The 117,419-nt window shown below is 44.3% G+C and overlaps 1 protein-coding gene across 3 annotated transcripts; it reads left to right on the top strand.

Moving 5' to 3' along the window:
* Nucleotides 1-26,614: 26,614 nt before the first annotated feature.
* Nucleotides 26,615-103,983, top strand: LOC140719273 (uncharacterized). 3 transcript variants are annotated; one of them, XM_073033784.1, is made up of 3 exons: nt 26,615-27,083; nt 39,289-40,576; nt 102,484-103,983. In XM_073033784.1, the coding sequence occupies exons 2-3, from the start codon at nt 39,668-39,670 to the stop codon at nt 103,768-103,770; spliced, it is 2,196 nt and encodes a 731-aa protein (XP_072889885.1). In that variant the 5' UTR covers nt 26,615-27,083; nt 39,289-39,667; the 3' UTR covers nt 103,771-103,983. The 3 variants fall into 3 exon arrangements, with proteins under 3 accessions (XP_072889885.1, XP_072889882.1, XP_072889884.1); XM_073033781.1 differs by lacking the exons at nt 26,615-27,083; nt 39,289-40,576 and adding an exon at nt 94,969-95,006 and having other exon boundaries at nt 101,847-103,983; XM_073033783.1 differs by lacking the exons at nt 26,615-27,083; nt 39,289-40,576 and adding an exon at nt 95,018-95,339 and having other exon boundaries at nt 101,847-103,983.
* Nucleotides 103,984-117,419: the final 13,436 nt, after the last annotated feature.

Genomic DNA, 117,419 nt, shown 5'->3' with positions numbered 1-117,419 from the left:
AGTTTCTTAATATAGGATCCATCAGCAGTTGGAAATTCTGCTGCATTTTTCAGTTCAAATGGCATGTGCAGAAACTCAAAAAGTGGTTATCACAGTTGTTTTGGGAATGCTCTCCAAGCACGAACTAGATTGACTTTGGAAAAAAATTAACTTTCCGTCTAAATGTGCTGGTAAGACTTGAATGTGTGGGACTGGGTAATGATTGGGGATAGTGACCTTGCTAAGGTGTCAGTAATCACCACACAGGTGGCAACCACAATCAGACTTAGGGACCATAGGGTGAAGTTCAGAGGCTATTCAACCAGCATACAATTCTGAGTCTTTCTATGTTGGCAAACAGCCGTTGCGGTTGCCAGCTTTTCTGGGTCCAGTCTACTTGTGCGGGCATGGACTGGCGGGCCAGTTGTGGGAATGTGATGTTCGACCCCACGTCTTCCAACTGTAGTTGAAAATGTGGGCTTGGTGAGGTTTGGGAATTTGCCTAGCAGTCGAGTGCACTCACATGTGGTGGTGCATGTGTTTGACATAGTCGTTGAGGGCAACTTGCTCGGGGTGCAGGGTAGTGTCCTTGACGTCAACAAGTTCTGAACATCAACTAATAGCCCTTGGGCACACATGAAATCTGCACTGAGCAGAAGTCTAGCCACTCTGGGCAGGACTAAGTCCTATGTGTAATGTCACCCACTGAAGCAGAGTGTCACCTGTAATATCCCACAAGTCTATATCTTGCTATTGTTAGCTGCCTCCAGCGAGGTTTCACTGTTCTTTGCCTTCTCATCAAGAGGCAATGCTGAGAGCACACTCACTTGAGCACCCATGTCAGGGTCCCTACTGTCATTCACAGGTGCATTTGTGAGAGATACGTGAAGTGGATCAGGCATTTGCTGCACAAAGAGCCCTTTAAAAATAAAAAAGAAGGTGATTTCCCGGGAGAGGCAGTATGTGCCACGCGACATTGAGAATAGGAATAGAATGAGGTGGAGAATAAATGTGTGGCTGAGGGACTGGAGCAGGAGGCAGGGATTCAGATTTCTGGATCCTTGGGACCTCTTTTGGGGCAGATGTGACCTGCACAAAAAGGACAGGTTGCACTTGAATCCCAGGGGGCCCAATATCCTGGCAGGGAAGTTTGCTAAGGGTACTGGGGAGAGTTTAAACTAGAATTGTTGGGGGGCGGGAACTTATCTGAAAAGACTGGAGAAGAGGCAGCTGGCTCACAAATAGAGAAAGCTAGGAGACAGTGTGTGAAGGAGATAGGCAGGTGATAGAGAAGGGACGTGCTCAGACCGAAGGTTTGAAATATGTCTATTTTAACTCAAGGGGTATTGTGAACAAAATGGATGAGTTTAGAGCGTGGATCAGTACTTGGAGGTATGATGTGGTGGCCATTACAGAGACTTGGATGGCTCAGGGACAGGAATAGTTACTTCAAGTGCCAGGTTTTAGATGTTTCAGAAAAGACTGGGAGGGAGGCAAAAGAGGTGGGGGTGTGGCACTGTTGAGCAGAGATAGTGTCACGGCTGTCAAAAAAGTGGACGCCATGGAGGGACTGTCTATGGAGTCTCTGTGGGTAGAGATTAGGAACAGGAAAGGGTCAATAACTTTACTGGGTGTTTTTTATAGGCCGCCTAATAGTAACAGGGATATTGAGGAGCTGATAGGGAAACAACTCCTGGAAGGTGTAATAATCAGAGTTGTCGTGATGGGAGATTTTAATTTTGCAAATATTGGTTTGCATCTCCCTAGAGCAAGGGGTTTAAATGGGGTGGAGATTGTTATGAGTGTTCAGGAAGGTTTCTTGAAACAATATGTAGATAAGACTACAAGAGGAGAGGCTGTACTTGATTTGGTATTGGAAAATGAACCTGGTCAGGTGTCAGATCTCTCAGTGGGAGAGCATTTTGGAGATAGTGATCATAATTCTATCTCCTTTGCAATAGGATTGGAGAGAGATAGGAACAGACAAGTTAGAAAAGCATTTAATTGGAGTAAGGGAAATTGTTAGGCTATCAGGCTGGAAATTGGAAGCTTAAATTGCAAACAGATATTCTCAGGGGAAAGTACAGAAGAAATATGGCAAATGTTCAGGGGATATTTGTGTGGAGTTCTGCATAGGTACATTCCAAATGATAAAGTCCTAAGAGGATCCTCAGATTCCTGTAAATAATGGTTAAGGTTGAGTCTCTGTATTCTGGTTTGAGAATGGCTGCAGCGGGTTTGAGCAGCTGTTCTTTGGAGTGAGATAAGGTTTGCTGATGGAAATTAGACAGGACATTCCTTTCTTAATTTAAGCATAAAAGTTGGTGGATGTTCTTATCTTTGTAATTTAAGTTTTGGCTCCAACAAACCAGGTAGTGCATTCCTTTCTTAATTAAAGTGGCTGGAGTGCCTATAAAACTGATTGTCTTTTTGTATCAATAATCCACTTACTTGACTGGAATATCTATTTTGTTTGTGTGATTAAGTGATCTTTGTCTCGGACTACCACTGTTGCTGGACATGTGAATGTGGGGGTTAGCTAGAAGATGTTTTCTGCCTATGGGTTGATCACTGTTGACACAATGAGACAGGGAAGTTATGGTAGGGTACAGGAACCGTGGTGTACAAAGGCTGTAATAAATCTAGTCAAGAAGAAAAGAAAAGCATACAAAAGGTTCAGAGAGCTAGGTAATGTTAGAGATCTAGAAGATTATAAGGCTAACAGGAAGGAGCTTAAGAAGGAAATCAGGAGAGCCAGAAGGGGCCATGAGAAGGCCTTGGATGGCAGGATTAAGGAAAACCCCAAGGCATTCTACAATATGTGAAGAACAGGAGGATAAGACATGTAAGAATAGGACCTATCAAGTGTGACGTGGGCAAGTGTGTATGGAACCAGAGGAAATAATGGAGGTACTTAATGAATACTTTGCTTCAGTATTCACTATGGAAAAGGATCTTCGTGATAGTAGCGATGACTTGCAGCAAACTGAAAAACTTGAGCATGTAGATAATAAGAAATAGGAAGTGCTGGAGCTTTTGGAAAGCATCAAGTTGGATAAATTGCTGGGAGCGGATGAGATGTACCCCAGGCTACTGTGGGAGGTGAGGGAGGAGATTGCTGAGCCTCTGGTGATGATCTTTGCATCATCAATGGGGACAGGAGAGGTTCCGGAGGATTGGAGGGTTGCAAATGATGTTCCTTTATTCAAGAGAGGGAGTAGAGATAGCCCAGGAAATTATAGACCAGTGAGTCTTACCTCAGTGGTTGGTAAATTGATGGAGAAGATCTGAGAGACAGGATTTATGAACATTTGGAGAGGTATAATAGGATTAGGAATAGTCTTGCCTTATGAGCTTGCAGGTCGTGCCTTATGAGCTTGATTGAATGTTTTGAGGATGTGACTGAACACATTGATGAAGGTAGAGCAGTAGATGTAGTGTATATGGATTTCAGCAAGGCATTTGATAAGGTACCCCATGCGAGGCTTATAGAGAAAGTAAGGAGGCATGGAATCCAAGGGGATATTGCTTTGTTGATCCAGAACAGGCTTGCCCACAGAAGGCAAAGAGTGGTTGTAGATGGGTCGTATTCTGCATGGAGGTTGGTCACCAGTGGTGTGCCTCAGGGATCTGCTCTGGGACTCCTACTCTTTGTGATTTTTATAAATGACCTGGATGAGGAAGTGGATGGATGGGTTAGTAAGGTTGCTGATGACACAAATGTTGGAGGTGTTGTGGATAGTGTGGATGGCTATCAGAGGTTACAGCGGGACATTGATAGGATGTAAAACTGATCTGAGAAGTGGCAGATGGAATTCAACCCAGATGTGTGAAGTGGTTCATTTTGGTAGGTTAAATATGATGGCAGAATATAGTATTAATGGTAAGACTCTTGGCAGTGTGGAGGATCAGAGGGATCTTGGGGTCCGAGTCCATAGGACGCTCAAAGCAACTGCACAGGTTGACTCTGTGGTTAAGAAGGCGTATGGTGTATTGGCCTTCATCAATCGTGGAATTGAATTTAGGAGCCGAGAGGTAATGTTGCAGCTATATAGGATCCCGGTCAGACCCCACTTGGAGTACTGTGCTCAGTTCTAGTCGCCTCACTACAGGAAGGATGTGAAAGCTATAGAAAGGGTGCAGAGGAGATTTACAAGGATGTTGCCTGGATTAGGGAGCATGTCTTATGAGAATAGGTTGAGTGAACTCGGCCTTTTCTCCTTGGAGTGACGGAGGATGAGAGGTGACCTGATAGAGGTGTGTAAGATGATGAGAGACATTGATCGTGTAGATAGTCAGAGGCTTTTTCCCAGGGCTGAAGTGGTTGCCACGAGAGGACACAGGTTCAAGGTGCTAGGGAGTAAGTACAGAGGAGATGTTAGGGGTAAGTTTTTTTCTCTCAGAGAGTGGTGAGTGTGTGGATTGGGCTGCTGGCAACAATGGTGGAACCGGATACGATAGGGTCTTTTAAGAGACTTTTGGATGGGTAGATGGAGCTTAGAAAAATAGAGGGCTATAGGTAAGCCTAGTAATTTCTAAGGTATGGACATGTTTGGTAGAACTTTGTGGGCCGAAGGGCCTGTATTGTTCTGTAGGTTTTCTATGTTTCTATTTTTCTGTGTGTTGCATTAACTCCGAAGCCTTACCATCACCGAGATCTTGCATGAAGGGCAACTGTTTGGTGTGCTCAGACTCCAATAGTCCAAAAGGTCGGTAAAAGGTGAATTTTCAGAGAGCTATATTTATCATGTTCAGGCGGGTGTTCAAGCAGACTTACCACCGTGAAATTGCTGAGCGACACTACGGTATGGTAGAATTTGGTGGTGTTGTCCACAAGGATTTCTCGCAGAGTGAACTGTGCCTCAGCTGGTATGAACCATGTGATGGCATTTTGCTGCCAAAACTCCAGCAGTTTCAAAGTGACTATGTTGGCCAACATGTTCAATAACTCCAGAATAATCCTAGAGGATCGAGGTCACCAATGTAGGCTTATGCAAATAAAACAGCTTAAGGCATTTTATGTTGAACGAAACCCATAAACACATTCTATTGAACTCCAAATCTTACACAACCAAAGCACGCTAAAAATCCTTAAGTCACAGCATCATCTCGTCAGACCAGCCTCTTACAGCGAAATTCCAACTCAATGTCGGTGGTTGACAATTATGTATATTTCTCCCAATTACATAACTCTACCACAACACTTTTCTGTGGTAAATTGTGGTGAATTATCACCGCAAGCAATGAAGAGACAAGATAAGGCTGATTCATGCGGTTGTGATGCAAGTCAGAGCATGGCGTGTTTGAGGAGAGGTGTTCAGAGCAAGGTCGAGGCATGTTCAGGATGGAGATGGAGTTGGAGTGAGTGAATAGGAGAGGTCCAATTTTTAGGATTATTCCATTGGAAGCAGAATACATTCCTGTTTCCGCTCAGCAGATGGTAGCCTTTTCAACTTTATTGGCTAGGAGAGCCATTCTACTTAAATGGAAGGATCCTAATCCACGTACTGTTTTTTATTGGCTTTCCTCCATCATGTCCTGTTTCAGTTTAGAGAAAATAAGAAGTCGGACATTTGATACATCCTTTAAATTTGAAGAAATCTGGCGACCTTTTATTCAATATTTTCATATGATTTGATTTATTGATTTTTGTACTGACTCACTTCCAGTTATTTTTTTGAAGTTTTGGATTTGATCAGAAGGTCTTTCTTTTCTTGGTTTTACTCTCAGGATGGACTGCCCAGTCCTTTTTTTCCCCTTTTTGTTTTTGTTTGTAGAGAATAGTGGGGGTTTTTTAATATAAAAAATTCAAAAGTCTTTTTTTTAACCAATTGATTAGAGGAGAATTAATTATCTTTTTCCTTATTATACATTCTATATCAGATTAATACTATGTATGATTTTGATCATGTTTATTTCACCTTCTGTATGTATTGTTATTGATATACATATTTGAGATAATTCTCCTCTTCCTTGTATATATCCTCTTTTTAAATAAATAAAAAGATTGATAAAGAAAGAAAGGAGAGAAGTCAGTGTGGAAGAATTTCAGAACCCATCCACCCAAACCAGGAGCAAATAAAAACACAAAATGCTGGCAGAACTCAGCAGGCCAGACAGCATCTATGGGAGGAGGTAGTGACGACGTTTTGGGCCGAAACCCTTCATCAGGAGTGAAGTAACATGGGATGGTCGAGGGGATAAGAAGTAGGGGGAGGGATGAAGTAGAGAGTTGGGAAGTGATAGGCTGAAGGGAAATGGGCTAGGGGGAAGGTGGAGAATTATGGGAAATAAAAGAGAAAGAAAGGTAGGGCTGGGGGGAGATTATAGTGAGGGGGGGAAAGAGAGAGAAAGAGAACCAGTCTAAAATTATAGATAGGGATGGGGTAAGGGGGGGAGGCAGGGGTATCAGCGGAGGTCTGTGAGTTGAATGTTCATGCCAGCAGGTAGGAGGCTACCTAGGCGGGAGATTCATCAACTCCATCGACCTGTGTGTGGCCTCATCTTGACGGTAGAGGAGGCCATGGACAGACATGTCGGAGAGGGAGTGGTCTGTGGAATTGAAGTGTGTGGCCACAGGGAGATCCCGCCACTGCTGGAGGACTGAGCGCCGGTGTTCGGCGAAACGGTCTCCCAGTCTGCGGCGGGTCTCCCCAATGCTTAAATGGCCACATTGGGAGCACCGGATACAGTATATCACCCCAGTTGACTCACAGGTGAAGTGGTGCCTCACCTGAAAGGACTGTCTGGGGCCTAGGATGGTGGTGAGGGAAAAAGTGTGGGGGCAGGTGTAGCACTTCTTCCGTTTGCAGGGATAAGTGCCTGGAGGGAGGTTGGTGGGGAGGGATGGGGGGGGATGAATGGACAAGGGAGTCGTGTAGGGAGTGATCCCTGCGGAAAGCCGTGAGTGGGAGGGGGAGGGGAAGATGTGTCTGGTGGTGGGATCCCGTAGGAGGTGGCGAAAGTTACGGAGGATTATACGTTGGATCTGTAGGCTGGTAGGGTGATAGGTGAGGACCAGGGGGACTCTGTCGCTGGTGGGCTGGCAGGGGGATGGGGTGAGGGCAGAGGTGCATGAAATACCGGACATGCGATGGAGGGCAGAGTTGATAGTGGACTGATGCACCATCAATAACTCTCTGAGACGTGAGGCGAGATATCGGCTTTTATTGACTGGAAGAAAGAACAAGCAGCAATTGACCACCATGCTACATCCTGGAGACTGAGGGCCGGGCTCAGGCCTCAATCACCTTTATACCGGGGTCTGTGGGAGGGGCCACAGGAGCAGTCAGCAGGGGGCGTGTCCAGACAGGTATATGTAGTTCACCACATTCACCCCCCCCCCCTTTGTTTTAAAAGAGAGTCCCCATGGGGCGAAGTTCCTTACAAGTATATTTACAGGTTAAGTCTATCAGGTGGTCGAATCTGTCGCTGCGATTTACGTAGCACCGGCTGAGATTGCACAGGTGCCGGTGGTGATTGCACCGGAGACGGAGGTTGTGCTGGTTCCGGCCTAACTGGAGGTGTCAGCCCACTAGGCGTCAGTGATCCCTCATGCGTATGCGAGGCGCCTGGTATATGCGCATGCGAGACGCCCGGTATAGGAGTGTCGTGACGAGTCTGTGTAGGGCTCAGTGTGCGCGGTGTCACCTCGGGTACAGGGTTCATAGTTACCGTGGAGTGTTCGGGGTAGTGGTCTGCTGCTCCTGCGGGCGCCAGGTCGCGGACGGAGACCGTGTCCTCCCGCTCATCAGGTAAGACCACGTAAGCATACTGGGGGTTTGCATGTAGAAGGTGAACCCTCTCGACCAGCGGGGAGTATTTATTACTCCTCACATGTTTCCGGAGCAGCACTGGCCCTGGGGATGTCAGCTAAGCTGGTAGGGTGATCCCAGTGGCAGACTTCCTGGGAAAAGAGAATAGGCGCTCGTGAGGGGTGGCATTGGTGGACGTACATAACAGGGAGCGGATAGAGTGGAGTGCCTCAGGGAGGACCTCCTGCCATTGAGAGACCGGCAACCCTTTTGACTTAAGGGCTAAAAGTGTGGCCTTCCACACTGTGGCATTCTCCCTCTCCACTTGTCCATTTCCCCGGGGATTAGATAGATAGATAGATAGATACTTTATTCATCCCCATGGGGAAATTCAACATTTTTTCCAATGTCCCATACACTTATTGTAGCAAAACTAATTACATACAATACTTAACTCAGTATAATATGATATGCATCTAAAATCACCCTCTCAAAAAGCATTAATAAATAGCTTTTAAAAAGTTCTTAAATAGTTTACTAAAATACATTGAATGGTAACTTAAGCTCAGTCCTAACCCCGGCACTTTAACATATCTTACCCCTGGCGGTTGAATTGTAAAGCCGAATGGCATTGGGGAGTAATGATCTCTTCATCCTGTCTGAGGAGCATTGCATCGATAGCAACCTGCCGCTGAAGCTGCTTCTCTGTCTCTGGTCTGACTATAGCTCGTGGTCTGACTAGTAGCAATGCCCCTAGTCAGCAGGTACTGGCGCAGCTCGTCACTCATAAAGGAGGACCCTCTATCACTGTGGATATAGCAGGGATATCCGAACAGAGTGAAGAGCTGGCGCAGGGCTTTTATGACGGACGTGGCAGCGGTGTCGGGGCAGGGGATGGCAAAGGGGAACCGCGAGTACTCGTCGATAATGTTGAGAAAGTAGACATTGCAGTCGGTGGAGGGAAGGGGGCCCTTAAAGTCAACACTCAGTCGCTCAAAGGGGCGGGTGGCCTTGATAAGTTGCACCGTTTCAGGACGGTAGAAGTGCGGTTTGCACTCAGTGCAGACTTGGCAGTCCCTGGTCATCGTCCTGATGTCCTCAAGGGAGTATGGCAGGTTCCGGGCTTTCACGAAATGGTAAAATCGGGTGACCCCCGGGTGGCAAAGATGTGCATGGAGGGCGTATAGCTGGTCGAGCTGTGCGCTGGCACACGCTCCCCGTGATAGGGCATCAGGGGGCTCATTGAGCCTTCCAGGCTGGTACAGGATGTCATAGTTGTAGGTGGAGAGTTCTATTCTCCACCTCAAAATTTTATCATTTTTGATTTTGCCCCGCTGTTGGTTGCTGAACATGAACGCAACTGAGCGCTGGTCGGTCAGCAAGGTGAACCTTTTGCCGGCGAGATAGTGCCTCCAGTGCCTAATAGCTTCCACTATGGCCTAGGCTTCTTTCTCCACCATGGAGTGCCGAATTTCAGGGCCTTGAAGGGTACGAGAAAAGAATGCTACTGGCCTGCCTGCCTGATTGAGGGTAGCAGCAAGCGCGAAATCGGAGGCGTCACTCTCTACTCGGAAGGGAATGGTCTCGTCCACCGCATGCATCGTTGCTTTGGCAATGTCCCCTTTAATGCAGCTGAAGGCCGCGCAGGCCTCAGCAGAGAGGGGAAAAGTGGTAGACTTGACCAGGGTGCCTTGTCTGCGTAATGGAGGACCCAATGGGCGTAATAGGAAAAGAAGCCCAGGCACCGTCTGAGGGCTTTGAGGGTGGTGGGAAGAGGGAGTTCTAACAGGGGGCGCATACGGTCGGGATCAGGGCCAATGACCCCATTTTCCACGACATACCCAAGGATAGCGAATCAGGTGGTTCCAAACACACACATGTCCCTATTATAAGTAAGGTTCAGGGCTTTGGCCACTTGGAAAAATCGTTGGAGGTTGGCGTTGTGATCCGGCCAGTCGTGACCACAGATGGTGATGTTATCCAGATAGGGAAATGTGGCCTTCAATTGGCACTGGTCCACCATCCGGTCCATTTCCCTCTGGAAGACAGAGACACCATTTGTGACACCGAATGGGACGCGCAGGAAGTGCAGGAAATGTACACACCTCGAAGGCGGTGTAGGGGCGGTCCTCTGGGCGGATGGGGAGCTGGTGATAAGCGGATTTCAGATCTATTATCTATCACCTTGTACTGAGCTATCTGGTTGACCATATCCGCGATGCGGGGTAGGGGGTACGCGTCAAGCTGCGTGAACCTATTGATGGTTTGGCTATAGTCCACGACCATCCTATTTTTCTGCCCAGTCCGAACAACAACCACCTGGGCCCTCCAAGGACTTGTGCTTGGCTCAATGATCCCCTCCCCGAGCAGCCGCTGCACCTCTGACTGAATGAAGGCCCTGTCCCCCACGCTGTACCTCCTGCTTTTAGTTGCCACAGGTTTACAGTCGGGGGTCAGGTTGGCGAACAGTGGTGGGGGAGGGATCTTGAGGGTGGAGAGGCTGCAAGTGGTGTCAGTAGCGCAGCTGTCAGCATGGTGCTGGGTGGGATGTGTGTGTCGGTGTGTGTGCGTGTGGTAACGGAGTATATGACGAAGTCCCACAAAACTGAGGATTCCTGACAGTGGGTGGTGGGAGGGGCCCGTCATATGCCATAGTCACACTTTTGAGGTGGCTCTGGAAGTCCAGCCCCAATAGCACAGGCGCGCACAGTTGAGGCATGACCAGTAGTGCAAAGTCCCGATATTCTGTGCCCTGCACCACCAATGTCACTACACAACCCACCCGGATGTCTGTGGAATGCGACCCAGAAGCCATGGTGACTCTCTGGCTTACCGGCCATGTCATGAGTCCGCAGCATTGCACCGTGTCCGGGTGAATAAAACTCTCAGTGCTGCCCGTGTCAAACAGGCAGCTAGTCCTGTGTCCCTCCACCAGGATGTCCATCATTGACCTTGCAAGCTGGTGTGGGGCGCTTTGGTCGAGGGTTACGGAGGCCAGAGTTGAACTGCCATCTTGGTGCCCGGTAAGCACCGGTGGGTAGGGGGCGGGGCGAGGTGGCGCCGGCAAAGATGGCTGCCCCCATCCGGGCAGGCAAGATGGCGGCCCCCATGCCTCGCACGAGGCGGATAGGCAAGATGGCGGCCCCCATGCCTCACACGCAGCGCTGCCCGACCCCGCTCGTGGTTTAGACTTACAGACCCTGGCGAAATGGCCCTTCTTCCCGCAGCTGGAGCAGGTCGCTTCTCCAGCTGGGCAGCGTTTTCGGGGGTGCTTTTCGAGTCCGCAGAAGTAACACTGCGCGGACTTGCGACTGGCAGCAGCTGTGGTCGGGTTCGGGGAGTTCGTGGAATCATGACTGGCAGCAGCGTTGGAGAATTCGCTCGCGGGAATCGGCAGCGGAGAGGAGAATTCTGTGCATAACAGCGGGCTCAGTCGCACTAACCTCCTCCAAGTACGATTGGAAGCATGCAAGCCAGAGTTCAAAGGCAAGAGCTGCTTCAGGGGCTTGGGGGTCCAAGTCCAATTTTTCCGGACGTAAAATACTTTCCATGTTATAAAACTTCCAGTCAATAAAATTGATGCACCGTCAATAACTCTCTGAGACATGAGGCGAGATATCGGCTTTTATTGACTGGAAGAAAGAACAAGCAGCAATTGACCACCATGCTACATCCTGGAGACTGAGGGCAGGGCTCAGGCCTCAATCGCCTTTATACCGGGGTCAGTGGGAGGAGCCACAGGAGCAGTCAGCATGTCCAGACAGGTATATGTAGTTCACCACATGGACGAAGGGAAAAAAACCAGGAGCAAGGCTGGATCGATCTAATTGTCCTGCTGTTGAGAGCGGCCTTGGACTGGACAGCAGATTACGTGCCCAGAGCACTGTGGCAGGGCCCGGGGTAGGCAGGTAGTGTTCATCGGTTCAATGTCCACTCAGATATCAGACTGCAGAAGGGATAAAGCTGTTCCTCAATCATTCAGGCTTCTGTACCTCCTTCCTGATGGTAGCAATAGAAGAGGGCATGACTTGGGTGATGGGGGTCCTTCATAATGGATTCTATCTTTCTGAGGCATCCAGATGTCCCAGATGCTAGGGAGGCCAGTCCCCATGAAAGAGCTGACCAAGTTAACAATGTTCTGCAGCTCTTTCGATCCTGTGCAGTAGCTCCACCTTGCCCCCCCCCCCACCCCCTTACCAGACAGTGATGCAGCCATTTAGAATGGTCTCTAACTGCAGGAATGTGTGACCTCTTTGGTTACAAACCAAATCTCCTCAAGCACCTAATGATATATAGCCACTGTCGTATCTTCTTTGTAATTGCATCGATATGTTGGTCCCAGGATTAATCCTCAGAGATGTTGACACCCAGGAACTTGAAGTTGCTAACTCTTTCCAGTCTGTTCCCTCTGAGGACTGGAGTGTGTTCCCTCATCTCACCCCATGTCCAGCCACACAGTCATTGGGGTAGAGAGAGTAGAGCAGTTTGTTAAGCATACAACCTTGAGGTTCACCAGTGTTGATTGTCAGCAAGGTGGAGAAATTATTTGTGATCCACACAGATTGTGGTCTTCCAGCAAGGAAGTTGAGGATCCAGTTGCAGATGGAGGTACGAAGGCCCAAGTTTTAGAAACATAGAAATCTACAGCACAATACAGGCCCTTCAGCCCACAATGTTGCGCCAACCATGTAACCTACTCTAGAAACTGCCTAGAATTTCACATAGCTGTCTATTTTTCTAAGCTCCATATACCTATATGTGTCTTTTTAAAGACTTTATTGTACCTGCCTCTACCAGCTTTGCTGGCAGTGCTATCCATGCACCCACCACTCTGTGAGAAAAACTTACCTCTGAAAAAGGTATCTCTGTACCTACCTCCAAGCACCTTAAAACTATGCCCCCTCATGTTAGTCATTTCAATCCTGGGAAAAAGCCTCTGGCTATCCACATAATCAATGCCTCTTATCATCTGGTCCCCTCTCATCCTCTGTCGCTCCAAAGAGAAAAGGCCAAGTTTACAAAACCCATTCTCATAAGGCATGCTCTCCAATCCAGACATCCTCGTAAATCTCCTTTGCACTCTTTCCATAGTATTCATATCCTTCCTGTAGTGAGGTGACCAGAACTGAACACAGTAGTCCAAGTGGGGTCTGATCAAGATCTGATATAGCTGTAACAGTACCTCTTGAACTCAATTCCATGGTTGATGAAGGCCAACACACCATACACCTTCTTAATAACACTGTCAACTTGTGCAGCAGCTTTGAGTGTCCTATGGATGTGGACTCCAAGAACTCACTGATCCTGCACACTGCTAAGAGTCTTACCATTTGTATTATATTCTATCTTCAAATTTGACCTACAGAAATGAACCACTTCACACTTAGCTGGGTTGAACTCCATCTGCCACTTCTCAGCCCAGTTCTGCATCCTATCGATATTGCACTGCAACGTCTGACTATCCACAACACCCCCAACTTTTGTGTCATCAGCAAACTTAGGTTTCAGAGCTTTTTTGATCAAAACTTTAGGAATGGTTGCATTAAATGCTGAGCTACAGTCAATAAACAGCTTATCTATGTGTCTCATAATCTTGTAAACCTCTAACAGATCTCCCTGCAGCCTCTGGCAGTATCTATGAAAAAGAGTAAACTGGACATTTCGGGCTGAGACCCTTCTTCAGGACTGGCTCTAAAGATAAGAAGTCAGAACAAAAAGGTGGGAGGAAGGGAGGAAGAAGTACAAGGTGGCAGGTGACAGGTGAAACCAGGAGAGGGGGAGTGGTGAAGTAAAGAGCTGAAAAGTTGATTGGTGAAAGAGATAAAAGGCTGGAGAAGGGAAAAATCTGATAGAAGAGGGTAGTAGATCATGGAAGATAGGGAGAGGTGTTCCAGAGGCTGGAGATGGGCAGTTAAGGAGATATTGTGAAAGAGGGAAATAGGAATGGGAATGGTGAAGGTTGGAAGGGGGTGGCATTTACCAGATGCTCGAGAAATCGATCTTCATGCCTTCAGGTTGGAGTAGCATTGAAATGGGTAATCCCCGTTTTGGGCAGACTGTATCTGGTGCTTCCGGTGTGGCCTCCTTTATATTGATGAGCCCTGACGTAGATTGGGAGACCACTTCACCGAGCCCTACCAGTCCGCTAGTAAATGCAGCTACCCATTTCAATTCCACTTCCCATTCCGACATGTCAGTCCATGGCCTCCTCTACTGCCGTGATGAGGCCACGCTCAGGCTGGAGGAGCAACACCCCAGATTCTATCTGGGTATTTTGAGCGTCTATCACGGTCACAGCGATGCGCATGTGCCATAGAAATGGCGCCACTTTCGTACCTGTTATGCCATCGGCCCCCTCCTTTGTGAGAATCTCAAGAACCCGAGTCAAGAGGGGGGTCAGCTGACCCAAAAGAGGAAGGGACGTGCTGAATAGACCCAGGGAAATGGGAGAGAGAGAGAGAGAGACCACGTTCTCCCAAGAAGCAGAATAAAGGTGACCTTGACTATTGTCTCATGGAGACCACGTGAAAAGCCCTCGGGCAAAGTGGGCTGGTTGAGAGAGAGATCGCATCACCTGCAACCTGATTGACACCTGCGATCCCGTGAAGAAGTATAAAGGAGGGTCTGAAGGGGAAAACCCTCAGACGCACCCAGGAGACGAAGGAAGCACGATATCGATTCCCGTGGGAGCAGGAAGCCATTCTGAAGGAAGCCACGTGCGTTAGATTCCAACTTTTGAATCTGTGGCTAGAACCAACGAAAGACTGCTTTTAGCTAACAACGGGGAAGTCTGCTCCCCTGATTCCAAGGATTTGCTCTGCCAAGACGACGGGCAAGTGTTTATCTTTTCCAAATCATCTCTTTCTCTCTACAACGTGAAAACCCCAGCGGTTCCCAAAAGGGAAAAGCCTGCAAACTTCTGAGTGACTCTTTATATTTCAATTGGACTCAGTATTAACCCCTAGACAACTGTAGAGCTTATTTCTGATTGATTATGGTTACACCGGTGTTTTAGATTGAGTTTGACGATGTATATGATCTGAATGTTTTGTATTAACCATACGTTTGTGCCCTTTTCGAATAAAACGTTTGAAAATAGTAGCATCCGACTCAGCTGATCCATCTATCTTTGCTGGTAAGTTACCTGGTTACGGGGTTACGTAACATACCTCATTGGCAGAAAGCTCCCCTGGGCTTGTGTACGGATTGTGGGGTTGAGAGAGAGGGTAAAGGACCAGGAATATCCCAGGGTGTGAGACTATGGTGTGTCTGGAGCTCACAACAATTGTCCCTCAGTCACGGTGTGGATGCCGGTGCTACTGCAATCTCTGCCCGGAGCCCTGCTCCCACTGGCTGCTGATCCTCTACAGCCTGCTGTACAGTGAGCACATGCATGATCTACAGGAACAGGCTTCAACCTGTGCATTTGTTTGCTGGGTCACCGACAGCAAATTCTGAAGCGTGAATGTTTGTGGGTAAGCACCAGTTCCAAGCCACATGTCTCAAATGCAGACAGTGTTTTTACATGGAAAACTCAGCAGCTGGTTTAATGCAGCAAGCTTTCACAAACAATATGCTTAATGTCAACTGGCAATCCGTATGACAACTGTCAAAGTCAAACGCACTTACAAATACAGATATAAAACACAAGAGATTCTGCAGATGCTGGATACAAACTGTGGAGCAACACAAACAAAGTGCAGCAGGTTAGGCAGCATCCAAGCAGAGGAATAAACAGTTTAGGCATGTTGAAGTGTTTTGTCCCAAAAATTTGACTGTTTATTCCTCTCCATAGTAGATGCTGCCTGACCCACTGTTCCACCAGCATTTTGCCAACATGAACCTCTTTTTTTCAATCAGTTTCAAAATGTTGCTTATCTTTCACTTGTAGCCTCACCCTCCTCGTCTGATTCCCCGAAACTCTAGCCCCCTTACAACTATGTGGCATGTAGCCCTGATGCACCATCAATAACTCTCGGAGACTGGAAGTGAACAGCAAAAGGGAGTACAACATCTCGAAGACTGAGGGAGGAGCAGTGCCCCAATTGCCTTTATACAGGGGTCTGTGGGAGGAGTCAGCAGAGGGGAGTGTCAAGACAGGTATACACAGTTTACCACTGGCCCAAAGCCAATTTGTGCTGGCCCCTCTTTTGTTCCTGACCTGTTCCATCAAAGATTTACCCACCATTCTCCTCTCATACTTTAGAGGGGAGTGTTGTATTGCAACAACCCAGCTATGTGAGGCACAGGCCTTGGAAATAAGTGAAAATTACCTAAATTATTGAATAGAGCAGAGAAAAAAAATAGTTTAACTGCCCATGACATTCATCCCTGACCCTGAGGAATGAGGAATATTTGAGACAAAACCCCGGTGAACACAGAGGAAATTCAAGGTAAACCTCTTCACTTGCAGACTGGTGACCAGTTGCAACCAGACATTATAGGGTGAGTGAGAGGTGAACAGCAGAGATGGATTTAAAAGCACTGGTGTGAATAGGAACACAAACAGGTACCAGCTGGACTGAGTGGTCTCTCTACTGTACATTGGCCATGTGACAGAGACAGGAAGCACCTGAGACATAGGATTTGAAATATAACTGATTTATTGTCACAGATGACAATATTAAACACCAGTCTATTTTAAGACTAACATCAGAAGAAACCCCTCCAATGCTCAGTGACCAGGGTTCACCCCTGTGTGTGATGAGCTGCCACAATATCTGCAGAATCTGATTTTAATAGACCCTCAGGAATATCCAACTGGATTCAGTCACCATGATGGTCAAAAATTTAACATTGAGCTCATTACTCAAGAGCTTCAGGGTTATCAATGTAGGTTTTCGCAAATAAAAATGGCATGAGGTGTTTTATCTTTATTGTACTCTAAACACAACACAAAGTGCATAATTACTTCACTAAATTAAGTCATCACATCAGACCAGCCCCTTAAGGTGAACCCCAACTCAATGTTGTTTAATGTGAATTATGCACCTTTCACTAATTATGTGACCCTGTAGTTTGATATCACCGGCATTAGTTGTGAAATTTGTTGTCTTTGCGACAGCAGTACAATTCAATACATAATAATAGAGAAATAAAACTGTGAATTACAGTATGTATATATTTTTACCATGATTCACAGTATATATATAAAATAGTACATTGTTATATGGTAGTGGCATCCGTTAGTCTCGTGAGACCATGAATCTGCGCCTGGAAAGTCTGCTGGAGTCTCTCCTCCCCAGGGCTCAGGCCTGGGCAGGGTTGTATGGGAGACCGGCAGTTGCCCAAGCTGCAAGCCTCCCCTCTCCACACCACCGATGTTGTCCAAGGGAAGGGCAAACGCTGAAACAGCTTGGCACCGGTGTCATCGCAGGAGTTGCCAGAACGAGGTTGAAGGCAACGTCGGACTGCCTTAGGGACTCCAGCTCCGGATTTGTCCTCAGGGTTTACTCCCGAAGCCTTTCCCATGAGTGGGTATGACCGCAAGGCAGCGGAGGTTTGAAATCAGAGTTTTCCTTCTCTTAAATGGACTGCCTTCCCAGGCTGACAAGCTCCATCTACCCGAAGCACTGGTTTTAAGGCTCTAGGACACGCCTTCTGTCAGTATAAACAGTTCTGCCAGGCTTAGAGGCTAAGCCACACAAGAAGGCCAGGAGCTGGACTTGGTTGTCAGAGGCTATTTGAGGCACAAGCTGTGAGGAGCACTTTTAGGTAGTGGGAGCTTGTCCCCACTACCACGCCTCGGCTTGACAACCTTGGAACCATATAACTATATTGTTATATAGCTTATAACAATAACATATATATTATAGTTTCAACAAGAGGTGAAAAATAGAAATAAAACACTAGTGAGATTGCGTTCATGGGTTCAGTGTCCATTCTGAAATCGGATGGCAGAGGGGAAGAAAATTCCTGAGTGTGTGCCTTCAGGCTTCTGTACCTCCTTCCTGATGGTAGCAATGAGAACAGGGTATGTCCTGGGTGGTGGGGTCATTAATGAAGTATGCTGTCTTTTTGAGTCATTGTTCCTTGAAGATGCCCTGGACACTATGGAGGCTAGTACTCAAGATGGAGGCTGACCAAGTTTACAACTCTGCAGCTTACTTCAATTCTGTGCAGTAGTCCCTATATTAAGATGTATGATGCAGCCAGCTTGAATGGTCTCCACAGTACATCTGTATAAATTTGCAAGTTTTGTTTTGACATGCCAAATCTCCTCAAATTCCTAATGGAATATAGCTGCTGTTGTGCCTTCTTTGTAGTTGCATCAATATGTTCGGTTCAGGTGAGATCCTCAGAGATATTTACACTCAGGAACTTGAAATTGCTCAGTCTTTCCACTTCTGATCCATTTCCAAGGACTTGTGTGTATTCCCTCATCTTACCCTTTCTGAAGTCCACAATCAGTTCTTTGCTCTTACTGATAATGAGTACAAGGTTGTTGCTGTGACACCACTCAACTAACTAGTATATTTTGCTCCTGTATGCTTTCTTATCTCCATTCTGCCAACAATAATTGTATCATCAGCAAATTTATAGATGGCCTTTGAGCTGAGCCTAGCCACTCAGTCATGGGTATAGACAGAGTAGAGCAGTGGACGAGCACACATCCCTATGGTGTGCCACTGTTGATTGTCAAGGAGGTGGAAATGTTATTCCCAATCCGCACAGATTGTGGTCTTCTGTTCAAGAGGTCGAGGATCCAGTTGCAAAGGGAGGTACAGAGGCCCAGGTTCTGGAGCTTTTCAATCAGAACTGTAGGAATGATTATGCTCAACTCTAACGTAGTCAAGAAACAGCATCGTGATATGGTATCCATATTATGCAGATGATCCAAGCTAATGAAGATGAGATCGTATATGCCACAGAGCTATTGTGGCAATCGGCAAATTGCGGTGGGTCCAGGTCCTTGCTGAGAGGAGTTGATTCCAGCCATGACCAACCTTTCGAAGCACTTCATCTCCGTAGATGTGAGTGCTACCAGATGATAGATGCTAAGGCAGCTTACCTTGCTCTGCTTAGGCACTATTATATTTATTGTTTATTTATTGAGATACAGTGAGGAATAGGTCCTTCTGACCATTTGAGCTGTGCCACCCAGCAATCCCTTGATTTAATCCTGGCCTAATCATGGAAAAATTTACAATGACCAATTAACTTACCACCTGGTACATCTTTGTACAGTGGGAGAAACCGGAGCACCTGGAGGAAACCCACGCAGTCACAGGGAGAACATACAAACTCCTGTTACGTACCCTGTAACTGGGTCACTTACCAGCAAAGATAGAGAGGTCCGTTGAAGTCTGATGGTACTATTTTTAACAGTATTTATTGATAAAAATACACAAAAATAACATCGATGCAAACATACAGATAATATACGTCGTCAATACTAAATCTAAAAGCGCGGGTATAATAATAATCAATAAGAAATAGCTCTATCGTTGTCTAGGGAATAATGTATTGTCCGATGGAAATATAAAAGTCGCTCAAGTTCATTCAAGCTGCAGGCTGCAGCCTTTGGTTGGAGTCAAGAGAGAGAGTTTAAACTTGCCCATTCCTTTTATGATGTCAATCCTTCGAGAGTCGTTGGGGCTGATTTCTCCTTTGTGTTAGCTAAAGCCGTTCTTCCGTGGCAAGGCCCACCAATTCCGAGGCAAATGGAAAAGGACGCACGTGGACTTTCCACCGGCTTTCGCTATTTCGCTGTTACAGGATTTCTAGCGTTTCTTCTGGTGTGTCTGAAGGGGCTGTTCCCCCAGACCCTCTTTTATCCTGACTCACAGGGTCTCAGATGTCAATCAGGGTGGAGGGATGCCTCCCCTCAACCAGCCCACTTTTGGTCATTCCCTGAGGGCTTCGAATAAATAGCACCGTACTCAATACACAAGTCCGTCTCCAAGAGACAATGGCTGTTTCCCGTAGCTTTGTATCACCGAGGAGCCAAGACATTCCAAACGTCTCTCTCTCATTTCCTGGGTCTCCTGACCTGAATTAATAGCGATCTTGCGATTCTCAAAAAGGAGGGGGCTACTTTGGGAATCTTCGACCCCTCAGAGTTGGGGCGCAGGCGTAACACTCCCTACAGGCAGCGGTAGGAATTGAAACCAGGTCATAGGTATTGTAAAGCATTGTGCTGCACCTGTAGCTTCTAGGGAGAGGAATAGACAGTTGACAAAATCATTGTGTTACCTTTGCACCTTTGTTCAACATCCATGCAACACACACAAAATGCTGGAGAAACTCAGCAGGCCAGGCAGCATCTATGGAAAAAAGTACAGTCGACGTTTTGAGCCTTGTTTGTTCAACATCCTGTAGTTCTGACTCTCTGCCACTGCTTTCCTTCTGTCCTGTTTAGGGTACATAATAATGTTCTGGCTAACAAGTGACCAGTAGCATTTACACAAAAAAAATCTACTACACAGTGCCAATCTGCAACAAGAAAGTCTTACAACCTACTATTGAGGTCAAATGACATTGCTGGCTCTGAGTCAGAGGTCAAATGTCAGGATGGTCACAATAATCATAAAGTCTGTAAAAGCAGCTGTGGAAATACTGTGTGCTCTTGCAAACAAGAGAAAACCTGCAGATGCTGGAAATCCAAACAACACACACAAAATGCTGGAGAAACTCAGCAGGCCAGGCAGCATCTGTGGAAAAGAGTAAACTCTTAATATTTCAGGCCTGATCAGGACTGCAGAGAAAAGATGAGGTCAGTGTAAGAAGGTGGGGGTAGGGGAGGAAAATGTACAAGGGAGTAGGTGATAGGTGAAACCGGGAGAGGAGGAGGGGTGAGGTAAACAGCTGGGAAATCAATTGGTGAAAGAGATAAAGGACTGGAGAAGAGGAAATCTGCTTAGAGAGGACAGAGGGAATGGAAGAAAGGGAAGGGGGAAGAGTACCAGAGGGAGGTGATGGGCAGGAAAGGACTGTGTGCTTTTTGTAGGTCTTGAGACATACCCAGAATGTGAAGCATTCTCTAATAGAGAAAGACAAACTGAGCCAAGTCAGAGGTTGATGAAGGGCAGAAATGACCCATTCTGATACAGACAGGAAGACAGAGAATTTGATGTTGTGCCTGAACTGTGCCCAATTAGAACTGTTGTTCCGCCAAATTGTGTCCACCCTTGTAACAGTGTGATGTCAGAGGTCATTATAAAGACAAAAATGATCTTGGCTGAAATATTGTCTTTCACTCATTGACGTTCTTTTCAAAGTTTTTTCGCTGTTAGAAAAGACAAAGAATTTCTGTGTGGGTATCTCGAGCACAACAATATGGCAGTTCTGCAGTGTCTGTCAGTTCACCAGCACTAGAACACAATCGATCTTTGAATGTGAAGGAGGAGATGATTGAGAAGACACCACACCAGTCATAGCAAGAAGAAATCAATATATAGATGTACCAACTAGGGAAGATGCAATATTAGATCTCCTATTAGGAAATGAGTTAGGGCAGGTGACGGAAGTATGTGTATGGGAACACTTTGGTTCCAGTGATCATAATGTCATTAGTTTCAACTTGATCATGGATGAAGATAGATCTGATCCTTGGGTTGAAGTTCTAAACTGGAAAAAGGCCACATTTGAAGAAATGAGAAAGGATCTAAAAAGCGTAGATTGGGACAAGTTGTTCTCTGGCAAGGATGTGATTGGTAAGTGGGAGGCCTTCAAATGAGAAATTTTGAGAGTGCAGAGTTTGTATGTTCCTGTTAGGGTTAAAGGCAAAATGAATAAGAATAAGGAACCTTGGTTCTCGAGGGATATTGGAACTCTGATAAAGAAGAAGAGAGAGATGTATAATGTGTATAGACAACAGGGAGGAAATAAGATGCTTGAGGAGTATAAAAAGAGTAAGAAAATACTTAAGAAAGAAATCAGGAGGGCTAAAAGAAGACACAAGGTTGCTTTGGCAGTCAGGGTGAAGATAATCCTAAGAGCTTCTACAGGTATGTTAAGAGCAAAAGGATAGTAAGGGATAAAATTAGTCCTCTTGAAGATCAGAGCAGTCGGCTATGTATGGAACCAAAAGAAGGGTCTCGGCCCGAAACATCGACAGCGCTTCTCCCTATAGATGCTGTCTGGCCTGCTGTGTTCTACCAGCATTTTGTGTGTGTTGTTGTTTGAATTTCCAGCATCTGCAGATTTCCTCGTGTAGGATCTACAAGTATTTGCAGAGACAGGGACTTATTAGAAAAAGTCAGCATGGTTTTGTGCGTGGTAGGTCATGTTTAACCAATCTATTAGAGTTTTTCGAGGAAGTTGCCAGGAAAGTGGATGAAGGGAAGGCAGTGGATAATGTATACATGGACTTCAGTAAGGCCTTTGACAAGGTCTCGCATGGGAGGTTAGTTAGTAAGATTCAGCTGCTAGGTATACATGGAGAGGTAGTAAATTGGATTAGACATTGGCTCAATGGAAGAAGCCAGAGAGTGGTAGTGGAGGATTGCTACTCTGAGTGGAGGCCTGTGACTAGTGGTGTGCCACAGGGATCAGTGCTGGGTCTATTGTTATTGGTTATCTATATCAATGACCTGGATGATAATGTGGCAAATTGGATCAGTAAATTTGCTGATGATACAAAGTTTGGAGGTGTAGTGGACAGTGAGGAAGGTTTTCAAAGCTTGCAGAGGGATTTGGACCAGTTGGAGGAATGGGCTGAAAAATGGCAGATGGAGTTTAATACAGAGAAGTGTGAGGTCTTGCACTTCGGAAGGTCAAACCAAGGTAGAACAAACAAGGTAAATGGTAGGACACTGAGGAGTGCAGTAGAACAGAGGGATCTGGGAGTACAGATACATAATTCCCTAAAAGTGGCGTCACAAGTAGATAGGGTTGTAAAGAGAGCTTTTGGTACATTGGCCTTTATAAATCAAAGTATTGAGTATAAGAGTTGGAATGTAATGGTGAGGTTGTTTAAGACATTGGTGAGGCCGAATTTGGAGTATTGTGTGCAGTTTTGGTCACCTAATTACAGGAAGGACATTAAGAAGGTTGAAAGAGTGCAGAGAAGGTTTACAAGGATGTTGCCGGGACTTGAGAAACTGAGTTACAGAGAAAGGTTGAATAGGTTAGGACTTTATTCCCTGGAGTGTAGGAGAATGAGGGGTGATTTGATAGAGGTGTATAAAATTATGATGGGTATAGATAGAATGAATGCAAGCAGGCTTTTTCCACTGAGGCTAGGGGAGAATAAAACCAGAGGTCATGGGTTAAGGGTGAAAAGTTTAAAGGGAACATTAGGGGGGCCTTCTTCACGCAGAGAGTGGTGGAAGTGTGGAATGAGCTGCCAGATGAAGTGGTGAATGCTTTTGACATTTAAGAAAAACTTGGACAGGTACATGGATGAGAGGGGTTTGGAGGGATATGGCCCAGGTGCAGGTCATTGGGACTAGGCAGAAAAATGGTTCAGTACAGCCAAGAAGGGCCAAAAGGCCTGTTTCTGTGCTGTAATGTTCTATGGTTCTACCCAATACATGGAGAGGTTCATGATCTGACCTGGTAAATGGCCATAGAGTTGAACTCACTGAGCTGCACTCATTGCTTCTCATTTCGGAAGGGATTCACCTGGCCACTGCACCTGTACATACACCAGTAAGTTCACAGTGGGGAGATGCCATTCATCTGCTCCGTGTGTGGGATGGGATTCATTCAGTCACATGAGCTATTGAAACACCAGCCAGTTCACTCAGGTGAGCAGTTATTCTTGTTAAGTACCCCATAACTGGGTCACTTACCAGCAAAGATAGAGAGGTCCGTTGAAGTCTGATGGTACTATTTTTAACAGTATTTATTGATAAAAATACACAAAAATAACATCGATGCAAACATACAGATAATATACGTCGTCAATACTAAATCTAAAAGCGCGGGTATAATAATAATCAATAAGAAATAGCTCTATCGTTGTCTAGGGGATAACGTATTGTCCAATGGAAATATAAAAGTCACTCAACTTCATGCAGGCTGCAGCCTTTGGTTGGAGTCAAGAGAGAGAGTTTAAAACTTGCCCATTCCTTTTATGATGTCAATCCTTCGAGAGTCGTTGGGGCTGATTTCTCCTTTGTGTTAGCTAAAGCCATTCTTCCGTGGTAAGGCCCACCAATTCTGAGGCAAATGGAAAAGGACACACGTGGGCTTTCCACCGGCTTTCGCTATTACGCTGTTACAGGATTTCTAGCGTTTCTTCTGGTGCGTCTGAAAGGGGTTGTTCCCCAGACCCTTTTTTATCCCCACTCACGGGGTCTCAGATGTCAATCAGGTTGGGGAGGATGCCATCCCCCAACCAGCCCACGTTGCTCATTCCTTGAGGACGTCGATGACTAGCGCAGTGCTCAATACACAATTCTGTCTCCAGGAGACAATGGCCATTTCCCGTAGCTTTGTATCGTTGAGGGGCCCGGACATTCCAAACCCCCTGTGGATTCTGTGTGCCTCTCTCATTTCCTGGGTCTCCTGACCTGACTTAATAGCGATCTTGCGATTCTCAAAAAGGAGGGGGCACAGGCGTAACATTCTTGGCTCAGTTTTCCTTTTTCTGTTAGTATAGTTTCACACCTGTTCCAAGTGTGGAAAGGGATTCATTCATTTAGTTAACCCACTTTGTGAGGCTCCAGTGTTCACAATACATAGAGGCCAAACCTCTGTTGAGAGTCAGCAAAGGTCAATCATCCCACCTGCTGATAAAACCAGCAACTTCACTCCAGGGAAGAAGTTCAAAGAGATCTATGTTTTGATCATCATGGTGACTGACTGCAGTTGGAAGATACTGAAGGACTGTCAATCTCAGGCTGCAGTGTAAATGAAATCAGCGGAGATAGAGTTACTGGTAGATACACAAAGCATCTTCTTTATTTGACACAACAAGGTACAGCAAGCATCATACGGAGACCCTTTGGTGGAAAAGGTCTGCTAGCCCAATGTGGGCTTGATATTTATTTGCTTAACACAAAGGACAATTCATATTTACAAGTATAGACAATGCCTTCTTTTGAACCTTTCACACCTTTTGATTAAATCCGTTCCACTAGCGCCAGCAGCATTCGGCTGGTATTATTCCAAACTGAATCCACAATACATTTATTTGGTATTTTACATGCTTAACATAGAGGACAATTCATATTGACAAAGTATAGATAATGCCGTCTTTGAAACTACCTGTAAATTTCACACTTCCACCCGCAGCATCTGGGTTAGTATTCCGGTATTCACAGCTTTTAGGAACAGCATTGTTACAAATGAACTGGGTTCACAGCTTTTAGGAAATACATTGAACTTTCGGTTAGTCCTGACGAAGGGTCTCGGCCCGAAACGTCAACATCGCTTCTCCCTATAGATGCTGCCTAGCCTGCTGTGTTCTACCAGCATTTTGTGTGTGTTGTTGTTTGAATTTCCAGCATCTGCAGATTTCCTCGTGTGTGAACTCAATCCACAGTACTTTGTCAAAGAATAGAAGGCTGGTGGCCGAAGCCATTTGCAAAATGTGAATGACCTAAACCCAAAAATGAACTCTAACATTCCCTCCTCTTGGTTCTCCGGGACAAAATTAAAGGCCAACAAGTAGGGCAGCAAAACGCCTTGTCTCGATTGCAGATCTTGCGGCTGCTCATCAAGAGCGAACCCTGGTCACTGAGCATTGGAGCCGTTGATTCTGCTGGTTAGTTTTAAAATATACTGGTATTTAATAGATAGATAGATAGATAGATAGATACTTTATTCATCCCCATGGGGAAATTCAACTTTTTTTCCAATGTCCCATACACTTGTTGTAGCAAAACTAATTACATACAATACTTAACTCAGTAAAAAATATGATATGCATCTAAATCACTATCTCAAAAAGCATTAATAATAGCTTTTAAAAAGTTCTTAAGTCCTGGTGGTTGAATTGTAAAGCCTAATGGCATTGGGGAGTATTGACCTCTTCATCCTGTCTGAGGAGCATTGCATCGACAGTAACCTGTCGCTGAAACTGCTTCTCTGTCTCTGGATGGTGCTATGTAGAGGATGTTCAGAGTTTTCCATAATTGACCGTAGCCTACTCAGCGCCCTTCGCTCAGCTACCGATGTTAAACTCTCCAGTACTTTGCCCACGACAGAGCCCGCCTTCCTTACCAGCTTATTAAGACGTGAGGCGTCCCTCTTCTTAATGCTTCCTCCCCAACACGCCACCACAAAGAAGAGGGCGCTCTCCACAACTGACCTATAGAACATCTTCAGCATCTCACTACAGACATTGAATGACGCCAACCTTCTAAGGAAGTACAGTCGACTCTGTGCCTTCCTGCACAAGGCATCTGTGTTGGCAGTCCAGTCTAGCTTCTCGTCTAACTGTACTCCCAGATACTTGTAGGTCTTAACCTGCTCCACACATTCTCCATTAATGATCACTGGCTCCATATGAGGCCTAGATCTCCTAAAGTCCACCACCATCTCCTTGGTCTTGGTGATATTGAGAGATATTGAGAATATTGTGGATCTGTGAGAAATGAATCAGTTCTTTTTCAAACCTTGTGTCTCATGTGTCTGTCACACAGCCAATGTACAGTGGAGAGGCCACTCAGTCCAGCTGCTACCTGGTTGAGTTCACCTCTCATTCTCTCTGTTTGAAACTGGTCACCGGTGTGTGGGGTGAAGAGGTTTACCTTGAATTTCCACTATGACTATCACTGACGGTATGTCCCAAATATTCCTCGTTACTTTAGGCTTTGGACCAAGGAAGAATATTATACGTGATTAACCTTCTTCCCTGCTCTTTTCAATGTTTTTTGTAATCTCAGTAATTTCAAAAATCTCACAACCGCGATTTCAGAATTCGCCATCGGTGACCCAGCGACCAAATGCGCATGCGTAAAAACAGAGCGTTCCCCGGTTAATGCGCATGCGCCTAGCCGACGACAAGCAATGGAGGATCGACTGGAGGTAGGAGTGGGGATTTCATCATCACTGGTGTCCACACCGAGACTGATGGACAATTGTTGAGAGATCCAGACACATTGTGGCTTCACATTTCGGGACATTCCCTGTCCGTTCCTACTCTCTCAACCCCACGATCCGTACCTGGGCCCGCGGAGCTTTCTACTCCGGAGCGAAGGCGCTGGCACTATTTACATGGCGCATGCGCATCGAGGTTGATGGATGAGTCTCTCGTTTGTGAGGGTTTCTGGGTAGAGAGTCGGCCATGGGTTCAAAGGATCATTTAATATCTGTACATTGTACGTGGCCTATCAGCGGCATCAACAGAGCTCTACGAACGAAATAAAATACAGAAGGAATAAGCGGAGTGGTCATTGCCGAGAGTAGGCCAATAACGAGAGTAGAAGCTCGGAAAAGGTGTCGGCTCTGTAAAGTGTGTGTTATGGTTTCCTTTTTTTCTCTCCCCCTCTCTTATTGTACCATTTAAATGTCTGTGGTGTGTTCTTTGTGTCAGATGTTGGAGTCTTGGGAGACCCAGAGTCTCCCGGGGAACTACATCTGCGTGAAGTGCATCCAGCTGCAGCTCCTTGAAGACTGTATTAGGATCTGGAACAGCACCTGGATGACCTTCCATGAGAGTGAGAGTATAATTGATAAAAGTTACAAGGAAGTAGTCGCCCTGAAATTGCAGGAGATGAGTAGCTGGGTGACCATCAGGAGAAATGCAAATACGTAGGCATTTAGAGCAGAGCACCCTTGTGGCCATTCCTCTCAAAAACAAGTGTACTGCTTTGGATACTTTTGTGGTGGATGACCTTCTTGGAGAATGCCATGGAGACCGGGTTACAGACACTTAGCATGGGTCCATGGTGCAGAAGGGAAACAGAGAGAAGCCTCTTTTGGAAGAGGACAGCGAGGCATTGAGAAGAAGTGCGGCGGCGGCCATTTTCAAATTGCTTCTCAGATCGGAGTTCTGAGAGGCGGGACTGCGCAGGCGCGTGAAGGAGGCCTGGGAAGGAGGGAAGATATAAAAAGGAGAGAAGGAGTGAGGTAGTTCTCTTTTGGAAGAGGACAGCGAGGCTTTGAGAAGAAGTGCGGCGGCGGCCATTTTCAAATTGCTTCTCAGATCGGAGTTCTGAGAGGCGGGACTGCGCAGGCGCGTGAAGGAGGCCTGGGAAGGAGGGAAGATATAAAAAGAACGCAACCTTAAACAGCGGGCAGCTTCGTTTGCGGGCAGCGGAGTGAGCTGGGAGCAGAGTGTAGGGCTTGGGCTCAGAGGGAGCCGGGAGCAGAGTGTAGGGCTTGGGCTCAGAGGGAGCCGGGAGCAGAGTGTAGGGCTTGGGCTCAGAGGGCTTAGGCGGAAGAGGGCACAGTAGGCTTATCTTTTAGTTCTTGTTATTTTCAGTTATTCGGGAAGTATGAGTGTGAGGGCAGCTTGTTCTTGGTGTAGGATGTGGGAGGTCCTGGAGTCTCCGAGCCTCCCGGACGTCCACATCTGCGCCAGGTGTGTTGAACTGCAGCTCCTGAGGGACCGAGTTAGGGAACTGGAGCTGCAGCTCGATGACCTTCACCTGGTCAGGGAGAGTGAGGAGGTGATAGAGAGGAGTTACAGGCAGGTGGTCACTCCGGGGCCACGGGAGGCAGATAGGTGGGTCACGGTCAGGAAGGGGAAGGGGCAGGTACTAGAGAGTACCCCAGTGGCTGTACCCCTTGACAATAAGTACTCATGTTTGAGTACTGTTGGGGGGGACAGCCTACCTGGAGGAAGTGACAGTGGCCGGGCCTCCGGCACAGAGGACAGCCCTGTAGCTCAGAAGGGTAGGGATAGAAGAAAGAGGACCATAGTAATAGGGGACTCGATAGTCAGGGGTTCAGACAGGCGGTTCTGTGGAGGTGATCGGGAGTCCCGGATGGTAGTTTGCCTCCCTGGTGCCAGGGTCCGGGACGTTTCTGATCGCGTCCAAGATATCCTGAAGTGGGAGGGTGAGGAGCCAGAGGTCGTGGTACATGTAGGTACCAATGACATAGGTAGGAAAGGGGAAGAGGTCCTGAAACGAGAGTATAGGGAGTTAGGAAGGCAGTTAAGAAGAAGGACCGCAAAGGTAGTAATCTCGGGATTACTGCCTGTGCCACGCGACAGTGAGAGTAGGAATGGAATTAGGTGGAGGATGAATGCGTGGCTGAGGGATTGGAGCAGGGGGCAGGGATTCAAGTTTCTAGATCATTGGGACCTCTTCTGGGGCAGGCGTGACCTGTTCAAGAAGGACGGGTTACACTTGAATCCTGGGGGGACCAATATCCTAGCGGGGAGGTTTGCTAGGGCTACAGGGCAGACTTTAAACTAGTAAGATGGGGGGGCGGAAATCAATTTGAGGAAACTATGAGAGAGGAGGTTAGTTAACCAGTAGAGCAAGTAAGTAGACAGTGTGTGAGGGAGGAAAGGAAGGTGATGGAGAAGGGATGCGCTCAGCCCGAAGTTGTAGGGGAGAAGAAAGAAAAGGATAATAAATTTGAATGCATTGCTAGGGATGAAAAGAGAGGAGGAGGTGGAGAGTATCTTAAATGTATCTATTTTAATGCTAGGAGCATTGTAAGAAAGGTGGATGAGCTTAAAGTGTGGATTGATACCTGGAATTATGATGTTGTAGCTATTAGTGAAACATGGTTGCAGGAAGGGTGTGATTGGCAACTAAATATTCCTGGATTTAGTTGCTTCAGGTGTGATAGAGTAGGAGGGGCCAGAGGAGGAGGTGTTGCATTGCTTGTCCGACAAAATCTTATGGCGGTGCTTTGGAAGGATAGATTACAGAGCTCCTCTAGAGAGTCTATTTGGGTGGAATTGAGGAATGGGAAAGGTGTAGTAACACTGATAGGAGTGTATTATAGGCCACCTAATGGGGAGCGTGAGTTGGAAGAGCAAATGTGTAAGGAGATAGCAGATATTTGTAGTAAACACAAGGTGGTGATAGTGGGAGATTTTAATTTTCCTCACATAGATTGGGAAGCTCATTCTGTAAAAGGGCTGGATGGTTTAGAGTTTGTGAAATGTGTGCAGGATAGTTTTTTGCAACAATACATAGAAGTACCGACTAGAGATGGGGCAGTGTTGGATCTCCTGTTAGGGAATGCGATAGGTCAGCTGACAGATGTATGTGTTGGGGAGCACTTCGGGTCCAGTGATCACAATAGCATTAGCTTCAATATAATTATTGAGAAGGACAGGACTGGACCTAGAGTTGAGATTTTTGATTGGAGAAAGGCTAACTTTGAGGAGATGTGCAGGGATTTAGAGAGAGTGGATTGGGTCAAGTTGTTTTATGGGAAGGATATAATAGAGAAATGGAGGTCATTTAAGGGTGAAATTATGAGGGTACAGAATCTTTATGTTCCTGTTCGGTTGAAAGGAAAGGTTAAAGGTTTGAAAGCGCCATGGTTTTCAAGGGATATTAGAAACTTGGTTCGAAAAAAGAGGGATGTCTACAATAGATATAGGCAGCATGGAGTAAAGGAATTGCTCGAGGAATATAAAGAATGTAGAAGGAATCTTAAGAAAGAGATTAGAAAAGCTAAAAGAAGTTACGAGTTTGGTTTGGCAAATAAGGTGGAAGTAAATCCGAAAGGCTTCTACAGTTATATTAAAAGCAAGAGGATAGTGAGGGATAAAATTGGTCCCTTAGAGAATCAGGGTGGTCAGCTATGTGTGGAGCCGAGGGAGATGGGAGAGATTTTGAACGATTTCTTCTCTTCGGTATTCACTAAGGAGAAGGATATTGAATGGTGTAAGGTGTGAGAAACAAGTAAGGAAGTTATGGAACCTATGACAATTAAAGAGGTGGAAGTACTGGCGCTTTTAAGAAATTTAAAAGTGGATAAATCTCCGGGTCCTGACCGGATATTCCCCAGGACCTTGAGGGAAGTTTGTGTAGAGATAGTAGGAGCTCTGACGGAGATCTTTCAGATGTCATTAGAAACGGGGATTGTGCCGGAGGATTGGCGTATTGCTCATGTGGTTCCATTGTTTAAAAAGGGTTCTAGAAGTAAGCCTGGCAATTATAGACCTGTCAGTTTGACATCAGTGGTGGGTAAATTAATGGAAAGTATTCTTAGAGATAGTATTTATAATTATCTGGATAGACAGGATCTGATTAGGAGTAGCCAGCATGGATTTGTGCGTGGAAGGTCATGTTTGACAAACCTTATTGAATTTTTTGAAGTAGTTATGAGGAATGTTGATGAGGGTAAGGCAGTGGATGTAGTCTATATGGACTTCAGCAAGGCCTTTGACAAAGTTCCACATGGAAGGTTAGTTAAGAAGGTTCAGTCGTTAGGTATTAATGCTGGAGTAATAAAATGGATTCAACAGTGGCTAGATGGGAGATGCCAGAGAGTAGTGGTGGATAATTGTTTATCGGGATGGAGGCCGGTGACTAGCGGGGTGCCTCAGGGATCTGTTTTGGGCCCAATGTTGTTTGTAATATACATAAATGATCTGGATGATGGGGTGGTAAATTGGATTAGTAAGTATGCTGATGATACTAAGGTAGGAGGTGTTGTGGATAATGAGGTGGGTTTTCAAAGCTTGCAGGGAGATTTATGCCGGTTAGAAGAATGGGCTGAACGTTGGCAGATGGAGTTTAATGCTGAGAAGTGTGAGGTTCTACATTTTGGCAGGAATAATCCAAATAGAACATACAGGGTAAATGGTAGGGCATTGAGGAATGCAGTGGAACAGAGAGATCTAGGAATAACTGTGCATAGTTCCCTGAAGGTGGAGTCTCTTGTAGATAGGGTGGTGAAGAAGGCTTTTGGAACGCTGGCCTTTATAAATCAGAGCATTGAGTACAGAAGTTGGGATGTAATGTTAAAATTGTACAAGGCATTGGTAAGGCCAAATTTGGAATATTGTGTACAGTTCTGGTCACCGAATAATAGGAAAGATATCAATAAATTGGAGAGAGTGCAGAGACGATTTACTAGGATGTTACCTGGGTTTCAGCACTTAAGTTACAGAGAAAGGTTGAACAAGTTAGGTCTCTATTCATTGGAGCGTAGAAGGTTGAGGGGGGATTTGATCGAGGTATTTAAAATGTTGAGAGGGATAGATAGAGTTGACGTGAATAGGCTGTTTCCATTGAGAGTAGGGGAGATTCAAACGAGAGGACATGATTTGAGAGTTAGGGGGCAAAAGTTTAAGGGAAACACGAGGGGGTATTTCTCTACTCAGAGAGTGATAGCTGTGTGGAATGAGCTTCCTGTAGAAGTAGTAGAGGCCAGTTCAGTTGTGTAATTTAAGGTAAAATTGGATAGGTATATGGACAGGAAAGGAGTGGAGGGTTATGGGCTGAGTGCGGGTAGGTGGGACTAGGTGAGATTAAGAGTTCGGCACGGACTAGGAGGGCCGGAATGGCCTGTTTTCCGTGCTGTGATTGTTATATGGTTATATGGAAGAGAGGGGTCTGGATAGTGAGGGGAACGGACAGGAGATTCTGTAAATGTTAACGGGACACCCAGATGGTATGTTGCATCCCAGGTGCCAGGGTCAGGGATGTCTCAGATCGCGTCCACAACATTTTGGATAGGGAGGGGGAGCAACCAGATGTCTTGGTACATATCAGTACAATGAGTTCCTGAAGAGAGAATTTAGAGAGCAGGACCTCATGGGTAGCAGTTTCTGGATTGCACCAGTGAGGGAAGAAAGAGGATGATTTGGCAGATAAATGCGTGGCTAGGAAGCTGGTGCAGGGGGAAGGGCTTCAGGTTCTTGGATCATTGGGATCTCTTCTGGGAGAGATATGACCCGTTCAAAAGTGATGGGTTGTATCTGAAACTGAGGGGGACCAATATTCTCACAGGCAGGTTTGTTAGAGCTGTTGGGGAGAGGTTTAAACTAACGTGGCAGGGAGGTGGGAACCGGAGTGAAAGGACTTAGGATAGGATGGATGGTAAAAAGGTAAAGATAGCGTGCAGTCAGATTGTCAGGAAAGGCAGGTAGGTGATGGAACTTAGTTGCAGCAAACAGGCTGAGTATTAAATCATTGGGGATGCAGAGTCAGAAAGGATAGCAAATACGGTACTCAGGGTGTTGTATCTAAATGCATGTAGTGTAAGAAATAAGGTGGATGATCTTGTTGCAATTTTACAGACTGCCAGGTATGATGTTGTGGCCATCACTGAATCGTGGCTGAAGGATAGTTGTAGTTGGGAGCTGAATGTCCAAGGTTACACGTTATATCAGTGGGATAGGAAGGTAGGCAGAGGAGGTGGTGTGGCTCTACCTGTAAAGAATGGCATCAAATCAGAAGAAAGATTTGACATAGGATCGGAAGATGTTGAATCCTTGTGGGTTGAGTTAAGAATCTGCAAGGGTAAAAGGACATTGATGGCAATTATATACAGGCCTCCCAATAGTGGCTGGGAGGTGGACCACAGATTACAACAGGAAATAGAAAACGCGAATGAAAAGGGCCATGTTATGGTAGTCATGGGAGATTTTAACGTGCAGGTCCATTGGGAAAATCAGGTTGCTACTGGATCTCGAGAGTGAATTTGTTGAATGCCTAAGAGATAGCTTTTTAGAGCAGTTTGTTGGTGAGCCAATGAGGGAATCAGCTATACTGGATTGGGTGTTACGTAATGAACCAGAGACAAATATGGAGCTTAAGGTAATTGAACCCTTAGGAACCAGTGATCGCAATATAGGGAGAAAGTATAGTCTGCTGTAGCAGTATTTCAGTTGAGTAAGGGAAATTACAGTGATATGAGAGAGGAGTTGGCCAAAATAATTTGGAAGGAGCTGTTGGTAGGGATGTCAGCAGAGCAGCAATGGCATGTGTTTCTGGGGGAAATGAAGAAGGTGCAGGACCTGTGTATTCCAAAAATGAAGAAATACTCAGAATGGTAAAATAGTGCAACAATGGCTGACAAGGGAAGTCAAAGCTATTGTAAAAGCAAAAGAAAGAGCATACAACAAAGCAAAAATGAGTGGGAAGATAGAGGATTGGGAAGTTTTTTAGAAACCTACAGAGAGCAACTAAAAAAGCCATTAGAAAGGAAACAATGAAATGTGAAAGCAAGTTAGCAAATAATATCAAAGTGGATCATAAAAGTTTTTTCAAGTATGTTAAAAACGAAAGAGAGATGAGAGTGGATATAGGACCACTAGAAAATGAGGCAGGAGAATAATAACGGAGGGGTCAAGGAGATGGCTGCTGAACTAAATGAGTAGTTTGCCCCAGTCTTCACTGTGGAAGACATTAGCAGTGCGACTGATATTGTAGTGTGCGAAGGAAAAGAAATGGGTGCAGTTACTATTACAAGGGAGAAGGTGCTCAAAAAGCTGAAAGACCTAAAAGTACAGAAGTCATCCGGACCAGGGGAACTGCACCCTAGAGTTCTGAAAGAGATAGCGTTAGAGATTGTGGTGGAGTTAGAAATGATCTTTCAAAAATCATTGAATTCTTGGTGTGGTGCCAGAGGACTGGAAGGTTGCAAATGTTACTCTGCTCTTTAAGAAAGGAAGAAGGCAGCAGGAAGGAGATTATAGACAGCCTGACCTCTGATTGGGAAGATGTTGGTGTCAACCAATGTTCCCTCTAATTTTTAGTAGTTAGTGTGCGCAAAGATCTTGTGCAAATTTTTTTCCTGTGGCAAAAGTATACGCACTGAATGCACATATGGAACAGTTTATGTAGGTTTACAAAATATTTGACATAAAACTGCTCAGAATAACAACAAAATAACATACCTATTTAAGTCACTCAGTTATTTTTTTCTCTCCTGTCTTTGGCATTTACCCATTCTTTGTAACCTTACCTAGACTAATAGAACTTCTATCCAATTGACAGCTTTTGATTCTCATTAACATATCCCCAAATGACATTCACCTAAACAGTTTCTCAGCTTGTTTTTGAGTTGATTCATTAGGCTAAAACCTTGCCCACAGTCCATACTAGAAACAAGAAAGATTCCCCCAATGTCCATCAACTGTGCAAGGTCGCAAAACTGTTCATTTTGAGGTAGAAATGCCACCATTTGAGCAAAGTTTAAAATCAAACAACACACTAAAATGCTGGTGGAACACAGCAGGCCAGGCAGCATCTATAAGGAGAAGCACTGTTGACGTTTCGGGCCGAGACCCTTCGTCAGGACTAACCGAAAGGAAAGATAGAGATTTAAAAGTAGTGGGGGGAGGGGGAAATGTGAAATGATAGGAGAAGACCGGAGGGGGTGGGATGAAGCTAAGAGCTGGAAAGGTGATTGGCGAAAGTGATATGGGAGGCCTTGGGAGAAAGAAAGGGGGGGGGGGAAGCACCATAGGGACATAGAGAACAGGCAAACAACTAAATATGTCAAGGATGGGGTAAGAAGGGGAGGAGGGGCATTAACGGAAGTTAGAGAAGTCAATGTTCATGCCATCAGGTTGGAGACTACCCAGCCGGTATATAAGGTGTTGGATTCAAACCTGAGTTTGGATTCATTCTGACAGTAGAGGAAGCCATGGATAGACATATCAGAAAGGGAATGGGACGTGGAATTAAAATGTGTCCCCCCCCCTTTCTTTCTCCTGAGGCCTTCCATCCCATGATCCTTTCCCTTCTCCAGCTCTATCACTTTCGCCAATCACCTTTCCAGCTCTTAGCTTCATCCCACCCCCCTCCAGTCTTCTCCTATCATTTCGCATTTCCCCCTCCCCCCACTACTTTCAAATCTCTTACTATCTTTCCTTTTGGTTAGTCCTGATGAAGGGTCTCGGCCCGAAACGTCGACAGTGCTTCTCCTTATAGATGCTGCCTGGCCTGCTGTGTTCCACCAGCATTTTGTGTGTGTTGTTTGAATTTCCAGCATCTGCAGATTTCCTCGTGAAAGTTTAAAATCAGTTTGGATTTAATTTTTTCTTGCATAAATTTGAAATCATTAAACTGTCTAACTATTACAGTATTTTCAGCTAGAAAATCATGATATTTTAGACAAAAGGCATTAACTTGTTCATCCCCAAATGTGAAGTCGCAATCTGCAATTGCAGAGAAATCAAAAGCTGACTCAGGTTCTGTTGCCTGAACTTTTGAACACCGTCCAATTGTGATTTACTTGCCAAATTACGCTTCAAAAAGTCAAGTTTCCAAATATCATCCCACTTCTTTCCACTGGCAAATTCTCCAGCAACTTTTGCATCACGACAATACAAACAGATAACTCCATTTTCCGAATCACACATAAATATTTCTCATAGCTGAACATTCATGACCTCATGAGCTTGCGGTGTAGCAGTTTCTACTATTTTGTTAAGCCATTCAACTTTAAACAAATTTGCAGTTCTTTTGCACTTCACGCCCTTTGCTGCTTTTGAATTTGACATAGTGAATCAATATTTTTTTCAATAAAAACTTAGTAAGCTATCTACAGGATTTGAAACAGGTCTTTGTAAACTTTACGATATGAACACTGTCCGCCAAAGATGGCTGCCGCCGTGATGCAGCTGTACAAACCGGAACAGGAAAGGTGAGGTGATGTAAATTAGTGACGTGCATTGTGATATTTGAAAAACCGACTAACTAGTTAACAGAAACATTCAGCTAAAAGATTATTCTCAATAAGTATCATTATTAATTACTTCATTATTTTAGGTAGCTAACCTTTTGTGCACACATTAGTTTCCTTTGTGTGCTGTTTGAAAAATGTGTGTACGTGCGCATATGCACACAGCTTAGAGGAAACATAGGAGTCAGCTGTTAAGGATGAGGTGATGGAGTACTTGTTGACACAAGACAAGATAGTACAAAGTCAGAATAGCTTCCTTCAAGGAAAATCCTGCCTGATGAACCTGTTGGAATTCCTTGAGGAGATTACAAGTAGGATAGATAAAGGGGATGTTGTATATTTGGACTTTCAGAAGGCCTTTGACAAGGTGCCACACATGAGGCTGCTTACCAAGTTAAGAACCCATGGTATTACAGGAAAGTTATGAACATGGTTAGAGCATTGGCTGATTGGTAGGAGGCAGCGAGTGGGAATAAAAGGAGCCTTTTCTGTGACTAGTGGTGGTCTGTGTTGGGACCACTTTTGTTTATGCTGTATATAAATGTTTTAGATGATGGAATAGATGGCTTTGTTGCCAAGTTTGCAGATGATACAAAGATTGGTGGAGTGGCAGGTACTGTTGACGAAACAGTTAGGATGCAGATTAGGAGCATGGGCAAGAAAGTAGCAAATGAAATGCAATGTTGGAAAATGCGTGTTCATGCACTTTGGTAGTAGACATGAATGTGTGGACTACTTTCTAAACGGGGAGGAAATCCAGGAATCTGAGATGCAGAGGGACTTGGGAATCCTTGTGCAGAACACCATGAAGATTAACTTGCAGGTTGAGGCAGTGGTGAGGAAGGCAAATGCCATGTTAGCATTCATTTCAAGAGGTCTAGAATACAGGGATGTAATGCTGAGGCTTTATAAGGCATTGGTGAGGCCTCACATTGAGTATTGTGAACAGTTATGGGCTTATCTTAGAAAAAATGTGCCGGCGTTGGAGAGGATCTAGAGGAGGTTCACCAGGCTGATTCCAGAAATGAAAGGGTTATCATATGAGGAATGTTTGATGGCTCTGGGTCTGTACTCGCTGGAATTCAGAAGGATGGGGGGTGGGGGGGGGATCTCATTGAAACCTTTCAATGTTGAAAGGCCTAGACAGAGTAGATGTGAAAAGGATGTTTCGCATGGTGGGAGAGTCTAGGACAAGAGGGCACAGCCTCAGGATAGAGGGGTGCCCTCTTAAAACAGAAATGCAGAAACAAGAGGATCAGCCATGATGAAATGGTGGAGCAGACTCTATGGGCCAAATAGCCTATGTCTTATGGTCATATACAACCCTGAAATTTATAATCTCTTAAGAGCCACGAAACAAGGAAAGAACATGAAAGCCATTCAGAGAGAGCCATCAAACCCACCCCCATACGAAAAAGAATGGCATACCCCTCTCCCCCAAAAACCTCACTCACCCTGCAGAGTAGGAACATCAACCCCCCAAAAAAAGCCCTTCCCCACGTAAAAAAACTAACAGGACATCAACCCCCTAAACACCCTCCCCTTGCAGAACAAGACTGAAAAGGAACAGGCGATTTAAAAAAAAACACAGAAAATAAAACCTATAAGTCCGAAAACGTCCACAGTCCTTAAATGGAATTGTCCAAACCATAAACACAGAGCCACGATACCATCCTATGATATCACTGATGTTCATTGAAAGAGAGGGACATCACACGAGGCAGAGAGGCCTACCTGCTTGTCACAGTGAGCCACCCAGCGATTGGCTGCTCACAGACTGCTCCCGTAGTGATTAAAAGGCAGGCAGTTGGCACTGAAACTCTTGTTTGCCTTGAGATCTCAGTTTTTCTCAATGCTTTAATTAGTGATTAATTGACACTTTAAATCGTGAAATGGAGTCGAACAACGGCTCGCACTGTCTCAAAGTTTCTTTGCTTTGAGGCTGTCCGAGTACGTGCTCTTGCTTCCTGGAATCTTTTCAGAGACCACAAAGCATTAGATCACGCAAAGATCTGCAAACTGTAAATCACAGACTCTTAACAGTCCTAGAAACATATTTGAGGTGAAAAACAGACGTAAAAGAAGTAAAAAAGATATTTTGGAAGATGTCGACTGAGGGAGCTTTGTAGGCTCGCGCCATCTTGACCTGAAGTCAGGATGGCCATTCTAGTGCTTCCCCCAGCAATCAGTCGGGTGTGCTTGGCAAGGGGAATGCCAGCGGTTGGATCTGTCAGACACTGCCAAACTTCACCTATCTAAATCCAAGAATTAGGAACTCAAAACAAAGATACAGTTTTGCGTTAACCTCAGAAGAAGAGGTTAATTCCCTTCCAGTGAATGAAAATGTCAATTAGTGCTGCAAAGGAAAACCAACAAAATCTTTCCATCAAATTTAGTTCTTGAGAAAATCACCTTTGTTTTACCTCTTTCTCTGGACCTTTCTACCTATGAGAATGTTTTATACCTTTCTCCCTGGGTACAGAATGAATTCAAACATCTGTCTCCTGGGTAACAAGTGACCTGTAACGATCACATCACAAAACTGCCACAATCCAATGGGAAAGACAACTGCCCTCTCCCCTCCCCCTTCATATTCATTGACATCACTGTTGATGAGTTTAGTACAATCAGTCACCTCGGGGTGGGGGTGGGGTAGGGATCAGAGTAATTAGAAAGTCTCCAGAATCAGCCATGAAATATCATGTGCTCTTTGTAGTGCTGTGGGACATGACCAGAACTCAAAATAATAAAAATAATCTTCCCCTCCTCTTTCCAATTTCTGAATGGACATTGAACCTATGAACACTAACTCACTACATCCTTATTTCTGTTTCCTCGCACTACTTATTTTAACTTAACTATTTAATAGGCATATATCTACTTACTGTAATACAGTTTTTTTTCTTTATATATATCATGTAAATGCAGTCTTTCACCCATTGATGTGTGTAAATCTTTTTACATGTTAGGAATGACAAAGAATTTGTGAACAGGGAACTGAACACAATAGCACGCCAGTTCTAATGTCTCTGTCCAGATACTGTATTTAAGGATGGCCAGATATTTCCTTTGTTACACCAAATATATCTGTTGTTGATTCCAGGAGAAGAAAAAGTATCTCATCCCAGCTGGAAATGTGCTTCATGTCGGAAATGAAGTTGTCTCTGTTAACCGTGAAATCCTCTGGGATTGAGTTGCTGAGAACACACTAGCTTTTGATCACTAGAGATCAGTTCTTCAACTGCATTGACTATGGGAGAGATTCAATCTTTCTGACATCTGACTTGATGAAATGCCAGAGAATTGATAGCAGGGGTATTATTCTTTTTCTCTCAGTGTGATAAGGAACTCTCTCATTCAGCTGGCTCGCAGCACACCACCGAGTACAAACATGAGAGAAACCGTTCAACTTCTCAGACTGTGGGAAAGGATTCAATTACTCATCTGATTGATCGGCACACTGGTCAGTTTACACTGGAGAGATGCTGTTCACATGCTCAGACTGTGAGAAGCAATTCACTGAATCGTCTGACCTACTGGCACACCAGTCAGTCCACACTGTTAAGAGACCATTCACCTGCTCAGACTGTGGGAAGAGATTCACTCAGTCATCTCAACTAAAGGCACATCAGCGAATTCACACGGGGGAGAGGCCATTCACCTGCTCTGATTGTGGGAAGGGATTCACTCAGTCAACCCACTTAAAGATACATCAGTCAGTTCACACAGCGGAGAGGCCATTCACCTGCTTCGACTGTGGGAAGGGATTCACTCAGTCATTCCAACTACTGGCACACCAATCGGTTCACACTGGGGAGTGGTCATTCACCTGCTCGGACTGTGGGAAGGGATTCACTCAGTCCTCTAAACTGAAGGTACATCAACGAGTTCACACTGGGGAGAGGCCATTTACCTGCTCAGACTGTGGGAAGAGATTTGCCCAGTCATCTCATCTGAAGGTACATCAGCGAGTTCACACTGGGGAGAGACCATTCACATGCTCAGACTGTGGGAAGGGATTCACTGAGTCATCTACTCTGAAGGTACATCAGCGATGTCACACTGGGCAGAGACCGTTCACCTGCTCAGACTGTGGGAAGGGATTTACTCGATCATCTTACCTTTTGGCACACCAGCGAGTTCACACAGGGGAGAGACCGTTCACCTGCTCAGACTGTGGGAAGGGATTCACTCAGTCATCTCAACTGAAGGTACATCAGCGACTTCACACTGGGGAGAGGCCATTTCCCTGCTCGGACTGTGGGAAGGGATTCACACGATCATCTTACCTACTGGCACACCGGCGAGTTCACACTGGGGAGAGACCATTCACCTGCTCAGACTGTGGAAGAGGATTCACTAAGTCAACTAACCTACATAGACACCAACGAGTTCACACTGGGGAGAGACATGCTGAGACTTTGGCAAGGGATTCACTCAGTGGACCCACCTACAGAGATGCCAGTCAGTTCACACTGGAGAGAGGCCATTCACCTGCTCAGATTGTGAGAAGGGATTCACTGAGTTATCTCAACTGAAGGAACATCAGTCAGTTCACACTGGGGAGAGACCATTCACCTGCTCTGATTGTGGAAAGGGACTCAGGTGATAAGGGTTTCTCAGACTCATAAGGGATTTACTCAACCATCTGATCTACTGGCACACAAGTGAGTTCACACTGGGGAGAGACCTGCGCAGACTGTGGGAAGTGATTCACTTGGTCATCTCACAAATTCACATGGGGAGAGGCCATTCACCTGCTCAGAATGGCAAAGGATTCACTCAGTCACGTTCCTTACTGGCACCCCAGTGAGTTCACACTGGGGAGAAGCCATTCGCCTGCTCAGATTGTGTGAAGGGATTCGCTCAGTCATCTCAACTGAGGCTACATTCAGCAGGTTCACACTGGATAGAATCTTTCACCTGCTCAGACTGTGGGAAAGGATTCGCTCAGTGATTGTATCTACTGGCACACCAGTGAGTTCACACTGAGGAGTGGCTATTCACCTGCTTAGGTTGTGGGAAGGGATTCAGTTGGTCATGTCACCTGCAGACACACCAGTCAGTTCACACTGGGGAGAGGCTGTTCACCCCCTGCTCAGAATGTGGGAGGGGATTCGCCTGATTATCTGACAGATTGGAACGCGGGTCAGTTCACACTGGGGCGAGGCCACTTACCTACATAGACTGTGGGAAGGGTTTCAATTAGTCATCCCACCCGTACACACTTGGGGGAGACTTTTCACCTGCTCAGATTGTGGAAAGGGAGTCACTCAGTCATCTGACCTATTGGCACACCAGTGAGTTCACATTGGGGGTGGGCTGTTGACCTGTTCAGATTGTGGGAAATGAGTCACTCAGTCACCTCAACTGAGTGTTCAACAGCAAATTCACACTTAGACAAGGCAGTACATCTGTTGAGACCATAGGAAGGGATTCAGTCAGTCAGGTTCCCTACTGGCACAGCAGTAAATTTACTCTGGGCAGAAACCATTCACCTTGCTCTAAGTCTGGGAAGGGATTCATTTGGCCAATCCACCATGTGATACATTACTGAGCTCACTCTGGAGAAAAGGCTGAAATAAGCTGCATAGTGGATAGTTAACCATCGCAGTTACTGAATCCAGATACAGGTTCAGCATCATGGTCACCATGCATGGGAGGAGTTTCTTCTGCTGATGTATATTCTGTCTATTGTATTTTATGTTGTGTGTTTTTATAATGGGTTATGAATGAACACTTTCCAAGCATTGATAGCTACAGCAATGCCTTTAAAGGGGATGTGAAACAATGGTTGACCGATAAATGTTTTAGTGAAGGTCATGTTGCTGTAATAAGTGAAAATGTGTCTCACCTTCCAACAGATAATGTTGATTGTCGTCAAGAAATTGCCCTATATACTTAGGGATAAATGGAGAATCGTTGTATTTGAACTGCAAGAAAGGCACAACTGTAAGACTACTTTTGCTGGTATTGTTGATTTTATGGAAAGGCAAGTAAAGTTTGTAACAGACCCTGTGTTTGGGATGCTCCATCTCCTGCACTAAGCAAAGGTGTGAACAAAACTAAGTCACAACTTTGTTCTAAGGCTAAAGGAATCGGCTTTGCCTCTACTGTGGCCACTATGATAAGTAATACTAAAACTGAGCCTGGAACTAATGGAAGGGAAATGGTCTAAAACAAGCTGGATGAACTCAGCAGGTCAGGCAGCATCCATTAAAATGAGCAGTCAACGAATCAGGCCGAGACCCTTCATCAGGATTGGAAGTAGCTAGCTTAGATGGTGAAAACTAAGGTCAACTATCTATACACAGTAAAGTATGCCTGTCCACGGAGGGAACATTCCATGATGGTGGGATCTCCAGGGATGGTCTCACCTGAAACATGTCCATTTGCCAGAGATTGATTTGGAAATTGAGCTACTGAGAGGGATGAATGTGCCTAAGGCATTGGAGCCATTGCAAGTGATTTGCAATGTTAATAATAGACTTTATACAATTAGAACAATGTTGGAATGGACTGTGAATAGACCACTGAATTGAGACAGTGGTGATGGGAGAGACCGTGTATAAGGCTGACAGTTAACAGGATCTGAGTTTTGAACTTGGATGAGCTTTAACAGGGGCAGTTCAAAGCCTGAGTGCAGACAAAATGACCAACCTGTTTTGTCAAGGGAAGACCCTAATGCTGGTTACAAATTCTGCAAAACTGGTGGATGGCCACTACCAGATTAGTTTACCTTTGAGAAAGAAGGAGGTTAACATGTCAAGTAACCAGAGGATCTAACAGAGGAAAGTCACAGTGGGCGGGTCTCTAACACTGCCTCTGTGACTCAAAGGGGAAGAGGGAGAAGAGAAATGCTGTGATGATAGGGAATTCACTATTTAGGGGAACAGACAGGAGGTTCTGTGGACGAGAATGAGATTCCTGGATGGTATGTTGCATCCCGGGTGCCAAGGTACGGGATATCTCAGGTTGAGTCCTCAGTGTTTTTAAGTGGGAGGGTGAACAGGCAGAAGTTGTGGTCCATGTAAGTACCAATAGGTAGGACAGGTGATGAGATACTGCACAATGGAGTTTAAACTAGAGTTGCAGGGGGATGCGAACTAGAGTGCCAGAACAGTTAATGGAGTGGTTGTGGAAGGAGCTGTTGGTAAGACCTCAGGCAAAGTTAGGAATCAGAAGGTCGAGCATGGTGCAGCTAGTATCCTGAGCTGCCTATATTTCAATGCAAGAGCATTGAAGGAAAGGCAGATAATAGTGCTGACGACGAGGAAGCTGGTTTACAAACAAAGGTAATGTGTAGTGAGGAGAGGCTGTTGATAGGGCAAAATTGCAGTCAGCAGGATGAGTTGCTATGTAAAAGGCGGACAGAATCGAAAAGGGTGAATGCAGGACTGAAGGTGTTATAATTGAATGTGTGCAATTTATGGAATACGGTAGATGAACTTGCAGCATAGTTGCAAATTTGCAGGTATGATGTTGTAGGCATCACTGAATCATGGCTGAAAGAAGATTATAACTGGGAGCTTAATGTCCAAGGATGGATATTGTATCGAATTAGGCAGAAAGGCAGGGGAGCAACATTGCTCTATTGGTAAAAAAATTAAATCAAATCATTAGAAAGAGATGACATGGGGTTGGAAGGTATTGAATCATTGTGGATAGAGCTAAGGAACTATATGGGTAAAAAGAGTCTAATGGAAGTTGTATACAGACCCTGAATCAGTAGTAAGGATGTGGCCTACAAATTTCAATGGGAGATAGAAAATGCATGCCAAAGGGGCAGTGTTGCAGTAGTCATGGGGGACTTCAGTGTGCAGGTAGATTAGGAAAATCAGGGTGGTGCTGGAGTCCAGGAGAGAGGATTTCTAGAGTACCTATGAGATGGCTTTTTAGAGTAGCTCATGGTTGAGCCCACTAGGGGATCAGTTGTTCTGGATTGGGTGTTGTGTAATGAGCAAGAATTGATTAGAGAATTTAAGGTAAAAGTGATCATAATATGATTGAATTCACCCTGAAATTTGAGAAGGAAAGCTAAAGTCAGATTTATTAGTATTAGACTGGAGTAAAGGGAATTACAGGGGCATGAGAGAGGAGTTGGCTAGAGTTGATTGGATAAGAACACCGGCAGGGATGATGGCAGAGCAGCAATGACTGGAATTTCTGAAAGCAATTTGGAAGGTACAGAATATATTGATAACAAAGAGGAAGAAGTATTGGAAAGATGACACAACCATGGTTAACAAATGAAGTCAAAGCCAATATAAAAACCAAAGAGAGGGCATATAATAGAGCAAAAATTAGTGGGAAATTTAAAAACCAACAGAAGGCAACTAAAAAAATCATTAAGGTAAAGATGGAATACGAAAGTAAGTTAGCCAATAATATTAAAGAGGATACCAAAAGTTTCTTCAGATACATAAAGTGTAAAAGTGAGGCGAGAGTGGATGTTGGACCGCTTGAAAATGGTGCTGGAGAGGGAGTAATGGGGAACAACGAAATGGCGGACGAACTGAATAAGTATTTTGCGTCAGTCTTCAGTGTGGGGGGAAAAAAACAGCAGAATGGTGGAAGTTCCAGGTGTTGGGGTCATGAAGTGTGTAAAGTTAGCATAACTAGAGAGAAGGTTCTTGGGAAAGTGAAATGTCTGAAGTCACCTGGACCAGATGGTTTCTATCCCAGGGTCCTGAAAGATGTGGGTGAAGATATCGTGGAGGTATTAGTAATGATCTTTCAAGAATCACTAGATTCTGTAATGGTTCCAGAAGACTGGAAAATTGAAAATGTCACTCCATTCTTCAAGAAAGGAAACTATAGACCAGTTAGTCTGTTGCTAGTGGTTGGAAAGACGTTGGTGTCAATTTTGAAGGATGAAGGCTCAGGGTACTTGGAGACACATGATAAAATAGGCCGTAGTCAACATGGTTTTCTGAAGGGAAAATCTTGCTTGACAAATCTGTTGGAATTCTTTGAAGAAATAACAAGCAGAATAGACAATGGAGAATCGGTTGATGTGGTGTACTTGTATTTTCAGAAGGCCTTTGACAAGGTGCCATATATGAGGCTGCTTAGCAAGCCATGGTATTACAGGAAAGATTCTAACTTGGATAAAGCTGTGGCTGATTGCAGGGGGCAAAGAGTGGAAATGAAGCCTTTTTTGGTGGGTGCCAGTGACAAGTGGTGTTCCACAGGGGTATGTGTTGGGACGGATTCTTTGTACGTATTGTGTCAGTGATTTGAATGATGGAATTGATTACTTTGTTGCAAAGTTTGCAGACGATATGAAGATAGGTGGAGGGGCGGGTACTTTTGAGGAAGTAAGGAGACTACAGGAGGACTTAGATTAGGAGAATGGGCAAATAAATGGCAGGTGGAATACAATTTCAAGAGATGTATGGTAATGCACGATGGTAGAAGAAATGAAAGGGTTGACTATTTTCTAAATGGACAGAAAATATTTTTTAAAATTGAGGTGTAAAGCAACGTCCTTGTGCAGGATTCCCTAAAGGTTAATTTGCAGGTTGAGTGTGGTGAGGAAGGCAAACGTATTGTTATCATTCATTTCAAGAGGACTAGAGTATAAAAGCAAGGATGTAATGTTGAGAATTTATAAAGCACTGGTGAGTCCTCACTTGCAGTATTGTGAGCAGGTTTGAGTCCCTTAGAAAGCATGTGCTGAAGCTGGAGAGGGTTCAAAGGTGGTTCATGAAAATGATTACAATTATGAATGACTTGTCATATAAGAGTGTTTGATTGCTCTGGGCCTGTAGTCACTAGAATTCAGAGTAATGATGGGTGACCTCATTGAAACCTATTGAATGCTGAAAGACCTTGATAGAGTGGATGTGGAGAGTCTAAGGCCAGAAGACACAGCTTCAGAATGAAGAGATGTCCTTTTAGAATAGAGATAAAGAGGAATTTTCTCAGTCAGAGAGTGGTGAATCTGTGGAATTCTTTGCCACAGACAACTGTGGAGGCCAAGTCATTATGTATATTTAAGGCAGAGGTTGATAGTTTCTTGATTGGTCAGAGCATGAAGGGATTGTCAGAGAGAGATATTAACAATTACTCTGTACTGGCTAAGTGCTGTCGCTTCTGGTCTAGGTAACTGTAACATAATTTGATTGAAAGAAGAAAGAGCACATTTGCATAAATGTGAAGATATTTATCCTTGAAGATTTCATGTTTCCTAATTTTGTAGTATTTAGTTGTGATTATTATTTAATAATTAGGGGCTGGGATGTCAGAGCCATCTATCTATATTCTGTCTGCCGCAGGGAACCGTACTCTCTCCGGTGCTGAGTAGGCTATGGTCAATTATGGAAAACCCTGAACATCCTCTACATAGCACCATCCAGAGACAGAGAAGCAGTTTCAGCGACAGGTTACTGTCGAAGCAATGCTCCTCAGACAGGATGAAGAGGTCAATACTCCCCAATGCCATTAGGCTTTACAATTCAACTGCCAGGACTTAAGAACTTTTTTTAAAGCTATTATTAATGCTTTTTGAGTTAGTGATTTAGATGCATATCATATTATTACTGAGTTAAGTATTGTATGTAATGAGTTTTTGCTACAACAAGTGTATGGGATATTGGAAAAAAATGTTGAATTTCCCCATGGGGATGAATAAAGTATCTATCTATAGATTATGTTGCGTGTATTTATTGTGGACTAAGAGGTCCAATCAATGTTGGGACCAGAGTACTTCAAAGAGGTTACTGGCAGGTCGGCGAAGCTAGTATACAAGGAGAGCTTCACGGACATTCTAGATGTCCAGTCAGCATTGGGAGCAGAGCACTGCGAATTAAATAAAAGTACAGAATGGGCAAGCGGGGCAGCCATTGTTGGGAGTAGGCTAGCAGTGAGAGTAGGATTGTCAGGCTTTGACGAGAAGAGGCTGAGGCCAAAGAACCAGGCTGTTCCCCTCAGCAACCCCTTTGGATACTGCTGAGGGGGATGACCTATCTGGGCAAGGCAGCAGCAGCCAGACCAATAGCATTATGGTCAGCTCTGAGCCTCAGAAGGGTGATGTAAAGTCAAGCGGAGCAATAGTCAGAGGGGACTTGATAGTTAGGGGGACAGATAGGAGATTCTGTGGCAGCAAAAGAGACATCGGGATAGTGTGTTGCCTTCTGGATGCTAGGGTCCAGGATGTCTCTGAGCCATTACAGAATATTCTGGAAGGGGAGTGTGAGCAGCCAGAAGTTGTGGTACATGTTGGTACCAATGATACAGGCAGGAGAGGGGTAGAGGTCCTGCGCAGTAAGTTTAGGGAGTTAGGAAGGAGTCTGAAGTGCAGGACCTCTAAGGTGGTAATCTCCGATTACTCCTAGTGCCACAAGATAGTGAAGATCAGAACAGGAAGATAGCGCAGATGAATGAGTGGCTGAGGAGAAGGTGCAGGGGGCAGGGTTCCAAAGATCCAAGAACCTGTTCTGGGGAAGGGGTGATCTGTACAAGTGGGAAGGGTTGCACCTGAACTGGAGGGGAACCAATATCCTAGGAGGGAAGTTTGCTAATGCTACTGGGCAGTTTTTAAACTAGATTTGCAAGGGGGTAGGAACCGAAGTAAAGAGACAGAAGATGGTGCAGTTGGCGCACAGGTAGTGACAGCTTGTAGGGAGTTTATGCGAAAGGATAGGCAGATGATAGAGCAAAGAAGCACTCAACCAGATGGTTTGAGATGTGTCTATTTTAATGCAAGGAGTATGATAAGCAAGGTGGATGAAAGAGCATGGATCAATACACGGAACTATGATGTTGTGGCCATTACAGAAACTTGGATGACTTGGGCAGGAATGGCTGCTGGGCTTTAGATGTTTCAAAAAGGACAGGGTGGGAGGCAAAAGAGGTAGGGGAGTGGCACTGCTAATCAGTGATAGTATCATGGCTGCAGAAAAGGAGGAAATCATGGAAGGATTGTCTACTGAGTCATTGTGGGTGGAAGTCAGAAACAGGAAGAGGGTAATAACTTTACTCCTGATGAAGGGTTTCGGCCCGAAACGTCGTCACTACCTCCTTCCATAGATGCTGTCTGGCCTGCTGAGTTCTGCTGTTTTGTGAGTTTTGTGTTTTTAATAACTTTACTGCATGTTTTCTAATAGATCCTCCACTAGTAACAGAAACATCGAGGGGCAGATAGGGAGGCAGATTCTGGAACAGTGCAATAATAATAGGGTTGTTGTGATGGGAAATTTTAACTTTCCTAATATTGACTGGTATCTCCTTAGAGCAAGGGGTTTAGATGGGGTGGAGTTTGTTAGATGTGTTTAGGAAGGTTTCCTGATGCAAGCCAACTAGAGGAGAGGCTGTACTTGATCTGGTATTGGAAAATGAACCTGGTTAGGTGTCAGATCTCTTCTCAGTGGGAGAGCATTTTGGTGGTAGCGATCATAGCTCTTTCTGTGTTACCATAGCACTGGAGAGTGATAGGAGCAGACAATTTGGGAAAACATTGGGGTGAGGGAAATATGCTATTAGGCAGGAACTTAGGAACATAAATTCGGAGCAGATATTCTCAGGGAAATGCACGACATTAATGTGGCAAATATTCAGGGAACATTAGCATGGATATGTACCATTGAGTTCTAGAGCCGTAAGGTAATATTACAGCTATATAAGACCTTGATCGGACCTGTGTTCAGTTCTAGTCACCTCACTATAGGAAGGATATGGGTACTATAGAGAGTGCAGAGGAGTTTTACAAGGATGCTACCTGGATAGAGAGCATGCCTTTTGAGAATAAATTGAGTGAACCTGGCCCTTTCTCCTTGGAGTGACAGAGGATGAGAGGTGACCTAATAGAGGTATATAAGATGATGAGGGGCATTGATCATGTGGTAGCCAGAGGCTTTTTCCCAGGCTGAAATAGGTAACACGACAAGACATAGTTTTAAGGTGCTTTGAAGTAGGTACAAGGGGATATCAGAGGTAAGTTTTTCACACAGAGTGGTGGGTGCGTGGAATGTACTGCCGGCGAAGTTGTTAAAGGTGTATACAATAGGGTCTTTTAAGAGATTCTTAGATAGGTACATGGAGATTAGAAAAATAGAGGGCTATACGGTTGGGAAATTCTAGGCAGTTTCTTGAGTCTTTAATGTGCTGTGGATTTCTGTGTTACTAAGTAATCTGTCGGGTTGGGGTGAGATGAAGCAAATGAGTATAGTTCTGAATTCACACTTTGTCCTCGTTAGTTTAGTTGAGAGGAGGTGAAACAAGGAATTAATATTTTTTGCTGACTGCTTATTTCATTTATTTTGATTATTTACAATATTCACTTACCGTAGATTCCGGACTACAGAGCGCACCTGATTAAAAGCCGCTGGCTCTAATTTTAGAAATAAAATCATTTTTTTAATTGTAAAGGCCGCATCGGATTTTAGGCCGCACCGGATTTTAGGCCGCACCGGATTTTCGGCCGCAGGTGTCCCACGTTGTAATATGAGATATTTACACAGAAAGATATTACACGTGAGGATTTTTTTTAACTTTTAATTAAATCCATATGGTAACAAAAACAAATACATATTGCAAATGCTTTTTTTCGAACCGTGCCCGTACGCGGCTACTTTTAAATATACGTTGCGTATACTTCTTTACTGAACAACATTCCAATATCTCCTAACGACTGGTAAAAAAATATATATATTGCAGCCTACCAGGAAAAGTTATTGATACCTTTAACTTAAAAGCAGAGTTTGCTCAGATCCAAAGCCGCTCGCGTAATGCGCTCCCTCCCTCCGTCCCGTTTCATCGCAAACCGGCATTTTCCCACAAGACACCGCGAAACCGGGTGTGACGTCATAGCATCCCGCGATGTAGTACAGAAAACAAATATAGTTTAAACTAAGTAGGCAGCACAATGCTTCGAGTGTTTTCCATGTTGATGAGGGTGAGTACAAATGACTGATTTACAATAATTTAATTGTGAAAGTGCGCTTGATTTATCGTACAATTTCATTGGACCTCTGTGAACTACTCATCAATTTTATTGGTCTACTGTTACGAGGCAAAATGTTTACAAGGCGGCATGAAAAAAATCATGCATTAGCCGCTTCGGATTATTGGCCGCAAAGTTCAAAGCTGTTCAAAATGTGGGAAAAAAGTAGCGGCTTAAAATCCGGAATCTACGGTATTTTGTTCGTTTCACTAATGTCGCTGTATTAGATTGTTCATTTTTGCTTGTTTCATAATAAATAATCCAACATAGTTTTTTGCCTTGGAACTCAATTATTTGGAAGCATCATTCAGTGTTAATTCCCTCATCAGTCTCACAGCGGTTTTGATTTGTTTCAAGTAACCACTGCAGATGAGGTTCATCTTTAATGGGACTGGAGTTTAATATTCTGGATCTGTTTCAGATAAATCAGTTTTTTAAGTTCTTCCTCGGATACTTAGTGAATCTACAACACATTCAGTGTATGGAGTCATCTCAGACTAGCTGATCCCTGCCAGTACTTCGATTGCTCGACAGTCCTTTTAAATCCTTCCCTGCTGTTCACCTCTCGCTCTTCCTTTGGTGCTAGGCTCCAAATAGTCACCACTCTGTGGGTGATGAGCTTTCCTTTGTATTTCCTGTCTGACTTCCTGTGCAGGCTGAAGAAGAAGATGAGCTGAGTGCAGTTATGTTTGACATGTTGTTTGTCCCTCAGATCTTTGGGGCGAGGAAGAAAGATATTGTTAGTTACCCATTTTATTCCCTGTCCATTTCAACATTATGGGTCATTTTCACTACTTCCAAAGGGCTGTCACCAACACAGCAGGGTTGTTAGAATACATCACTGTATTCTAAAGTCTGAAAGTGGAATGGAAACCATGCATTGTACTGTATGCTCAATGGTGTGGGGTCAGAAACCAGAGACGGGTCAGCACAGGGCAGAGTTTTGGGTAAGAGAAACACAGATGCGGGAGGAGGGGGGGGGAGGCTTGGTAACTAATAAAAGAATAACAACATTTGGAAGCTGATTGACAGCGCTACAAATTAGGTTGAGCTTGACTGATGACACACACAATGCCTGTTGACTTTGAGCATATTGCTTGTGAAAGCTGCCTGCTTTCAACTGGCTGGTGAGTTCTCATAAAGATATTGACTGGATTGGTACCATTTAGCAGAGAGAAGGCAATGCTTTCAATGGCCCTGTTTTTACCCAGAAATCTCTGAGCTTAAAAATGTACAATCACTGTGAATTGAGTGTGCAGGTGCCAAGAGTCCAAAGCTGTGTTGAAAGGTGTGTAGGCGTTTAGTGGACAAACAGCCTCAGAAATGGGTACAAATGACCTCCTAGGCACAGCTGAGATCTTACTTCTAAACCTAAGGATTTGGGATGGATGAAAAATATAGTTCCATTTATCCCTGAGCAAAAAATTATAATGCATCTATCAGATAAATACATAAACAATTTTATACCAATTGAAGTGGAACATGAGATCAGGGCCTATGTCCAGAACCATTTGACGCCCATACCTTGGTAGCTAATGGGCAGAGTTGAGACTGATGCTAAAAGATAGAGCTGGGTCTATACTCCAGAATATTAAAATGTCAATTAGAACTCCACAGTTTAAATTTCATAGATTTTTCGATTTAAATAACTTTGTTCTCTCTAGTAATATCCATTTTAACTTTTTCTTTAAGCCATCAATTTTGGATAAGGCTTTTTTAATATGGAAAACTAAGGGAATAAAAAACTTTTTTAGATCTATTTTTAGAGGACTGTTTAATGTCTTTTTCACAGCTAGTGGATAAATATGATATATCTAATGCAGATTTTTTAGATACTTACAAGTTAGGAATTTTTTACGTGATTTTTTACCTTATTATCCATTTGTTCATTTACCAAATATGATACATGCTGTTTTTCAGCTTAAACCATTTCAAAAAGGATTGGTAGCCATTATATATAAACAGTTAATGAATTCATGTATGATGCCTAATGATAAGGTTAAACGTGCTTGGGAAATGGAACCAGGATTCATTTTCAGATGATCAATGGAATAAAATTTATTATTTAGTTAATAATTAATTTATCTGCGCACGTCTCTCCCTAATTCAGTTCAAGATAGATAAACTAGCACAAATTTTTTCTAATATAAATCCTACCTGTGATCGATGTAACGCTGAGGTGGCTACTATAACTCATATGTTTTGGTCCTGTACAAAGTTAAATAATTTTTGGAGAGATGTTTTTAGAACGTTATCAAAAGTCATAGATGTGGACTTACAACCTAATTCATTTACAGCAATCTTTGGGATTGGGATGTGATAGCTTTTTCAACTTTATTGGTCAGGAGAGCTATTTTGTTACAGTGGAAAGATTCTAATCCACCCACTGTTTTTTTTGGCTCTCCATTATGTCTTGTTTAAGCTTGGAGAAAATTAGAAGTCGGACGTTCGATAAATCTTCTAAATTTGAGCAAATCTGGTGACCTTTTTTTCAATATTTTCATATAATTTAATTTTTTTCTTTTTTTTAGGTAAAATTTTAAAAAAAATTTAATATATTTTTTCTCTCTCCATGCAGTTTCAGATCCGACAAGAAGGATGCTTTTTTGTTTTAGGTTAGTTTAGTGGGGTTTGTTTGGTTTTTTTCTCTCTTAATTATAAAAAATTTCCAGTCTTTTTTTTTGTATGAATTGCCAAGTGGAGTTGTGGTTCTTTGTTTATATATAACAGTTCAATATAACATTTACATGACTTTGACAGTATACATCCCTTTTGTTGTTTTGTACATTTATTGTATTATGTATTTGATATAACTTCTCTGATTTGTATCTATTCATTTTTTTAAAAAAATCAATAAAAAAGATTGAAAATGGAAAAAAAGAGCTCCACAGGATAAAACAAACTTCTTGCATCACATTTGGTTCTTTAGCAGTTCACCATTGTTTCTTCTTTTCAATTTAATGATAACGGTGGGGTGGAGGTATGTCTCTGCCAAAGAAGGTGTAAGGTGCTCTTTCCCTGTGCTAGCCTGCAGGTCACCCTTGGGTAAGGTGTAGCACCTGCTTCGCCCCCAGTTAGGGTCACATGAAGCCATGGCATCAGGTGGTGGACGGTCGTATGAGCAGCTGGTGCATATCACAAGTCCTGGTTATGCCACCACTGACACCACTTAGACAATGTTGAAGAGTATTGATAATGACCAGGGTAGCCCGTCTTGTAAAAACGCTGCCCAGAAGAAGGCAATGAGAACCACTCCTATGGAAGAGTGCCAAGAAGAATCATAGTCATGGATAAGCCCATTATAGCAAAATAATAATAGCAAAAGGATAGTGAGGGATAAAATTGGTCCCTTAGAGAATCAGAGTGGACAGCTATATGTGGAGCCAAAAGAGATGGGGGAGATTTTGAACAATTTCTTTTCTTTAGTATTCACTAAGGAGAAGGATATTGAATTGTGTAAGGTAACGGAAACAAGTAGGGAAGTTATGGAAACTATGACGATAAAAGAGGAGGAAGTACTGGTGCTTTTAATGAATATAAAAGTGGATAAATCTCCAGGTCCTGACAGGTTCCCTAGGACCTTGAGGGAAGTTAGTGTAGAAATAACAGGGGCTCTGACAGAAATATTTCAAATGTCATTAGAAACGGGGATGGTGCTGGAGGATTGGCGTATTGCTCATGTGCCATTGTTTAAAAAGGGTTCTAAGAGTAAACCTAGCAATTATAGGCCTGTCAGTTTGACACCAGTGGTGGGTAAATTAATGGAAAGTATTTTTAGAGATGGTATATATAATTATCTGGATAGACAGAGTCTGATTAGGAACAGTCAACATGGATTTGTGCGTGGAAGGTCATGTTTGACAAATCTTACTGAATTTTTTGAAGAGGTTACGAGGAAAGTTGACTAGGGTAAAGCAGTAGATGTTGTCTATATGGAATTCAGTAAGGTCTTTGACAAGGTTCCACATGGAAGGTTAGTTAGGAAGGTTCAATCATTAGGTATTAATATTGAAGTAGTAAAATGGATTCAACAGTGGCTGGATGGGAGATGCCAGAGAGTAGTGGTGGATAACTGTTTGTCAGGTTAGAGGCCGGTGACCAGTGGTGTGCCTCAGGGATCTGTACTGGGTCCAATGTTGTTTGTCATTTACATTAATGATCTGGATGATGGGATGGTAAATTGGATTAGTAAGTATTCAGATGATACTAAGATAGGTGGCATTGTGGATAATGAAATAGGTTTTCAAAGCTTGCAGAAAGATTTAGGCCAGTTAGAAGAGTGGGCTGAAAGATGGCAGATGGATTTTAATGCTGATAAGTGTGAGGTGCTACATTTTGGTAGGAATAATCAAAATAGGACATACATGGTAAATGGTAGGGCATTGAGGAATGCAGTAGAACAGAGTGATTTAGGAATAATGGTGCATAGTTCCCTGAAGGTGGAATCTCATGTGGATAAGATGGTGAAGAAAGCTTTTGGTATGTTGGCCTTTATAAATCAGAGCATTGAGTATAGGAGTTGGGATGTAATGTTAAAATTGTACAAGGCATTGGTGAGGCCAAATTTGGAGTATTGTGTACAGTTCTGGTCACCGAATTATAGGAAAGATGTCAACAAAATAGAGAGAGTACAGAGAAGATTGACTAGACTGTTACCTGGGTTTCCGCACCTAAGTTACAGAGGAAGGTTGAACAAGTTAGGTCTTTATTCTTTGGAGCGTGGAAGGTTGAGGGAGGGGGCTTGATAGAGGTATTTAAAATTATGAGGGGGATAGATAGAGTTGATGTGGATAGGCTTTTTCCATTGAGAGTAGGGAGATTCAAACAAGAGGACATGAGACTTAGGGGGCAAACATTTAGGGGTAACACGAGGGGGAATTTCTTTACTCAGAGAGTGGTAGCTGTGTGGAACGAGCTTCCAGTAGAAGTGGTAGAGGCAGGTTCAGTATTGTCATTTAAAGTAAAATTGGATAGGTATATGCACAGGAAAGGAATGGAGGGTTATGGGCTGAGTGCAGGTTAGTGGGACTAGGTGAGAGTATTGCGTCTATGCTTGTCTTGGGGCTTGCGTTGATAGATATGGACTTGTTTCTGGGGTTTGTAGTTTGGGTGGGGTTTTTTTCTTTTTTTTATCTCCATTATGGAATCCCGGAGCATATGCTAGTTATTTTTATTGTTGTTCATCTCCACCATTTTCGATCACCTTATCCTGATATGCGTCTAACTACTTTTTTTAGATGCAAAGTTTCATGATGATATCTAAACAGTTAAATGTTTTAACTTGGAATTTAGGTTGGAATCACCCTATTAAGCGTAAGAAAACATTTAAAGTTATAAACTGATTCCAGCCTGATACAATTTTTGCTCAAGAGACACATATCAGGTTACGTGATAAAAATCGATTTTTTAAATATTGGAGGGGGTCCTCAATTTCATGCAAATTCCCAGAGTAAAACTAGAGGTGTCTCTATTTTTATGGATTCCAATATTCCTTTTAATCAGGAGGATATTATAGCCAATATTAATGGTAGATTTTTAATTGTTAAAGGAATAATTTGTAATAAGAAAATGGTTTTAGTTAATATTTATGGACCAAATGTTTGATCCCTCATTTTTTAAAGCTGTTTTTGCTCTATTACCTGATTTAAATGAATATATGTTATTAATGGGTGGTGATTTTAATTCTTGCTTAAATCCTTTAATGGTTAAGTCATCATCCAAACATCAACTCCCTAATCATTCTGCATCACTTATTAATTCCTTTTTAACTGATTGTGGTTTAATTGAGGTCTGGAGGCATATGCATCCTAGTGATAGAGAATATTCTTTTTTCTCACATGTTCAAAATAAATATTTGAGAATTGACTATTTAATAGTTGACCCTTGACTTTTATGTAATGTTCAGAAATGTGAGTATGATGCGATTGCTATCTCTGATCATACTCCTTTAAATTTAATATTTGAATTGAAAGATGTTGTTTCTACCAGACCATTTTGGCGTTTTCCAGAACATTTATTACAAACTTCAGAATTTGTTGAGTTTATTGAAACTCGGATAAAAGAGTTTTTTCTCTTTAATAATATAGGAAACGTCTCAAAGTTAGTAATTTGGGATACATTTAAAGCTTATTTACGTTGTCAAATTATATCGTATATAGCTAAATTGAAGAAACAAACAAGAATGGAATTAGATAAAATCTCTAAACAAATTAAAGAATTAGATAACATTAATGCACTCTCTCCAAATGTTTCATTTAAAAGAAGAGTAGAATTACAATCACAGTATAACTTATTACTAAAATATCCTATTGAAGGATATTTGCTTAAATTGAAAAGTCAATTTTATATTTTTGGGGATAAAAATAATAAGCTCTTAGCTTCCCAACTAAGAGCAGCTAGAGCTAAAATACAAATTTTAAAGATTCGTAAAAATAATGGAGATATAGTAAGTAACTATGAGGATATTAATAACACTTTCAAGATTTTTACTCTGATCTTTATAGATCTCAATTTCCTGCAGATTCCTCCAAAATGGAAGCTTTTCTATATAAGATTAAATTTCCACAAATTTCTGATGAATATCAACAGATGTTTGATGCTCCAATTACTGAGCATGAAATTCAGAAAGCTATTTTATCAATGCAATCAGGTAAAGCTCCTGGACTTGATAGTTATTTGGTGAGATTTTTCAAAAAATTTAACAGATTACTTTCTCCATATCTTTTGGAAATATTTCATGAATCATTTGAGAAGGGTAATTTACCATCTTTCTATGAAGCATCTATTTCCTTAATTCTTAAAAAGGATAAAGACCCTTTTGAATGCTCATCATATAGACCTATTTTGCTATTAAATGTGGATGCAAAAATCCTTTCTAAAATAATGGCTAATCGCTTGGAAAATATTTTAATTAAAATCATCTCTGTGAACCAAATGGGCTTTATTAAAGGCCGTTACTCTTTCTCTAATGTTCAGAGATTGATGAACATTATTTATTCACCATTATCTAAGCAACCTCAATGTGTTATCTCTCTTGATGCAGAGAAGGCATTTGATAGAGTTGAGTGGCCATATTTGTTTAAAGTATTAGAAAAATTTGGTTTTGGTAATAATTTTAATAGATGAATTCAGATGATTTATAAGAACCCTATTGCCACGGTCATTACTAATAATTGCAGGTCTTCTTTCTTTTCACTTTCTCATAGTACTAGACAGGGATGTCCATTAAGCCCTTTATTATTTAATCTTGTATTGGAGCCTTTAGCTATAACATTACGTGAGGCTAATAACATTCATGGTATTTCTATAAATTGAACCATACTTAAGATTTCTCTTTATGCAGATGATCTTTTGATTTTTATTTCGAATTTTGAGGAATCAATTCCTAATCTTTTGGAAAGACTTAAAGATTTTGAAAAATTTTCAGGATATAAACTCAATTTGAATAAAAGTGAATTGTTTCCATTAAATGCTCCTGTTAGTACATATAATGATATTCCTTTTAGGAATTGTTAATACATTTAGATATTTAGGTATAATTACTAAAAAATATAAAGATTTTTATAAAGCTAATATAGTTCCTTTAGTAGACTCCATGAAACTACTATTTTTTAGATGGAATCCACTTACTCTTTCTTTAATAGATCGTGTCCATGCTGTGAAAATGATGATTTTACCTAGATTTTTATATATTTTCCAAAATATACCTATCTTTTTAACTAAAAAATTTTTCGATCAAATTGACTTGCTTATTTCTTCCTTTATTTGGAACAATAAGAGACCAAGAATTAACAAGTACCATTTACAAAAACCCAAAAAAGTTGGTGGACTTGCACTTCCTAATTTAAGACTGTATTATTGTGCTGTGAATATTAGACAATTATGTTTTGGCTATACTGGCTCAATAAGAGCCAAAAACCACTATGGGTTGATTTGGAATTAAAAGCTGTTAAACAATTTTATTTAACTTCAATATTAGGAGCTCCATTACCTTTACAGCTCTCTAAAATTCCAATTTTAAATTTTTACCCGGTTATTAAGCAATCTTTATGGATTTGGATTCAGTTTCGCAATTTTTAAAATTTTAAACAATTTAAGTTGTCTAGTTTTTTTATATCGAAACTTTTTGTTTAAACCTTCAATAACCGACCCAATTTTTCTCCTATGGAGAAATAAAGGGATCCGTTTTTTTACAGATTTATTTTGTGATGGTCGATTGATGACTTTTGCAGAGGTAATTAACAAATACTCTCCTGCTCATACACATTTTTTGCAATATTTTTAGGTTAGACATTTTTTCACAATAATATTTACCTAAGTTTCCTTATCTACATGAATCTGATTCGTTGGATACCATTTTGAAGTTGAATCCTTTAGTGAGAGGTTCCATTAGCAGAATTTATAATTTATTTTTGTTACAAAAAGAGAACCTACCACTAAAGATTAAACAAGATTGGGAGAGAGAACTTAATATGACCTTTGTTAATGAAGATTGGGTTCGAATTTTGAAAAATGTAAATTCTTCTTCTATATGTGCCAACCACTGTTTAATTCAATTTAAAATTGTCCATCGTTATTATTTAACAAAGGAGAGACTATCTAAAATATTTTCTAGTGTAGATAATTTCTGTGATAGATGTAAAACTGAAGTAGCTACTTTGTCACATATGTTCTGGTCATGTTCTTCATTAAAACTGTTTTGGAAATCTTTATTTTCTACAATTTCTAAAGCTCTGAAAATTAATTTACAACCTAATAGATTGAATGTTCTATTTGGAATAGTTCCGCATCATATTCAGGGTATTTCGTCTTCAGATCAACATGTAATTGCATTTGTTACATTGTTGGCAAGAAGGGCTATTCTATTAAAATGGAAAGATACCTCTTCCCCTACATTAATTGAATGGTTTTCTCATGTTACAAATGATGAACAACTCTGATGGGCAGAAGGGTACAGAATCGCCAATGCCCCCCCCCCCCCACTTTTTGGAGAATCGCAAATCACTACTATTCCGATGCTGTTATCAAGGGAGATGAGAGAGACACAGGAAAGCTGCCAAGACAGTTGTTATTGATAAACAGCTCATGTCAGTTAATGAGAGAGAGACAACTCAGAGAAACACAAAGTGGAATGTCTCCTCCTAACAAAAGCGGAACGGAACCACTGATTACTGCTATTGTCTCTTGGAGAAGGATTGTTTATTGAGTACTGTTCTATTCATTGAAACCCCTCAGGGGGCAACCAGAGTGGGCTGGTTTGATGGGTTGCATCATCCCAACCTGATTGACACCTGAGACCACCGTGAGTGGGGATAAAAGTAGGGTCTGGGGCAACACCCCTCAGACGCACCAGGAGAGACGCTACAAGACCGGTGGGGGCTTGTGTGTGTGTGTCCACCCTTGCCTGGGTGATGAGTCCACCACGGAACGGTCTAGCTAAAGGACGGAGGGGTCATATGTCAATGGCCACAACAACAACGCATCGACGGATCAAGATTGTAAAGGAAAGTCGGCTAGTCAATAGCTGTTACTGTTCTCACTCTCTCTCTCTCTCTCTCTCTCTCTCTCTCTCTCTCTCTCTCTCTCTCTCTCTCTCTCTCTCTCTCTCTCTCTCTCTCTCTCTCTCTCTCTCTCTCTCTCTCTCTCTCTCTCTCTCTCTCTCTCTCTTTCTCTTTCTCCCTCTCCCCCTCTCCCTCTCCCTCTCCCCCTCTCCCTCTCCCCCCTCCCTCTCTCCCTCTCCCCTCTCCCTCTCCCTCTCCCCCTGTCTCTCTCTCCAACAATTGAAACACCGTGACCAACTACCGCAGCCTGCATGAACTGAACTGAACTTTATATTTCCATCTGACAATTCATTATCCCCTAGACAACGATAGAGCTTATTTCTTATTGATTATTATTATACCCACACTTTTAGGTTTAGTATTGATGACGTATATTATCTGTATATTTACATTGATATTATTTTTGTGTATTTTTACTAATAAATACTGTTGAAAATAGTATCACCAGACTCCAACGGATACTCCTATCTTTGCTGGTAAGACACCCAGTTACGGGGTTCGTAACACTCAAGTAATGTTATGTCTCAGTTTGGAAAAAAATTAGAAGTAGAACTTTTTGAACCTTGATTCGATTTTTGAGAGAAGATGGGGTTCTTTTTGTCAAATATTATGATTAATTTGAATTATTCTATATGGTTTCCTTCCAATTTTATTTTTTTTTAAATATGAATTGGCGGTTGATGACTCTTTTTCTTTATACAAAGGTATATTTAGATGATGGTTAAACGTATTTGCTTCCAGGGGTTGATTCCTAATGGGTTTTTTTTCTTTTTTTTTGGTAGTTAGTGGGGGTTTTTTTTCTTAGTTAGATGGGGTTCTTTTTTTTTTTTCCCTTTTTCCTATGTATAAAAAAATTTTTCTTTCCATTTTTATATATTACGATCAGTTTTTTTCTTCAGCTCTATTAGTTGTATACATATTAATTTGTTGAAGTTTTATATTATTGTATAGCTGTAGAAGATTATGTATCAATAAAAAGATTCTAAAAATGAAAATGAAAGTAAAATTGGATAGGTATATGGACAGGAAAGGAATGGAGGGTTACGGGCTGAATGCGGGTCAGTAGGACTAGGTGAGAGTAAGCATTTGGCATGGACTAGAAGGGCCGAGATGGCCTGTTTCTGTGCTGTAATTGTTATATGGTTATATATATATATATATATATATAGCCCATATCATACGACATAGCACATAATGATGATGATAATGAAGGATTACAAACACTTGGGTAACAAGCAACCTGTAACATTTAAAGATTCATAGTCATAGAAAAATACAGAACAGAAACAGGCCCTTATGTCCATCTAGTCCATGCTGAAACCATTTAAACAGCCTACTCCCATCGATCTGCACCGGAACCATAGCCATCTCTACACCCCACTATCCCCCAACCAAACTTTGCTTAAGCTTTGAAATTGAGCTTGCATGCTCCACTTGTGCTCGTAGCTGATTTCCCACTCTCACGACCCTCTGAGTGAAGAAGTTTCCCCTCATGTTCCCTTAAAACTTTTCACCTTTTACTCTTAACCCATGCGAGCTCAACAGAGCTTTGACCAGCGGCCAGTGCAGAAGTTTGGCGAGGATGGGGACCAATCAGGTCCACTGCCCGAGGACAAAATGCAGGAGTGGTTTGCATCAGTGAAATAGAGCTTTGACCAGTGGGCCGGTCGGTGTTTGGGATTAATTCGTAAGAGCAAATTAAAGGTAGGCAGGGCAAGCGCAGCGGCTGTCAGAGTGGACATAGTCAGAGTGATGATTTTAATGCTATAGCTCTTTGAGAGAGAGAGAGAGGCTATCGCTCTGAGAAAGCAAGGAAAAGAAAAGTTCAAGTTCTTTCCTTCTCTTTTTTTATATCTGTTCAGCTAGATAGAGATGACAGGCAGAATAGTGCAATGCTCCTTTTGCGGGATGTGGGAAGGCATGGAGAACTCCAGTATCCCTGACCACTACAATTGCGAGAAGTGCATCCAGCTGCAGTTTCTAACAAACCGTTTTAAGGAGTTGGAGCTGGAACTGGATGAACTCCAGATCATTCAGAGGTTGAAGAGGTGATCGATAGGAAATATAGAGAGGAAGTTACACCCAAGGTGCAGGACACAGGAAACTGGGTAACACACACAAAGTGCTGGAGGAACTCCACTATTTCAGAAGGGTGGGGGGCAGCAGAAAGAAAACTATAGACTTGTTACCCTGACATCAGTGGTTGGGAAGTTGTTGGAATTGATTATTAGGGATGAGATTATGGAGTACCAGGAGGCACATGACAAGATAGGCCAAAGCAAGCATGGCTTCCTGAAAGGAAAATCTTGCCTGACTAACCTACTGCAATTTTTTGAGGAAATGACAAGCAGGGTAGACAAAGGAGATGCAGTAGATGTGGTGTACTTGAATTTTCAGAAGGCCTTTGACAAGGTGAGGCTGCTTAGCAAGATAAGAACCCATGGAATTACAGGGGAGTTACTAGCTTGGGTGGAGCTTTGGCTGATCGGCAGAAAAACAGAGAGTGGGGAATAAAGGGATCCTATTCTGCCTGGTTGCCGGTTACCAGTGGAGTTCCACAGGGGCCGGTGTTGGGACCACTGCTTTTTACGATGTATCTCAATGATTTGTGGCTAAATTTTCTGATGATACAAAGATAGGTGGAGGAGCAGGTAGTGTTGAGGGCCTGCAGAGAGACTTAGATAGTTTAGGGGAATGGGCAAAGAAGTGGCAAATGAAATACGATGTTGTAAGGTGTATGGTCATGCACTTTGATGGAAGAAATAAATGGGGCAGACTATTATTTAGATGGGGAGAGGATTCAAAATACAGACATGCAAAGGGACTTGGGAGTCCTTGTGCAGGATACCCTCAAGATTAACCTCCAAGTTGAGTCAGTGGTGAAGAAGGCAAATGCAATGTTGGCATTCATTTCTAGAGGTATTCAACATAAGAGCAGGGATGGGATGTTGGGGCTCTATAAGGTACTTGTGAGACCACACAGAGTATTGTGTAAACACGAGGAAATCTGCAGATGCTGGAAATTCAAACAACAACACACACAAAATGCTGGTGGAACACAGCAGGCCAGGCAGCATCTATAGGCAGAAGTGCTGTCGACGTTTCAGGCCGAGACCCTTCGTCAGGACTAACTGAAAGGAAAGATAGTAAGAGATTTGAAAGTAGTGGGGGGAGGGGGAAATGCAAAATGACAGGAGAAGACCGGAGGGGGTGGGATGAAGCTAAGAGCTGGAAAGGTGATTGGCGAAAGTGATACAGAGCTGGAGAAGGGAAAGGATCATGGGACGGGAGGTCTCAGGAGAAAGAAAGGGGGGAGCACCAGAGGGAGATGGAGAACAGGCAAACAACTAAATATGTCAGGGATGGGGTAAGAAGGGGAGGAGGGGCATTAACGGAAGTTAGAGAAGTCAATGTTCATGCCATCAGGTTGGAGGCAACCCAGCCGGTATATAAGGTGTTGTTCCTCCAACCTGAGTTTGGATTCATTTTAACAATAGAGGAGGCCATGGATAGACGTATCAGAATGGGAATGGGACGTGGAATTAAAATGTGTGGCCACTGGGAGATCCTGCTTTTTTCTGAGGCATTGGCACTGCCTCTTGCACGCATACTGAGCTCGTCGACTTCATTAACTTTGCCTCCAACTTTCACCCTGCCCTCAAATTTACCTGGTCCATTTCCAACACCTCCCTCCCCTTTCTTGATCTTTCTGTCTCCATCTCTGGAGACGGCCTATCTACTGATATCTACTATAAGCCTACAGACTCTCACAGCTACCTGGACTATTCCCCTTCCCACCCTTTCTCTTGCAAAAAGGCTATCCCCTTCTCACAATTCCTCTGTCTCCGCCACATCTGCTCTCAGGGTGAGGCTTTTCATTCCAGGACGAAGGAGATGTCTTCCTTTTTTAAACAAAGGGGTTTCCCTTCTTCCACCATCTACTCTGCTCTCAAACGCATCTCTCCCAATTCCCGCACATCTGCCCTCACCCCATCCACCCACCACCCCACTTGGGATAGGGTTCCCCTTGTCCTTACCTACCACCCCCACCAGCCTCCAGGTCCAACGTATAATTCTCCGTAACTTCTGCCACCTCCAACGGGATCCCACTACCAAACACATTTTTCCCTCCCCCCCTTCTGCTTTTCGCAGGGATCGCTCCCTACGCGACTCCCTTGTCCACTCGTCCCCCCCAATCCCTTCCCACCCGATCTCCCTCCTGGCACTTATCCTTGTAAACGGAACAAGTGCTACACCTGCCCTTACACTTCCTCCCTCACCACCATTCAGGGCCCCAGACAGTCCTTCCAGGTGAGGCGACACTTCACCTGTGAGTCGGCTGGTGTGGTATACTGCGTCCGGTGCTCCCGGTGTGGCCTTTTCTATATTGGTGAGACCCAACGCAGACTGGGAGACCGTTTCGCTGAACACCTACGCTCGGTCCGCCAGAAAAAGCAGGATCTCCCAGTGGCCACACATTTAATTCCACATCCCATTCCCATTCTGATATGTCTATCCATGTCCTCCTCTATTGTCAAAATGAATCCACACTCAGGTTGGAGCACCAACACCTTATATACCGGCTGGGTAGCCTCCAACCTGATGGCATGAACATTGACTTCTCTAACTTCCGTTAATGCCCCTCCTCCCCTTCTTACCCCATCCCTGACATATTTAGTTGTTTGCCTGTTCTCCATCTCCCTCTGGTGCTCCCCCCCTTTCTTTCTCCTGAGACCTCCCGTCCCATGATCCTTTCCCTTCTCCAGCTCTGTATCACTTTCGCCAATCACCTTTCCAGCTCTTAGCTTCATCCCACCCCCTCCGGTCTTCTCCTATCATTTTGCATTTCCCCCTCCCCCCACTACTTTCAAATCTCTTATTATCTTTCCTTTCGGTTAGTCCTGACGAAGGGTCTCAGCCCGAAACGTCGACAGCGCTTCTCCCTATAGATGCTGCCTGGCCTGCTGTGTTCCACCAGCATTCGGAGTATTGTGTGCAGTTTTGGGCTCCTTATTTTAGAAAGGATATATTGACATTGGAGAGGGTTCAGAGAAGATCCATGAGAATGATTCCAGGAATGAAAGGGTTACCATATGAAGAACATCTGGCATCTCTTGGGCTGTATTTCCTGGAGTTTAGGAGAATGAGGGGGGATCTCATAGAAACACTCTGAATATTAAAAGGCCTGAACAGATTTGAAATGGAGCCTAGGACAAGACGACACGACTTTAGGATTGAAGGACATCCATTTAGAACAGAGATGCAGAGAAATTACTTTAGTCAGAAGGTGGTAAATCTGTGGAATTTGTTGCCATGTGCGGTTGTGGAGGCCAAGTCATTGGGTGCATTTTAGGCAGAGACAGATAGGTTCTTGATTAGCCAGCGCATCAGAGGGTTTGGGGAGAAAGCAGGGGAGTAGGGATGACTTGAAGAATTGGATCAGCCCATGATTGAATGGTGGAGCAGTGAAGATGGGCCAAATGACCTGATTCCACTCCTATATCTTATGGTCTAACTCAGCAGGCCAGGCCAGGCGGGTACTGCTGAAAGGTTTCAGCCCGAAATGGCGACTGTACTTTTTCCATAGATGCTGGGTGACCTGCTGAGTTCGTCCAGCATTTTGTGTGTGTTGCTCTTATAGCTCTTATAGATAGCGGGGTCAAGGGATATGGGGAGAGGGCAGGAACGGGGTCCTGATTGTGTATGATCAGCCATGATCACAGTGAATGGCGGTGCAGGCTAGAAGGGCCGAATGGCCTACTCCTGCACCTACTGTCTATTGTCTATTATTGTCTATTGCTCAGATTTCCAGCATCTGCAACTTTTCTCTTGTTTGTGACCGGAAACTGGGTGACAGTCAGGAATGGGAAAGGGGTTAAGGAACTGGTGCAGAATATCCCTGTGATCATCCCCTTCAACAACAGGTATATCACTTTGGATACTGTTATGATGGGGGGGTGGCCTAACAGGGGAAAGTCATAGTGGTCGGGATTCTGGCACTGAGCTTGCCTCTGTGTCTCAGAAGGAAAGGGGTAAGAAGAGGCACGCTGTAGTGATGAGGGATTCATTAGTTAGGAAAATGGACAGGAAGTTCTGTGGGCGAGAATGAGATTCCTAGATAGTATGTTGCCTCCCAGATGCCAGAGTCCAGGATATCTCAGACTGTCCTCAGCATTCATCAGTTAGAGAGTGAACAGCCAAAAGTCAAGGTCCATGTAGATACCAGTGAGATGGGTAGGACAAGTGATGAGGTTCTGCATAGGGAGTTAGGTCCGAAGTTAAAGGGCAGGACCTCCAGGGTTATGATCTCAGGATTGTTACTTATGCCACATGCTAGTGAGGCCAGAACTAGGAAGATTATACAGTTTAATATGTGGCTAAGAGACAGACAGATGGACATACTTTATTAATCCCAAGGGAAATTGGGCTTCGTTACAGTTGCACCAACCAAGAATAGAGTAGAAATATAACAAAATAAAACCAGAAATAATTAAATGATAATAAGTAAATTATGCCAAGTGGAAAAAAGTCCAGGCCCAGCCCATTGGCTCAGAGTGTCTGACACTCCGAGGGAGGAGTTGTAAAGTTTGATGGCTACAGGCAGGAATGACTTCCTATGACGCTCAGTGTTACATCTCGGTGGAATGAGTCTCTGGCTGAATGTACTCCTGTGCCTAACCAGTACATAATGGAGTGGATGGGAGTCATTGTCCAAGATGGCATGCAACTTGGACAGCATCCTCTTTTCAGACACCACCGTCAGAGAGTCCAGTTCCACCCCCACAACATCACTGGCCTTACGAATGAGTTTGTTGATTCTGCTGGTGTCTGCTACCCTCAGCCTGCTCCCCCAGCACACACAGCAAACATAATAGAATGGTGTAGGAAGGAGGGCACAAGATTTTTGGATCATTGGGCTCTCTTCCAGGGAAAGTGGGACCTGTGCAGAAGAGACAGTTTGCACCTGAACTGGAGGGAGACTAATATCATATCAGGAAGTTTATTAATGCTGCGTGGTGGGGTTTAAACTAGAGTTGCAGGAGGATGAGAACCAGAGTTCCAGAGCAGTTAGTGGAGAGGTTGTTGAGACAGATGTTGGTAAGACCTCAAAGTTAGGAGTCAAAAACGTTGAGTATGGTGCAACAAAATTGAAAATGGTGAATACAAGACTGAAGGTGTTGTATCTGAATGTGCGCAGTATATGGGATAAGGTAGCTGAACTCACAGTACAGCTGCAGATTGGCAGGTATGATGTTGTAGGATTCACTGAATCATGGCTGAAAGAAGATTATAGCAGAAAGTTTAATGTCCAAGGATACACATTGTATAGAAAGGACAGGCAGGAAGACAGAGGGGTGGAGTTGCTCTGGTGGTAAAAATGAAATCAAATCATTAGAAAGAAGTGACATAGGGTCGGTCAGAAGGTGGTGAATCATTGTGGTTAGAGGTAAGGAACTACAAGAGTAAAAAGACCAATTTTGGGAGTGGTATACAAACCCCCAAGCTGTAATAAGGATGCAGTCTACAAATTACAAAGGGATTTAGGAAATGCATGCCAAAAGGGCAATGTTACAATAGTCATGGGGGACTTCAATATGCAGGTAGATTGGGAAAATCAGATTGGTGCTGGCTTACAGGAAGGGGAATTTCTAGAGTACCTTCAATATTGATTTTTAGAGCAGCTGGTGGTTGAGCCCACTGAAAGATGCTACTTTGGATTGGATGTTGTGCAATGAACCAGAATTGATTAGAGAGCTAAAGGTAAAAGAACACTGAGAGGAGAGTAATCATAATATGATTTAATTCATCCTTAACTGTAACTCACTTTACACCACACGCTGTCAGAGCAGTGCTGCCAGGATAATCAAGGACACGACCAACCCAGCCAACGCACTTTTTGACTCTCTTCCATCCAGGAGAAGGTTCAAGAGCATGAAGATTCGTACGGCCATATTTGGGAACAGCTTCTTTCTAACTGTGATAAGACTGCTGAACAGATCCTGACCCGGATCTGGGCCTTACCTTCCAAATATCCAGACATGACTTGCACTACCTTACTTTCCCTTTTCTATTTTCTAATTATGATTTATAATTTAAATTTTTATTATATTTATTTTTAAATTTTTTATTATATTTACTTCAATTTTACTTTTTCCATTGAGAGTAGGAGAGATTCAAACAAGAGGACATGATTTGAGAGTTAGGGGGCAAAAGTTTAAAGGTAACACAAGGGGGTATTTCTTTACTCAGAGAGTGGTAGCTGTGTGGAATGAGCTTCCAGTAGAAGTGGTAGAGGCAAGTTTGGTATTGTCATTTAAAGTAAAATTGGATAGGTATATGGAAAGGAAAGGAATGGAGGGTTATGGGCTGAGTGCGGGCCACTGGGACTAGGTGAGTGTAAGTGTTGGCATGGACTAGAAGGGCTGAGGTGGCCTGTTTCCGTGCTGTAATTGTTATATGGTTAATTTGTACTTCAGGGAGCGCGAAGCGCAGAATCAAATGTCACTGTGATGATTGTATGCTCTAGTATCAATTGTTTGGTACAATAAAGTAAAGTATAAAGTATAAGTATCCTGAAATTTGAGAAGGAGAAACTAAAGGGGCAGGACTGGCAGCTTAATGTTCCAGGGTACCAATGTTTCAGATGTGATAGAGGCAGAGGGATGAAGGGTGGGGGATGTGGCATTGCTAGTCAAGGAAAATGTTACAGCAGTGCTCAGGCAGGATGGATTAGAGGGCTTGTCTACTGAGGCCATATGGGTGGAGCTGAGAAACAGGAAAGGTATGACCACATTAATGGGGTTGTATTATAGACCACCCAATAGTCAGCGAGAATTGGAGGAGCAAATCTGCAGAGATAGCAGACAACTGCAGCAAACAAAGTTACGATAGTAGGGGATTTTAATTTTCCACGTATTGATTGGGACTCCCATACTGTTAAAGGTCTAGACGGGTTAGAGTTTGTAAAATGTGCAGAGGTACTGACTAGAGAGGATGCAATATTAGATCTCCTGTTAGGAAATGAGTTAGGACAGGTGACGGAAGTGTGTGCAGGGGAACTCTTTGGTTCCAGTGATCATAACACCATCAGTTTCAACTTGATCATAGATAAAGATAGAGGATTGGGGTTCTAAACTGGAAAAAGGCCACATTTGAAGAAATGAGAAAGGATCTAAAAAGCTTAGATTGGGACAGGTTGTTCTCTGGCAAGGATGTGTTTGGTAAGTGGGAGGCCTTCAAAGGAGAAATTTTGAGAGTGCACAGTTTGTATGTTCCTGTCAGGATTAAAAGTAAAGTGAATAAGAATAAGGAACCTTGGTTCTCTAGGGATATTTGAATTCTGATAGAGAAGAAGAGAGAGATGTATGGCATGTATAGGAAACAGGGAGCAAATAAGGTGCTTGAGGAGTATAAAAAGTGCAAAAAAAAATTAAAGAAATCAGGAGGGCTAAAAGAAGACATGAGGTAGCTTTGGCAGTCAAGGTGAAGGATAATTCAAAGAGCTTCTACAGGTATATCCCGAAGAGCAATAGTAAGGGATAAAATTGGTCCTCTTGAAGATCAGAGTGGTCAGCTATGTATGGAACCAAAAGAAATGGGGTAGATCATAAATTTGCATCTGTATTTACTAAGGAGGCTGGAATGGAGTCAATGGAAATAAGGCAAACAAGTAGTGAGGTCATGGAACCTATACAGATTAAAGAGGAGGTGGTGCTTGCTATCTTGTGCCAAATCAGAGTAGATAAATCCCCAGTACCTGACAGGGTATTCCCTCGGACCTTGAAGGAGACTAGTGCTGAAATTGCAGGGGCCCTGGCAGATGTATTTAAAATGTCGGTATACACGGGTGAGGTGCCGGAGGATTGGAGGATAGCTCATGTTGTTCCGTTGTTTAAAAAAAGGCTGTAAAAGTAATCCGGGAAATTATAGGCCGGTAAGTTTGATGTTGGTAGTAGGTAAATTATTGGAAGGAATACTAAGAGATAGGATCTACAAGTATTTGGATAGACAGGGACTTATTAGGAAGAGTCAACATGGCTTTGTGCGTGGTAGGTCATGTTTAACCAATCTGTTAGAGTTTTTCGAGGAGGTTACCAGGAAAGTGGATGAAGGGAAGGCAGTGGATGTTGTCTACATGGACTTCAGTAAGGCCTTTGACAAGGTCCCGCATGGGAGGTTAGTTAGGAAGATTCAGTCGCTAGGTATACATGGTGAGGTAGTAAATTGAATTATACATTTGCTCAATGGGAGAAGTCAGAGAGTGGTAGTGGAGGATTGCTTCTGTGAGTGGAGGCTTGTGACTAGTAGTGTGCCACAGGGATCAGAGCTGGGTCCATTGTTATTTGTCATCTATATCAATGATCTGGATGATAATGTGGTAAATTGGATTAGCAAATTTATCGATGATACAAAAATTGGAGGTCTAGTGGACAGTGAGGAAGGTTTTCAAAGCTTGCAGAGGAGTTTGGACCAGCTGGAAAAATGGGCTGAAAAATGGCAGATGGAGCTTAAAACAGATAAGTGTGAGGTATTGCACTTTGGAAGGACAAACCAAGGTAGAACATACAAGGTAAATGGTAGGGCACTGAGGAGTGCAGTAGAGCAGAGGGATCTGGGAATGCAGATACAAAATTCCCTAAAAGTGGCAACACAGGTAGATAGGGTCGTAAAGAGAGCTTTTGGTAAATTGGCCTTTATAAATCAAAGTATTGAGTATAAGAGTTGGAATGTTATGGTGAGGTTCTATAAGGTATTGGTGAGAACATATTTGGGGTATTGTGTGCAGTTTTGGTCACCAAATTACAGGAAGGATATTAATAAGTTTGAAAGAGTGCAGAGAAGGTTTACAAGGATGTTTCCGGGACTTGATAAACTGAGTTACAGAGAAAGGTTGAATAGGTTAGGACTTTATTCCCTGGAGCGTAGAAGAATGAGGGGAGATTTGATAGAGGTATATAAAATTATGATGGGTATAGATAGAGTGAATGCAAGCAGGCTTTTTCCACTGAGGCTGGGGGAGAAAAAAACCAGAGGACATGGGTTAAGGGTGAAGGGGGAAAAGTTTAAAGGGAACATTGGCAGGGCTTCTTCACACAGAGAGTGGTGGGTGTGTGGAATGAGCTGCCAGATGAAGTGGTGAATGTGGGCTCACTTTTAATATTTAAGAAAAACGTGGACAGGTACATGGATGAGAGGGGTTTGGAGGGATATGGGCCAGGTGCAGGTCAGTGGGACTAGGCAGAAAAATTGTTCAACACAGCCAAGAAGGGCCAAAAGGCCTTTTTCTGTGCTGTAATGTTCTATGCTCCTAAAGTCAGATGTATCATTATTCAGTGGAGTAAAGGGAATTACAGAGGCATGAAAGAGAAGTTGGCCAGAATTGTGCAGACAGGAACACCCTATCCCCCTTTCCCCCATGCCACTATCCCATAGCCCCTTATCTTTAGTCCCCAATCACTGATCCCCCTATCCCTATGCCATATACCCTTCCCCATTGCCTGTCCCCATCATCCTTTCCCCATTCCCCTCTCTCCCTAACCTGCATTCCTTCTACCCCATCCCCCAAAACCCAACCCAGTCCCCAATCCATTATCCCCTATCCCCAATCACCCATTCTACATCCCCTATCTCCAATCACCCATTCTACATCCCCTATCTCCCAATCACCCATTCTACATCCCCTATCCCCAATCACCCATTCTACATCCCCTATCTCCAATCACCCATTCTACATCCCCTATCCCCAATCACCCATTCTACATCCCCTATCCCCAATCACCCATTCTACATCCCCTATCTCCCAATCACCCATTCTACATCCCCTATCCCCAATCACCCATTCTACATCCCCTATCTCCCAATCACCCATTCTACATCCCCTATCCCCAATCACCCATTCTACATCCCCTATCCCCAATCACCCATTCTACATCCCCTATCCCCAATCACCCATTCTACATCCCCTATCCCCAATCACCCATTCTACATCCCCTATCCCCAATCACCCATTCTACATCCCCTATCTCCCAATCACCCATTCTACATCCCCTATCCCCAATCACCCATTCTACATCCCCTATCCCCAATCACTCATTCTACATCCCCTATCTCCAATCACCCATTCTACATCCCCTATCCCCAATCACCCATTCTACATCCCCTATCCCCAATCACCCATTCTACATCCCCTATCCCCAATCACCCATTCTACATCCCCTATCCCCAATCACCCATTCTACATCCCCTATCCCCAATCACCCATTCTACATCCCCTATCCCCAATCACCCATTCTACATCCCCTATCTCCCAATCACCCATTCTACATCCCCTATCTCCAGTCACCCATTCTACATCCCCTATCCCCAGTCACCCATTCTACATCCCCTATCCCCAATCACCCATTCTACATCCCCTATCTCCCAATCACCCATTCTACATCCCCTATCCCCAATCACCCATTCTACATCCCCTATCTCCCAATCACCCATTCTACATCCCCTATCCCCAATCACCCATTCTACATCCCCTATCTCCAGTCACCCATTCTACATCCCCTATCCCCAGTCACCCATTCTACATCCCCTATCCCCAATCACCCATTCTACATCCCCTATCTCCAGTCACCCATTCTACATCCCCTATCCCCAATCACCCATTCTACATCCCCTATCCCCAATCACCCATTCTACATCCCCTATCTCCCAATCACCCATTCTACATCCCCTATCTCCAATCACCCATTCTACATCCCCTATCTCCAATCACCCATTCTACATCCCCTATCCCCAATCTCCCATTCTACATCCCCTATCCCCAATCACCCATTCTACATCCCCTATCCCCAATCACCCATTCTACATCCCCTATCTCCAATCACCCATTCTACATCCCCTATCTCCAATCACCCATTCTACATCCCCTATCCCCAATCACCCATTCTACATCCCCTATCCCCAATCACCCATTCTACATCCCCTATCCCCAATCACCCATTCTACATCCCCTATCTCCCAATCACCCATTCTACATCCCCTATCTCCAATCACCCATTCTACATCCCCTATCCCCAATCACCCATTCTACATCCCCTATCTCCAATCACCCATTCTACATCCCCTATCCCCAATCACCCATTCTACATCCCCTATCTCCCAATCACCCATTCTACATCCCCTATCTCCCAATCACCCATTCTACATCCCCTATCTCCAATCACCCATTCTACATCCCCTATCCCCAATCACCCATTCTACATCCCCTATCCCCAATCACCCATTCTACATCCCCTATCCCCAATCACCCATTCTACATCCCCTATCCCCAATCACCCATTCTACATCCCCTATCTCCCAATCACCCATTCTACATCCCCTATCTCCCAATCACCCATTCTACATCCCCTATCCCCAATCACCCATTCTACATCCCCTATCCCCAATCACCCATTCTACATCCCCTATCCCCAATCACCCATTCTACATCCCCTATCCCCAATCACCCATTCTACATCCCCTATCCCCAATCACCCATTCTACATCCCCTATCCCCAATCACCCATTCTACATCCCCTATCCCCAATCACCCATTCTACATCCCCTATCCCCAATCACCCATTCTACATCCCCTATCTCCCAATCACCCATTCTACATCCCCTATCTCCCAATCACCCATTCTACATCCCCTATCCCCAATCACCCATTCTACATCCCCTATCCCCAATCACCCATTCTACATCCCCTATCCCCAATCACCCATTCTACATCCCCTATCCCCAATCACCCATTCTACATCCCCTATCCCCAATCACCCATTCTACATCCCCTATCCCCAATCACCCATTCTACATCCCCTATCCCCAATCACCCATTCTACATCCCCTATCTCCAATCACCCATTCTACATCCCCTATCCCCAATCACCCATTCTACATCCCCTATCCCCAATCACCCATTCTACATCCCCTATCTCCCATACCCTTTCCCCCAACTGCTATCCCCTATTCTCCAATGCTCTATCCACTGCCCCTTTCCGCTATCCCCTATGCCCAACCCCCCATCACCTATTGGCTATACCCTATCCTCTATCACCTACCACTCATCCCTCATCCCTCTATAGTCTATCCCATGTAACCTATCCCCTATCCTCTATTTCCTGTCCAGTATGCCCTATCCCCAATCTCCTAACCTCGATCCCTGATCCCGTAAATCTGAACTCGTAACTCAATCCTCTATATCCCTATACCCTATACCCCAATACGTTTAACCCCACCTCATTTCCTACCTCCCAACCCCCCAGTCATTTTCCCTTGTGCCTCATCTCCCACCTCCCTCCTCCCATTCCCTCATCACCCTCTTCCTCTATCCCCAATTGCTTTATCCCCATCTCCTATCCACTCTACCCCTTTCACCATTCCCTGCTCCCAAATCTCCCACTTACCAACCCCCATATCCCATTCCCATCCCCAGTACACAGCTCCACCCACCCACTTCTCAGCCCCCATCCCCTCTTTCTCCCACCATCCCCCTCCACCCACCATTCTCTCCTCCTCACTATCCCCTCTTCCCCATTCCCTCATCCCACATCCTCATCAGTATTCCCATCCCCATCCCCCAACATACACCCACCCATCATCTCCCTATCCCCTATGCCTTTATTCCTATGCCCCTATCTCCCCTTTCCCACCCTCCATCTCCATTCACTAACCCCCATCCTCATATCGGCTACCCACTACCCCCATATCCCACGTCCTTCAGCGACCAGTCTACTATACCCAAATACCCTACCACTTATTCACCATCTCCCTGTCCTCCTATCTTCCTCTCCCCTGCCCCATATCCTCCTAAACCCTGTCCCCGTCCAATGTTCCCCATCCCCGTCCCCTAACTGCATACCATATCCCTTATCACTCTATTCCCCAACCCAATCCCCTCTCCCCTATCACCCTCCCCCATCCTCCATCTCCATCCCCTAAACCCCATTCTCCTATCTGTTACCCACTATCCACATATCCCACGACCTTCAGCCACCAGCCCACTAACCCCAAACACCCTACTGCCTATCCTCCTATCTTCCTGTCCCTGTTCCCTGTCCCCTACCACCTATCTGGCATCTGCCGTACCCCATCCCCAATCCATCCTCCCCCTCCCTCATTCCCCATTTTCCTATTCACTACCGACTATCCCCATCAGTCCACTATCCCCAAACACCCTACTGCCTATCCTCCTATCTTCCTGTCCCTGTTCCCTGTCCCCTACCACCTATCTGGCATCTGCCGTACCCCATCCCCAATCCATCCTCCCCCTCCCTCATTCCCCATTTTCCTATTCACTACCGACTATCCCCATCAGTCCACTATCCCCAAACACCCTACTGCCTATCCTCCTATCTTCCTGTCCCTGTTCCCTGTCCCCTACCACCTATCTGGCATCTGCCGTACCCCATCCCCAATCCATCCTCCCCCTCCCTCATTCCCCATTTTCCTATTCACTACCGACTATCCCCATCAGTCCACTATCCCCAAACACCCTACTGCCTATCCTCCTATCTTCCTGTCCCCTACCACCTATCTGGCATCTGCCGTACCCCATCCCCAATCCATCCTCCCCCTCCCTCATTCCCCATTTTCCTATTCACTACCGACTATCCCCATCAGTCCACTATCCCCAAACACCCTGCTGCTTATCTGCCATCCCCCTGTCCTGTCCCCTAACCTGATCTGTGAGACACTGCCAAAGTCTAGCTATCTAAATCCAAGGATTAGGAATTCAGAACAAAAATATACTTCTGAGTAAACTTTGAATGAAGAGTTTACCTTCCAGTCAATGAAAATTTCAAACCAGTGCTGCATGAGGGAAAGAAAACAACATCCTTCCATCATATTTAATTCTTGAGAAAATTACTTTGTTTTAACTCTTTCTCTGGATCTTTGAGAACATGTTTTGTACCATTGTCTCTGGGTACATAATGATATCAAACACCTTTCTCCTGGGTAACAAGTGACCTGTAGCTTTCATATCACAAAGGTGCCACAATCCAATGGGAAAGACAATTGCCCTTCCCTTCACATTCGTTGTCATTACCGTCGATGAATTCACCACCGTCAGTCAGCTTGGGGGGTGGGGGAGTGGGTCAGAGTAATTAGAAAGTCCAGGATCAGCCATGTAATATCATGTGCTCTTTGTAGCGCTGTGGGACTTGACCAAAACTTGAAATAATACTAATGGAGAGAGTCAAACAGACCGAAGACGTCACAGATTGAAGATGGGCAGGAATGGCCCAGTCTGACACAGACAGAAAAACAGTCAGTTGAACCTCACTGTAACAGTGTGATGTTTAGTCACCATAGAGACTAAAATGATCTCATCTGAAATCCGCCCTTAACCCATTGATGCCTTTTGTAAATCTTTTTACAGGTTAGCAATGACTAAGAATCTGTGTACAGGAATCTCAAACACAACAACACATCTGTTGTAATGGCTCTATCCAGATATTTATGGAGTGACCAGATATTTTCTTTATAACACCACTGTATCTTGTTGATCCTAGGAGATGAAGAAGTATCTCATCCCAGCTGGGAAAGCGCCTTGTGCCTGAAATGAAATTTTCTCTTTGAAATCCAATGGAACCGGGGTGCAGAGAACACACCAGCATTTGTTGATTTGAAACGATTCACTCTGTCATCCAAGCTGATGATATGACAGAAATTTCACAGCAGTGAGAGGCTGTTCACTTGCTCTATCTGTTGCAGGAGATTCACTCACTCAGCTGACCTGTGGATGCACCAGTGAGCTGACAAGGCACAGAGACTTAACAGAGGTTGTTCCTTGTGTGGGGAGGGATTCACATCTGAGCTGCTGACACATGAGCAAGTCTCACTGGGGAGAGACTGTTCATCTGTTCAAACTATGGGAAGTGATTCACTCTGTCGTCGCATCTACAGAAACACGAGTGAGTACACGCGAGAGAGAGGCTGTTCACCAGCTCAGTCTATAGATTCATTCAGTCATCCCACTGATGGATACACCAGTTAGTTCACCTGCTCATACTGGGAAGGAATCCACTCAGTTATCTAACTTAAGGGCACACCAGCGAGTTCACAATGGAGAGAAGTAAACCATTTATCTGCTCAGACTGTGGGAAGGGACTCACTCAGTCATCTGACCTGAAGCAACATCTGCAAGTTCACACTGTGGAGAGGCTGTTCACCTGCTCAGACTGTGGGAAGAGATTCACTCTGTCAATCCACCTATAGACACACCAGTCAGTTTACACTGGGGAGATGCAGTTCACTTGCTCAGACTGTGGGAGGGGATTCAATCAGTCATTTGACCTTCGGAAGCACTATGGAGTTCACACTGGGGAAAAGGTTTAAATAAGCTGCTTGCTGGATATTTAACCATCACAGTTACTGAATCCAGAGGCAAGTTCACAAGTTGCTGTTGAACTCTGCAGTTATTGCTGCTGCTCATCACACCCAGTTCTGCACTCAGGTCACTAGGACTGGGAGGCGTTTCTGCTGATGTTCACATTTAACTGGAGTTTAATATTCTGGATCTCTGACAAATAAATCAGTTTTATTTTAAACTCTGTCTCAGGTACTCAGTGAACCTACAACACACCCAGTGTACAATAGAGAGTTAACTCTGCCCAGCTGATCCCTGCCAGTCTTTCTGTGTCACGGTGGTCCTTTTAAATTCTTCCCTGCTGTTCACCTCTCACTCTCCCTGTGGTGATGGATTCCAAGTACGGTAATCACCAATCTGTGGGTGTAAAAGTTTCCCTTGAATTTCCTGCATGACTTTCTGCAGATTGAAGAAGAAGATGAGCTGAATGTGGTTATGTCTGACATGTTCATTGTCCCCCCAAATCTCTAAGCTGAGGAAAGAGATATTGGTAGTTATCTGGTAGTGATATCAGGTAGTTAACCAGAATCACAAGAGTGAATCTGGTAGACACAAGGAAATCTGCAGATGCTGGAAATCCAAGCAATGTACACAAAATGCTGGAGGAGCTCAGCAGGCTGGGCAGCATTTGTGGAAAAGTGTAAATAGTTGGCATCTCAGGCCAGGACCCTTCATCAGGACGTTGAATGCCTGGCATTGAAAAGTGGGGTATGCGAGCTGGAGTCCAGAAGTGACATAGATTGAAGCCAGGCCGGCTCACTTGAAAATAAACTGGACTGCTTGCGCCTGAGACTGAACTAGCAAGATGAGGAACATCTGCGTGCTCATTCTCATGGATTATTAGCTTCATACCAGATGGGACCATCCAGATGAAGGGTTTCGGGAGGAGGAAGTCAACATTTCAGGCCGAGATCCTTCTGGAGAAAAAAAGCCGAGGAGTAGATTTGAAAGATGGGGGAGGGGAGAGAGAAACACAAAGTGATTGGTGAAACCAGAAGGGGAAGCAATGAAGTAGAGAGCTGAAAGTCGATTGATGAAAGAGATAGAGGGCTGGAGAAGGGGGAGTCTGACAGGAGGGAACAGAAGGCCATGGAAGAAAGAAGAGGCAGGGGAGGAGCACCAAAGGGAGGCAATGGACAGGCAAGGAGATAAGTTGAGAGAGGGAAAAGGGGATGGGGAATGGGAGGGGGGGGGGGGGAACAATACCAGAAGTTCAAGAAATCAATGTTCATGCATCAGGTTGGAGGCTACCCAGATGGAATATAAGGTGTTGTTCCTCCAACCTGAGTTTGGCTTCATCACGACAGTGATGACAGTGAGATCGAGACAGTGACATCTCTGCACTGCAGGACTGCTTTGAAAATATAAACTGGAGAATGTTCAGGTAGGCTGCCACCTGTGGCAACCATATTAACCTCAAGTATTCTGTGAGTAGCTACTTAGAGAAGTGTTCTGAGGAGGTTACCATCGTGAAACACATCTGGGTGAAGGCAAATCAGAAGCCATGGCTTACTGCAGAGGTCCATGCTAGGCTGAGGGATCGTGATGCTGCTTTTAGATTAGGAGATATGATAGCTGTCATGGAAACAAAAACTGTACTTTCCTGCTGCAGGAAGGTGAAATGGGAGCATTCTCAGAGAATATACAACCACTTCCAGAGACACGAGGCACAAGTGGTGGGGAATTCAGAGGATTACAGACTACAAGTCTACCCTACGTGTCAGTAACCAGGATGCTTCACTCCCCAACAGGCTGAATGTCTTTCAGTTTGATGTGCAGAACAAAGTGCTGGTAAGGAAGGTACCCCTCCTCCCAAGGGAGCATCTGGTTGTATTGGAGTATAAAAGTATAAATTTTGCTGTGTAACCAAAACTATGAAGTCAGTTTTGAAACTTGCTATTTGATATGCATGTACTCAATTTAGTAGGAGAATGAAATCTTAAGAATGTAGAAGACACTGGTGTGTTAATGAGAGGTAGCTAAGAGATGTAGATTAGAACATGATTAAGTCAATGGATAAAAACAATAGTGGCAAGATGTACGTGTGGTACGTGTGATACGCAACTATAGACCAATTACATATGCTAATGCAACTGGACCAGGAGATTGCTATAAAAAATGCTGTGTCCGAGGATCGGCGGGCAATCAGCGACTAGCTCAATGACTGTCTCAGCTTTGATTTGCAAATTAAAGTTTAACCCTTCTTGAAGAATCTTCCGCGTCTCCTGGTCATTTGTGGGGCACGAGAAACCACGACAAAATTGGCGACCGCGGCAGGACCGGAAAGAGACCCGCGGAAAGGAAACGGCAGATTGGAGACGCTTCCCAGTCCTCTAGGGACCCCCACAAGGCTAACAGAGTTAAGGGTGCACCCAAACAAAAGGTAAGCGCTTTTTGCAACAATTTGGACTAAGAATTCTGTTGGCTTTGGGGAGGTCTTGGAGTCTCAGAAGTGTGGAATCTCTGCCAAAGTGTCTCTCCGATCCAAAGAATCTGGTAGAATTGGGGGTTAACAGGAGGCTCAGAGGATTGATCAAGAACACTGCAGTGAGGGTAAGTACAAATAAGTTAATAAGAAGTTAAGTTAAGAAAAATTCCACGTGGTGTTGGTAAGTCCCTGTGGATACCGCTTCGTATGAAATGAAGGGCTGAACGGGCAGGGAAAGGAAAATAGAGAAAATCCTCGTGGATACCGCCTTAAGAGATAAGGGTCTGAACAGACGAGGTGCAAAGAGCAAGTTCTGTGGGTACCGCTCTGAATAGAGGTCTGCACGGGCAGAACAGAATAGACTAGGCATAGAATTAGAGTAAGTTAAGTTAAGAAAAAGTCCACGTGGGTACCGCTTCGTATGAAACGAAGGGCTGAACGGGCAGGGAAAGGAAAATAGAGAAAATCCTCGTGGATACCGCCTTAAGAGATAAGGGTCTGAACAGACGAGGTGCAAAGAGAAAGTGAATAGAGGTCTGTATGGGCAGGACAGAATAGGAAACAAGGACAGTCCAATATATAGTTTAAAGCGCTGGTAGATAGACGATAGACTAGGCATAGAATTAGAGTAAATAATATTATCCAGTAAACGAACTGTGAATCTCTGAAATACCTTAAAAGAGAGAATAACATGAAAGGTAAAGGAACGGCAGTAGAGATTCTGAGCAAAAAAAATCCCGATAAATAAATATGAGATCACAAAAACTTCAGAAAAATGGGAAAAAAGAACCAAAAACCTGGTCACAAAGTGGCCAAGAGAAGGAACGTTTGATGTATGTTTGTGCGAAGAAATGGAGGGACTAATTAAAAATTACAAACCAAAAGATAAATCTAAGAAAAGAGGGCAAAAAAGAGAACAAGAAATGGAAGTGCTAAAACTCCTCAGAACGGAGGGAGAAAGGCTGAGGAGGACAGGTAGAATATAGATTATGTCAGAAACGAGCCATGCTCCTGAATAATGGCTTCAAGACAAATTCAAGGAAACAAAGTTTATTAACAGTTCTGCAGAGCTGGGCCCCTTCAGAGAAGGGAACCCTGAACCTTACAGGGCAGCAGGTTTTATCCTTCTTCCTTATCACCCCCCTCCCTGACTCAGGAGGTACACAGTGTTTTCCCATTCCATATTTGGAGTTGTTTTTTTACACGTTTCTGTAAAACAATAGTCCATATCTCAGGACTTCAATGATTCCACAAACAGTTAATTTTGTCAAGGCTTCTGCATTCATAATTAGATCACACTTGTTTACAGACTTTAACCCAGACATAATTAAATCACATTTGTCCCTAAACATAATTAAATCACATTTGTCCTTTGACTTTAACCCGGACCTGTCAGAAACGCACATCTTAATTTTGAATCTTACAATACCACCCTTTTTCTTTTTAAGATGTGCGTTTCAGCTAGCATTTCTCTCACTCCCAGGGGGCCCACCACCCTTTTTCTTTAATAGCATAAGTTTTAGCTCGTTTGTCCCATGATGGGGTATCGCTACTGCCTGGAGCTGGAATATACTGCGCCTGATCAGTGTTCGTATACAAGGAATCAAACACGGCAAAAGTAAGAGAATCATTAGACCCCCGCCTGCTACTAGGAGAGCGGTGCGCCACCAACTACCTCCCAGTAGCCCGTCTAGCCAACTCATGTTCCCCAGGGATCTCCAGGTTTGTACTGGCACGTGGGCCAGTTTCCGAATTTTGTCGGATATTTTTAACACGGCCTTTCCACTGTCGTCTATCTTAAGGCAACAGTTTGTAAGATTGAACTTCCCACATACCCCGCCTTCAGAGGCCAATAGGTAATCCACAGCCAGCCTGTTCTGGTATATTGCTGTTCGCATCTGACTCTGCTGTTTTGCCAACAGCTCCAATGCCAGTGCCGTTTGATTGGTTATCACTTCCACCACCGCCTGCAGTCTAATAATTCGGTTTAACATGTAGACAGGAGTGCGATACCCCCACGACCCATCCTGGGCCCAGGTCGCTGGCCCATAGTATTCAATGATGCGAGCCGGTGGCCACTCATCACCCCACTCGCCCACCTTTATCTCCCGTGTTTCTCTCCTTAATGAATCAAACAGCTTAATTCCCAGCTTCCGGTCACCCTCCTGATGCAGGAGGAAGAACTCCGGTCTTTCCTGGGACAGCTGCGACTTCTCATGGTCCCCCCCTGTCCCATGTATCCTTTATTATAGACTTGGTAATAAGGTTTACTATTCTCCCAACATGTTTCTCTCTTGCTTAGATCATAGCATCGATCATTCACATGCGAGTGGGACACAAATGATCCTGGGAACACCCTCTGCCCCACTCATACCACGGTTCTGCACTTGTCACATTTCCCTTCAATTTCCCCGACATGTAGAATCAAATATATTACAGTCAATAATGTTACAGTCCACATAGAGTTCATTTTTGCTGCCTTTTTAGCCTCACCACCATCGGTTCTTCACCGGGAACACAGGTCCACTCAGTGCGGCTTTCGGGCTTCACCGGTCCTTTTACCCTGGATGCGTGTGTCCACCCTTTTTCTTTTGTCCGTACAGCCGCCTCTGTTGTTAGCAGGACCTGGAAAGGGCCTTCCCACTGTGGCTGTAACTTCTCCGGCTTCCAGGTCCTTACCAGAACCCAATCTCCAGGCACGATCTGATGTAAAGCAAAATCGAGCAGCGGAGTCTGGGCCAAGAGACCCTTTTTCCGCAGTTCTGCAAAGGAACAGGACAGTGCCAGTAAATAGTCCCTTACAAAGATATCACCCCCTTGTAGCGTGGGGTACCCTTCCACCTTATTCCAATACGGGAGTCCGAACAACATCTCATATGGGGATATTCCTATGTCCTTGCGGGGCGCTGTTCGTATTCTTAAAAGGGCAATAGGGAGACACTTAGTCCATGGTAGTTTGGTTTCTAACATCAACTTGGTCAGTTGTGCCTTTAGGGTGCTGTTCATTCGTTCTACTCTTCCCGAACTCTGGGGATGCCACGGGGTATGGTACTTCCATTCGATATCAAGTGCATCGCAAATTAACTGGTGCGTATCTCCTTCTTGGTACGTGGTAGTGACATTCCCGTTATTCCAGCTATCCTTTCTGGGGTAATGCATCGCTGTCCTTTACTGACCCGGTGTCCCAGATACCTTACTTCCTTTTCTACAAATTGTAACTTTTTCTTTGAGACCCGTAGCCCCTGCTTCCCCAGGAAGTTCAGTAGTCTGATGGTGTCTTCCTGCACCCCTTCCTGTGTTGGCCCGGATAGTAATAGATCGTCCACATACTGTAGCAGTTGGCTCTCTGGAGCACATTGAAATTCTGCTAGTACTTGCTCCAAGACCTGCCCAAATAGGTTAGGTGATTTGGTGAACCCCTGTGGCAGGACCGTCCACCGGAGTTGTCTTTTCCGCCCCGTCGTAGGATTTTCCCATTCAAACGCAAACATGTCACGACTGCTCTCTTCTAGCGGGCAACTCCAGAAGGCATCTTTTAGATCTATTACACTGAACCATTCATGGTCAGGGGAGATCTTACTCATCAGTGTGTAATGGTTGGGCACTACCGAGTATCGGGTTTGGACTACTGCATTTAGGCCCCGCAGGTCTTGTACCATCCGATAAGTCCCATCTGGCTTTCGCACCGGGAGTATTGGGGTATTATACGGTGACATACATTCCTCCAGTAGTCCGTCAGCGATCAGTCCTTCAATCACCGGCTGCAGCCCTTTTCTTCCTTCCATTGAAATAGGGTACTGTTTTCTCCGTACTGGCGAACTGTTAGGTAATAGTGAGATTTGCAAGGGGGGACATTCAAACCCCCCCGGTTCCCTTCCTGGTACCATACCTCCGGGCTTATTTTCCTATCGTCTTCTTCCCTGAGGGCAAACAGCTGTACCATTATCTTCCCGTTCCTGGGCACAGTCCCGATGCCTAGCCTGACTTGCAGATCCCGCCCGAGCAAGTTGAATCTCGCAGAGGGTAACAAAAGTAGGTCCTGACCCGTTACCCTATCCTCATGTTCAATTTTCACGTTTTCTATAACAGGTACTTGTATTATTTTGCCTCCAATACCGGATACTCCCATTACCTTTGTTCCGGTTCAGGCGCCAGGAGGTATCTGGATTACGCTAGATCTTTCGGCACCCGAATCTACCATAAAGGTTGTATCTGACCCTTGGGGACCTACTTTTAAATTTACCAGGGGTTCCTGCCGATAATTCATCCCCAAGGGGTGGAACCCCCGACCTCCCTAGTCTTCATCTTCCATCATAGCGTACGAGCGCACTTCCCGTCGGTATCTGGGGCACTCGCGCCTGAAGTGTCCTTCTTCGTTGCAGTGAAAACATCTTAAAGCCTTCCTTAGCCCTCCTCCTTGCTCCTGGCTACTACCTCGATCCAACCATGGTCCCCGTCTCTCTCTCTACTATCTGAGGTTACTTGTCGCACTGTCTGGACCATTATCCTTGCCGTCTTCTGCTTCTCTTCATCCCTTCTTACAAACACTTTCTGTGCCTCCCTAAGTAGTTCACTTAAGGGTTTAGTATTCCAATCTTCTAGTTTTTCCAGTTTTTTTTTTCTGGCCATGCTTTCGATACAAATTCAACACGAATCAGCTGTTGGCCAACCTCCGTCTCAGGGTCTTCGATTTGCGGAGCGGTAGGGGGCACATATGGGGTGGCAGGTGGTCGAGCACCTCCCATGTATTCTTTTTCTGTCCCCCTTCATTTATCGTTTTCAATTTATAACTATTTGTCGTTGGTAACCAGCATAGGGCATAATCACTTTCTTCGGGTTTAACGTTAGGTTTTGAATTCACGTACAGATTAAGGGCTTGTTGTACCCAATCCTCGCTAGACCCAAACTTAGGCCATCACACAGCCGACCCTTGGATCGGCTGGCGGGACCAGAATTCACAGTACTGTATCATTTTTTCTTTGACTTCCCTTTTCGCCTCCCATAATCCCAATTTTCTAACATCCGTCCCAACGGACTATCAGGGGGTACCCCGGGGTATTTTTCATCATTGGCGCCTGGATTTCCTTTACCCTTTTCTCTCTTAGACCCCTTATTCCCCATCTCGAGGACTTGCTCGGTTCCAATCCACCCGCAGGCACCCCGTAATTCCACAATTCTCGTGCACTACGTCTCTGCAGGAATTTAATTTGAATGTGACCCACCTAGCTTGGTCACTCCTGTCCAATTCCGGAACCTGTATTCCCGCGATCGCCCAGGAATTCACCTGCAGGCACCCCGCAGTTCCATAATTCTCGTGTACAACGTCTCTACAGGAAGAATCACCTCGTGTACTACGTCTCTACAGGAAGAATCAGTTCCACAATTCTCGTGTACTACGTCTCTACAGGAGAAATCACTTGCAGGAACCCCGCAGTTCCACAATTCTCGTGTACTACGTCTCTACAGGAGAAATCACCTGTAGGAACCCCGCAGTTCCACGATTCTTGTGTACTACGTCTCTACAGGAATTCAATTTCTTACCTGGGTCCTGTGCACAGAAATTACTCGATCGCTCACTGTCTCAACTGCCTCGACAACCCCTCTTTGTTTCCTTGAGTCCGCCGGATATCACTCGCTCAAGCCGTGCGGGGCGATGAGCAAGGAATCAGGGACTGCCGAACTCGGCAGGGTGCACCTTCTCCGATGTCCTTCCTTGCCCCCCTCACGGCTGGAGTGTGGATCCCGGACGAGCCCCCAAGTTGTCAGAAACGAGTCACGCTCCCGAATAATGGCTTCAAGACAAATTCAAGGAAACAAAGTTTATTAACAGTTCTGCAGAGCTGGGCCCCTTCAGAGAAGGGAACCCTGAACCTTACAGGGCAGCAGGTTTTATCCTTCTTCCTTACCCCTCCCCTCCCTGACTCGGGAGGTACACAGTGTTTTCCCATTCCATATTTGGAGTTGTTTTTTTACACGTTTCTGTAAAACAATAGTCCATATCTCAGGACTTCAATGATTCCACAAACAGTTAATTTTGTCAAGGCTTCTGCATTCATAATTAGATCACACTTGTTTACAGACTTTAACCCAGACATAATTAAATCACATTTGTCCCTAAACATAATTAAATCACATTTGTCCTTTGACTTTAACCCGGACCTGTCAGAAACGCACATCTTAATTTTGAATCTTACAGATTACAAGCGAGGAAAACACTAAGGTGCTGGAGAAACTGCCTGTTAGAGAGAGAGGAAGGTACAGTGAGAAGCTGGCTTCCGCTCCGTACCCGGATGTGAAAGAAACAGTAAAGCCCCCTCCCTATAATGAGGAAGGAACCCCTAAGCAGTGCCCCCTGCTGACAGGAACAGTAAACATGCAGGGAGAAGTCCAAGTTTGGGATAATGAGGAGGAGAAAAAACAATACGAGAAGGAAAAAGCGGCGATATGGAAGGAGATACAGGCAGAAAGGATAAAGGTGGAACAGGCACAGAGAGAAATGGAAGAAGGGATTGAACCGATGAAATACTTAAGAGAGGAAAAGGAGTATGAGGAGTATTGGTTATACTATAGAAATAAACAGACTAGAAAGGAAAGTGGCTCATCAGGGCAGGAAGAGATGAGGCATTCAAGAGGAAGTGGAAAAAAGATAGGAGATGAGAGTCTTGGAGAAACACAAGAGGGAAGGGAATCAAGCACGAGTAAGGATCATGAGGAGTCCCTGCCACAGGTGTACAGACACGGACAGGAAGAAAGAGAAGGTGACTCATTGGAGGAGCAAGAGTTAAGTGGAGAGAGAGAGGATGAGAGAATTTGTGGGAAGAGGTAGGAGGCAGAAGCCTAGAAGAGCAGAAGGAGGTGGTCGGGGAGCAACTTGCGGAAGTAGAGAGTGAGCCAGATAAGTTACTGAGAGGGGATTGCCAGAAGAGATGCGAAAAATACTCCAGGGGCCGACCAAGTATTGAATCAAGACAGAAAGGAAGGACTCCACAGGGAGACCGAGGGAAGAAGAGGACCCCGGAGACATTTGTGTGGGAGGCAGTAAAGACATACCCTGAAACAGATGGGGAGTCAGGTGAGGAGGAAAGCCAGGGCAGGTGGGAAGAAGGAGGAAGAATGATGCCGTTGTTAGTAAAAGGATCAGGACAAGTGCAGTATATCCCTTGGGGATCCCAGGACCTAGAAGGGCTGAAAAACACTCTGCCCAATCTACATGAAGGAGCAGGGAAATGGATTAGAGCCTTTGAAGAAGAAACAGCGGGACAATTATTGGCTATAGGAGATTTGAAGGCACTGTTGATAAGGTTGATGGGAACCTCCAGATTTAACGAACTAATGGAAATGGCTGGCATAGTAAACTCGAACGACCCAAGAACTGATGGAGATGGGTTTGACAGAGTGAGGCAGAGGGTATGGCAGGCCCTCAGAAAGCTTTATCCACCCAAAGTGGACCCCAAAGCCTTAAAAGGGGATCCACTGGGAGACACTGAAAACCCAGCAGCCTACGTAGAAAACTACCGGTAGTTGAAAAGGTGGAGACTGGAGACTGAGCAAGAGGTGGAGAATAGCTTATTTATGACCTCACTGTTCCGACATAGCATTTTGGATGCATTGCCTCCACAAGTAAAATCCAAACTGGAGGAAGTGGTTGGGCTGACGTCAATGACCCCACAAGTATTTAGAGACCACGTAGTCCATGCGGTTGAGAAATACCGGAGGTTGGCTGAGCAGCAGGAAGAGGTGCAAAGAAAGTTAATACAAATGCAGCTCGAAGAACTCAAAAAGAAGGAAAAAGAGAAAAACAAAAAGATGCTGCCAGCAACCACCAGTTCGAGTACAGCCATCGAACTGGACAAAGCACTGCTATATACTGTGTCATCATACTGTAAGACAAGGGCTGGAAAACCCCATGCCAATAATTGTCTTTGGGGGAGCATTCCCACAAATGCCCTATCAGGAACAGACTAAATTCAAACAGCCCAGACAGGACTGGGTCCCAAGGAGGGGGACAGCTATGGGCAGAGGGGACCAGTGAGGAAACAGGGGGAAAGAGAGGTAGAGAGATTGTGCTGGGAATGTAATCAGCCAGGTCACATGAGAAGAGATTGTCCGTTTACACTATGGCCTGTCACACACCAGCAGGAACCGATAAGAAAGGAACCAGAGTTTAGCCAAGGACCAGCCTTCACAAGCCCAAGCGGACCTGTGAACCCCTATGCAAGGTATTAGGGGTGCCCCGAGAACTTGAGTGGGAAGGGACATTACCCAATGATAACAAGGGAGGCAGACGAAGAACCCATTGTTCAGGTTATGTTAGAAGACACTGGAGCCACGTACACTTGTGTGCAGCCACAGTATGCCCTTCACCTTCCCATGTCAGGAAAGTTTATTAAGACGGTAGGGTTCTCGGGGAAAACACAGTTGACACAGTGCACGGCTCCAGTGCGGTTGAGAATGGGAAATAAAGGAATTGTTTTGCCGGTGCTAGTATTTAAAGGAACTCCGATTAATTTGTTAGGCAGAGATGCCTTATTGAAATTGGAATTAAAATTAGAATGCACCAGAAATGGGCTGAGTGTGGACAGTGCAGGGGCTCAATTGATAGTGCAAGAAGACAAGAAGGCTAATGTCTTTTGGATAGGAGACATCGCAGATCAGATTCAGGAAACCTGGGAAAAATGGAAAAAGGGCGTGCAGCCCAGGGCTGTAATGCCCAAATCTGAGCTACATTGTACAGTGATTTTTGACGAGGCTCAGAACAGGGAGTTAGAGGAGGGATGGCACCTGGAGGTATGTACTCAACAGCACCTGGAAGGGGAGGCTGTGATAATTGGAAAGCAAGGGGCAGCTTTACAAGTTAAGTGGAACACCTTTTTAGAAAAATGGTACAGGATACCGGAGGCTGCGCCCCACGTAACATTGTTGGTAAACAAGGGATATCAGTCTAAAGACTTAGGACCCTTAGTTAAGAGTGCTGAAACCGTAACAGTGTGGAGGAAAATCACGCCAGAGGTGTGGATATCAGAAGACAACAATTGCATTAAAATAATGGTAAGTGTAGATATGGTAGGGACAGTGAGAGAGGTCGAAATAACTCCCCAACCACACATGCCCTTGCTGGGAAGAGGCCAGCAGAAAGATAAAAGGTTAGATGAGTTGTCGTCTATTCTGTGGTCACAGCATGACACGGACGTAAGGAAAATAAAAACAGCTAGTCCGGTGAAAATAAAGCTGAAAAGGGGAGCAATTCCACCCAGGAGACCACAATACCCTCTAAGACCAGAAGCAGAAAAGGGAATAGCATCAACAGTGCAGGGGTTGCTTGAAATAGGAGTGCAAACAGTCCATGCAATACCCCGTTGCTGCCGGTCTTAAAAGCAGATAAATCTAAGTGGAGATTGGTGCATGATTTGCAAGCGGTAAATGATGTGGTAGAGGACTGGCCAGCGGTAGTCCCCAACCCACACACGCTTTTGACTAATGTTCCACCAGAAGCAAGTTACTTTTCAGTGATTGATTTGTGTTCGGCTTTCTTCAGCATTCCTCTAGCCGATCAGAGTCAGTATTTGTTTGCATTTACTTACAGAGGTGCTCAGTATACCTATACCAGAATGCCGCAAGGATTTAAACATTCACCACACATTTTTAATCAGGTGTTGAAGGCAGACCTAGAGGGCATGCCATTGGAAAGTACATTGTTACAGTATGTGGATGACCTGTTGATTTGCTCCCACAGCGAGGAACAGTGTGAGCAGGACACTATAACTCTGTTAGGGAAGCTAGCGCATGGAGGACATAAAGTATCCAAAAAGAAACTGCAATTTTGCATGCAGCAAGTGGAATACTTAGGCAGGGTAATATCCAAGGGAGTGAAGGCGATAGCACCAGATCAGATTGAGGCAATAACTAAGGCCCCCAAACCCCAGACTGTAGGGCAGATGATGACGTTTTTGGGAATGGCGGGGTACAGCTCAGATTGGATAGGAGAATATGCTGAGATTGTGGCACCTTTGAGAAAGATAATGAAAGAAGCAGGACATACAAATTTGAAGAACGGCTTACAGTGGAATGGAGAGGCGGAGATAGCTTTCAATACTACTAAGCAGGAATTGCAGTCAGCACCAGCATTAGCTTTGCCTGACTACGAGAAGGTTTTTTTATTTGTATGTATCCAACCAACAGGAGGGTTATGTCACAGCGGTTCTAACACAGGAGACAGGCACAGGAAAAGCAAAGCAGCTGATAGCATACTACAGTACGAGACTAGATGAGGTGGCTCAGGGGTATCCACCCTGTTATCAGGGATTGGCGGCGTTGTACTATGCATATGGAAAGGCATCATCTGTAACCCTGGGCTATCCTGTGACTCTGTACACACACCACAAAGTAGCAGAATTGCTAGAAAGGGGGAAATTTGTGCTGATGCCAGCCAGGATAGCAGCGTATCAGATGCTGGTGACATTTCCAGATATAACTATACAGAGATGCACTACCAGTAATATAGCCGATTTTGTCCCTTTGGACTATGAAGGAGAACCCCATGATTGTGTAGGGAAGACGATGGCATTTGCCAAATTCAGAGCAGATTTACGGTCAGAACCACTAGAGGATGCAGATAAAAAGGTTCTGTTCGTAGATGGCTCTTGTTATAGGGATTATGATGGAAATCACACAGGGTTCTCAGTAGTGCAGCAGGATCAGTCGAGCTATAAGATTATTAGGATGGAGTCCTGTCCCCAACCGTGTTCCGCCCAACTAGCAGAAATCAAAGCCCTGACAGCTGCGTGTGAAATGATGGAAGGTGAGAAAGTAGACATCTATACTGATTCAGCATATGCTCATGGAGTATGCCCTTTGTTCAGGGCAGTGTGGAAGCAGAGAGGTTTTAAAAAAAGTAATGGAGATCCCATACAACATTGTCAGCAAATTCTAGACTTAATAAAAGCCATAAAGAAACCTAAAGCATTGGCTATAGTAAAATGCCAGGCACATAAAAAGGGAAATGATGTAATAACAAAGGGAAATCAAGCTGCGGACGAGGCAGCCAGAAAAGCGTCCGGGTGTACATCAGCTGTCATTGCCCCCCAGGTAAGCCTATTTCCAGAACCTGGGGTAGAGGACCTAATTGAAATACAAGGTAAGGCAACTTTGGCAGAACAGACAATGTGGAGACGAAGGGGGGGGGGGGGGGGGGCCAAGCAGAACCCGGAAGGCTTGTGGAGCACGGAAGATGGTTTGTTGGTAGCGCCCACCCCTCTACTGACGATTCTGATTTCAGAAGCGCATGGGATTGACCATTGTGCAAGGGGGGAAGTGATAAAGAAAATAAAGAAGGATGGTTTTTGGTCACCTTATTTACAGGCTTCAGTGGACTTTGTCTTGTCACAGTGCGAGGTATGCGCACAGAATAATGTTCAGAAGGGAATTACGACTCCAATGGGTCACATTCCTATACCTGAAGGACCATTTAAACATCTAGTGATCGATTATGTAGACATGATAAAGACAGTGAGAGGGAAAAGATACATGCTGGTAGTAATTGATCGATTTAGCAGATGGGTGGAGGCGGTACCTTCAAGAGATCAAGGGGCAAAGACGCTGAGGATAAAGCAAAGATTTGGATGTGTATACCACCCTCAGTCGCAGAGCATGGTAGAGAGAATTAATGGAACCCTGAAAGCCAAACTAAACAAAATTTGTGCAGACACTAAACTTAATTGGGACGATGCTTTACTGTTAGCATTGATGAGTTACTGCATGCAAACTAATCGAGTGACATGCCTGACACCGCATGAGATGCTCACTGGGAAGCTATCATACCTGGGATAGGGGTAAGCAAAAATGTTGAATAGATAAACTATATATACTACAATCAACAGAGATTCATCAACTACACCGAAGATGCACTGGAGGCCTTAGGGCAACAGCTGGATGCAACTAGCAGGGTGGCGAGGCAAAACAGACAGGTACTGGATTGGCTTTTGGCAGAAAAAGGGGGTGTGTGTAATGTTTGGAGAACAATGCTGCACTTTCATACCGAACAATACTAGCCCAGAAGGGTCTTTCACCAGAGCAATGAATAAATTAAAGAATTTGCGGGCGGAGGTCAAACAGAATGCGGGGTTCGGACATCAGTTCTTTGATTGGTTAGAAAGTAGACTCGGAGGATGGGGAGCATGGCTGACTAAAATGGCAATAACTGTCAGTATTATATTGTTGAGCTGTGCGCTTGTGCTGTGCTGTTTTCTTCCTTGTCTCAAATCTCTTGTAGTGCGTGCTGCAACCAAACAATTTCCAATGCTCGTGACAATTACTGAAGCAAGCTTAGTGGAGAAAGAAACACCGAAAATGTATCGTTACAGCCTACAACACCTGCAGGATGAAAAGGAGCAAAACAACAGTGTGGGAGTAGATTGTAAGGGCTGCTGAGTCTTTTTCCCTGTCTCAGGTACAGAGGGACAGGTTCAGCGGCCTGCAGTGGTCCAGCGGGCTCAGCGGCCCAGGATAACAGGGAGAGAATACTTTGAGGTCTTGGTGCAGAAAATTATAGTTTAACCCGAGATTTGGGAATAAGTGCTTGAGTTTATTGGGGCTTTTGTGCACGGACTCTTACTCTTTCTCTGTGTGAGACCCTCTGGGTCTCAAAGGGGGGATATATTGGAGTATAAAAGTATAAATTTTGCTGTGTAACCAAAACTATGAAGTCAGTTTTGAAACTTGCTATTTGATATGCATGTACTCAATTTAGTAGGAGAATGAAATCTTAAGAATGTAGAAGACAATGGTGTGTTAATGAGAGGTAGCTAAGAGATGTAGATTAGAACATGATTAAGTCAATGGATAAAAACAATAGTGGCAAGATGTACGTGTGGTACGTGTGATACGCAACTGTAGACCGATTGGATATGCTAATACAACTAAACCAGGAGATTGCTATAAAAAATGCTTTGTACAAGGATCGGTGGGCAATCAGCAACTAGCTCAATGACTGTCTCAGCTTTGATTTGCAAATTAAAGTTTAACCCTTCTTGAAGAATCTTCTGCGTCTCTTGGTCATTTGTGGGGCATGAGAAACCACGACAGTTGAAGCTGAGGTGAGGAAGATCCTGGCCAGAGTCAACCCACGCAAAGCTACGGGGCATATACCAGGTTGGGTTCTGAAAGACTGTGCAGCCCAGCTGACAGATATATTCAACATCTTTTGAAATAGTCACTGTCCCCTCAGTTTTAAAGGCAGTAACCATATTCCAGTGCCAAAAGAGGGGGCAGTAACCTGCCTAATTGACGGTCATCTGGTAGTAGTTACATCAACTATTATGAAATGCTTTGCGCAGCTGGTCACGGAGCACATTAAAGCCTTTCTCCCAGCTAAATTGGACCCTTTCCAGTTCGCTTATCACTTGATTGATCCACTGATGATGTAATAGCCTCTGTCCTGTTCCACCTGGAAAGTGGTATCTCATATGGCAGGGTGCTGCTTATAGACTTCAGCTTAAAACCATCGTACCCCAGAAACTGGTGGGGAAACTCTTTTCGCTGGGCCTCAACACCTCCCTCTGCAACTAAATCCTGGACTTAACAGAAAAGCAACAATCTGTCCCTATGGGCAGCAACATCTCTTGTCCCATTGCACTAAGCACTTGGTGCTCCCCAAGGCTGTGTGCTTAGCCTACTGCTGTTCACACTGCTGATGCATGATTGCATCGCAGGATCCAGTTCAAACCATGTCATGATGTCTGTGGATGACAGAACAGTGAAGAACGATGATGAGATAGGGTATAGAGAGAAAGTGCAGTGGCTGGTGAACTGGTGTGAGAAGAACATCCTAAGCCTGAATGTGGAGAAGAACAGGGAAATCATTGTACACTTGAAGAAGGTGCAGATGAACCATCTTTGCAAATACATGGCTTCTCTGTAGAGAGGGTTAAGCGCACCAAGTTCCTGGGAGTTAACATCATGGATTGCCTGATCTGATCCCTTAATAATACCTCCCTGAACAAAAAGGAACAGCAGCATCCCCACATCCTAAAGAGATTGAGGAAAGTGATGCTCTGACCCCCCCCCCCCACCATCTTAGCTGTGTTTTACAGGAGCACTACAGGAGCATCTTGACAAGTTGCATTTCCATCTGGTATGGGGGTAGCCAAGCATCGGACTGGAAGTTCCTACAAAGGACTGTGAGAACAGCAGAACAGCTGAGAGGATCATAAGGGTCTCCCTACCATCCATCAGGGACATTTGTCAGGAGCGCTGCATACACAGAGCCATTAGTATTATTAAGGATCCCACCCATCTATCCAGCATCCTCTTTGACTTTCTACCATCAAGCAGCAGTCTCTGATGCATAAAAAACATTAACAATCAGGATGGGAACCAGTTTCTTCCCCAGGCCATTAGGCTTCTTCCTGCCACATCGCATTCCAAGTGTCACTGGTTAATCTGATCTGTACCTTACAATATTTAATTTATGCACTCTAGTTTGTTTATGTATAATGTAGCTGTAGATTTCATCCTTACTTTCATGTGTTATAAGTTATTGTAAGTATACAGTCCTTTATACCCCGTTTTGGAGAATCGTTGTCTCATTTGACAGTATACGTGTATATAGTTAAATGACAATACACTTGACTTGTCTTGAGATGAAGACAGTGAGATCAAGAAAGGGTAGGTAGGTGTTAGTGATGGCCCAAGTGAACTTAAGGGCAGGGTGGAAGTTAGAGGCAAAATTGATGAAATTGATGAGCTCAGCTTGGGTGCATGAAGCAGCACTAATTCAGACATCAATGTAGCGGAGAAAGAGTTGCGCAGTATGACCAGGTAAGGTTTCGAACATAGACAGCTCTACATAGCTGTCAAAGAGGCAGGCATAGCTTGGGCCCACGTGAGTGCCCGTGGCTACCCCTTGGGTTTGGAGAAAGTCGGAGGAGCCAAAGGAAATATTGTTAAAGGTGAGGATCAGTTCTGCCAGATGGAGGAGGGTCATTGGTTGATCTGTATTTGGAAGCGAGTTGGACTTTGATAGTGTTCGTTCTCTCTCTCTCTCTCTTTCTGTCTCACTCTCACACACACACACACACACACACACACACACACACACACACACACACACACACACACACACACACACACTGCTGGAGGAACTCAGCAGGCAGGCAGCATCTATGGAAGAGTAAGCAGTCAATGTTTTAGGCCGGACCCATCATCAGAACTGACACGGATTGTCTGTTGACATTGCGTATATTGTTTATGGGAGCTTGCTGCGTTTGTAGGTGCTGAGTTTTACATGAAAACATTTACTGCTATTGAGCCATGAGGCGTGAAACCGGTGCTCGCTTTTCATGTCACCATGTTTACCCACAAACCTCAGCGCTTTAGAATTCGCCGTTGGTGACACGGAGATCAAATGCGCAGGCGTAAGGGTCGAAGGTAGTGCCTGAAAATCGCGCATGCGCTCAGCGGTCAACAGGCTCTGGAGGATTGATAGCAGGTAGGAGAGGAGTTCCAGGCGGGGGTTTCAACAGAACGGGCGTCCAAACTGCGACTGAGGGACAATCATTGTGAGATCCGGACACACCGTGTCCCCGCATCCCGGGACATTCCTGGTCCCTCTCTCTTAGCCCCACGATCCGTTCCAGGGCCCCGGGGAATTTATGAGGGAAGAACGTGGCGTCATTTCTGTGGCGCATGCGCGTCGCTAGGACCGTGATGGACGGATGGTTCTTTCAGAATCGTAATTTGGTTTTATATCACCTGCATATGTCGTGAAATCTGTTGTTTTTGTGGCAGCAGTAGCAAGCAATATATTTACAAACGAATTACAGTAAGTATAGAAAAATGTACTATAAAGGCAAGATGACACAACCCTGCACAACAAGAGAAATCAAAGCCAAAGAGAGGGCATATATTGAGCAAAAATTAGTGTGAAGTTAGAGGATCGGGACTTTCATAAAAACCAACAGAAAGCAACTAAAAAGTCATTAAGAAATGGAAAAAATGGAATATGAAGATAACCTAGCCAATAATATTGAAGGGTTTACCGAAAGTCTTTTTAGATACATAAAGTGTAAAAGAGAAGCGAGAGTAGATATTGGACTGCTGGAAAAAGATCCTGGAGAGGTCGTAATGGGGAACATGGAAATAGACGAACTGAATAGTTTTTGCATCAGTCTTTACTGTGGAGCATACTGTGCAGTATGCGAGAAGTTTCAGAGGGGGCAGTAGTGAGTGAAGTCGCTATTACTTCTCTAGTGAGGTGGTTATCTGAAGGTAGATATGTCACCTGGACCCCATGGTGTACACCCCAGGGTTCTGAAGGAGGTAGCTGAAGAGATTATGGAGGCATTTGTAATTATCTTTCAAGAATCGATTGATTATGGCAAGGTTCCAGAGGAATGGAAAATTGTAAATATTTTTAAGAAGCTCCTCAGAAGAGAGAGGCAGAAGAAAGGAAATTATAGGCCAGGTAGCCTAACCTCACTGTTGGAAGATGTTGGAGTCAATTGTCAAGGATATGGTTTCAGGGTAGTTGGATGACATGATAAAATAGGCCATATTCAGTGTGGTTTCCTCAAGGGAAAATTTTACCTGACAAATCTGTTGGAATTCTTTGAAGAAATAGCAAGCAGAATAGACAAAAGAGAATCAGTGGATGTTGTGTACTTGGATTTTCAGAAGGCCTCTGAGAAGGTGCCACCCATGAGGCTGTTTTAACAAGTTTAGAGCCCATGGTATTACAGGAAAGATACCTAATGGATTAAGCAGTGGTTGATTGGCAGGAGGCAAAGAGTGAGAATAAAGGGAGACTTTTTTGGTTGGCTGCCGGTGACTAGTGGTATTCCAGAGATGTCTGTGTTGGTACCACTTCTTTTTATGTTAGATGTGAACAACTTGGATGACAGAATTAATAGCTTTGTGGCCATGTTTGCGGACAATATAATGATAGGTGGAGGGGCAGGTAGTTTTGTGGGAGCAGAGAGGCTACAGAAAGGCTTAGACAGGTTTGGAGAATGGGCAGAGAAGTGGCAGGATTCCCTGGGGATTGATTTGCAGGTTGAAGAAGGCAAATGTGATATGAGCATTCATTTCAAGAGGACTAGAATATAAAAGCAAGGATGTAAGATTGATTCTTTACAAAGCATTGGTGAGGCCTTAATTGAGTACTGAGAGCAGTTTTGGGCCCCTTATCTAAGAAAGGATGTGATGCACTCTCGGGTTCTGAAGGAAGTAGCTGGAGAGATTGCAGAGGCATTAAAAATCATCTTTCAAGAATCGGTAGATTCTGGCATTGAACTGGATGACTGGAAAATTGCAGAAGTTACTCTGCTATTTAAGGAGGGTGGGAGGCAGCAGAAAGGAAACTATAGACCTGTTAGCCTGACATCAGTGGTTGGGAATTTGTTGGAATTGATTATTAGGGATGTGATTACAGAATACCTGGTGGCACATGACAAGACAGGCCAAAGCCAGAATGGCTTCCTGAAAGGAAAATCTTGCCTGACTAACCTACTGCAATTTTTTGAGGAAATTACAAGCAGGGTAGACAAAGGAGATGTAGTAGATGTGGTGTACTTGGATTTTCAAAAGGCCTTTGACAAGTTGCCGCACGTGAGGCTGCTTAGCAAGATAAGAGCCCTTGGAATTACAGGGAAGTTACTAGCGTGAGTGGATCATTGGCTGATCGGCAGGAAATGCGGAGTGGGAATAAAGGGATCATATTCTGGGCTGGCTACTGGTTACCAGTGGAGTTCCACAGGGGTCGGTGTTGGGTCTGCTGCTTTTTACGATGTTCGTCAATGATCTGGACTATGGGATTAATGGATTTGTGGTTAAATTTCCCGATAATACAAAGATAGGTGGAGGAGCAGGTAGTTTTGAGGAAATTGAGAGACTGCAGAGAGATTTAAATAGTTTAGGGGAGTGGGCAAAGAAGCGGCAAATGAAATACAATGTTGTAAGGTGTATGGTCACGCACTTTGGTGGAAGAAATAGTTGGGTAGACTGTTATTTAGATGGGGAGAGAATTCAAAATACAGACATGCAAAGGGACTTGGGAGTCCTTGTGCAGGATACCCTCAAGGTTAACCTCCGAGTTGAGTCAGTGGTGAAGAAGGCAAATGCAATGTTGGCATTCATTTCTAGAGGTATGGAATATAAGAGCAGGGATGGGATGTTGAAGTTCTGAGACCACACAGAGTATTGTGTGCAGTTTTGGGCTGCTTGTTTTAGAAAGGATATACTGGCGTTGGAGAGGGTTCAGAGAAGATTCATGAGAATGATTCCAGGAATGAAAGGGCTACTGTATGAGGAACCTCTGGCAGCTCTTGGTCTGTATTCTCTGGAGTTCAGGAGAATAAGGGGGATCTCATAGAAACATTCCAAATGTTAAAAGGCCTGAACAGATTAGATACAGCAAAGCTGTTTCCCATGGTAAGGGATCTAGGACAAGAGGACACAACTTCAGTATTGAAAGACATCCAATTATAACAGAGATGCAGAGAAATTACTTTAGTCAGAGGGTGGTAAATCTGTGGAGTTTGTTGCCATGAGCGGTTGTGGAGGCCAAGTCATTGGGTGCATTTTAGGCAGAGATAGATAGGTTCTTGATTAGCCAGGGCATCAAAGGGTATGGGGAGAATGCAGGGGGGGGTGGGGATGACTGGAGGAACAGACAGACGGACATACTTTATTGATCCCAAGGGAAATTGGGTTTTGTTACAGCTGCACCAACCAAGAATAGTGTAGAAATATAGCAATATAAAACCATAAATAATTAAATAATAAGTTAATTATGCCAAGTGGAAATAAGTCCAGGACCAGTCTGACACTCTGAGGGAGGAGTTGTAAAGTTTGATGGCCACAGGCAGGAATGACTTCCTATGACGCTCAGTGTTACATCTCGGTGGAATGAGTCTCTGGCTGAATGTACTCCTGTGCCTAACCAGTACATAATGGAGTGGATGGGAGTCATTGTCCAAGATGGCATGCAACTTGGACAGCAGCCTCTTTTCAGACACCACCGTCAGAGAGTCCAGTTTCACCCCCACAACATCACTGGCCTTACGAATGAGTTTGTTGATTCTGTTGGTGTCTGCTACCCTCAGCCTGCTGCCCCAGCACACAACAGCAAACATGATAGCACTGGCCACCACAGCCTCGTAGAACATCCTCATGTCGTCTGGTAGATGTTAAAGGACCTTAGTCTCCGCAGGAAATAGAGACAGCTCTGACCCTTGTAGACAGCCTCAGTGTTCTTTGACCAGTCCAGTTTATTGTCAATTCATATCCCCAGGTATTTGTAATCCTCCATTATGTCCACACTGACCCCTTGGATGGAAACAGGGGTCACCGGTGCCTTAGCCCTTCTCAGGTCCACCACCAGCTCCTTAGTCTTAGAATTGGATCAGCCCATGATTGAATGGCGGAGCAGACTCGAATGGCCTACTTCTGCTCCTATATCTTATGGTCTTATGATTGAAAAACTTGTCATACAAAAAGTATTTGATGGCTCTGGGCCTATATTCACTGGAATTCAGAAGAATGAAGGGTGACCTCAATCAACCCCATCGAATGTTGAAAGGCCTTAATAGAGAGGATGTTTCCTATGGTGGGGAAGTACAAAACCACAGGACACAGCCCTCAGAGTAGATGGGTGTCTTATTAGAACGGAGATGAGGAGGAATTTCTTTAGCCAGCGTGTAGTGAATTTGTGGGATTTGTTGCCACAGGCGCCTAAGGAAGCCAAATCATTGGGTATATTTAAAGCAGAGGTTGATAGATTCTTCATTAGTCAGGGCATGAAGGAAAATGGGACGAGGGCAGAAGATTGGGGCTGAGAGGGAGAAAAGATCAACTGTGGTGGAATGGTGGAAGAAACTCGATGAGCCAAATAGACTAGTTCTCCTCTGATATCTTATGGTCTATATAAATAGTTAAATGAAATTAGTGCAAAAAAGTATTACAGTAGTGTTCATGGGTTCAATGTCCATTCAGAAATCAGATGGCAAAGGGGAAGAAGCTGTTCCTGAATCTTTGAGGAATTCTTCAGTTCCTGATGATAGTAATGAGAAGAGGGCATGTGCTGGGTGATCGAGGTCCTTACTGATGGATGCTGCCTTTTTCAGGCATCGCTCCTTAAAAATGTCCTGGATACTATGGAAGCTTGTGCCCATTGATGGAGTTGACTAAGTTTACAAATCTCTGTAATTCCCACTAAGAGCTGGAGAAACTCTGCAGGCCAGGCAGTATCTATGGAAGAGTAAGCAGTTGACTTTTTGGGCCGAGACCCTTCATCAAGACTCAGGATTCATACAACTCTCTAGCTTATTTCGATCCTGTGCAGTAGCCCACCCTCTCCCCGTACCAGAGGGTGATGTAGCCAGTTAGAAATTTGTGAGTGTCTTTGGCGACATACCAAATCTTCTCAAACTCCCAATGAAATATAGCCACAGTTGTGCTTTCTTTGTAACTGCATCAATATGTTGGACCCAGGATAGATGTTCAGAACTGTTGACACTCAGGAATTTGCAATTGCTCACTCTTTCCCGTCTGTTCCCTCTATGAGGACTAGTTTGTGTTCCCTTGCCTTGTCCTTTCTAAAATCCGTCATCAGTTTGTTGGTCTTACTGATGCTGAGTGCAAGGTTGTTGCTGGGACAGCATTCAACTAGCTGATATATTGTGCTCTTGTACACCTTCTTGTCACCATCTGAAATTTGGCCAATAATAATTGAGTCATCAGCATAATTAAAGATGGTATTTAAGCTGTACCTAGCCACACAGTCGTAGGTGTACAGGGAGTAGAGCAGTGGGCTAAGCATACCAGCTTGAGGTGCAGCAGTGTTGATTGTCAGCAAGGTGGAAAAGTCAACACAGAGATTGTGTTCTTCTGGTGAGGAAGTTGAGGATCCAGTTGCAGACGGAAGTACAAAGGTCCAGGGATTTGGAGCTTTTCGATCAGAACTTTAGGAATGATTCAGTTAAATGCTGAGGTGTAGTCAAGAAAGATAATCCTGACATAAGTATTAGTGTTGTCCAGGCAAGCCAAGGCTACAAGAAGAGCCAATGAGATCACATCTGCTGTAGGCCTATTCTGGCAAGAGGCAAAATGCAGTGTGTCCACGTCTTTGCTGAGACAAGAGTTGCTTTTAGCCATAACCAACCGCTCAAAGCACGTCATCATCATAGATATGATTGCTACTGGATGATAGTGTTTAAGGCAGTTCACCCTGCTCTTCTTATGCACTGGTATGATTGTTGTTCATTTGAAGCAGGTTAGAACTCATGACTGTAGCAATGAGTGACTGAAATGTCTTTGAGCATCCCCGCCAGTTGGTTGACACAGGTTTTCAGAGCCCTGTCAGGTACTTTATCAGAGCCTGTCATGTTATGGGGGTTCTTGAAGTGCAGTCTACCGTCAGCTTCCGTATATTTTTATTTGGGTATAGAGGCATTTTCCCCAGGAGTCCTTAGGATTTGTTGGGAAGTGCTGGCAGAGGGAATGGTAACGGATGGATCTGTGAGACACTGTTGAACTCTGGCTATCTAAATCCAAGGATTAGGAATTCAGAACAAAAATATACTTTTGAGTTAACCTCAGATGTAGAGACCACCTTCCAGTCAATGAAAATATTAATTTATACTGCATGGGGGGAAAAAAACACAAAATCCTTCCATCAGAGAATATCACCTTGTTTCAGATCTTTCTCTGGATCTTTGAGAATATGTTGTGTACCATTATCTCTGGGTACAGAATGATATCAAACACCTTTCTCCTGGGTAGCAAGTGACCTGTAGCTTTCATTTCACAAAGGTTCCACAATCCAAGGGAGAGACAGCAGCACTCCCCTTCTTATTCATTGTCATTACTGTTGATGAGTTCATCACCGTCAGTCACCTGGGGGTGGGGGTAGGGTCAGAGTAATTAGAAAGTCTCCAGGATCAGCCATGTAATATCATGTGCTTTTTGTAGCGCTGTGGGACATGACCAGAACTTGAAATAATACTAATGGAGAGAGACAAACTGAGGCACATCACAGATTGAAGATGGGCAGGAATGGCCCAGTCTGACACAGACAGAAAAACAGTCAGTTCAGCTTGCTGTAACAGTGTGATGTCAGACATCACCATCAAGACTAAAATGATCTCATCTGAAATGCTGTCCTTCACCCATTGATGTCCTTTGTAAATCTTTTTACAGGTCAGCAATGACAAAGAATCTGTGTGCAGGAATCTCAAACATAACAACACGTTAGATCTAATGCCTCTGTACAGATATTTATGGAGTGACCAGATATTTTCTTTGTAACACTACTATATCTTGTTGATCCTAGGAGATGAAGAAGTATCTCATCCCTGCTGGGAAAGTGCCTTGTGTCTGAAATGAAGTTTTCTCTTTGAAATCCAATGGAACCGGGGTGCAGAGAACACACCAGCATTTGTTGATTTGTTCTGTCTGCGGGAAATGATTCACTCTGTCATCCAAGCTGATGATATGACAGAAAACTCACAGCAGTGAGGGGCTATTCACTTGCTCTGTCTATTGCAAGAGGTTCACTTAGTCAATCTGCAGAGTTACCAGTGTGTTCACAGGGGACAAAAACTGTTCCTTGTGTGGGAAGAGATTCACTTGATCCTCTGATCTGCTGACGCATGTGGAGAGGCTGTTCATCTGTTCAGACTTTGGAAGTGATTTACTCAGTCATCCCATCCACACATACACCAGTGGGTACGTACGAGAGTGGCTGTTCACCAGCTCAGTCTGTGGGATTCACTCAGTCATCTCATCTGAAGGTACATCATCGAGTTCACACTGAGGAAATGCTGTTCACCTGCTCAGATTGTGGGAAAGCATTCAATCGATCATCTGACCTACTGGCACACCAATCAGTCCACACTGGGGATTGGACATTCACGTGCTCAGACTGTGGGAAGGGATTCACTCGGTTATCTCAATTGAAGGTACATCAGCGAGTTCACACTGGGGAGAGGCCGTTCACTTGCTCAGATTGTGGGAGGGGGTTCACTCAGTTATCTAACCTACTGGCACACCATCAAGTTCACAATGGGATGAAACCATTCACGTGCTCAGACTGTGGAAAGGGATTCACTCAGTTATCTAACCTACTGGCACACCAGCGAGTTCACACTGGGGAGAAACCATTCACCTGCTCACATTGTGGGAAGGGATTCAGTCGCTCATTTCACTTGGAGGTGCATCAGCGAGTTCACACTGGGGAGAGGCCGTTCACCTGCTCAGACTGTGGGAAGGGATTTAGTCACTCATCTGACTTGAAGCAACATCAGCGAGTTCACACTGGAGAGAGGCCTTTCACCTGCTCTGAATGTGGGAAGGGATTTTCTTGGTCATGCAATCTTGTGGCGCACTATCAAGTGCACACTGGGGAGAAGCCATTTACCTGCTCTGAATGTGGGAAGGGTTTTAATCGATCATCTCAGTTGAAAGTTCATCAGCGAATTCACACTGGGGAGAAACCATTCACCTGTTCCGACTGTGGGAAGGGATTCACTCAGTTATCTAACTTACGGGCACATCAGCGAGTTCATACCGGGGAGAAACCATTTACATGCCCAGACTGTGGGAAGGCATTTAGTCGATCATCTGACCTGAAGCAACATTTGCGAGTTCACACTGGGGAGAGGCCATTCACCTGTTCTGAATGTGGAAAGGGATTCACTCAGTTATCTAACCTACTAGCACACCAGCGAGTTCACACTGGGGAGAAACCATTCACCTGCTCAGATTGTGGGAAGGGATTCAGTCACTCATCTCACCTGAAGGAACATCAGCGAGTTCACACTGGAGAGAGACCATTCACCTGCTATGACTGTGGGAAGGGATTCACTCAGTTATCTAATTTGCTGGTGCACCAGCGAGTTCACACTGGGGAGAAACCATTCACCTGTTCACATTGTGGGAAGGCATTTACTCGATCATCTGACCTGAAGCAACATCTGCGAGTACACACTGGGGAGAGACCATTTATTTGTTCAGACTGTGGGAAGGGATTCGGTCGACCAGCTAACTTGAAGCAACATCTGCGGGTTCACACTGGAGAGAGGCCATTCACCTGCTCTGAATGTGGGAAGGGATTTTCTCAGTCATGCAACCTTGTGGCACACTATCAAGTTCACACTGTGGAGAGGCCATTCACCTGCTCTGAATGTGGGAAGGGGTTCAATCATTCATCCAACCTTCGGAAGCACTACGGACTCCACACTGGGGAGAAAATTTAAATCTGCATGCTGGTTCACAGTTACCAAATCCAGAGGCAAGTTGACAAGTGACTGTTGGTGTCAAACTCTGTAATTATTGCTGCTGTGCACCACACCCAGTTCTGCACCCTGGTCACTGGGACTGTGAGGAGTTTCTTCTGCTGATACTCACATTTAATAGGACTGGAGTTTAATATTCTGGATCTGTGACAAATAAATCAGTTTTATTTTAAACTCTGTCTCAGATACTCAGTGAATCTACAACACATTCAGTGCACATTAAGAAATCAGCTCTGCCCAGGAGATCCCTGCTAGTATTTTTGTTCCATGATAGTCCTTTTAAATCCTTCCCTTCTGTTCACCTCTCACTCTCCCTGTGGTGATGGGTTGCAAACAGTCACCACTCTGTAGGTGGAGGTTTCCCATGAATTTCCTGAAGAAGAAGACAAGCTGAATGCAGTTATGTCCGAAATGTTATTTGTCCCCCAAATCTCTGGGCCAAAGAAAAGTGATATTGGTAGTTAACTAGAATTCTCTATAGAAAAGAGTAAACAGTCAGTGTTTCAGGCCGAGGCCCTTCACCAGGACTGGAAAAAAAGGTGACAAATTAGAGCAACAAGTGGGGGAAGGGGAGGCAGAAGTACAATGCTGTACGTGATAGGTGAAACCAGGAGAGGGAGAGATGTGAAGTGAAGAGCTGGGAAATTGATTGGTGACTGAGGTACAGGGCTGGAGAAGGGGGAATTTGATAGGAGAGATTAGAGGACCATAGAAGATAGGGATGGTATGGATATGTAAGGAGATGAGGTCAACAAGGGAAACAAGAATGGGGGAATGTTGAAGTGCAGGACAATTACCAGAAGTTCAGAAAACCAATGTTCTTGCCATCAGGTTGGAGGCTACCCAGATGGAATATAAGGTGTTGCTCTTCCAACCTGAGTGCGGCCTCACAGGAGGCCATAGACTTGCATGTTGGAAAGGGAAAGGGAAGTAGAATTGAAATAATGACCACCAGGTGCTCCCTCTTTTTCTGGTGGGCAGATGTAGATTGGTAGACTGCTTCGCTGAGCACCTGCGCTCCAACCGCCAGAAGAAGTGGGATTTCCTGAAATATCAACTATTTACTCTTTTCCTTAGATGCCTGGCCTGCTGAGTTCCTCCAGCAACTTGGTAGTTAACCACATTATTCCCTGCTCATCTCAACGTTATGGGTCATTTTCACTTCCAAAGGGCTGTATCTCATACAGCACAGTTATTAGAATACACCACTGTACACATGAAGTCTGGAAGCAGAATAGGTGTTGAATGTTCAATGGAGCAGGGTGAGAAACCAGAGACGGGTCAGCACAGGGCTGAGTTTCAGTCTGGACAATGGGAGGTGTAGAGGATATGATGAGCAGGGAAACAGCAGGAGTGTGGCAACAAATTCAGCACGGACTAGAAGGGCTGAGATGGCCTATTTCCGTGCTGTAATTGTTATAAATGACAGAGTAGCAACATTTTGAACCTGATTGACACAGAAAAAAAATAAGGTAGAATTTGATTGTTGACACCCAGAATGCCTGTTGACATGGAGTATGTTGCTTGTAGAAGCTTGCTGTGTTAAACTGGGAGCTGAGTTCTCATAAAAATATTCACCGAATTGGTACCATTTAGCAGATGCTTGTAAATGCTTTCAGTGGCACTGTTCTTACCCAGAAATCTCTGAGCTTAAGAATGTACTATCACTGTGAATCATGTATGCAGCTGCCTCGTGTTCAAAGTTCTGCTTAAAGGTACGTATGCTTTCAGTAGACAAAAGGCTCCAGGAATAAGTCTGATGGACTTCCCAGGCACAGCTGAGTTGCTATGTAAACCTAAAGGATTTGGGACTTGCTTGAAAAACATAGTTCCAACCTTATCAGGCATGAAGAACTTGTAAAGTATCTTTAAGTTAAGTAGTTAAATGATTTTCTACCAATCAATGTGGAACAGTGAGATCAGGTCTGATGACAAGAACCAGCTGATCTCCATACCTCAGTAATTAATGGGAATAGCTGAGACTGAGGCCTAGAAGAAGAATTAAAATGACAATTAGAGCTGCACAGGACCAAATCACAGATCAATGATAGGCAGGATTGTCCCATCATGATATGGACAGGTAGGCAGTCAGGCAATTTGACACTGAGTCCAGATGCCTGAACCGTGATTAATTGAAGTTGAGGATTAGTTCTCTTAACTTATGGTGTGCCTCACTGTAACTGAGAGAAGTTAGACACCACCTTGGAGACTAGAACTATATCATGAGGCATGCTGCTCTTCACCCATAGATAGCTTTTGTAAACTTTTTACAGAGTACAAAAGGCTCTGGACAGTGGGAGGTGTAAGAGGATGTGATGAGGATCAGGGAAACAGTGCAGAAGTGTGGCAGTAACCTCAAACACAACTCATCAGTTCTGCTGTGTGTCAGTTCACCACCACTAGGTTACCAGAGATTTTTAATGTGGCTTTGGAGACACAAGATTGCATCTAGGTGAATACCACACTGTCATAGAAAGGAAAACCTGGACATGTCTCTGGCACCACCCTGCCCGCATGTCTCATACACCCCTTACCCCACCCCCAAACCTGTTTCTGGGACAACTCCCCTGCCATCTCTGGGGAACCCTTCTACCACTCCTCAACCATCTCTGTAATAACCCCTCCATCCTTCCCATATCGCTGAGATGTCCCCTTTCCCCAATGTTTCACACCCCTGTTTCTTGGACATCCTCCTCCCCCTCCCACACCCGTTTCTGGGACACCATCTCCCTCACATCACCTGTCCATGTGTCACCTGTTTCACCCCTCTTTATGAGCATGTTTGCCTTTCCTTCCAAACCCCTCACCTACATTGCCCCCTTCCTCACAACTCCTTCCCCCATGTTTCTGGAAACCCCTTTCCCTTCGCCACATCACCCTACTCTGCAAAGTCCCCACCTGACCAGCCCTCTCCATTTCTTTGATGCCCATTACACACCATTCTTATCCCACCCCCCCTCTCTGGGATGCACCATTCCCCAAACCCCATTTCTGGGTAACAACTGTTCCCTACTCCCTTCTCTCTGGAACATTTCTTTGACCCCATCCTCTTGGTTCAGTCTCCAGGATGCCCCTCCTCTACCACTCCGTTCTCTGGGACAAATAATTTCCTCCCTGACTTGGCACAGCACATTTACCAGTAACCTCTCTCTGAGATGCCCTCTACACCATTAGCCCTCCCCCCATCTCTGTGAAGTCTCAAATCTCTGGGATGCCCCTTTGTGTCTTCCCATCTGCCCTCCCATTGCTCTGTCTTCCTCATCCCCATCTCTGAGGCACCTCTTTCTGGCTAACACCCTCCCCTGCCCCATCTCCCATTCTGTGAGACATATTCATCCCCCATTGCTCATCCCACTTAATTTCCCTTCAATCACCCCCTTTCATTGTATCTCTTGGCTGACATTCACCCTACCATCTCTGGGTTACCCCTACCCCTTGTCCTCCCCATGGTGTCAACATTTCTCATTACCTCCACTTGGGAAGTCTACAAGACCATAAGACATAGGAGCAGAATTAGGCCATTCAGTCCATCAAGTCCGCTCCACCATTCCATCATGGCTGATCCCAGATCCCACTCAACTCCATACACCCACCTTCTTACCATGTCCTTTGACAGATCATAAGAGGGGGTGTCCATAAGAGATATAGGAGCAAAATCAGGCCATTTGACCCATTGAGTCTGCTCCGCCATTCCATCATGGTTGATTTATTAATCCTCTCAACCCCTTTCTCCTGACTCTCCCTGTAACCTTTGACACCCTTACTAATAAAGAATCTATCAACTTCTGCTTTAAATATACCCAATGACTTGGCCTCCACAGCCATCTGTGGAAATGATTCCACAGATTCACCAACCTCTGGCTAAAGAAATTCCTCCTCACTTCAGTTCTAATGGGATGTCCTTAGTCATAGAACATTACAGCATAGTACAAGGCAATGCCCTCTGATCCTAGACTGTCTTCCACCCCCCACCCTATAGGAATCTCCTCACCATGTACCATCTATCGAGGCCTTTCACTATTTGATAGATTTCAATAAGATTCCCCCCCCCCCCCAAAGATCTTACCTTTTCTTCTAATCTCTAGCGAGTACAGGTTCAGAGCCATGAAACACTCCTCAAATGTTAACCCTTTCATTCCTGGAATCATTCTAGTGAGCCTCCTCTGGATCTTCTCCAATGCCAGCACATCCTTTCTTAGATAAGGGGCCCGGAACTGCTCATGAATTGTGGTATATCCAATGTAGTATAAAGACTCAAAATGTTTATGAAGATAGGTTGAGCAAGCTAAGGCTTTTACCTTCGGAATGAAGGAGGATGAGAGGTGACTTGATAGAAGTGTACAAGACGATAAGAGCCATAGATAAAGTGGATAGCCAGAGACTTTTTCCAAGGGTGCAATTAGATAATATGATGAGCTTAATTGTAAGAGGATAGGAGCAAAGTATAGGGCAGGGGTTCCCACCCTGGAGTCCACAGACACCTCAGTTGATGGTAAAGGTCTATGGCATAAAAAAGGTTGGGAACCCATAGTATGGGGGTTTGTCAACATGGAACCTTCTGCCTGGGGTAATGGTAGAGACAGATAGATTAGAGGCAGATAGATGATAAAAAATGGAGGGCTGTGTAGGAGTGAAGGGTTAGATTGATCTTAGATCTGCGCACTGAGCAGAAAGAACGGAACTAAAACCCCGTAACCCGGAAACAATCTCTCAACAGTATTTGTGTATTTATTTTTCTTTTTTTTTTCGGGATCTACTGCGAAAGTCTCAAAGATCGACCAGTCGATCGCGATCGACGGGTTGGCGACCACTAATTTAAATCATTGACAAAGAATGTGAAAAACAGCAGTCCCTATACTGACTCCTGAGGAACACATCTAGTCACCAGCAGCCAAACCAGAAAGACCCCTTTTATACCCACCCACTTCCCCCTGCCTGTCAGCCATTCCACTATCCATGCCAATATCTTTCTTGTAATGCCATAGTCCACTCCCCCCTACTCTATCTCTGGGATGCCCACTTTACATCCAGCCCCCATCATATAACCATATAACAATTACAGCACGGAAACAGGAACTCCTCTACCCACTCTTCTCATCTTTGAAACACATTCTCCACATTCATTGAGATGCTTCCTCACCCTATTTCCCCTCTTTCACCCATACATCCCCAACTCTGAGACACATCTTTTTCTGCTCTTGGACACATCCCACCCACCTTTCTCTGGTACGTGCCCTTCCAGTGTCATGGTGGACTCCTTCCTCTCGTCTCTGGGACAACATGTTTGTAGTTCACTGTCCTGATCAATGGATGCCATGTGACACCCAATTACTCCCACCCTGACACTGAGAAGTCTCCCTCCTTCTAAGTCATCTTTGGCATACCCTCTTCCACATCTGTCTGGAGAATGAACCCTATTTCCTGTCTTTGGAATGTTCAACTTCCTCCTCCACGGATGGTGATGAGGAGTGAGATCGATTAGCTAAGAGGTGTCACAACATGTCAGTAAGACCAATGTCACTAAGACCAAGGAACTGATTGTGAACCAGAAAGGTCACACCACTACACATCAAGGGATTGGTAGTGGAAATGGTGAAATGGTTCATAGTGGTGGGTGTCACATCTCTCAAATCAAAAAGATGCAAATACAAAGAAAACACCTAATCAAATCAGGTGTAATTATCATTCAAGCATACATGGACACAGCTGAATGAAACAGCATTCCTGTTGGGCCAAGGTGCAAAATACAAAGACAAAAGAGCTGATTGTGGACTTCAGGAAGTGTAAGTCGAAGGAACACATACCAATCTTCTTAGAGGGATCAGAAGTGGGGAGAGTGAGCAGCTTCAAGTTCCTGGGTGTCAAGATCTCTGAGGATCTAACCTGGTCCCAACATATCAATGTAGTTATGAAGAGGGCAAGACAGTGGCTTACTTTATTAGGAGTTTGAAGAGATTTGGTATGTCAACAACTACACTCGAAAACTTATATAGTTGTACTGTGGAGAGCATTTTGATAGGCAGCATCTCTGTCTGGTATGGAGGGGCTGAGGCACAGGAGTGAAAGAAGCTGCAGAGGGTTGTAAATCTAGTCAGCTCCATTTTGGGTACTAGCCTACAAAGTACCCGGGACATCTTTAGGGAGCGGTGTTTCAGAAAGGCAGCGTCCATTATTAAGGACCTCCAGCACCCAGGACATGTCCTTTTCTCACTGTTACCATCAGGTAGGAGGTGCAGAAACCTGAAAGCACATGCTCAATGATTCAGAAACAGCTTCTTCCCCTCTGCCATTCGATTCCTAAATGGTCATTGAATCTTTGGACATTACCTCACTTTTTTAAAAATACAGTATACAGCATTTCTGTTTTTGCATGCTTTCTTAAATGTATTCAATATACGTAATTGATTTACTTGTTTGTTATTTTTTTCTCTCTGCTAGATTATTTTTTGCATTGAATGGCTGCTGCTAAGTTAATAAATCTTATGCCAGTGATAATAAACCTGATTCTGAAAAGAGAATTTAAACCTAAGGTGCTTATGACAGGAGATGAATCGAGATTTAGTTAAGATACCTGGGTGAGAATTGAAAGCTATAAAGAGAAAGGAATAACATTAAGTGTATATTAAAGACCCCCTGATGCTGATACTGATTTTAATAAACAACTCTCTCAGAATATTAAAAAAGTAAGTTCTGGTGGGGGGGGGGGGGGGGGGGAGTTCACACACACACAATGCTGAAGGAACTCAGCAGGCCAGGCAGCATCTATTGAAAAGATTACAGTCAATGTTTCAGGCCAAGGCCCTTCAACAGGACTGGGGAAAATAAAAGTGAGGAGTCAGAGTAATAAGATAGGAGGTGGGAGGAAGAAACACAAACTGATAGGTGAAACTGGGAGGGGGAGAGCTGAATTAAAGAGTTGTGAAGTTGATTGGTGAAAGGTGCAGGGCTGGAGAAGGGGGAATCTGATAGGAGAGGACAGAAAGCCATGGAAGAAAGAAAAGGGGGAGGAGCACTGAAGAGAGGCAATGGGGAGGTAAAGAGATAAGGTGAGAGAGGGAAATGGGAACAGGGAATGGTGAAGGGGTTGGGGGGGTGTGCGGAATTACCGGAAGTTCGAGAAATCGATGTTCATGCCATCAGGTTGGAGGCTACCCAGATGAGTACAAGGTTTTGCTCCTCCAACCTGAGTGTGGCCTCATCACAACAGTAGAGGTGCCCGTGGACTGACGTGTCGGAATAGTGGAATTAAAACGAGTGGCCAATGGGAGATCCTGCTTTTTCTGATGGACCCTGTCCCTAGTGGGATTGCAGGAGGATGGGGTGAGCATAGGTGTTAAGGGAAGTGGTCTTCCAATCTACGTTGGGTCTCACCAATATACAGGAGGCCACACCAGGGGCATCAGACACGGTAGATGACCCCAACAGGCTCACAAGTGAAGTTTTGCCTCAGCTGGAATGACTGGGGCACTAAATAATAGTGAGGGAGGAGGTGTAGGGGCAGGTGTGGCACTTCTGCTTGCAAGGGTAAGTGCCAGGAGGGAGATCAGTGGGGAAGGATGAATGGACAACGGAGGCATGTAAGGAGCAATCCCTGTAGAAAGAATAAAGTGGGTGTGGGGGGGGGGTGAACAGGATGATGGAAGTTACGGAGAATTATGTACTGGACGTGGAGGCTGATGGGACAGTAGGTGCGGGCAAGAGGAACCCTATCCTTGGTGTGATGGCAGGAGGATGGGGTGAGGGTAGATGTGTGCAAAATGGAAGAGATGCAGTTGAGGGCAACGGTGATGGTGGAGGAATGGAAACATGAATACAAAGCTCCTTCAATCAACATCTGGCCATGAAACCATATATTTCACTTGTTTTATGATGTATGTTTGTTTTTCATTTTGAGTGTGATTCTGGAACTGTGGACCCTGTGATCTCCAGCTTGAAGATTCTTTGTTTCAGTGCTCTGCAGTCTCCGAGAGGATTCTAGCAGGTAGAGACAGCATATGGGAACCTTGTGGTGAGAATGCTACGAGCTGATGTTCCATTTCACTAAATAAGACTCCCAGTGTTCCTTGATTAATGCAACAAGGAAGATTGAAATGCCAACTGCTTGCCTTTTTATCGTTAGTGAGTTCGCTGTGCTATTCTGAGAACGTTGCCCAGGGGTTCTATATTTTGGATATGGACTATTTTTCAGTCTTATGGGTTTTTTTGTATTCTATGTTTTTTGCCTAATCTTTCTCAGTTGTTGTGTGCAGGGAGGAGGGACTTGGGGGCTGATGATCATGCTGCTGTTCTTGTCTTTCTTGGTTTCATGGCTATCTGGAGAAGAATAATTTCAGAATTGTATACTTAGATTTTTTTTACAGTTGATTGTTAGACCAAAATCTGCACTTGTTTGTACTGTTTTGTCTATGAGGATTTGTAGGTCTTCTGCAGCACTTGCTATTAGGGTGGTAGGATGAAACTTAGAAGCAACAGAAATGTGGTTTCTTAGAAGAATGCTGAAAATATCATATAGAGATAGGGTAACTAATGAGACAGTACTTCAATGTGCCCATACAAAAAGATCTTTGATGAGAACATTAAATGAGAGGAAACTTAATTTCCTGGGCCATGTCATCAGAAAGGGAGAAATAGAATGCCTTACATTACAAGGCTGTATGCCTGGGAAACGCGGAAGAGTACAGCAAAGAAGAAAACATATGGACACTGTGAAAGAACTAACAAATCTAAATGTGCGAAATATCATTGATGCTGTGAGGGATCATTTGATGTGGAGAGCCATGATCGCCCAAGCGTGTAACGCGCAAGGCAAATGAAGAAAAAGAAGACACTTTGATTATAAAAAATGAACCTTTGAATCAGGATAGAATTTTGAGTGCTGAAGTTGTTGAGTCTTTAGGAACAAGTGATCATGACATTATTAGCCACAAAGGTTTTTGGGAGAGTATACCAGTAAAAATCAAAGCCATTATATTGAATTTCAGAAAGGCAAAGTTTGTGCAGGTGTGGCAAAGACTTCAGAAGATAAACTGGAAGGAAATTCTTGAGTCAGTTGAGGAACAATGGGGTCAATTTAAAGAGGTAATACATTTCGTGCAGGAAATGTTTATATCCAAAGTCGGGAGAAGCAATAAATATATAATTGAAGGAAAAGACAGCTGTATAAGGCATACAGAAAAAAAATAGTAATGATGTTAACCATAGGCATATGAAAATATAAGAGCTATAGTCAAGAGGGAAATTCAGATTGCCAAAAGGGAGGTTGAGAAGGATATTGCTGATAATGCTAAGATTGACTGAGAGAGATTTTTTCAGTACTTTTGTAGTAAAAGTCAAATATTAGGATTAATAATGGGGTGTTATATTTTGCAGAGAAGGACATAGCAGATACTCTTAACTCATATTTTGCTAAAGTATTCACCTGTGAAGATATTAGCAATATGCCAGTAAGTGTAGAGACAAACAAGTTGGTTTTAAGTGACTTAGAGATCTTAGAAAGTGAGCTTCTGCTTCAGCTGAAAAGGCTGAAAGTTAATAAATCTCCAGGATCAGGCAATGTATATCCAAGAGCATTTAAAGGGGTCTGAGATTATATATACAAACATGTATTTTTCAATACTCATTGAGGACCGGTTGAAGTGAGCTAATTTCCCAGTATACAAGAAGGGTGATCACAATGACCCTGGAAAATATAGACCAGTGAGCTTAATGTGTATCGCAGGCAAGACAATAGAAAAAATAGCAAAGAATGAGATGGGAAAAGCAGATAGTAAGAACAGACATGTTAGCAGAAAACCAGCATGGGTTTAGAAAAGGGAAGTCATGTTTTACTAATATACTGGAATTCTTCGAAGAGGCAACTAAAATTTTTAAAGAGCAGTTGATATCATTTACTTGGACTTTCAGAAGGCTTTTGACAAGGTTCCCCATGAGAGGTTAATAATAAAATCACAGGAGATAATGATTCAGGGTAAGATGTCTGAATGGGTACAGAATTTACTCATAAAGTTCAAGCTGAGACCCTTCTTCAGGTCTAATGAGGAAGAGAGAAGAAGCCATAGTAAAAAGATAGAGGGGGAGGGGAAGGAGGATGGCTAGTAAGTGGAAAGTGAAGTCAGATGGGTGGGAAAAGTAAAGGGCTGGAGAGGAAGGAATATGATAGGCGAGGAGAATGGACTACAAGGGAAAGGGAAGGAGGGGCACCAGGGGGAAGGTGATAGGCAGGTGAGAAGAGGTAAGAGGCCAGAGGGCCTCTGTGTAAACCACAGTGTAATATATAGGTTTTTGCCATGGTAACAACATTACTCCCTCTGCTGCACCCCAACTGGCCAGGAGGTGCAAACACATCGTGATGTTTACATACGCTTCTCCATTCAGACAGTCAGAACCAACTTAATATCACCAGTCTATGTCAGATCAGATCAGATAAGATTCAGTTTATTGTAATTTAAAAACCACAAATGCAATACAATTAAAAAATGAGACAATGTTCATCCAGAATGATATCAACAAAGAACATGACAAAATAGACTACACCAGAAAATCCATTTATGTTTGTAATATACATAAATGATCTGGATGATGGGGTGGTAAATTGGATTAGTAAGTATGCTGATGATACTAAGGTAGGAGGTGTTGTGGATAATGAGGTGGGTTTTCAAAGCTTGCAGGGAGATTTATGCCGGTTAGAAGAATGGGCTGAACGTTGGCAGATGGAGTTTAATGCTGAGAAGTGTGAGGTTCTACATTTTGGCAGGAATAATCCAAATAGAACATACAGGGTAAATGGTAGGGCATTGAGGAATGCAGTGGAACAGAGAGATCTAGGAATAACAGTGCATAGTTCCCTGAAGGTGGAGTCTCATGTAGATAGGGTGGTGAAGAAGGCTTTTGGAACGCTGGCCTTTATAAATCAGAGCATTGAGTACAGAAGTTGGGATGTAATGTTAAAATTGTACAAGGCATTGGTAAGGCCAAATTTGGAATATTGTGTACAGTTCTGGTCACCGAATTATAGGAAAGATATCAATAAATTAGAGAGAGTGCAGAGACGATTTACTAGGATGTTACCTGGGTTTCAGCACTTAAGTTACAGAGAAAGGTTGAACAAGTTAGGTCTCTATTCATTGGAGCGTAGAAGGTTGAGGGGGGATTTGATCGAGGTATTTAAAATGTTGAGAGGGATAGATAGAGTTGACGTGAATAGGCTGTTTCCATTGAGAGTAGGGGAGATTCAAACGACAGGACATGATTTGAGAGTTAGGGGGCAAAAGTTTAAGGGAAACACGAGGGGGTATTTCTTTACTCAGAGAGTGATAGCTGTGTGGAATGAGTTTCCTGTAGAAGTAGTGGAGGCCAGTTCAGTTGTGTCATTTAAGGTAAAATTGGATAGGTATATGGACAGGAAAGGAGTGGAGGGTTATGGGCTGAGTGCGGGTAGGTGGGACTAGGTGAGATTAAGAGTTCGGCACAGACTAGGAGGGCCGGAATGGCCTGTTTCCGTGCTGTGATTGTTATATGGTTATAACGTTTGGCAATCCCCAATCCAGAGTCTGGAGAGGCTGCAGAGTATTAATATCGTGCTACCATCTTAGCGCATTCCCTGGAAAGGAGTTCCAAACCCACCAGACAAAACAAGACCAAAAACTAAAGCTACAAGACCTGCACAAAACCACATAGTTACAACAGTGCAAACAATACCATAATTTGATAAAAAAAAACAGACCATGGGCACGGTAAAAATAGTCCAAAGATGTTAAAAGATTATAAGTTCGAAAGAAACCACCACACAGTTTCCACAAGTACTCGGGGTCCTGATAGACTCGTCATCTCATGCCGGCGGCAGAAGGGAATACCCCCGCTATGGACTTCCACACTGCCGCCCGAGTCAGTCACGCAGACGCAGCACACACTGAAAGCAACATGACCGCAGCGGACTCCGAATCAGTCGAACCTCCGAGCCTCTGACCATCCCCTCCGCCCCAGCTTCTCCGAGCACCATCCTCTGCCGAGCGTATTAAGACGCCCCCGCCAACGGCCACCAGCAACGTGACCCCGAGGACTGGGGGCCTGTTCTTCTCAGCAGAGACCCAGACCTCACAGCAGCAACAGCAACGAAGAGGGCCTTCCTGAAGATTTCCAGATGTTCCTCCATGCTCCGTGCTCCCACGTCCGTTTTTCATTAAATTAGGATTGCGCATGGCACCCCGCTTAACAAATAACATATCAGCTCTGGAGTTTGTTAACTTTACTGCAGCAGTATAATAAAATACATGATAAATAATAAATATAGAGAAAAAACTGAATTACAGTAAGTATATATATATACGTCTATTAAATAGTTAAAGCAAACTATGTAGTGGAAAAATAATTAAAAAGTATTAATGTCTGATTACCCAGTTTGGCGGGGCTGATGGCCGCTCCCCCTAGACGGAAGCGAGCTGAGCAAGCCTGAGGCTTACCGGGGGCTACAAACATTTAAGAGACTCTTAGATAGGTAGATGCTTTCTGAAAAATGCTTTTAGAGGGCAACGTGGGAGGGAACATTTAGATAGATCTCAGAGGTTAGAAGTCGGTACCACATTGTGAGGCCGAAGGGCCTGTATCGTGCTGTACTGTTCAGATCTGACTAATGTTATTAAACCCGCCAAGGTAATTTCCGTTCAGGATGGTTTGTTACCATAATCAATCTCCAGAACTTCTTTCAGAATTTCACTGCCACCAACCTCATAGTTCCCACACCCCACACTTCCCGTTTCTACCTCCTACCCAAGATCCACAAACCTGCCTGTCCAGGTAGACCTATTGTCTCAGCTTGCTCCTGCCCCACTGAACTCATTTCTGCATACCTTGACACTGTCTTATCCCCCCCTTGTTCAATCTCTTCCCACCTATGTTCGTGACACTTCTCATGCTTTGAATTTTTTCAATGATTTTAAGTTCCCTGGCCCCCACCGTCTTATTTTCACCATGGACATCCAGTCCCTATATACCTCCATCCCCCACCGAGATGGTCTCGAAGCTCTTCGCTTTTTGATTCCAGACCTAACCAATTCCCCTCTACCACCACTCTCCTCCGTCTAGCGGAATTAGTTCTTACTCTCAATAATTTCTCCTTTGGCTCCTCCCACTTCCTCCAAACCAAGGGTGTAGCCATGGGCACCCGTATGGGTCCCAGTTATGCCTGCCTTTTTGTTGGCTTTGTGGAACAGTCCATGTTCCAAGTCTATATGGTATCCATCCCCCTCTTTTCCTTCACTACATTGACGACTGCATTGGTGCTGCCTCCTGCACACATGCTGAGTTCGTCGACTTCATTAACTTTGCCTCCAACTTTCACCCTGCCCTCAAATTTACCTGGTCCATTTCCGACACCTCCCTCCCCTTTCTTGATCTTTCTGACTCCATCTCTGGAGACGGCCTATCTACTGATATCTACTATAAGCCTACAGACTCTCACAGCTACCTGGACTATTCCTCTTCCCACCCTGAATCTTGCAAAAATGCTATCCCCTTCTCACAATTCCTCCATTTCTGCCACATCTGCTCTCAGGATGAGGCTTTTCATTCCAGAACGAAGGAGATGTCTTTCTTTTTTAAACAAAGGGGCTTCC

Source organism: Hemitrygon akajei, chromosome 31 (assembly GCF_048418815.1).
Source record: "Hemitrygon akajei chromosome 31, sHemAka1.3, whole genome shotgun sequence".
Lineage (NCBI taxonomy): Eukaryota > Metazoa > Chordata > Chondrichthyes > Myliobatiformes > Dasyatidae > Hemitrygon > Hemitrygon akajei.
The sequence above is the reverse complement of the archived record's forward strand: the minus strand, read 5'-3'. Positions and strand labels throughout refer to the sequence as shown.

Coding starts and splice junctions, on each gene's coding strand:
- LOC140719273 (XM_073033784.1), top strand. CDS start 39,668: ATGCTGTTCACATGCTCAGACTGTGAGAAGCAATTCACTGAATCGTCT. Junction 40,577..102,483: donor ACCTACATAGACACCAACGA/GTTCACACTGGG, acceptor AAGGTACATCAG/CGAGTTCACACTGGGGAGAG.